Genomic DNA, 121,896 nt, shown 5'->3' with positions numbered 1-121,896 from the left:
CTATTAGATGTTATTTTTTGCTAAATCATTGCTTTAGTATTCAAACAACAATTCCCCACCTCACCTCTTGGGGATGGTAGATGGCTACCATACCATACTATAATCTCTGGTCACCCAGAAAGTAACAGACATAGATAGTGGGTGCAAATAGACTGATGGACACGACTAATAACAAAGTGCATGGTAACAAAAAATGGCATGGTAGATTATTATGCAATTTAAACACCTTCATATTAAGCATCATAGGTACTTACTTATCACATAGGTTTGTATCTGGTGATTGGGCTGAGTTTGTGTAGAATATCTACGATGCCAATATCTCGTAATTTATCTTGTCGTTCTTGTGAACCTGGAAAATAAAACCTTAGTATTACTAAGAACATTGTGTAGTAGAAAGATGGCTGTCCTTGGAGTCAGAAAGAGCTAGATTCAAGTCCTGCTGTGAACACCGAAGATTTTTTTAAAAAGGTGGAAAAATCAATAAGCTTTCATAAACATCTCCCTAAAGATGATAATTAAACTCATAGGAGTTGATGAAGTCACCAAGAGAGAACATAGAAAGTGTGTAATTTAAGATTCTAAATGTAGGATTCTAATGTGTTCCCCCAGTTTGGGGGAAACTGACTAAAAATCACTGATAAAACGAGTTTAGGTTTTTAAGGGTTTATTGGAAAATAGAAAGAAAAAAGATTGAGGACAGAATTCTAACAGCCTGGCATTCCTATCTTTCCTCAAATTTCCTGTGAGAGTCCTCTGCCGCCACCACCCATCAAGTCCGGAAGCCAGAAAAAAGGCAGCGCTCTCTGCGCAGGCTCCCTTCCTCCTTCATGTCTCCTCCCAGACCATAGGAGGCTCCTCCAGTTGATTGGCTGGTAGACTTGATAGACAGCACCCATGAGCAAAACGTCATTTCCTGACGCCAAGGAAAAGCCACAAAGCCTCTGAGGCATTTTCCTCATGGTGGAGCTCTCCACAGCAAGTCTCCAGTAGTGGCGTCATTCCAATCATTACAAAAGCTAAGAAGAGAAAGCCAGAATAGTACTTTGGAGCACACACACACAGGTGAATGATACTGGATGATAATCCAGAGTGCAGAAAGCCCTTGGTCAAAAGGCCAACTCTTCATAATAGTCCTGGAATAAAGGTGGAAGGAATGGGGCAGGGGAGGGGTGTCAAGTGGTTTTGACATGAGCGACATGGAGAAGATGGAGCTCAGGGTAAGTGGCCTTTTTTTCTCAGTAGAGTATGGGGCAAAGTCCTCAGCTAAGAAAGTAGAGAGAGGGTGGTATAGGAGAGGTTGGGAGTAGCTGCAATGGGAGGTGAGTCAAAGAATCAAGTAGGGAAGAATAAAAGGATTGCATTGCTTCAATGAAGGCCCAGCTAAAGCTAATGTAATGTAAATTTATAATTTTGTCATCACAGTCACAGGACTTCCTCTAGTTTCTATGCAAAAGTACCTCTGAGTAAGAGCAGAGAAGGTGGATAGAGTGACACATAGCTGGTTGGGGTTGGGTGGTAACAGGCAAGGAGGCAAGGATTGAGAAGAGAAGACATGTATTGTTCATAGTTAACAATAGGGTGTGAGACTGTGGAAGGGAGAAAAAATGGAGCCAGAGCAGGGATGGATGGCCCAGGAAAATTCTAAAGCAATAAAGGGACTAGAGATTGCAGTGAGGACAAAGAAAAGGTTGAGGATAAGAAAAAGTGTAAGGAAAGACAGAATAAACAAGAAGAAAATATGTGAATTAAGTGAAAGCCGACGCATTTCTCAGTTATCTGGTACCTAGTATCTCTTTCCTTCAGTCTATTATATATATAGATGTTAATTATATAGAGTGGGTAAATTAAGCTTCCTCAAATACCATGCTTTCCTCAAGAATCTATAGTGATTCCCTATTGTTTATATATTCAATCCAGATATTCATCCTCATCTTCAGATCTCTTCACTAACTGAGCTCCTTCATATCACCAACTTCATTTTTCACCACTCTGCAACCCGTTTCCTTTGCTCTGTCAAGGTCATTAATTTTTTAAAAAAGTCTACATAGGATTTGCTTATTTAGCTTTGGCATACATCATTCTCTACAACTAGAATGTTCACTGTCCTGCCCTTTGCCAATCTATAACTTCACCTACTTCAAAAACGTTCTCAAAATGAGAATATGCTCTTTTACTAATCTTTACCTCTAATCATATCCTTATTCAATGTCTGGAGTAGTTTGTATACGCATGTTATATGCTACTGGTTCAAGTTTCCTAAATTGTTTTCAAGGTATCTGTTTTGAGGTCAGGGACCAAATCTCTTATTTCGTTAGGATAGGCCCCAAAGCTGTAGCTTTGCTCTAAACATAACCAGGCGCCTAATAATTATCTAGTTGCATAGGCGCTGACCCGTTTTTATTTCATAGCACAAAAAGATATGAATGGTTTTTCTAGGACGCCTGGAGTAAGGTCCAAAGCTAGAAAAATGAATCAGAAAAGAAAATGACTTCTTGTCCCTATTTCTAGAGCTAGAATCTTGAGATACCTGGTGCTTTCCAAATAAAAAACCTCACAGAAAGCTTTTTGCTTTCAGATTTGCTTTCAAGGACAGATTCTTACAAAGTCTCTCTTACCTTCTTCTTCATTCCATATGAGGTTTGATATACAAAACATGCAGCAAGCTGTAGTTTAACATGGGAATGACCCTAAATGACAAAAGAAAAGGAAACTGTCCAAAAACCAAGGTAATTTACTCTGAAATTGTGTCAAAATAGAGTAATTTTATATAAAATCCCATTTCAAGTCCCCAAGGGAATTCACTAAGTTTTGAGTATTTAGAGTAATCAGCACAGGGATAGTCAATAGTAGGAATTCTATGGGGATACCTTGGCATTAGATAACTTTTGTGTTATCACCAACTAGTAGATATGATATACTTGTTCTGGGTAAACTGTAGGCTATACTGAATCAAGAGTCATATGAGATCTACTTGGGAATCATTATTGTACTATTATGCAGAATTTGTGGGTATCTGGTGAGTTAGTTATTATGCAGTACTCAGTCCTCTGACATAAGTTAGATATCATTAATTCTGTATTTATCTTTTCTAGAAGACTGTCATTCAATTTGCTGTTGTTGTTTTTTTAATTCAGGAGGGGGTAGGATAGAGGGCATTGCATATCTGTACTTCTATTACAGAAAATGTTTTAAAATGATTCATTTTATAAGTGGTTCATTCAACCTGCTTATCTTACTCAAAATCTTAAATCTAGGTAAGAAAAATAAAATTAACTAGAAGAAGAAAACATTCAAAAAAGTTCTCTACTACAAATGACATTAAACCCAGGGCAATCACTGAATTGCATAACTTTGAAGACTTATTTAAATTAGGCTACTGATGACTTGAATTTGGGGTCAAAAGAACTGGTGTTTGAGTCCACTTAACCTTTTGGAGCAATCACTTTCCTCATCTGTAGAAAAGGATGATTAAAAAGTACTTGCCCCACCTACTTTCCCCAAAATTGTTGTGAGGTTTCCAATAAAATAATGAATATAAAAGAATTTTTAAACTGTAAAGTGGTATATAAACACAAGCTGTGTTTATAAGACTATTATTATATGACTTTTATTAGAGCCGTATTTAAATTATTTCTGTTTGAATTGTGTTTTCACTTTAATTCTTTCTGTTATATAAAAAAGTCTACTTTTTTGGTGGAAACCTGCAAATGTCTCTTTGTCTCTATTCTCAAAACATTTAATAAGATGAGTCACATGGGTCGAATTTATACACACACATGTATATGGTGTGTGACACACACGAATGTGTGTATATACAGACAATATGTGTAGTATATAATGTACTATATATGTATGCATGGGTGTATATATTACACTCATATAACATTCAACCCAGTGAATCTCTTATCTAAAGTTTATGTACATACATACATATACATATAATAATTTCAGAGCAGAATTCTCAATATTCACTTAGGCAGAACCAGAAACCATTAAGGTAAGTATGCAAAATGTAACTGTGATATAGCCTAGGAAAGGATTCAGTTAGATGAACAATTTTAGGATTTTATAGTTCTAAAGTATACATTCTTCCCATTACTTAGTTCTTAAAATTTTTTAAATTAAAATTTTATTTGTTTTCAATTAACAAACATTTATTTTCTCCCTTTCCCACCTCTCTCCTCCTCCACCCCCCAAACCAAAAGAAAAATCAAAATCCTTATAATAAATATGGATAATCAGGTAAAACAAATCTCATATTGGCTGTATCCAAAAATTCAATCACTCTTCATTTGGAAAGATGCCCTTTTGAGTTCTATTAAAAGAAAAACACCAAGTTCTTCATTCCTTCACTTAAGCAAATAGTTCTTGAGTGCCTACTTATGTACAAATTCTTAAATGTCATAATAATATTTTATACTACAGTTAAGTTGTAAAAATGAACTGTTTCAACATCTTTGCATAATCTGTTTTGAAATAATGGTACTAGTGTAGTTATCCTGCTTACTAAATCTACAAACAGGAAAAAAAACTTTCCCTTATAAAAAGAAAATGCCCATACCATGTAGTACTTAATTTTCTGTAAAATGTCATCGTTGGTCATAATGAGTTCTTTTGCTGTTGTTCCATCTGCTATATTGGCCAATATACATAATGTCTAGAGGGAGAAAGAATAGTTGTTGGTGTGGATACAGCTTTAATTTATCTGAACACTTAACCTTTTAAATGATTTTGATATTTCATGATTTGAACTTTCATAGATTTTTCTTCCTCTAAAATGTTAAATTTTGTCTTTAACACTGTGAGCCATAATAAACAAAAAATGTTTTAGACTAACAGAAGCTTGAAAAACCTGAGGTCTTCTGACCATGTAGAAACCAAAATAAATGATTTTTAAAAAAATCACCAGTTCTACACATTTCATATAGTCAAGACATAAAAGAAATATATAATTTATCATGTTACTAGTTAACTCAAAATTTGATGTAAAGCCCTATTGTTTCTGTGACTTTGATAAGTGGCTTTTAAAGTAATAATTTTAGTATGAAGATGAGTTTTAAAAGGGGACCCTATGTAATATTTTTATTGATTACCACAAAAACATTGAAAGTATTTTATTGTTGTTAATATGTTCCATTGCTATAGGAACCATTCACATTGGCCCATTGTAGCTTTATTTCAACAAGAAGATGGAGAAGAAAGCAAGTCATTTCCTTATGCGGCAAATAATTTTTCTGAAGGTCTATTAAAGCCTGACAGTTGATAAGATTTTGCATTCAGTATCATTGCCAGGCTTCTCAGAGTCTTTAGAAGGCTTTTCTACTTACTGGCAGGTACTTACTGGTCTTATCCCCCAGCTATATTGTGGATGCCTTCTTGGAGGATCTGGGAATTTTTCTGATCCTTGGACAGAGTACATATGGGAGTCCCTAGTATGGGGTAAATAAGCCTCAGATCTTATGGTCTTTCCTTCCATCAACAATGCATAGGGCAGCTAGGTGGCGCAGTGGATAGAGCGCCGGCCCTGAAGTCAGGAGTACCTGAGTTCAAATCCGGACTCAGACACTTAACACTTACTAGCTGTGTGACCCTGGGCAAGTCACTTAACCCCAATTGCCTCACTAAAAAAAACAACAAAAAACAAACTGCATAAAAGTTCATAGCTCTTATAATCAAATTATATGTTATTCTACATGTTATTACAGATATAGCATCATGGTGTGCTTCCTGGATCAGATCCTTGCCTCCCAAGACTGGAAATTCAAAGAGGGCAGGGACCATGTCTTACTTATCTTTGTATCCTCCTCACCTCAACTCTCAAAGCACAATGTTTGGTATACTGCATGCAGGTCCATAAAAAGTGACTGCTAGTGGCAGCTAGGTGTCGCAGTAGATAGAGCACCAGCCCTGGATTCAGGAGTACCTGAGTTCAAATCCGGGATCAGACACTTAACACTTACTAGCTGTGTGACCCTGGGCAAGTCACTTAACCCTAATTGCCTCACTAAAAAAAAAAAAAAAAGTGACTGCTGAATTGAAGTGAATTAACTAGGAATATCTAACACTCTATGCTAAAAGTCTTTCAATGTTTCTGTTGGTGTAAGGCTAAAGTGATTCTCTCAATAACAGCTGACAATAATTCCAGCTTAGTAGAATAACTGAAATAATACATCTTTTTCTCCCTATTTTATTCCACACATTCCCATCCATTTTACTTTTTCTTGCTCTAGTTATAGAATACAGTAATAGTCTTTCTTTTTTGTCATCAGTAGGCTGGACATCAAGTGGATTTTTTTTTTTCAGTTGGAGAAACTGGTATGAAGAGGATGCAATATGTTTTGGGAGAGGAAATTTTCCCACTGATGAAAGTACTGGTCTTCTGAAATGTCCTACCCAGGAAACTTATAATTCCCAGGATACAAAAAGGAAGGATTTAATTAAGAAGGATCTTAAAGGAATCTAGATCAGATTTTTTTTTTTGGGGGGGGGGGTGGAGAGCAGCACAGGGCTGGAAGTCAGGAAGATAAATTCAAATCTGGCTTCAGACACTGCCTAGCTGTGTGACCCTGGGCTAGTCACTTAATTAGTGTGCCTCAGTTTCTTCAGCTGTAAAATGGAGATAATGACAGCACCTATCTCACAGGGTTGTTATGAGGATTAAGAGATAATATTTCTAAAGCACTTGGTACACTATCTGGCACATAATGGCTCTGTATAAATGCTTATTCCTTTCCCCTTCCCTTTTTAGTGAATGAAAATGATGAGAGGTAAGAAATACAACTGTGGGGCTTTCAACTAGAGATAAGGAAGGCACTTCAACACCCTGTGAGAAGGTGAATGATAATGGAGAAACAAATAATGTCCAAAAGGGCTAAAAGAAGCTAGAGAGTAAACTTTTTGCCACTTCATTTGACTTTACCTACAACTGAAGACCACACCAGGCTGGTCCCTGCTAGGACTCATCACAGGCAAGGGTCCCAAACAATCCTAGGGATGGGCTCCCCTTCCCACAACTAAAGCCGTTTAAAGATATGAACAAGGCAGAAATGGCTGGGAATAGAGATGACTAGCTATTGATTTTATTGACAAATAGTTGACTAACTATTTGTTTGAAAGGGATCGCTCAAAAATTCATGATTACATTGGGCAGAGTTGACAAATGTCTGCTATATGTGGGGCAGTCCTATATCTCAGCAAATTATCCTGTGACTGACAATTTGGAGCACATACTGACAATTTTGGAAGTCTCTTCAGACACTATCATCAACTACCACTAGCATAAAATTCCTCTTCCCTTTTAACCTCTGCCTCCATTCTCCTGAACTAACCTTAGTCAGAACACGTCCTATACTTAAGACTAAAACCTGGCAATACCAGAGTGATGTGTAAGCAAATTAAAAATTACTTACTGAAAAAACTGTTTCTCCCAGTCCTCCTCTTCCCTCATGTTACAAGAGAAAGATTCAGAACAGCAAGGTTTATAAGAACTCCACCTACCAAGAAGCAAGCAGGCAGAAATGACAATCACAGGTGGTAATCTAGTCCAGCTCTATTTTCTTTCAAGTTTTAATGCAGATAAAAGTAAGAAAGAAATTGAAGAAAAGAGATGGTAAGGGAAAGTGAAGCAGGACAGGGTGTTATTATGTAGAAGAGTTTGAGTAACTTTAAATATATATATATATATATACATATACGCTCTTTCTCCTCATCCTATAATAGGAAGACCCAGAACAGCAAGCAGACATGATCAGTACCAGGGGAAATATTTGAAGCATCCTTATCAATGGATGGTCTAAGGCTTTCTTATTTTTAAATTATCTATAGTAAGATGATGGAAAAGATACTGAACACTTACATGCTTGTTGGAGATAGGCATCCCTTTATGAGCTAAAACAAGACAAAGGAGTTTTTTAAACACAACTTTATCAAAATAGGATAAGAAGAGTTTTGTCAATATTGTCTTCAATGCTTTTATTTTCTAAGGGCATTATAACACAAAAATACATGCTTAGACTTTATCATGGCAAATGTGGTTATCATTTTTGTTGTAAGGCTGACACAAGTTCAGATTATGAGCATCCTATGAAGCAAATTTGGGAAGAGGGTAAGCAAATGCTATGTATGGCCAATGTGGCATCAAGCTTGGGACCAACAATAAAACCCACAAGTAAATGTAATTTTATACTTCAATACTGTAAGAAAGGAAGATCAGGAATTATGTCCAGTTGGAAAATTATATACACATATACACCAATGACCTGAATGTGTACACTGGTGAGTCAGAATTAATGTCACTCTAACATGTTTTGGCCAGGTTAATGTACTTCCAGTGAAGTGGAAATGAAATAACAATCTTCTGTGGTAAGAGACTTCCCTCATTGATTCAATTTTTTTAAATTTAATAAACCAAAAGGCCAATGCAACAAATCTAGCCAAGACTGAAGCCTGAATCTTCAGAAAAGACAGAGTCCTCTTTCATTACTTTGGTTTTCTACAGGAAGAAATGAGACCAAGTAGATAATTCTACAGAGGAAAGAAACTCCTAAGTCCAGATTTCAGCTATGCAGGACTTGGGGTGAAGTATCTCACATAAATCATGGAATTATAGATTCTAGAGCTCACCAGAGGCAGAAGTCAGGATGCCTATTTAACAGGGTTCAGTCTGTTCTCATCCCTTCCTTGTCTTTGATTCCAGTTTAAAGACTAATTTATACAGGTTTCCTACAGCCTCTTTCCTTTAAAAAAAATCTCCAAGAGATTTTTCTTCCCTTCCCATGATGAGTTGGCAGGCACTGATACAGAGCGCCAGAAATGAAACATTGACATGGCATGGTCTGTCTAAAGTCAACTTAGTGGATACACTGAGAATTGACCCAGGTGCCTGACTCTTGGTCCCCAGAGTCATATGCCCTTATTAATATATGGAAATAGTTACAGAAAAAGAAATGAAGTAAAGAAATCTGAGAAAAACCTCGAAGGGGGGAATAAGGCACCCAACAAAATCAACTACAATCTCAGATCTAAGGTTATGAAGATTCTACAGATTCTGTGTCACAGAGGAAAGAATATTGCAGACTTCTCTCCTGTCTTGAACCAAGAATGCTTTGATTTGAGTCAAAGTTAGGCACACACAAAAAAAAATGAAAAACCTGACAGTCATTGACAAGTGTGTATTGCCAAGTCAAAGGGGCTGAGACTGAAAACTTGGGGGGGGTTCCTGAGGAAAAGCTGAGAGCTTCTCTAAGGTCCTAGATAAAAAGATTATCTTTTAGACTTATAGAAGGATACAGATTAATAGAGTTCATGATTCCTCTAGGAATTTTTACTGCTTCTATAGAAGCAGAAACAGAAGATGATAGAGAAGGAGTATCTTTTTGAGCAGACAGGCTGTTTAGGAAAGTAAACTGAAATTCTGATTTCATATCATTGGATTTATGGCAACAGATCATGCACATCTTGAATCCTTTGGGTCAGGGGTAATAAGACAAAGTTGCTGGAGGATAAATGATTACAATAATGAAAGCCCCAGAGAACAGAGGATGTAGTAAATACCATGCCACTGAAAAATGCAGCTAAAGACTATTGAATATACAGCTTTTTTTCCAAGGACCAATACTTAAGGTTGAACAAAATTTAGGAAAATGTGACACTATCGGGAAACAGGTGAAAAAAGGGAACACTTGATGCAAAAAAAAAAAAGAGGTGTATCTTGGACTACAGTACAGATGTGAGGTATAACATCATTCAAATTGTTAGCATTGATTCCTTCAAAAGATACTAACCATATGCTTGTGTTCCAAAGTTGATAGGGAATAACTGGATAGGAGTAAGACAAGAGTAAAGACTACATAAAACTATTTTCTATATGATACAACAAAGCCAGTTTTTACAGACTATTAGCTTTTCCACGTGTGAGGTCTTTCTTACTTCCCTGTTTTTGTTGATTTAAACCTTTATTTGTGGAGCTAGGAGTAAAAGAAGGAAATAATTAATACAGAATTAAGAAAGAGAATCTGATTGATTCAAGAGGAGGCAGGAGACCGAGGAGAAAGAGTAAGAGCTGGCTATTTATACCACCTGTTAATTGTCTTTTATTTTTTCCTTCCTTGCTTGTGCCATGTATGCAGTAGGGTAAAACTGCTGTTCTGGACTTTTCCGTGGTAGGATGTGGCAAGAGGCTACCTTCACCAGCATTCAATAGCCCTTTTTTCTTTTCCTAAGGAAAGGCTGCTCCCACTCTGGTACCCGACTACTCAAATACCTGAGCTCTGCTAAAGAGACTGACATGGAGGAGGGAAAAAGCAGTTATATATGCATGAATAGAAAGTGATAGTATATTATATTGTTGGAGCAATAAAAGTAAATAAATCTCTTTATATGACACGATGTGATTGTACCTATTTTATAAGCCAGGTTTTCTGTATCCCACATTATCTTTTTTTGGCCAAAAGTAGTACAGTCTCATGATGAAATATGTAAACAAGACCTTCTCTAGCAAGAGCAAACTACTACAATCCACATAGTTTGGAAAAAAGCAGCGGCTGGGAAATGGCTTCCCTAATCAATTTATAATCTTTGCTGAGCCCCAAAAGAATTGGGGTAATATGTCCCAATATCATGTATCATGAGATCTAGTCAACTCAAAAAACATATAACCTGTTGACCGAAGATCTCTTCAGTGACCAATGAATACTCACATTTGGGGCAATATTTGCTAATTCCAGATTCATCTGCTTTTTCTCTAGCATTAAATTTGAACATAAACTTTTCCCCTCTTCCCTTTCCACTATGTGGGCAATTAACATTTTTATCTGATATTTTTTCAATCTATTATGCTGAAAAGCTTGAGGTAGATCATCCCTGTATAAATGTAGAATGATACTATGACACTGATAATGACAAGAAACAATGAAAAATGCGAAGGGTAAAAAGATTTACTTGTGAGATCTAGTTCATGATGGGCAAACAGGCATGTTTCCTATCCTTGGTGTGTCTAAATGACTTGGATGGTGAAAGATGGTTCCAGCTTCAGTGACTGAACAGATGGCTCCTCCACTCCTCAATTGCAGCATTATCTCTCTAATCCCCCTCTAAAAGCTATAGACTTCCACACTAAGTGAGTTCCTCATGCGTTCATGAACTCAAACTCCTCCCTTTTGGACCTGTGCATTTGCTCACATGATCTCCTCTGTCTTTTAGGTGGATGCCAAAGTAGAGACTTGAAATCATGACATATGAGGATCAGCTGAAGAAAGTTGAGGATTTTTAACCATAAGGAAGAGAGATAAGGACATATGGTAGAACTGGTAACAATGGGTAGAAATCACAGAAAGGTTATAATAACAATTGCAGAAAGAAGCATAAGCTTTATGTAAGGAAAAATATCCAATTAAAACTACACAAAAACTTGAATGGGCTCCTGCATGGATTCCCCCTCAGTAGAGGTCATCAAGCAAAAGCTAGATGATTATTCATTGGGGAATGTTGTAGAGGGATTCTTGTTTGGACATAGAATGGACTGACCATAATGGCCATGGTTTGAACTAGATTGAGGTTCTCAAATGAGTTTGTACTATTTTGTGCTTTTGGGGGGGGAGGTTGGGGTGACCCTCATCTATCTTTTGGTATTTGACTTTTCAAAAATATGAGCCAGAGAAAAGAGTCTCCTGAGAAGATGTGCTTCCTTCTATGGTTGTGTCCTTTACCTCATTCCCGAGAATTTCATGTTTAGAAACAGCCATGCCTCCTGAGACTCCCATGTTTTCCCTTTAAAGATTCTGGTCAAGAGATCATATCTCTGAAATTGTTGACATTTGGTTTACTAAAGTATATAAACAATTTATGTGATTCATGATCCTTTACCTTGCTATTACAAACTCTACAAATGATCACTTCCTTAATTCAATTCAATTCAGTTCAACAAGCAGCGTATTACGTGAGCTACTATGTGTAGTAGAATTGTACTAGGCACTGGAGATACAGGAAACAAAAAGGAAAAAAACAAAAAACGAGTCCCCGTACTCAATAAGCTTAACATGTTATCGGAGGGGTACACATGTAAAAAGATAATTTAATTTAAGGAGGATTGAGAACACATTTCTAAAGTCACCAGTTAGTTCTTCCCTGTTGGTCAAAATAAAGTTTTAGAATAGGAATTGCTTTATTGCTTCTTAGTAAAAAATGTATGAAATGTTCTATTTTTTAGGAGGTCGCAAGATGATTTATTGAAGTTCCCATATGTCTTCAACATGGGACATTCTTCATCTCCCCCTGTTAAGATGTTTCTTTTGGAACAAGGAAATTCTTTAACTGTCATGTTATCCTAAATTTATCTTATAAAGTGTCAGTGATACCTAAGAGATTAAATTTAACTTTCTGTACACAAATTTTGAGTGCAAAACTAAAGTTAATTTTTGTAGTACTTAATGAAATATATAAATTTAATATTCATGGAAAAATTATCGGGAAGAAATGAAGACATTTGAATATAGTATATATTCAGGTATAAGTATAATTTCCTAACTCACCCTAAATGTTGTAACTCAGTAGAGAGGAGAAAGGGGTGGAGGTGTTGGGGATAAAGGAAAAAGGATGTATGAAAAGGGACAACCAGAAGATGACCTACTGTGAAAGAAAGGCCATCTCCTAAATGAAAGACTGTTTTCCTGCAGAACAACATGGATTCTCTGTATGTGGTAGAGGAAAAGACAAGAAATGGAAGAGTTCCAGAAGAAAAGATTTCTTCAAGTGGGGATACGGATGTTCAGGGAAGTTATTTCTAAGGTTATGGCATGACCCAGATATGACTGGATATCTATGTTCCAGATAGGGAGTTAGTGCCTGAATGTGTTCTTGGAGAATATTAGAGTAATAGAGTAATTGATAGGTCAGTACCTAGCTTTTCCAACATATTCTTTCTTTTTCTAAATGTATTGCTCCCACCTTTTATCCTGTTCCTAAATTATTTTCATAATATATTAATACTGTACCTTTGCAGTTTTAGTTCCAAAGAACTTCTCAAAAGAAGGCTTCGTACTTCCTTTATAGATATAAACACAATATACATAGAAAGGTAAAATATAACCTGCTCCTTGACTTCTATATTAGGCTCCCCTTCCAGAATAAGAGTGACAGCTTGCATAATTTGCTTTCCATGAGTACTCATTATCTTGTCTATATGCTGCAAGAATCAATTGGAAATGAACAATTAATCTCTCACCTGAGAGTAGGAAAGAGAGAAACAATACAGAGGTTTTCTGAAAACTAAAGAACAGGGAAGCAGAATCGTTATAGTCCAGAAAACGACAGAATTATTCCTACAATTTTTAAACTTAATTCGCATTTAACAACTTTATTTTTCGCTCAATTACTTGGAAGGAGGAGAGGAATAAGAGAAAGCTGTCCGTATTTTGCAATGTGTGGACATTGGAGTCTTTTGGTCAGATGTTAAAAGTAGTAAGGAAGAAAAATGGTGACAGGGGAATAAAGAATGAAGAAATAACAAAATTGGTGTGGGGTAATGTGAATAGTATCCTTGGAGAAAAATATATGCAGAAAAAAAGTGAGAAAGGTAGGGAAGTATTGATTGATGAAGGCATCTGGGAGCACCGAGAACAAGTCATTTCCTGGAAGTAGACATCATTGACATGGTTTGAGATAATAGCAGAGCCCATCCTATCTCATTCTTGATTAGGGCATATCCACTAATCTTCCCAATTTCCATGAAAAGTGGCCATACTTTTCAATGGGAGCTAGGGTAGGCATACAAAGAGAGAGAATAAGGAATAGGATCACAAAAGGATATTCAGGGACAAGAAGCAGCAGACCAGAAGACATTATTGAAGAAGTGATAAAAATAGTTTGGACTTGGAAACTGGATGGAATACATGAAAACTAAAAGTGGAGTCAACACTTGGACCTCAGGGTAGACAGGGAGAGAGCAATGATGGGAATGGTAGAGATGGGGATTTCATGTTAAGAAATATCCCAGAATGGATGTTGGGTATCGAAAGGTGGTTTACCTCCTTTTTAGGGTTCAATATGTAAACACACAACTCAGCATATAAGTAGAGGCTCTTCTCAAGTATGGTGGACTGATTGATTCCTGTATTCCTGAGACTAAAGAAATATAACTGTTCCAATATGGTAAGATTCCTGCAGCCTGGAAGATCTTACTTACTGGGCGAGTGAAAGGAGATTTCTGAGAAGTCCCAAGTCTTCATTAACACATTCAAGTCTGAATCTGATAACAACTGGAATAACTGCTCGGTACTTAAACTTCGTAAAATATCTGCTTTTATTTTTTGTTCTGCCTGAAATGCCATATTCTGAAAGATAAAAAAAAGTTATAGTCTTCACATCTGGAACTGTCTTTTAATGTTAAATTTTCTTACTTTAGTAAGTTATGATGTTTTTCAAAGTAAGAGTAAGAGGAGACTAGCATCTTTCTCTGGCCGTTTTATTGTTATGACTCCTAATAGTAAAGTACTTAGGCTTTTCTTAATGGAAGTTTTGACTTTTTAAACATTCTAGCTATGGCCCCCAAAGATTAAATCTTTCTGTTATATGGCCATTTGTGTGTTTCAAAAAATTTTTGCTTATGTATACTATATTCAATGTTAACTAAAAGCTCATCGGATTTCTGTACAATTGAATCTTAACAACGTTCACCTTGAAGGGAAAAAAAATGTGATCCTACAGTCTTAACTTTTAAAATAGTACTTAAAATTATTATGCATTTCCCATCAGAAAGTTGCTACCATGTGATATGAATGAAACGATCTACTCAGGAACGACAGGATTCTGATTCTGATTTGTATCAGTGGTAAAAGTAACTACGTTATTGAAATAAAATATTTTTTTAGAATATTAAAGTACTAAGCATTTTTGTAGCAATTATGTGACTTTCAGGTATGTAACAATCTACGTCTTGCCTTCTTCACCATAAACTAGAAATGATGCTATTATGGATCATAGATTCAGAACTGAAAGGCCCTTACAGGACATCTAGTCCCAACACCTTCATTTTATAGTTGAGGAAACTGAGGCTCAGAGACAACTGACTTGTCCAAGCTAGAGAATTTGAACCCAGATCCTCTAACTTTAAATTTACACACTCTTTCCACTGGATCATGCTTTAGATATTATTCATGAGTTTATTGAGGCTTGAAAAATTCACCTGGTAGCCAAGCTTCTGGTGGGCTTCTCTGAATTTAGCTAGACTCATCCTTTAAAGAGAGTCCATTAATTGGCATGTATACACGTCCTGGAAAGGACCTGCTACTCTATTTTCCACTTGCAGAGCCTTTGAGAATCCAAGATTACGTTCATATTATAATGAGGCAAAAGTGTAGGGCATAAGTGGAGTTGTGTATATATTTGTATTATTTTCCACCTTGCAGGATTGTTGTATAGATGTAGATAGTGTGAGAGAAAGGTCTTTGAACAATATGAAGCCTTATTTAAATAAAAGTATAAGTGGTTTTTTAAAGTGCCTTTTATAGTCTTATAAAATAGGCCAGTTTCATTTCTATACTGAGGAACAAAAATATATAAGTTGCTTGAGGAATAAATGAAAGAAATTCTAGAATGCATTCTTTAAAGCACAGTCAATAAACATCTAAAAAGTGATTAGCAATCACAAATGTCAGCATGGTTTCATCAAGGACAGGTCACACCAAACCTAAGTGTATTTTTTCTATTGATTGGGGTACTAACTGTAGATGAATGGAATATTGTAGATATCATCTAGCTAGATTTTAGCAAAGCATTTGATAGTCCTCTCATGCCATTCTTGTGAAAAAGATGGAGAGATGTTGCTTAGATGACAGTATAATTTGGTGGCTTCAGGACATGATGAATGGGCTGAAGACCATAGTAATCATTAATGGTTTCAATGTCAATTTAGAAGGTCTCCAGTGCAATGATCCAGGAATCTATGCTTGTCCTTATGCTGTTTAACATTTTAAAGGCATAGATAAAAATACTCAACAAATATGCATAGGCACAAAACTAAGAGAGAGAACTAAAACACTGGATGACAGAAATGGGATTTAAAAAGATTTGACAAGCTAGAACACTGGGTTCAAATCTAATAAGATGAAATGTAAAAGGAACAAATGTCAAGTCTCACACTTGGGTTCAAAAATCTACTTCAAATGTAAGAGATGGAGGGAAAATATGAATTCAGAGCCATTTGAAAGAGCTAGGGTTTTAGTGGACTTCAAGCTCAATGTAGGCCACTAATGATATGAAAGCCAAGAATGCTAACATGAATTTTTAAGTCATTAAAAGAGTACTAGTGTCAGGAGTAAGGAGGTGATAGTCATGTTGACTGCCCTCAACAGACTACATCTGGAATGTTATGCCTGAGTTATGGACACAATATTTAGGAGAGACAGGGAGTGTCCAGAGGAAAGGAACAAGGATGACGAAAGGCCTTGAGATCACGCTATGTGAGGACTGGCTGAAGGAACTGGAGAAAGGAAAACTTAGGAGGCCAGTATAGCTGTTTCAAGTACTTAAAGGACTGTCATGTTACAGGAAAGGACTGTCATGTTACAGGGTGGTTAGACTTGCTCCACTTGGCCCCTCCACAAAGCAGAAATATGAACAATGGACAGAAGGCCCAAAGTGGAAATTTAGGTTTGAGGTAAAGAGAAAAAAACGTTCCTAACAACTAGACCTATCTAACTGTAGATGACGATTAGGTATGGAATGGGCTGCTTTGGAAGAAAGGAGGTTTGTCTTTCACTTGAGGTCTTTAAAAAAGAGCTGAATGATCATTTCGTGGATATGTTGTAGGTATGGATTGAAATAAATGCCTCTGAGGTCCCTTTCAGCTCTGAATTACTGTGATTCAAGGAAATGGCCGAGCTAGAAGATGCACCTCTGGGGTCTACTTGATTCCAATTCATCATTTGAGTCAAGGTATTACTCATATTCTTCATAAGCAAAATTTCAGAAATCTTAGATAATATATACTTTACTTCTAATTTCTCTTCCCCTCATACTCACAAAGAGAAACAAACATAACAGAGAAAACATACCATTAAAGCCCAAATCCCATTCACTCTTAAAGCAGGATTTTCACTTTGGGTTAAACCACAAAGTAACTCTATGGCTCCTGATTCTAAAATAGGCTGGAATAGAAAAGAAAAAACATACAGCTTAAGATTTATGCTTGTGAACTTGGTGAATGTGCACAGATAACTTGTTATTCCCCACAAGTTTTCCTGGGACCCTTTTACTGAAATCAGTACTGTCTTCCACTGAGAAAGAACTAAATAGAGTTGTTTTTTTTTTTTAAAGCAATCACACAGAAATATCAGTAAATAGTCAGTTGTCTCACATAAAAAATTTTCTGGATTAAATCTTCTTAAATGTCACCCCTGAATCCACATATTTTTTTGATGACCTGTGATACATGTTCTTGTGTTTAGGCAATACAGTGACAAGTGGCATTAGTATAGACTTTAATACAAAGAGTTGTTCTCACCCTTTGGGTTTACATGGTTATCATTCACTAGCTTCACCTATCACTTTCACCACTCTCAGATACAATGTATGCATAGTAATATGTACTTGTGTCTTCTGTGCTATCTATTGGAAGTACAAAATAAAGAGTTTTAAACAACAAATGAGTGAATAGAAATGATGCATCTAGATGAGTGCTCCTATCCCTATGGAAATTCCCTTCTTACTATCTATTGAGTTAAGTGCCTTATTCTGACACTCAAGGGCCCCTATAATCTGCCTTTAGTCTCTCGTTTCAGACTTATCTCATCTTAATCTCCTGCATATTATCTCCACTGGCAGTCACTAGGCTGCCTTCAGTTTCTCATTCTTAAACAAGATAACATTTGTAAAGTGCCCTCTTTGGGCCCATGCTCCCCACCCCATGTTTGGATTGTTTCAAATATAAGCACCTGTTGCATACCGTCTTTCTTTCAAGTCCCAATTAATGAGTTACCACTTCTAGGAAGCCTTTTCTGGAACTCCTTTTCCTTCAGCTGAAATGAATTTCTTCCTCTACAAATTCTTCTTTGAACTCCTTCTCACTTATTTCTTTTTGTTTGGTAGTTATTTGGAACCATGTCTTATCTGTCCTTCAACTAGATTGTAATATCTGGCAGCAGGAATTCTGCCTTACGTCACTTTATATTCACCATGCCTAGTACAGAGCAGATGCTTAAAGGTTTGCTGAACCAAATCCTGTGCCAAAGTCAGTATTTGTTGTTAATAATTGAGTGGTTTTGGTCTCATCTACAAGATGAGAGAATTGTACTCAGTAGTCTCAGAGACTCCTTCCAACCTTGGAACTCTTAACTCCTAAATGGGACCGTCATCTGGGACATGATTACTACAGCCACGGCACAGAAAAGTATGGACACCGGCTCTTAAATACACCCTCTACTTTCTTCTTTTTTGAACAAGTGACTCCCCAAATCTTGTTTTGTTCCTGTGGCTATCGTGGGAAATTTCTCTTTGAACATACTTAGTTCAGTCACCAGTGTCACAATGCCTCCCCAAGTATGAGGCAGATGAGTACAAGTAATGGATAGATGTTTAACATAAATCATGAGTTTAAGGCTTTCTTCTATCAACAATATCAGAGAAGAGGAGGGTCTGAATCCATGCCTCAAAACCTTACCCACTGGACATGTCACTGTTAGTACACCACAGGGTAAAAACTCCAGAGAACTACTTTATTTTTCTTGAATAGGTTCATGTTAATTATTTGGGGAATCAATCAGAAATATGAGTGGTTTTGTTTCATTTCTGAATATACAGTTTTGAACAATTAAAAGTTTAGCATGAGTACAACTTAAAATATGTTTTTGTGGTACCAGGCTCATGAACAGCACTATAAATTACAAGTAGTTTCAGTGGCATGAAAAAAGACAAATAATATCCTCAATCTGAAATACAATTTTGTTTGATACAGAAATCAAAGAGTAAATGAATAAGGACAATTCCAAATACAATGAAAATGCACTCTCAATCAACAATAACCACAATACAACCGGGCTATTTCAAAACTGAGAAAAAAAATATACCAACCTCTTTGCTTGGAGAGAATTCAAGCAATAGATTACACAGCATTGAAGATGCTACCACTAAAATTTCATCTGGTGCATTTTGTAAAAACCTAAGAGAATTATAAGGAGAGACAAAAAAAATAGCTTACAGAACCATGGAAGTAATAAAATGAACAACTGAAATAAAAGCAATTTATTTTTTCATCTGACTCCTTATATGTAAAATAAATAGTTAATAAAGATCCACATAGAATTGACTGATTAATAGGATTGGCTAAAATCCTCATAGCATAAATTTTAAGTCTTGTAGAATCTCAAATTAAACATATCCAAAACGGAACTCATTATGTTTCCAAAATAATCCTCTCTTCTTTCTAAATTTCCTACTTCTGTTGAGAGCACCACCACCCTTCCAGTCACCTATACTCCCAAACTTGGAGTTATTCACAAACCTTCCTTCTCACTAGTCCCTCACACCAAATCAGTTGCCAATTATTGTCCATTCTGTATCCAAAATGTCTTTTGCATCTGCCCTCTTTTCTCCATGTACTCTACTCTAGCTCAGGCCCTCATTTCCCTCATCATATCTTACCTGGACTATTTCAATAGCTACTTAATTGGTCTCCCAACCTGTAGGCTTTTTCCTGTCCAATCCATCCTCCAAAATGACATCCCTAAAGCATAAGTCTGACCCTGTCATTCAAGAAGCTTCAGTGGCTCCCTCTTGCCTCTGAGATAAAATACAGATTCTTCTGTTTACTTTTTTTCCTAGTCATTCACGGTCTGGTTTTCCAGGCATACTGGATATTATTTTCCCTCATCCACTCTTTCTTCAGCCAAACTGGCTTGCTCGCTGTTTCATCCATCTCCCACCTCCATTCTTTGCGTAGGCATTTCCCCATGCCTGGAAGGTATTCTTGCCCCCTCCTGATTTGTGCCTCATGGACTCTCTGGAGGCCTGCTTTTAAAGCTTGGCTTAAATTCCATGGCCTATTCTGAACCCCTAGGTGGTGCTCTTTTCCTGGAAATCATATATATATATATGTTATATATGTATATATGTATGTATGTATGTAGTGTATGTTTGTATGTATGTATGTATGGACACACACACACACACAGAGTATTTAATTTTCTATGCTAAAAATTGTTTCCTAGGAATAGAACATAAGCTCCTTGAGGAATGGGACTATTATATTTTTGTCTAGCAGAACTTATAAATGCTAGTTGAATGAATGAGTTACCTTGCCCCTTTGTGTACAGAAATGTAGACCCTTCTAAGAAATATAATTAAAACCACAGTAGGTACTGTGTCATGGCTACACTCATTGTATTCACTCAACAGCTTGGAAGGGACCTTGGAGTGTGACCTACTGTGACCCCTTGATTTTATGGAGGAGAAAAAGAAGATAGTGATTTCCTTCCTGCCACAAAGGTAGTAAACAGCAGAGCCATGGCATGAATTCAGTCCTTTGCTTCCAAATCCAGTGCACTTCCCAATATATAAACACTAACCATTGATGGATTACTGTAGAAAATTAATGGAAATAATGAGACTAAGCCTTGGTATCAACTGTGACTTTCTGTTCTGTCTCCTGGAGGGACTTGTTAACAGGAGCAAGTAATGCTGCTCCAATAGACTATCACAAGTTAGAATTCTTCCCCTGTGGGTCCCAAGATGGCCTTTAATGCTTTCATAAAAACCAGTTTTTATATACAGTGACTATTCATCTAAGCCATCTCTACTCATAACTCACAAAACACAGGGTCCTAGGACAATAATCAAGAAGATACTGTACTGCAGGAAGTTACAGAGGTTACATAATTCAGTTTGGCAGTTCAAATGACAGGATGTAGAGACAGATAGATGGTATAAGATGGTTTTCATATGAACCTTTGTAAATATTAGGCATTCAATAGAAGTTCTGTTGAATAAATAAATGGTCTTCCCAAAAGTAAAAAGAAACAACAAAACAAAATATTTTCAGCAAGCATAATTCTTGGTTAAAACAAGTAGATTCTTGCATGAATCTGGAACTATCCCCTCCTTCTTAAGTGTATATAGTTGTGGCTTAAAAAAAAATACTTTCACTGTGGCAGAATTTGGGCTGGGTCCTCCTGGGTCCAGTGTGGGTGCTTTGTCCACTGTATCACCTAAGTGCCCCATGATGACATCTTTAGGGTAAAATTGGGAGTGAGAGGACTGCATTGGGGGGAATGGGAAGGGGAGAGGTAGAATGGGTGAAATCCCACATGAAGAAACCAAGAGAGGGCTTATGGAGTGGGGGGAGAAATGGGGGAGGAACAGCGTAGTGAATGAACCTAACACCATCAAAACTGGCTCAAAGACCTTAATCTCATCAGAGTTTGCTCAAGGAGGGAATAACATACACACTCAATTGGGTGTTGTAATCTAACCCTGCAGGAAAGTAGGAGGGGAAAGGGATAAGGAGGGAGGGATGAGAGAAGGAGGGCAGATTGGAAGAGGGGGCAGTCAGATGTAAATTCCTTTGAGAAGGGATAGGGTGAAAGAAGATAGATAATAGAGTAAATATCATGGGGAAGGGGGGTAGGGATGGGGGAACATTAACAATAGTAACGGTGAAAAACAGAAAGGAAAAAAAAATTGTACAAAAATATTTATAATAGGCAAAAAACAAAAAAAATTCTCGTTTGATGGGATCCACTCTACAGTTATTGCCTTTTAAAAATTGTTTATTGTTTTGATCTTTAATGAATTTTCTCTTTAATCAATCTTTGTATGCATGCTAGTTAGATCAAACAGCAAGGATTCTGAGTACCTTCCTCAGTACAGAATAATAGTAAAACTACTTCAATTACTACTTCGATTAGTAAAAATTGAACTAATACTTAATGAAGTTTATTTTCATCAAAATGATAAATAAAACAAAAGTTTCAAAAAATTAACTTTGTATTAAAACAACAACAACAACCTTGAGAGGCACAGACACTTGGTTTAAAAAAAAAAAAATTCCACATTCTGCTCACTTTTTTATCCTCTATAAATACTAACGAAAGCTAAAACCAGTAAGAGTATGTGTGTACTCCTACAAGTGAGATGAGGGGAAAAGTAGGAGGAACAAAAAAGCATGAAAATCAACCTTGAAATAACTAAGAATAATAAATTAATCATAAGTAACAAAGATATTGTCAAATAATCTTTCCCTTAAACATGTGGTCTTTTGATTTATGACAAAGAAAATGCTATTAGAAAAGCAGTCAAAAATTATTTTTCCATATAATTGACTTTTTTCAATTATATTGCTAAATAGATTTGTTTTCATAAGGTTTTGCTGGTCACTAATTATAGTATTAATTTTTTTGTCTCTAGACAGTTCAAGAAAATAATCATTTTAACAAAATAGTATAGTTAGGTTGATCCAGTACTGGTTGAATAGGCTTGGTTCTTCAATGTCAACTTAAAAGGTCTTTTGTGCAGTAACCAAAGGACCTGATCTTGGCATCATTACTTTTATATTTTTCTCAATATTTAGATGGCATGCTTATTTAGTTTGCAGATGACACAAAGCTAAGAGGGAAGTTTATAGTTAGGTTGGACTAAAAGGCCTCTGAGGTTACTTCCAACTCTGAAATTGCCCATTAATTTCTCATTATTTCTCTTATCATTTCCCCAGAAAAACTGCTCTGAATAGTCTCTTTTTTTTTTTTAAGTCTAACACTACCTTGCTACTTTATTATGAAAACTGAAGTCCTCCAAAATGAACTTACTGAGCTCCCCTTTTCTTCTCTTTAGGAACTTTTTAATACTTATCTACCTGTACCCTAGATCTCGTTGCATCTCATATTCTGTGGTCTCTGGTCCATCGAAAATTTTTTCTCTCTGACCCTCTCCTGCCTAAATCTAAATACACAGAATCTACTTTTATTGTTGTTTTTTTAATGCTTCTTTTTTCTAGGCCAGAAAGTATGCAAAAATCCTCCTTGTCCCACCCCCTCTATCCAATTTCTTAGTTTGAATAACATCCAGTTGTGGTGCCCCTTTCCAGTAATATTACCTATTTTTTTTTGCAGGGCAATGGGGATTAAGTGACTTGCCCAGTGTCACACAGCTAGTAAGTGTCAAGTGTCTGAGGCCAGATTTGAACTTAGGTCTTCCTGAATCCAAGGCTGGTGCTTTATCCACTGTACCACTTAGCTGCCCCCTCCAGCTATATTACTTTAGTTAATCCCCTTGTTTACTCCTTTCCCTTTCTAGGATTCTCTAGGGTCTATTCACTAATAAGCACTCTTTTCCTTGAACCACTGAAGCAAATGGCTATCTGCTAAATTAAATATGCTATGAGAGACTGGAAAGTGTTATTTACAAATTCAATTTGTGGTCAATAAGTCACATCACAGAAACAGAATCTCAGGGTTGTATGGAACTTCGGAGCCTAATATATAGAAAAACAAGAATTCACTCTGTGATGTCCCCCAACAAGTAACCTTTGCTCAAATACTCCTAGCGTAAGGAATACCACTATCTCCCATGAAATCTGTTCTCCTTGAGATAGTTCTAATTGTTAGGAAGTTGGTTTTTTGTTTTATTTTGTTTTTTTTTTAGATGAAGCATAAGTAGGCCTCTAAGAAACTTCCACACAGGGCTCTTAGTTTTCCCCAGGCAAGCAGATGTCTAATCCTTGGTCCATTCAATAGACCTTCTAATGTTTGGAGACGGTTTTCATGCATGTCCTTGCTAAATGTGCTCTTTTTAAGGTCAAACATTAAACTCTTTGGACTAATACTTCATATGACATGATCTTGAGTATCAGCCTTGTCATCCTCTTCTAGAGGGTGAATCTCACTCATTAATACCTCCCCTAAAATGTGGTGCCTACAGCTAAACAAATATTCTAGGTGTGGTCAGACTAAGACAAGAGTACAATGGGGCAATCACTTAACCTAGTATCAGACACTAAGTCTCTTAAAACAACCACAGATCACATTAGGTTGGGGCTTTGTTTTGTTTGGGGGGCTGCTTGTAGCATCTTATAGAGTGCTTTTTCAGGTTAACTATTACATAGCCAAGTAGTTTCATATCTCATCCTTGTGAAATTTTTTAATCCCAATTTATGACTTTATATTTGTCCTTATTCAATTTCTATCTTATTTCAGTTTGAGGCAGTGCTCTGGCCTATTGAGATCTTTTTTCTGGATCTTGGTTCTATCATCCTATTAGTTCTCTTTCCTACCTTTGCATCTTTTGCAAATTTGATATGCATTCATCTATGTCTTTATCCAAAACGCTGAAAAAAAAAAAACATCAAAAAGCATGAATATAAGCACAGATGCCTTGGGCACTCATTAGACATCCCCTGCCAGCTTGACATTAAACTATTAATGTCAATGAATGCATTTTGGGACCAGGCACTCAACCAGTTCTGAATCTACCTAACTATACCATTGTCTGGCTGACATTTCGCTATCCTGTTTATAAGTATAGTCAGGATTTTGTCAAGTACAACTGCCAAAAACCTAGATAACTATCTTCCATCTATGTCAAATGAAATAATATATGTAAAACATTTTGCAAACATTTAAAGTCTTTTAAAAAGGGTAGCTATTTTCATTTAAAAAGGAAATAGATTAGTCCAGAAGGACTTGTTCTTAATGAAGCCAACCTAGGACTTTGTGAACACCATGTCTTTTTCTAGGTGTTTACTAACTGGTGGTTTTGTAGAGGTTTGGTGAATTTGACGAAACTAGCTATTTGCCTCAATATTTCAAGGACAAAGCCCTTGTATGGGAAATTAGGTTGGACAATACTCAGAAAGGGAATGGAAGTAGGAAAGCAATAAATTAAATGAACATTTCTTAGAAGGGCACACCTTTAATGACAATACTTTCTATAATTTTGCTGGCTATGATAGTAGTTTGCAAATTCAATCTTTTTTTTTTTTAACTGAGACATTTGCCTTTCTCTGGTTCTGCAGCAATGTGTCAGTTCTTTGAATAACCGTGGACATGCTTAAATGAATTCATCAAGGGTAGCAGGGTATTCTTTTGCTATCTCTCTACTTATCTTGGATTTTAACTCCTTATTAGCTATTTTTATTTTTTGTCAATTCTAGAGTTTGGTCTCCTTGGCAAACAAAACAGAAACAAAAGAAATGTTAAGTCGTCCAGTCTTCCCTCTTCCTTTACTATTGTCTCACCTACCCAACACACAGTAGTTCTATCCATTTTTCTCTTTTCCTCAATATAATTAAAAACTTCTTTGTTGTTCTTAGCATTCCCTGAGAGTTTTTCTTACTATGAACTTTAAGCACTCTTGATAATAATCTGAATCTTGCCACATTTTAAATTTCATTCTCCATTGCTTGACTTTTCTTCTACATTCTGTATGTTGTTTTTTTGTTTGTTTGTTTTGTTTTGCTTTGTTTTTGTGAGGCAATTGGGGTTAAGTGACTTGCCCAGGGTCACACAGCTAGTAAGTGTCAAGTGTCTGAGGCTGGGTTTGAACTCAGATCCTCCTGAATCCAAGGCTGGTGTTCTATCCACTGTGCCACCTAGCTTCCCCTATTCTTTATGTTTTTTAAAAGCTTGTAGGTTAGTTGACAACAGTTCTTTAAATATATTTTAGACTATATATGATACTCCTTCATCAATGGTATTGTTTCTCTTGGTGTCCTCAGAATTTATTTCTTGAGGTTTCTCATCCTTCCTGGATTGACATCCTTCTAGTCATTTATTTTCTCTGAACCCTTTGATATATGATCTACTACCACTGTCTCCAAAACTAGAGTCCGTGTCAGACTATAGTATACCCCATTTTCTTATCTTCTTCCTCAAAAATTCTAAGATAAAAATGACCAGTTTTCCCCATGGTTTCCTTAATTTCTACTTCAGCAATTAGTTCCTCCTTTTGGTCAAAATCAAGTCCAGAATAGCAATTCTCCTTGTTGGTTCTTCATCTTTTGAAAGAAAGAATTCTTATTAAGGCAAGTTAATAAATCGTGAGCATTAAGAGATGTATGGCAAGCCCAGTCTCATTTTTAAAGATGGTAGAACAGGGGCAGCTAGATGGGCACAGTGGATAAAGCACCGGCCCTGGATTCAGGAGGACTGGAGTTCAAATCCAGCCTCAGACACTTGACACTTACTAGCTGTGTGATCCTGGGCAAGTCACTTAACCCCCATTGCCCCCACCACACACACACACACACTCAAAAAAGATGGTAGAACAGTCATGTTTAGATTTGAATTCTGAAATCCTTATTGCACTTGATGGGAAAGTGGAATTTGCTTGTAAGATGATAAAATTAGGAAGAAAACATGGACTTGCCCAAATACATAGAGAAAAAAATTCATGCTTGTAACTACAATTTTGAAAGGAGGAATATTCCAAAAAGTTGTAAAAGTTCACAGCATTAATAACAAAACCAAATTGAGAAAACATGAGTGATTACTGAAACATAAATATCCTTTCGCATCTATATAAAATCTGTGCCGGGGTGGCATACTAAATAGAAAGTCAACCCTGGGGTCAAGAAAACCCAGGTATAAGTCTAAGTTCTAACCCTATTGATTGAGTGACCCTGAATTTTTTTTTTTTGCAGGGCAATGAGGGTTAAGTGACAAGCCAGGGTCCCCCTAGATTTCTCCAATCAATTTTCTAAAGATTAGAAGTTGCTGAATAGTTGCAAATCTATGTTGGTGGATTTTCTTTACTGGGGAGAGGTCCCTAAATGAAATCACAGATCTGCACCAAATGAATAAATAAATAATTTGATGGTGTATGCATTTAATGAAGATATCTTTGACATAAATAGAAAATGGGAAAAAATGCCCTCATAGACAATTCTCTTCAGTACACCATCTCTTCACATTTGTACAAATGGCTGAGATGTGTAAAAAATACAAGATAATCCTGTGTTTATTGTTTGATTACAAAGCAAATGATTTGACAAAACAAAGTGCCATCCTTTAAAGAGTATCGTTTAATAAGGTATTTTGTGTTAAAGGTGTCTCAGATTCCTTGAATGGGGTGACTGGTGAGATGACTTGGTTCAGTGGAATACAGTGTGAACAAATGGAAGGAGTGATGGGTGACTTTGGTTCAGAACTCATAGGATTACAGAGCTAGAGCTAGAAGGCATCTCAGAGGTCACTGGGTCCAGCACTCTCATTTTACTGAAGAGGAAACTAAGACCCAGAGATGTCAAGTGGCTTGCTCAAGATCATTCAGTCATTTTTCAGTCATGTCTAACTCTTCATGACCCCATTTGGGATATTCTTGGTAGAGGTACTGGAGTGGTTTGCCATTTCCTTCTCCAGATCATTTTACAAATGAGGCAAACGTAGGTAAGTGACTTGCCCAGGGTCACACAGCTACTAAGTGTCTGAGGCTAGAACTGAACACAAGTCTTCCTGATCCAGGCCTGGTGCTCTATCCACTGTACCACCTAGCTAACCAAGGTGGCACAGTCACTAACATCTTGGAGCTGGTACTCTAAGGTAGGACCTTCAAATCCAGAACTGCAACTCCAGTTCATTGTAGTTGCTGTTTCCCTAATAATACTCTAGGTTTCTTTTCTTTTCTTTTCTTTTCTTTTCTTTTCTTTTCTTTTCTTTTCTTTTCTTTTCTTTTCTTTTCTTTTCGGTGAGGCAATTTCGGTTAAGTGACTTGCCCAGGGTCACACAGCTAGAACGTGTCAAGTGTCTGAGGCCAGATTTGAACTCAGGTCCTCCTGACTCCAGGGCCGGTGCTCTATCCACTGTGCCACCTAGATGCCCCTCTAGGCTTCTTGAGGGAAAGAATCATGTCTTCTCTTGTATGGCTCATTATTCCTAGTACAATGCTAGATACACATAAGCATTCAGCATGAACTTATTGGTTGATTATGTTCAGTTAGATGGCTCAGTAGATAGATAGTAGATAGATAGTAGATAGACTTCTGGACTTGGAGCCTGGAAGACCTGAGTTCCATTCCTGCCTCAGACATTTACTAGCTGAATGACCCTGGGCAAGCCACTTATCCTTTCTAAGACTGTTTACTGAACTGTAAAACGAGGATAACAATAGCACCTTCCTTGCAGGGTTATTGTGAGGATCAAACGAACAGAATATACGAAAAGGTGCTTTGCAAACCTTCAAGTGCTATATATATATGTTACCTATCATTACCAATGGAATTATAACTTGTGTCCTCTAAGGGATACTGGAAGGCAACTTTGGCTTTGTATGGAAATGAAGATGAGTAGGAAGCATCTCTTTCAAAAATAAGGGAGATTCTTTTCTATGCATTGAAGTAATAATGCCAGCTCCTGAGTAATCAAATCACATGGCTACTGGTTTGGTTTAGACAGCTGGGGGCTCTGTAATGATGGCTTTCTCAGGCCCACCTGTGCAGAAGGCTGCACCCTTAATGCACTGAATAAATCCTCCCTAAATAAAAAAGACAAAACTGACATTTTAAGGGGAAAGTCCAGCAGGTTTCCTGATCAACTGAACTTCATCAGTCATAAACAGAGGAAGTGAAGTTTGGAGGGAACAGCCTTGTTTATATTTGTGTAGTTTAACAGTAAGTAGAAGGTTCTGTGTCCCAACTCTGCCACTTATTATCAGTGTGACCTTGGAACAAGATAACAAATTTCTCTGGGCCTTAGTTTCCTCATGGGGAATGAGAGGGGTTGGACAAGATGGCAACTAAGGTCTTTTCTGATTTCTCATCGTTAGGTTCTTGACACTTTTGGCATTATGCTGATTGTACTGAGCCAGAGGACACTATTGCCCTCTTCAATGAGATCTAGAACCACTCAATGGGTGAGTCTAGTTATTTGCACAGGAAAAAAAAAAAGTGGATTAACAATTTAAAGTGCCCAGATTATTGCCTTGGCACCAAAGTTGATCTTTTGAATTCTAATATTCTGCCAATGGCCCTGTGTGGCTTCCATGTTTGGAACATGATCTCTGAAGAATAAAAAATTGCTATAACCCCAAAGAGCAATGGAAAATGCAAAGTGGTTGTAAATATGCTACAACATTTCATGATAATAACCAACATGCCGGAAGTGGCATAAAAAACAAAGTGAAAAAAGGCTGGTTGTGGGGCAGCTGGGTGGCGAAGTGGATAGAGCCCTGGCCCTGGAGTCAGTAGTACCCGAGTTCAAACCTGGCCTCAGACACTTAACACTTACTAGCTGTGTGACCCTGGGCAAGTCACTTAACCCCAATTGCCTCACTTAAAAAAAAAAAAAGGCTGGTTGTATATTAAGAGCAAGAAATAATAAATCATGACCAGAGTCTTATATAATTATTTATAAAATATTAAAAGACCTAAAAGAAGGCCTCCCAGAGTTTTGGGGTAAAATCTATATGGCAAAATGATGGAAGATCTTGGACAAAAATTGCACAGAATGGGAATGTATGGATGGGCTGTGATCTTAGGCAGCTGGGTGGCTCAGCAGATAGAGCACCAGGTCAAGAGTCAAGAAGACTTAAGTTCAGACCTGGCCTCAGACACTTACTAGCTGTGTGACACTGGGCAAATCACTTAACCTGTTTGCAGTATCCTCAACTGTAAAATGAGGATATAATAGCACCAACTTTCAGGGTTGTTGTGAGGATCAAATAAGATAATAAATATGAAGTACTTAGCTTAGTGACTATACATATTAAGTGCTATATAATGTTAGCTGTCATCATCAATCATCATCATCGCTGGTGGTAGGAGCTACCACAATGATGAGATCATGGAGTCATCAAGTAATGGTTTTCTGAGTAAGGTATTATGACAGAAACTTATATGTATAGCTATAGAAGCTCCTTGCCAAATAAATTAGGGTTTTCAGAATGTTCTACACTTGATAAAAGACTAACGAGCAAAGGTCTAGATTACTCATGTACAAACTGCAAATTAATTTCCTTTTTAACTCATAAATATCACAAGAAACACATCAGCTAATTTTAAGTATGCTATATAAGCTCAATGGATGATTAAAACTTTAAATAGCAAAGGAAGATAAAGCAGAAACACTTGCAAGTACTAATTGCTGACCTCAGAAACACTCTTTGTAAGCTTGTTTTAGATATGTCAACACCAAATATTAGGTTTTCGCACACTGATTATTCAAAAGACCCTACATGAAAAGAAAAAGTCTAAGTGGGCAGAGGAAATGAACTGTTAGAAAGGCAGTCTAACACATGTGCTTTTAGCCGTTTCCCCCTCTCTTACCTTCATTAAAGGTTTCCATACTGCATGATCCTGAAAACTGGTTCGAAGCTGCTGCACAGACCTGGATAAACTGTGCAAACATCTACAAAGAATAATCAAAATTAGCTTTAAACAAGGATTGAGTCTTTACTTTTCAAACATAAATAAGTGGGGGCTTCAAAACTATTATGCACGGGCAGATAACACACATCTAAGTATTTAACCACGTCAGAATACTTCAAGTACTTTTGGAAGTAGATTCTCCATTAATGTTACATACTGCATTTATAAGTTTATGTGAGCTTAACTTCAGTCCATTTGGTTTCTTACTTCATGAAGGACCAGAAAGTTAACTGAATTAAATATACTGCAAATGATTTTTATTCAGACCATTAAAGCTCATACCTGACTGCAGCTAACCGCACCTGATACTAGACTCAGACAAGCCATTCACAATTCGGTCCATCATATTTTCAGTCTCAATGATCTGAGAAAAAGGTTAATTCTGCATAAATAACAACATGAAGTTGACAATTTATTTAATGCTTGTGTTAGTAGTCCCCCCCCCCCGCCCCCACCTCCTTTTAAATGCCTTTACAATTTAACTGCTGCTTTTTGGTAAAAGTTTTCACCTTATATACAGCAACAATAGACCTGCACAACACATCAGAAAGGTATGCCTACCGATTATGATTACTATCATAAATGATAGACACAGGGCAGGCTTTGTTTTCAGAAAAATAGACACAAGACAATAAACAGCATGAGGAGTATGGACATTTCACTTATAACCATCTAAGACAATTTTTAAAAAGTAAATGATGAAAATGATTTCTAGTTTGGTGAATTACTATTAGACCAACAAACATGAAAGGGGACAAACAACACAGACTCTCCAAAGAGATTTACAGATTCCTACCCAAGCCATCCTGTCGAGTGGAAGATTTTCTAACATTGATCAGTAGCTTACTTTCTTCTTGACATTTAAACCAAGCATATGTTTTCTGTTTTTTTTTTTTGTTTTTTGTTTTTTTAAATTAACTACTGTCTTCTTTCACTGAAGCCCTTAGTCCAGTTGAATACCTGGAAAATACTAACTACAACTTCTGCAAAAGTATTTACCACAGTCTTTTATGAGCAGGGTAACTCACACCTTATAAAAAGTAAATTATTGTCCCCAATAATCTTGGTAAAAAGAGTGGGAACATTTAATTCATGGTGTGGTTGATGTCTTGAGGGAAAAGTGGGGAGTAAAAGAACATTCAAAGCATATCAGAAAAGATAGGACTGTCACAGACGTTTTAGAATGTTACATCTGGAAGAATACTTAGTGATCATCTTGTCCTATTCCTTCACTTTGCAGATTTTGAATCGAGGGCCAGACTGGTGAGGTGATTTGCCCAACATCAAACAGGTGGTTAGTGACAGAAAGAGCTTGAATCTTTCAGCTCAATTCACCACTTTTTCGACTACACCCATAGTATGGGCAGAAGTCGAATAGCTACTGGTTGGGGGGAATATGAGGTCTCAAAAACTGAAACCCAAACTTCACCTAAGGGTTGAAAACCAACCCTTATAACCTGGTAAGATAGCACATTAAATATAGGCTATAAGATACACATACCAGGGAAAGAGAAGCAACATTATTTTATAATTCCAGTGGGTAGATAAGGACCCTTTTCTTCTTTTTACCTTAGTGATGGCAAATAGTTTAAACACCAAGAAATACTCTGTATGTTATCACCCTTCCTTTTCTGTAAAGTTAAAGACCAAATGTTGGAAGAGACCAAGTGGTTTCTGGTACTCGGAAACATGTTTCTTGCTTGAAACATCATTTTCACTTTCCAGTGAGTTCCAGGACATTTCTACTTGGTTCTTCCTTGGGAATCTCAAACTAAACATGTGTAAAATTGAACCAACACTTTCCCCTAAGCCAGTTACTCCTGTCAAACAGAATGCTGCCAGTCTCCAAACATTATAGCAACCTTTGTCTTCTCCTTCTCCCTCAATAGCCAGTAATCAAACTATGGATTCTTCCTTTATAGTATCTTTTATATCCATTTCTTATTTTCCCTTTTTACTTGCCACGAACTTAATCCAGGCCCTTGTCACCTGTTGATATTAGATTACTATTTAAATTCTCAGACTATAATTTCTACGCATAAGGGGTAAAAATAATTTTCTGAAAACAATTTGACCATGTCACTCACCTACTAAAAATGTTTAATGGCTCTCTATTGCCTTAGGACAAAGGCAAAGTTTTAGCCTGGAACCAATTACCTTTTTAGAATTATCTCATACTATCTTTTCCCTAAGTATTCTAGTTTCAAATAAGTGCCTGATATATGAGCAAAAAAGGGTACTTACAATATCCTAAAAATTTCCCACACTTTCCAGCCATCCCTGGTCCTTCCTGCCATTACCACTCATAAGAAAAAATAAATTAGCAGCATCTATTACATATTAATTTACTGTTCTAGGTGTTCGGGAAAGCACAATTAAGTGTATATAGAATGGTGCTTGTCTTCAGAGTTCATAGTCTAGTTGAGGAGCTGGGTACTGACTCTAAAAGTCAGAGAAAAAGGAGGCTTCCTTGAAATAAGGGGCCAAGTCTATATAGCTGGAAAATCTGGAAATGGAGAGTGGCAAAGGGCTTGCCAACAGGAGTTATACCAGGACTGTTTTACCTGCACAAAGGTAGGTATTCCCCAAACCCAAAACTTGTAGGATTAAGGACAAAACCAATAAAATTGCTCCCTGGAAATAATAATTGATGTCATAAGGACACTGAAATAAGGAAAACTTGAGAGGTCAACTTCTTTAGCTACAGCTGTGACTCCTGTAAAACCTGGAGTCTTGTCAGTTAGGAGGCAAAGGTGGGGAAAAAAGTTAAAACCCCTCTCTGCTCATTTCATTTGGGGAATTGGAATTATAGCTGTGTAACAGGATCCATTTGGAAAGAAGTAGTTAAAAAGGCAGTATAGTGTGGCAGAAAGGGCCTGGATTTGCAGTCTGAGGACCCGTGTTGGAATCTTGGCTGTGTTACACAGCACTTGTGTACCCATGTACAAGTCACTTCACCTTTCTGGGGAATTTGCAAAATGCTTGGGTTGGACCCAATCTCCAAGATCCTTCTTAACTGAATCCTATGATCCCATATTAATGAGATACATTATTCTAATTAAATGAGGAATAGTTGGTACCCCTTCTTTTTATCTATCTCTAGACCTGATTAGACAAGGGAGAAAGAAAGCAGGGCCAGGTACGGTTTGTGACTAACCATACGACACAGAACTCACTTGCTTAGGTTTTGTACTCTGAGAATTTAACAACAACTGATAAAACAAAGATCTTTCTGATGTTAGCCCACTTTTAGATGTTTTTTTTAGGGGAATTCAGCCAAGACCCCAGCAGCCATGAGACTGATACAAATAACAGTAACAATATTGATACCATCATACAGTTGTATAATTCTTTATAATTTGTAGAGTGTTTTCACATATATTACCTCATTGGGCTCACAACTTTTCTGAGAAATAGGTAGAGTAGGTATTGTTATTCCTATTTAAGAAAAAAAAAACACCTTTATAATAAAAAAACTGCTATTAATAAAAACAAAAACATCTTATTCCCTGCCCAGCCTCCTTGCCCAGTAGTCTTCCCTTGTAAAAAGAAATAGTCAAGGAAAACAAAGGGACACAATGATGGTGCCTGACAGTATCATTCCCATTTAAGATGAGGAAAAAGAAGCTCAGAAGTTACATGGCTAGCTCAAGGTCATCCAAGGAGAAGACAAAGAGTCAGATCTCAGGTTTCCTGACTTACTTCAGTACTTTTCTCAGTAAATCATGCAACTAGTTTGAGGATCCCTCTATTATGCACCAAAAGAAAAGATTAGTGACATGCAAGGACAGAAGATGATCACTCTATCAGTACCTTGGCTTCCTTAATAGTATTAGTATTCAATCTTGGCTAAACTATCCAGTTCTATATGGATTACACAGTGGTAGTAAATATCATTATTGAAATAAATGCATATCCATGACCTCAATAAATTCTTGGAACCAGTAGAGTATGGTAAAGTGAATTCTACTAAATTCTACTAAATTGATCTACAGGTCTCTAGCACTCAAAGAATTAGCAGAATTGAATGCTTAGCTTAAGACAACCTTTATTTGTTGTCTTAAAACCTAATGATTTATTATTGTTACCATTACTGCAAGTACCAACAATAATGAAGATGATGATACTGAGAGGTATGATGTAGTAGAAAGAAAGCTAGCTTTGGAGTCAGGAGAACCTGGATTCAAATTCAGCCTCTGACACAATTATTGTGGGATCTTGGGCAAGTTGCTTACACTCTATGTTGCAGAAAAATTGCAGTACTGACACTCATGAAATAAGTTTCCCTCCGTGGGGAAATCTCTACACTAATGAAATCACAGGTCTAGAAAAATAATGGTAAAAACTTTACATAATATTTGAAAGTTTTAAAGGACTTTAACCCTGTCAGGGTAGGTATTAAAAGTATTAAGATTTCCATTTTAAAAATGAAACTGAGGATCCAAGAGATTAAGTGATTTGACAAGTGGGATCTGAACCAAGGTGTTTCTGAACTGCATTCTTGCCCTACTCACCACTGAAAGACTTCATGAAGGAAACAGCACTTGAGATGGGCCTTGGAAACTATAGCTGTGTTAATTTGATTAATCCAAAGTTATGTTCTCAGGTGTTGGAGAAATGGAAGAATTTTCTTTGGGACAAAACAGAACCATACTATGAGGTGGGAACTTCCTAAGTAAAAAAAGATGCAAGCCTTCTTGAGACTGCAAGGATAGGAAATCATAGGTTTATTGTGATTTTAGAATCTGAGACAACTCTCCTCGCTCCCTTATCCAATGCCAAATCCAATAATGGTATCTTGGACTTTTGAATGACAAAGAGGCCTGAGCTTAAAAGGTAAATCTAGGAAGAGATTATATGTGCCCATTTTCTCTCTCCTTTTTTTCTTCCTTCCTCCCTTTCCCTTCTTTCCTTTTTTCTCCCTCTTTTCTTTCTTCCATGTTTCATTCCATAAATTCCTCTGCCACAGGTTTGGGGTATTATTGTAGTAAGAGTAAAAGGAGGTAACATGATCAAATGTTCATCTGAAGAGAAAGCAAATAATCCAGAGACAGCAATCTATTTTTTTTTATAGCTATAAACTGCTTGAGAGAAAGGATTATTTTATTTATGCCTCTATATTGTCAGAGCTCAGGACAATGCCTAGCACTTAAAAGACATTTAACAAATACTCGTTGAATTGTTGAACTGCATGTCTAGCAATCTTATGAGAATTGGGTAATTTACATCCTTTCATCTTTGAAAGCAGGTCACAAGAGTTTTGAAATAATTTAACAATATGAGTAATTTTAATTCCCAGCTGCTGGAAGCTCTCACAATTCAATAATAAGAACACATAATTGTGTAATTCAAGATGTTACCAATACCACCCTCCTTCCAAAGCTACAATTGACAACCTGAGACCTTTGAGGAGTTAAAAATGAGGGGTGATCTTTTGTAGATTATAACTAGGCAGACAGAGTTTTAAATAATGATCCAAATTCTGTATAATATTTGATGGGAACAGAAACAACACCAAAGTTATAATGTTGCTAAGAAGCAACATGAGTAAAGAGGGCTTCAGACTAGGTATTCAGCTAATTCTGGTAAATATGGCAAGTCTAGCAGTGAACAAGTCCAAGGAGGTCGGTTAGGGCAAAGATACATAGGTCAGAGGATAAGAAAAACACTAGTACATAGGACTAAACTCTGATCCTAGACAAAGAATGCTATGTGGTCAAATGGGAAAAGTTGTATATACTTGACATTTCCTGGGCCTATTTAAGGGCATTAGGAAGTAGTCTTAAGGTTAGCACAAGGTCACTGGAGATTGATGATGGAAAGCTAGCGTTTGCACTAAGAAAGTATTTACTTTGATGGAATACATAGAGGTTTGGTCACAGGTGATAAGAAAATATGATAGGTTATCAATACACAATGGAATTAAAATCCATCATCATTATTGCTTTTGCTGGTATTTAGGCTGAGTGGAAGGTAGAGCAGCAGGATGGGGCGGCACCAGGACCTAGATCATTTTATTCCCAGGTCATGGTAAAAGCACATGTTGGACTTGTTGGATCCAAAATAACCAAACATAAACCAAATCCTCTCAAATATTTTTAATGGCAAGTGCCTACTGGTGCCCACACAAAATAACTTTTTAAACTTTGTTTTATACTGACTGCAAGGCTGGGAGTGACCCTGAACCCATAGAACCTAGTCATTCCTTGGTGTAATAATAGAAATACCTGTGGGAAACAGGAGTCTGCCTGCTTTAAGTTTTTTCCCAGGAGACCCTTCAGTTATGTTGCAACAAAGGATACTTACTGCAACTTATAGGGCTTCTAAGATCCGCAGAAATTGGCAACTGATTATTATGTGGGGGTGAAGGGAAAATATTCAAAATGACTTCAAGGATTTGGGCCTGGGTATCCTATGTGACAATGGTGTTATTACAGAAATAGGATAGTTAGGAGAAGGAATAGGAGGGGAAGAAGATAAATGATGGTCAGGAAATTGCAAGTAAATAATAAAGACTCATGACTAGAAGTAAAGCATGCTGGGGATTACGTCGCAGTACTTCTCTGTACAATGGATACTCTCACCCTTGAGGTTCCAGTTTGCTAATGTGGAAGGCCTGAATAGATCTGCTCATGAGCACCAATCAACCTTCCAAGATATATATTTCTTCCTGATTTTTAAAATAAGACAGTTATCCTCAGACTTCCTTAGACTTGAGCATCTACTAAATATGATACTTTTTTCTGCCTCTACTCAACATAGGACAAAGGAGAGGGGTGAGGTAGGATAATACAGGGAAAGGGCTGGTTATCCTGAAAGGGTTTGGGGACAGAGACAGGGAATAGGTAGTTAATACTGAATAAGGTAAGCTTGTAGGCAAGATATAAAATTCTTCTTGTGAGTATTATGCATGAACAGACAACAGGTACGGCACAGACAAATATAATCACCCACAGTAAGATGAGCTTTGAATTGGTCCACCCATCCTAGAAAACAATGGAATTATGCAAGGAAAGTCACTAAATCATTTATGCTCTCTGATTTAGTGATCCTATAAAGGGCCTCATAGCAAAGCTAAAGGACTTGGAGAGGATATGACCTGGTGAGAACATAGTCATTCTTTGATATAATAGCAACATCCATCAGAGATAGGAGTCGGGTTGCTTTAGGGCTTTTCCTGGGAGATGTTTTAATAGCTAGCTTTTCTATAGTGCCTACGATGTGCTAGGCACTGTGCTAAGTGCTTCACAAATAGTATAGTATTTGATCCTCACAACAACTCTGGCAGGTAGGTATTATTATTAAACCCATTTTATAGATGAGGAAATTGAGGCAAACAATTGTTCACACAACTATTAAGTATCTGAGGCTGGATTTGAACTCGGCAGATTCTTCAGGAAACTGAAACAGGAATTTAAGGATCTGACAGGCACTAGCAACTGATGTTATATGGGAGGAGAAAGTGGTGAAAATGATTTTTGAAGTTTTGTGCCTGGGTGTCCAGGAGGTTAGGATCCTATCAACAGAAATAAAGTCAGAAGAAGGAATAGGAGAGGGAGAAGATGTTTGGATTATGGAATGCTGAGAATCTGCTTATAGCGAAAAGTTACAATTCCTTCCCCCCTCCCCCTTCTCCTTCCTAGACATAAAATAAACCTTGACAAATTCTTGACAGCACAAGGATGAGTCTTTGAACATAGACTCAATGATACAGATACCATCCAATCAACTTTCCAAAAAGACTTTCTTTCCTGTACCCATTTGGAGATTTGTTCATTTTGTAGTTAAACATAATATAACAACTCATGCCTATATAGTGCTAAATAGTTTATAAAGCTCTTTCCTCAAAACCTTTAATAAATGACTATAGAAGGTTCCAGGCATATGAGAGGGCAAGTATTTTAGTTAAGTGCTTTTCAGAGAAAATGTTCAAAGGAAGTAAGTAAAAATAATCATTGTAATTAATAGGGCACTTTAGGATTTACAAAGTGCTTTATGTACATTGTCATTTAAACTTCACAATAACCCAGTGAAGAAAATACCGTTGTCTTCATTATCCACATCTAATAGGTGGGGAAACAAAGATTTGGATGGTTCCGTAACTTGCCCACAGTCACAAAGCTAATTATTGGAAGTGGGATTTGAACTTCGGCTTTTCTGAGTTTAAATCTAGCCCTTTGTTCAAAATGTCATACTATCTCTCAAATCAACTAACTTAATGCTTCTTATTTTGAAAGTTTATTCTAAGATAAGAGTGGGAAACTTGTTTCACTCCTTCCCACTTGGTGGTACAGTGGATAGATTGTTGGGGTTGGCATCAGGAAGACCCAAGTTCAATACTGACCTCAGACACTAGTTGAATGATTCTGGGCAAGTCATTTAACCTGTTTGCTCCAGTTTCTTCATCTGTAAAAGAGGGGTGATAATAACAGCACCTGCCTCCCAGGGTTGTTGTGAGATTCAAATGAGTTAACATTTGTAAAGAGATCAATAGGCACTTATTAAATACTTAATCTCTCCCCCTCATTTTTCTGCTGCCCCCTTTAGCATCCTAAAGTCATACATAGCCTTCTCTTTATGAAGCTGGGATCGATAGGATGAAGGAAGGTGAAGAATACAGATATCTATTGAGTTGCCAGATCTTAATTGATATACATTCACTGGAGTTATATCTCTATGTATTTCATGGAAAAGAAATGCTGGTGAAGAATGAAGCTCATTGGAGGTAGTTTCTGATGAAGAGAAATGTCAGAATACCTTGAGGCCCAAAAATTATCATATAGATTTGTAGCACTTAGAGCTGGAAGGGAACTTAAGAGATCATAAAGTCTAACACCTCCTCCTCCTCCAGCCTCAATTTACAAATAAAGAAATAGAGGCCTAGAGAGATTAAATAACTTGTCCAATGCCTCATGGGAAGTCCATAGTACATTAAGGACTTAACTCAGGCCTGAATCTAATGCTCTTTTCTTTATACCATCCCACATAATAGGGAAAAGTTATATACCTCATTTGGAATAAGAGATGCTGAAATAATATCTGTAACATCAGTCTAGAATAAAAACTGTTCCATAAAATTTGTCCCTTCAAGTTACCTCCTGATTGTAATGGTACAAATTGTTGGACAGTTTATTTAAAAGGTCAACAGAACTATACTTGTGTATAGCTTCAGCCCATCACTTTTGCCAAACCTTCCTTGTTGATATCTCATAGCTTGTTTTATTTCTGCCCAGTCCATACAGGCCAGATCAAATGGAAGATAAGCCCTTTTGGTGACAGATCAGACACACAGGAGTCTCATCTGTTCCTATTTCGCTTCCTTCTTCATGTACCTCAGAAACTGATCATGATTTCTGCTTTTCTTTGCTGTATTCACTTTTCCTATTAAAACTGCTGTCACCCCTGAAAATTCTAAAAATAACAATGTAGATATGTCAGAGTGGGTGGGAGGAGCATGGTGTCAAAGGAATAGCATAGGCCTTGGAGTCAGAGAACCTAGGTTTAACTCAGTTTTATTACATGCTGCTTATGTACCTTGAAAAAGCTATCTCAAAGGTGAGAAAGGTGTCTCTCTAGATAGAGATATCCACTCTCATCTGTAAAAGGATTCAGTTGATTAAACTACATGATGATATCCAAGGCCTCTTCCAGCTCTAAAACCTATAAATTCAATGAATACAGGAGTACATATAGCTTATTTATTTTAGAAATAACTGACCGTTCTTGCAATTTACAATGGTCAAACTTGTTGACAAGGGAACTACAGAGTGCTAATGACACCATGTCACAATGTGATATCGGCCCATTCTAGTTGATCCCAGAGAGTACTATCAGGTTGGCAGACCTTCCCTTAACCTGGTGCTGCTAGCACCCAATTCCTTTTCCCAGCACCAATTGTGCTGGCAAATAGAGAGTGTAGTGTTACAAAAAAAAAACTAGCTAGAAACAAATTCCATGGAATCCCAAAGAACTTCATATTTTAATTGTAGGATGAATTTAACTCAATAAAAATTTGCTAAATACCTGTTGTGTGTAGAACCCTGTGCTAGAGGTAGGGGAGGTACAAAGGTTAAAAAAGAAACAGTTGCCCTGGAAGAGGTAACAACATTACTACTCCTTCCATAACAAACCAGATAATCAAAAAGCCCACAACCACATGCTCCCTTTTTTATCTGTTCAATTCCAAGTAAAACTGTCCTCAAAATTCAAACAAGTCAATCACTATTTTAAGATTTACAGATATAAGGATCTCATTTTCAATAACTTTTTAAAAAGTATAAAACCTATGTGTTTTTTAGCTATTTATTATATACAAACTAGTAAAAATCACCAACCTAAACCATACGGTTTGTGCTTAAAAGCCCCAATCTCTGTTTTTCAGGTTGTTTCTTACTTAATAAATTCTGAAATACTTCTTACTTTTCCTTCAGAAGTACTTGTATCATGAAAATCTTATCTATTATTTTAATTTCTTTTACTCTGTAGGACAAAGGCCCCCCAGACTACAAAACATTTCAAAACCTCATCTCAAAATGAGGAACTCATTTAAAACACTTACCTTTATGGGAACCTCAAGGTTCATTTCATTGATTTCAATTTTAAGTTGGAAATGGCCTTAGAGTTCATCTATACCTTAAAGATGAGGAAACTGAGGCCCAAAGAAGTTAAATGACTTGGCTAAGATCACATAGTTTAGCTAGAAGGGAATGGCAGACACAATCCTAGTCAAGTCTCCTGGTTCCCAGTTCATTATTCTTTTAACTGGTATAACCATTAAGGCAATAACATCACAATCAAAGTATAATGAATATAGACAGATCATAAAGAATCACATAATTTTAGAATTAGAAAGGACCTTAGAGAGAAGACAAATCCTCACATTTTACAATTGAGGAAACAGGTACAAAGAATGTTACTTGCTCATGGTCACACAGCTAATTGGGGGCATAGCTAGAACCAGCATGGGTTCTCTCATAAAATTATTGGGTAATAACCTTCAAAAGATCCAAGTTGTTGGCTTTGAACATATACACTAAGTTGTAAATTTAGTCCATCCATCTGAATAAAACCCTTATGGAAGGGACAAAGCCTTGAAACAGAAGCTTAAAAAACCCAACACCCTAGGTTATACACATAAATACATACACACATACATACATAAATGTATGTATGTATACATATATATGTATATTATCAGCAACCACTTAAGAGAACATGATAAAATAAAAGATGAAAAGTCATCTTCACAATAAAGGGTTGGCCAAGAACTTAATATGTTAGAACCATATGACCATAAAATACTCACTAACAAGCGAGAAGTATCATGGAGGACATCTGGATAAATGTCTTTTACAGATTAGAAAAACGATTTAAAATTAAGAGAATTTGCTCTAAAATTCTAGCGATCCAAAAGTCATATAGTGGTTAAATATAAAATATAAAACTCTCTGATATTATGAGGTATAAGGACATAGCTTTGTTTTTAAAAAGATAAATAAAGTTTCAGATAAATGATAACATTATTTTGGAAAAGTACCAAGCATGTAAATAACATAGGGTTATGTTAAGAATAATCAAAGGTTAGAGAGCATTTTCAGTCCTCTTCTTTGTTAACTCATTTACTTAACCAGTCGTCACTTTGTTATGAAGGAATCTAAATACATAAAACTTTACATTTAATTCTAAAGATAACAAAAATATTAGATATTTTAGGAAATATGTGCTATAAAATAAAATTTGTATATTCTAAATATGCAAACACAATTCAGTATTTTTAAAATTCTTTAAAAAACAAAATAAATAAGTACAATGGAACAAGTTAAAAGTGAAGGAAACAAGAAAAATTTGAAACTAGAAATCTTATGAAAACAAATGTTGAAAACTATTTGTACATGTAACTGGAAAATAATAAAATACTTTTATAATTAAAATGAAGGAAACACTAAGGTCATTGAAATGAAAATCATTCTGTATGTTCTTTTATTGGAAAGTGGTTTGATCTGAAAAACATTTAGATTTTAAAACTGAATTTTTCTGGCTTAAAAATCTCCTTTCACAATTCTCTTCCTAACTTAAATGTATATATTCCACTTTTTTTTCTTTGATAGTAAAAAAAAATTAAGTTAATTAAAAAAAACACATGGAAAAAATTCATATATCCATGCAAAATACAGTTTCTTTTATTTCCACTATGAAAAGGGGGTAGCTGGCAGCTCTACTTTTCCTCTGTCCTTTTTCCATGAAAAAAATCTGGTGAAATTAAAAAAAGAAAAAAAATATTTCTGTAGCTTGTCTTTATGCATCAGTATTGTAAAACTGCAGTGGTTAAAGGCTGGTTTTTATTCATTTGGGTCCAGAAATGAAGGGTTCCTCTTTCCTTCCCATTTCTCTAACTTTAAAGACACTTAAAGGACCACTAGTAAATGATTTAATACTAACCAATTTTAAGTCCTAAATTAAATATGGGGGCATGCCATAGAACAACATTGCTACTTCTTTCTCACTAATTTTGAGGACAGTTCTCTCTCTCTCTCTCTCTCTCTCTCTCTCTCTCTCTCTCTCTCTCTCTCTCTCTCTCTCTCTCTCAAAACCCCATTAATTAAGACTAATTAGGAATTCAGACAAGGTATACCTGAGATGAGAAACATGAGAAAGGAGGGTAGTTTGCTTTGAAAGGAGAGCTGATATTCATAGACAGGGAAGATGGGGATGGGGATGGGTGAAAGAACAAGTGCTTTAATGTATAAATTAAAATTTATTCTAGTTAGCATTCAAAAGGGCATTGAGAGATTAAATGAATTGATCAAGGTCATTTTGCAAGTGTGTTAAGAGTCTGGACTTGGATCCAGATCTATATAACTCAGGTTGGCTCTTTCTTTATTCACTAAGTTGTTATTTATTGCCTCCAATAGGATATAAAAATTTTCATATATATATATATCAATAAATACATATACATAAGTCAAAGATACTTCATCAAATTGGAGGATAAACAATATACAAGTACAGCTTATTTTACAAAACAGAATTGATACGTAGGAAGCCATTTTAAAGGCATCAATTATATTTTCCCATGAACTTTTAATATAAAAGTTCTCAAAACAAATTTGTTCCTGACATAATAAAAAGATTCACATTTAAGAATGTAGCAAATCCCTTAAAGCATACATTTAAGAACAAAAACAATATTTTGATTGTGAGAGTAATATTCAAAATAAGTAAAAAAAAATACAAATACTGTACCAGAAAATTGTGTTCCCTTGAGCCTAGATCCGAGTGAGAAGCAGATGCTCCCTTGTGGGCTGGCCCTTTTGATATATAGATATTTCCTTTAAATGGCATCTTTTAGCTCTCTCATTCTACTTCAGGTACAATGAAACCCCTTATCGACATCACAGTTTATACTTTCCCACAATTTAAACTATCCTATACTCATAAAATTTTCCATTTTGCTGTCTAGGAAACTAGATCTATAAGTTCTTTATACAAGTTGCCAATGGACACATCATTTCTTCTTCTTTAGAGACTGACAGCTCTGTAACAGCAATTCAACAGATAGGGGATGCTCTCTACCTTGAACTAAATGAAAGTGCCTAGTTTCTTTGGAGGCAGCTTTTGAGTTACTGTTCATGTATCAGAAGAAATATTCTTGAAAATTTTCTATGTGCTCTCTAGGACGAGAAAAGCCAATAATTACCACTTTACTCAGCATTTGTGATGCCTTTTATTGTTGTTAAAGACAAACAATATCATAGGTAAATTAATTTCCCACCATTTTCTCTGTCTTAACAGTCCCTAGGAAAAACAAAAGAGGGGCATATTTTTAAATTTTAAAACCCTAGGGTTATGAACAAAAAGCTACGTGATGTGACCCTTAACAGGCATTTTTTTTTGTCTAATGCATTGTTCCTTGTATTTGGTGAACTGTTCCTACTGTTATTAATTATAAAACTAAAGATTTCTGTTCTGGTTAAGGATGTAATAATATCATGGAATTTGTTCATCTGTCTGATATTTTTAAAACTCTTGCTAATGAGGAGAAAAAGACATTCCTTTCATTTTTATTCCTCTAATAAGCAGGAATCCTATGCATTTAACAATATAAGAAGCATTAATATGGTACAAAGGCCACCCTAGTCTGTCCCTGAAAACTGAGGTTTCCTCTGAGTTCTAGTTTAAGCAACTTCCCTATACAGACTATCACAGGCACTACTCTTACTCACGTGATTGCTCTCTCCCAGGATGATGCCCTAAGCTCCTCTTAATCTATGTTTTTCTGAGTTCTACATTATTAAGTAATCTTCATTTAATATGAAGTGCAGGTACCGCAGCTCAAAATTTAAAGTATTCCCCAAAGTAACCAAGCCACCATTATTACTGGCTCAGATACGGTTGTCATGCTTCTCCTTTTTCTTCATATTAAAAATAAAGCATATTCTTTTCTTTTCTTATTTTTGTTTTCTTTTTTTTGGTGAGGCAACTGGGGTTAAGTGACTTGCCCAGGGTCACACAGCTAATAAATGTTAAGTGTCTGAGGTCACATTTGAACTCAGGTCCTCCTGAATCCAGGGCTGGGGCTCTATCCACTGCGCCACCTAGCTGCCCCAAGCATATTCTTTAAAAAAAAAAAACACAAACCAAAAAATGAATACTCCCATCTCTCTTCAATAGCAAAACATCCCCATTTCCACCCTGAAGTGTCATGGCAAATTTAGAAACTTATAAAAGGCTGAAAAAAAAAAGTTACAAAAAAATCAAGATAAAATAATAGCATCCTTCTACACAGTGAGGCATCATGTAAATTAAAGAAATTGGTTTTCCAAACTATTCTTTCTTTAATTTTAGATTACTGTATACTTTGTTCCATTTAAGTGGGGCACACCTTTTTTTCTTTTCTTTTTTTTTTGGGGGGGGCGGGGCAATGGGGGTTAAGTGACTTGCCCAGGGTCACACAGCTAGTAAGTGTTAAGTGTCTGAGGCCGGATTTGAACTCAGGTCCTCCTGACTCCAGAGCTGGTGCTCTATCCACTGCGCCACCTAGCTGCCCCAGGGCACACCTTCAAAGCATCTAGATTCTTATCACTGAGAACAACAAATCCAACCCTCAGTTTGTTTAGTTTTACTTATTCTTCAGGAAAAATACAAAGCATCATTTATATCTATGGAGGTTAAAAATGTAACTTAGCTTTTTAGGAACAATATATTAAAAAAATCACAAAATGGAATAGCATTCCACTAAAACAGAAGGCCTATGTTTCTTCCTTTGCAGTATTGTCTCACTAAAGTGTGTGTGTGTGTGTGTGTGTGTGTGTGTATACACGTCCACTTGCATGTCTCTGTGTTTGAGTTTCTCTACAACTTTTCTTCTCTGTCTCTTTTCCTACTTTTCTCCCATTAAGTTTGAAATGTAGTAGAAAGAGCCCTGGTAGAATTTGGATACACAGATTTGAGGCTGGGTTGTGAAATTTACTAGATAAGGCACTTGACCTCTCCTATGATTTAGTATCCTCATTAGTAAGGTAGAGGTAATAATATATGCTTAATACTACATACTACATAGAGCTGTTATTAAGAAAAGTGCTTTATAAATCCTAAAGTCTTAAATAAACTGTAAGATGATATTATTATTGTGTCCTGTCCATACTAAATTGATCACTATAAAAATATAGCTCTGGAATACACATTTTATTATTTGTTATACTTACTGAAAATAGTTCAGTACCCCTCATTCTTAATTATAAGAAGATGAGAGCATCATTTTATATTTATCTCTTGAAAAGGAAAAAAAAATCCCCAATTATCTTGCTTTCAAATGCTGTTCCCTTTGTTGTTCTATGAACTAAGTTTTTAAAACGGTCTTTTATCTTTGACTAAAGCTAAAAATGAGCTCTAAAAATTATCCAGCATTCAGGAAAATAATATGCAATGTTAAAAAATAATGTTAAATAATGATTTCCAGATGCTACACAAATAATACAACGTAAGTACCTTGCAGATAATATAAATAAAAATCTGTCCAAATATAAACTTGAACAAAATTAAAACAGAAATAAATGCATTTAAAGGTGTTAATCTGTATCATTTATATACTTAAAATGAAGTTTTACCACTCTTTGAGGCTGATCTCCAAGAAGCTCTCATTACCACAATCACACTATATTCTCCATGTTACAGTTTCTCTCTTTGGTAGTTATTATGAGCTATCAATTACTTAGAGATTGAAATACCCAGAAATCACATATTGTATATCATGTAAGAATAGCATAGCATTTGCTTTTCAGCACAGCAAACTACAATGTATAATTAAAGTTATTCTTTATTTTTTTTTCATGTTTCTACAGAAACATTCAGGAATTATCCTTGAAAAGTTGGGGGATATATACACATTATACACACAAAACTTTTTTTAATAAGCTACTATTTAGTCTATGTTGCAAATAACACTAAATACATTATGTCACAAATTAATCCAATAACTTCAAAAGTGTTTTATTAAGAAAATGAAAAATCATACACAAGTACAAAAAAGGACACCCTAGTTTTCTACTGGCCCATCTGTCTATCTCCCTTTTAGCCCATAGCATTTCCCTGAAATACTGCTTTGAAGCTTTGTCAAAGGGCAAAATAATTCTCTGGTTCCTAAGCAGTATACCAATTTATCAGATCTCACAGGTTTAATACAATTATAAATTTCCTCAATATTTCCCACATTAAGATTTAGAAGTTTGAAGGTTTTTTTTTTATTTTTAACCAATAATGACGAAATTACAGATACTCAAAGTATTGAAGAATTTTTAATCTACATCAGAGTGTCACATGAGGCCCTTGCTTTGGAATATGAGATCATTTATCCTACCTGCATGTAAGGTGAAGTGTCAAGATTCATAAATCAAATCAAATTTTTATATAGACAGCATCAGATATTATCCTGAGTTAAACTCGAAGTGACAGTTTTGCCTGTTGGTGCTTGGAGATGAAAAACTAATTTTTTCTGATTTTCTTTTAGAAACATTTTGTTAATGGTGCCAAACAAAGCATGTTAATTGTGTCTAATACTATTATTATTTTATTTTTTTGTTTTTGTTTTTTCCAGATGACTCCTCTATGGCCCCATTCCATTCTTTTGCTTTGATCAAATTCTGGAGAGGGTGTTCCTCACCACAAATATAAGAATTATAGTATATCTTTGAATCAAGTGACTTTTCAGTATGCTTTAAAATTATATCTTATTATAGTAGTGAGTCAAAGTACTCTGGATGAATATAGCCAACAAACTAGCAAATTCAATAAAAATTGCCTGATTCTGGGTCCTTTATATGGATGAGAGTAAGAACATTTGGTTCTTCTCCCTGGTGACTAGAGAGACCCCACAGAGAGGGTACACCAGATTCTCTTTGGGAGTGGTCAGCTCTAGTGTTTTTGCTTGTGGAGCCAAGCCACAGCTTTACATCATATTCTTCTCCCTGCCCCGGATCAATAAAGAAAGTGAAACTTGTGTAGGGCTAGGTGGCAGCAACAACATGAAGGTGCTAAACATACCATTGGATATTGGTCAAGAGCTTAAAATTTCAGATGACCACTCACTAAACCATAAAATCATCATTCCACAAAGCTTTTATTCACACAAAACTTGCACAGTAGCAAAAAAATTAAAACATAACTAGGCCACATATCAAAGAACAATGTACAATAGGAGATTTGAATTTCTCAATGGTATCAGAAAGAAGGTATTTCCATAAATAACATTTACAATTCTAGTGTTATGTTTTTCAAGGTGTCTGAAGCTTCACAGTGCTAGAATAAATTTCACCAGAACACATGCAAAAAATGTGCAACATGAGAATCCATATTAATGTCACATAAAAGCACACCAGTTATTGGTCATTCCAGCACGTTCATGCCACACTACGTTTCTAGAAACAAAACAAACAAAAAACCCCACATCCGGGTCCCATTCATTCTTCAATTATGCCTTTAGTCCCTCTGTTTTATTATAGTCAAACAGTCACTGTTAGTGCTCTTCACCACGCCTTTCAGGATGATGTCACTCCCTGCCTGCTGGCTGTCAGGACTGGGGGACGCCCCTCTCCCAGACTCACCTTCTTCCGGATGTCTTCATCATTAGCTCCAAGAGAGGCATAAAGCTTGAAAGCAGCCTGGCGAAGTTCATGAGCATGCTTTAAATCATGGTCAAGCTACAGAAAAAAAAATTGTGATCTGTCTTAGATGTTTAATGAGCTGAACTTCAAGGAAAGTTTATATATTTGACATGAAAAGAATAAAACTCCCAATTTATTAACATTTTAGTAAAATTTAATTAATCTCAAACAGGCGAAATGGAAATGCTTTCAATATTTGAGAAGCTTTATACATAGGTGTTTATTTGTGAAAAATATTAATAAAGAAATAATTTCAGTTATCACACCTCCCTAAACTGTATATTTAGATATCCACTTTGATAATGTGATTTCTATTCAAAGAATTTGTTAGGTTGCTATTTCTCTATATTCATAATGCAATGTCTCACCATGTTAGGAGTAGAATAAAGGGAAAAGTAGAAAAACGAATAAAGGAAAAGAAAGGAAAAGGGAAAAAAAAACAAAAGAAAGGTGAATATTATATAGAACACAAGAATATCATAAGAAATTGTTTCAGGTGCCTTGAGGTGCTATCTGTGACACTAGACCCCAGATCTAGAGGAAGAACATGTAGTAACAAAGTGTTTTGTGATGCTGAAGAAAATTAGCAAAGTTGTTATTCTTGTCACCTCAAAGGTGTACCTTGATTTCTGTGTTTTCTATCTTTTCCTTGGGGGTAGTGTGAGGACTGAGGGACATGTGTGGGAGAGATCAGTTAATCCTTCCTTGTTCTTCATTTATTTACATATATAATTGAAAAAATTCTAAGACTTCATAAACTATACAGCTAAAAAATTTGGTAAAACAGTATTACAAATTTTAAAAAAAATTATATATCTAAAAGTATTTTGAACTATAATTGTAAAATGTTTAAAAGTTTAAAATTTTCTATGATTTCTAAAAGAGAACCTTTTTGTGTTAAACATGGAGAGAAAAATAAAACATACCCTTTTGATATCAGTGATTGCACTGACCGAACTGGGATACTTGAAGTAATCAGCAAGCATTGCAATAAGGTGATCTGTTATGCTAGCAATTCTTTGTAGTTCAACATCTGGTTCAATCAGATAGGCAAGTGTTTCAGCTCCTTCAACTCGCTCCTCTAGCAATCTCTCCTTACTGCACATTCGAACCAAACAAGGCAAAGTCTAAAAAATATAAAAATTACTTGGATATTTTTTTAAAGATAACAGATTTCTGGCTTTATACATAACATTCATATATTACATTCAGAATACTCAATGGTTAAAATTTCCAAACGGTTGTCAGAAAATGATTTTTTTCTTCAAAGTGATAACAAGTAAAAACACAGCAGTGGTAAAATGAAGAGAATGAAAGAATTAAGTCAGAAAAATCTGGGTTCAACTACTACCTTTGACATTGGTTACCAGTATGACTCTGAGCAATAAGAGTGCACATTTATATAATTTTAAGGTTTGCAAAATGCTTCACATATCTCATTTTGATTCTCAGAGTAACTAACTATTATTAACCACATTTTGCTGATGAAAAAACTGAAGCTAAGAGGTTAAATAACTTGCCAAGCAAGATACACATATCTAGTGTCTGAGTAGGAATTTAATTTGAGTATTCCTGACTTGAAGTCCAGCACTTTATCCACTCTACTGCCTTAGCTGCCTCTCTGGGGCTCAGTTTCTTCATCTGTACAATGACGGGATTGGACAAGATGGTCTCAAATAGAACACCACATCTACAATCCCACAATAGAAATTAAATGATATATGTCATTTCTGGATCTTATACACACACACACACACACACACACACACACACACACACACACACACACACACTTTTTTTTTTTTTTGGCCAGGCAATGAGGATTAAATGACTTGCCCAGGTAGTAAGTGTCAAGTGTCTGAAGGCTGCACCTGAACTCAGGTCCTCCGGAACCCAGGGCCGGTGCTTTAGCCACTAAGCCACCTAGCTGCCCCCATGGATTATATTTTTCAATGCTATTTTTAGTTTAAGTAAAATAGAACTTCACTAATTTAGAAACTTTCATTAGGAATTTATCATTTTGATGATGGTCTGAAGTTAACTTCTATACTGTCTATAAAATATCTGCCCAAATAAAGCTCTGAGAATAAAATATTGTCTGCTGGAATATTTAGCCATGGGTATGAAACTACGTCAAAGATTTTTGAAAGTTTGAAAAAACTGACATAGAGGTAGAGTGAAGATTGTAGATTACAAGCTGGGAACCTCCTGAACTCTCCCAATATTCTCCTCTAAAACAACTTTAAAATAACTCTTCAAATCAAATTTTGGATTTTCAGAGACAACAAAAGGTCAGAGTGAAACCTTAATGTAATCTACTACACCTGGGTGGATACAAGTCTAGAGCATAGCAGGATCACCACCATTGGGCAGCAGTGATAACAGCAGCAGCTTCAGGAGATCTTAGCCCAGAGATGGCAAGGAGGTTGGGCAACTATGATTACAGGGGACCCTCTACTGTTACTGGGTGCAGTGGTGCTGACTGGCACCTCTATTATCTATGTGTCATAGTTCCAGGGAAGAGAAGAGCATTTGTGGTCAGTCACAAGAGAGCAGGGGCCCTGGGTAAAAACCAGGGAAGAGACCAGGAGAGCAATAACCGCACTTCTCTCCAGATCACACTACCTTGGAAGAATCAAAAATTGTAGCTCCCCAGAATTAGATCTGAAAATAGGAGGATGAACAAGCCTGAAGCTTGGTATGGTGTCTCCCCACCCCTAGGAAATCAGAGTCCAATTTTAACATAAAGTTAAAAGTCAAGAAATCTGCTAGGAAAAAAAAAAAGAATTTGACCATAAAAGGGTATATGAACTTAGAAAAAAACAACAACAGGAAAACAGCTATAAGCAAAGCCTTAAAAATGTGCTAATTAGACTCAAGGCAACTAAAAGTGAGTGGAAGAGTTAAAGAAAGAGATAAGAGGAATAGAGGAGAAATTGGGGAAAGAAATGAAAGTGATGCAAGTAACTTATGAAAAATTAATAACCTGGTAAAAAAGGCACAAAAAAAAATAGTTCTGAAAAAATAGAATTGGCCTAATGTAAAAATGCACTGAAGTACTCCTTAAGAAATAGAATTGGTCAAATGGAAAAAAAAAGTAAAAAAGCTGACTGAAGAAAATAATTCCTTAAAAATTAGAATTGGGAAAGTGGAAGCTAATGACTCCAATGAGATTTCAAGAAACAAAAGTAAAAAAAATTTAAAAATTGAAGAAAATGTGCAATCTCTCATTGGAAAAACAACTGCCCTACAAAATAGGTCCTAGAGAGAAGTTTGAGAATTATTAGACTACCTAAAAGCCATGATCAAAAAGAGTCTAGACATTATCTTTCAAGAAATTATCAAGGAAAACTACCCTAATCTTAGAACCAGTGGGTAAAATGGAATTTGAAAAAATCCACAGATCACCTTCTGAAAGAGATCCCAAAATGAAAACTTGCTGGAATATTATAGTCAAATTCCAAAGCTCCCAGGCCAAGGAGAAAATATTGCAAGCAGACAGAAAGAAACAATACCATGGAGCCACAGTCAGGATCACACAAGATTTAGCAGCTTCCATGTTAAAGAAGCAGAGCACTTGGAATGATACTCCAAAAGGCAAAGGAACTAAGATTACAACCAAGAATAACCTAACAAACAAAACTGTGTATAATCCTTCAGGGGAAAAAATGGATATTTAGTGAAACAGAAGACTTCCAAGAATTCCAGATGAAAAGACCAGAAATGAATAGAAAATCTGAAATTCAAAAATAAGACTCAAGCGAAACATAAAAAAGTAAACATGAAAGAGTAATTACAAGGAACTCAATAAAGTTAAGCTGTTTATGTTCCTATATGGGAAGATTGTATATGTAATTCCTGAGAACTTTATGATTATTAGGGCAATTAGGAGTACACACAGAGAACATGGGTATGGGTCAATTATGTTGGGATGATTTTTTTAAAAATGGAGAAGTGGGGCAGCTAGGTGGCACAGTGGATAAAGCACTGGCTCTAGATTCAGGAGGACATGAGTTCAAATCTGGCCTCAAACTTGATACTTCCTAGCCGTGTGGCACTGGGCAAGCCACTTAACCCTCATTGCCCCACAAAAAGAAAAACAAAAACAAAAATGGAGAAGTGAGAGAAAGATGCATTGGGAGTAGGGGGAAGGGAGAGGTAGAATAAGGAAAACTTTCTCAGATAAAAAAGAGGCATACAAGGAAAAGCTTTTAAAGTGAAGGGGAAAATGGGGGGGGGTGGCAGGCAACGCTTGAAACTTACTCTGATCAGAATTGGTTCAAAGAGGGAAGAATATGTATATGTATATGTATATGTATATGTATATGTATATGTATATGTATATGTATATGTATATGTATATGTATGTATACTTAACTGGGTAAAGAAATCTATCTTACCCCATAGGGAAGGAGGGGAAGGGGATAAGAGTTATGGGGGTGAGGGGAGAGAAGGGAAGGAGAGATATGAGGGAGAGGAGAGTAAATGAGTGAGTGGTCAGAAGCAAAACAGAATTTTGAGTAGGGACAAGATAAAAAGAGAATGATAAATAGAAGAAAATAGGATGTAGAGTAATACACAGTAATCATAATTGTGAATGTGAATGGGACCAGCTAATCCATAAAATGGAAGCAGATAGCAGAATGTATTAGAAACCAGAATCCAACAATATGTTGTATACAAGAGACCATACTTGAAACAGAAAGACACAATACACAGAGTTAAGATAAAGGACTGGAGCAGAATCTATTATGCTTTAGCTGAAGTAAAAAAAGGCAGAGGTAGTGATCAAGATCTCAGACAAAACAAAATAAAAAATAGACCTAATCATATATCAGAAGATTTGAAGGGATGAATCAAAAGAAAGTTTACAGCAATTTTGTCTGATAAAGGCCTCACTTCTCAAATATAAAAGGAACTGAGTGAAATTTATAAAATGTGAGCCATTCCCCAATTGATAAATTGTCAAGAGACACAAACAGGCAGTTTCCAGAAGAAGAAATCAAAGCTATTATAGTCTTATGAAAAAAATTCTCTAAATCACTATTGATTGGAGAAAGACAAATGAAACAACTATGAGGTAGTAAGTACCTCATGCCTATGAGAAATGACATGCTGGAGGGGATAAGGTAAAATAGATATATTAATGAACTGTTGGTAGAGTATTGAACTGGTCCAACCATTCTGGAGGACAATCTGGAACTATGCCCAATGGGCTATAAAACTATTCACACCTATTGATCCAGTAAAACTACTACTAGGTCTATATCCCAAAGAGATTGAAGAAAAAAGAAAAGGATCTATAAGTACAAAAATACATATAGCAGCTCTTTTGGGGATTGGCTGAATAAGTTGTGGCATATGATTGTGATGGAATAATATTATAGGTTTCCCCTTTCCCCATCCCCAAATTACCTACAATCAAAGTGTTAACTCTATGTAGTTCTTATGTCCCCTATGGTATATATTTTCAGAGGCACGATGGGAAACTACCAGTGGGCAATTCTAATAATAGATGAAGCTATAATTTTAGCTAACAGTCTTATCATTTCACCTTTGAAAAGTTTCAGTACTTACCATTCAACCATAGATTTACTTATCAATATTTGGTATGCCAAATAGTATGTTCTATGTATTTAACATTATTTTATCTAGTACTTCTGGGTTGTATTTCAAAAGGCAATTTAGTAAAGGGAATCTTAACAACTAACATCTTCTATGAAACTTTACTAATGTAGTCCCTCTACTGATCACTGTTATCTCAGAAATTTTATTACAAGAACATATTTTAGCATTTAATTTCTGTTTCAGGTATAAATATAAATATTTTTGTTATCAAATTGTTTCAGTCACGTTTGACTCTCCATGACCCCATTTAGGGTTTTCTTGGCAAAGATTCTGGAGTGGTTTGCCATCTTTTTCTAGTTCATTTTATAGATGAGGAAACTGCGGCAAACAGATTTAAGTTACTTGCCCAGGGTCACATAAGTGTCTGAGGTAGGATTTGAACTCAGGTCCTTCTGACCTGGAGATCAGGGCCTGTTGCTCTATACACTGTACCAACTAGCTGTCCCTATGTAAATATACATCTATCTATTTATATAAGTATATGACGCATACCTATAGACAGATGCACAGAGACATAAAATATACATATGTAAAATATCTTTGCTATATTTAACGATCCTTTATCATAGGCTTTAAAGTCTGTGGGAAGTATCCCTCAAGTTCTTTTTGTGTCCCCTATAACATCCAGTTTGTCTCTCAGTTTTCAACAAAGCCTTCTCTGTTTGTACTTAATTCCCTAATCTTTCCTTTTAAACAAAAACTGTCTTCGCTTTCTTTAATCAATGCTTCTGTTTTGCTAGACAGCTGGGCAGAGTTGCCTATTCTTGAGGACTGGCATTTATTTTATTTTATTTTTAAAATCTGGGGTATCACTGAAAGAACTGGAAAGCATTTTTAGCAGAAATTAGGTTTAGAACAACATTTTATGCCATATACCCTGATAAACTCAAAACAAATATCCAACTTGAATGTAAAACATTGTACCAATAAAAAGAAGAGCATGAAATTGGGTACTTCTTAAAACTACAGTTGAAAAGTGAATCCTTAACCAAACAAGGAAAAGGAGAAATCATGAAAAATAAAATAATTTCAATTACATGAGAATAAAAAGCTTTTGTTCAAGCAAAATCAACATGCCTGGGATAATAAAGGAAACTACTGGTTGGGGGAAAAAATGTTTCTGTCAAAGGTCTGATAGCCGAGATATATCTATCTGTATTAATTCCTTAACCTAGAATAATTTCCCAATGGACAATAGTCAAGAGATATAAACAAACAATTCTCAAAAGAAGAACTGTAAACTATGATCAACCATATGAAAGACTGCTCCAGTTTATTACTAAGAAGAAAACTGCAAACCAAAACAAATCTGAGGTTTCACTTCACCTCCAGCAAAGTGACAAAGATGACAAAACATAAAAATAGTCAACATTGGAGGGGCTATGGACTCATTAATACACAATTGATTTAGATGTGAATTGGTCCAATCATTCTAAAAAAACATGGAATTATAATAAAATGGCTACTAAATGACTATATACTTCAACTCAAAGATTCTACCATTAAAGATGCACCTGAAGAAGTCAATGACAAAAAGGTGTCACATATATCAAAATATTCACATTGGCATGTTTTGTGGCACCAAAGAATTGGAAACAAAGTACATGTCCATCAAAGGAGAAACAACAAAGCAAACTAGTAGATAAATGTAATGGAATATTATTATACCTAAAAAATAATGACTATGATGAAGCCAGAGAATTATGGGGAGACTTCTAAAAATAGATAAAACTGAAACAATCAGAACCAGTTAAACAATGTAAAAATGATTACAACAGTATAAAACAAAAAGAACAAAACAACAAAAAAGAAACCAAAAGCTATGCAAAAATTAACTAGAATTTATATAAGCACACTTTAAGGGCTAAAAAGAGCTTTACATTTGTTATCTTATTTGATCCTCATGATAATCCTACAGGTACTATTATTATCACTTACAATTTATGAGGCTAGTCAATTTTTTAAGTTAAAAGGTAACTATATATGTCGTAAAACTTCCTTTTATTTTTCTGCTAATGACAAATTATTATGAAACAAGGATCCATTGTTGAATTACATTTTGCTTTAACTTATTTTATTTTAGCTGTCCATTGTATTTGAAAGTCATAGAACTGTTTAAAATATTCCTTTATTCACTCTTTTCATAAAGTCAGACATAGTCATTACTGCAAAGTAGGAAGATTTTGTAATATTAAATTGTATTTGCTTTTAGTTTCCACATTAGCTCATTAACTATTACTATTCTTGTTTTGGAAAAAAAAGTTAGGATTTAAACTCATGCTTTAAGAATCCATAATTTTGTTCATGTCAGTATATCAACAAAGACTGAGATCTTCCTACAATATATCTTGGCAGATGTTCTTTGTGATTTGCTGTAGCCTGGAAAATATATTACTTTATAATGATGAGCCTTTCTGAACTTAGCAAGGTTGGTTCTTGATTGAAAGATATCCAGTCTTGTAACTAGGCCTACCTCTGAAGTCTTTTCAAGTTACCAGAACTCCCCTGGCATAGGTTTTGAGAACCTAGGGCTAACTTCCAGGTTGTATGACAAATAAAATAGAGAACTAGACATTTTCTTTCTTTCTTTCTTTCTTTCTTTCTTTCTCTCTCTCTCTCTCTCTCTCTCTTTCTTTTTTTTAAATTTGTTTTTGGTGAGACAATGAGGATTGAGCGACTTGCCCAGGGTCACACAGCTAACTTTTGAGGGACTAATCAGAGCTGGTGAGAAGTTGGAAAGCCAAGCTTAACCAATATGGTGGAAAATCTTGATATTAGAAAACAATTCAGAGGAACAGAGGTAAGAGAGGCTTCATCTGAGATGGCGAAGACACATTCCAATAATTGGTTTCCTATGTTATAAGCCTGTTACTTAGTAACAGGGCTATTTTAAGTAGAGTATATAGAATGGCAAGTGACTATGCTGATATCTGACTGATGGTTTCTTTCTTCCTATCTCATACTTATTGTATATGTACCACTTGGACTGTGTTAAATTGTGGAAGGAGCCATCACATATAAATATCCATGAATCCTGAGGCTCAGGGTCTTTGGGTCCAAGACCTGAGACCAGCTTTATTGGGTCTTTGGGTCCAAGACCTGAGACCAGGATCCCTCTCTCAATAACCCTTTTTTTTTTTTTTTTTGGCTTGTAGACTTTGGTTTTTGTTTCATCTAACACTGCAACTTAGAAATTTTTGCAACAGTGGCCCTCAGATAGCATGGAACCATGGAAGGATGTTACTGACTGGTTTAAAAGAGAAATAATAATAAAATATTCATCTGGAAAAAATAAAAGAGAAATAATAATTGTGAAAGAAGAACATAGGGCATGCATAGCAGAAATGACTGATAGACTAAAAAAACTTGAATCAACAGTGGCAAGTTCCACTAAAGAAACAAAAGAGAATAACTGACTGGGAATGCAAACACATACGTATAGGACAAGCTAGAGGGCCATCTCGATGCCATGATGAGGCATCACAGTAGAACTTTTAGGATATTTAATAATGTCCTGATATGAAAATGTGATTGCCTATGCTTGTCAAACTGAGATAACATTAAATACCTATACTAGCAAGTTATAAATATAGAAAGTATAAGATAAATAGGAAAATATTTTCTGGCTTTACTGTGTTCACATACATGCATATATTCTACAGCTTTCCCATTACCAGAACATCCCTGAAATGATTGTAAATTAGCTTTATTCCAGTTCTTAGATTTTTCAAAACATACCTAACACTAATTTAAAAAATCTAAATGGTTAACCCATTTATATGAAGTGAAATAATGTGTACAAAATGTATTTTCTATAATATTTTGTCATATGTACACATATCTAAATCATGCAATGATCAATTAATGGGGAGAAAAAAACAGCAAAATAATAAATATATGAAATGTTTTGATTTTTGAAAAATTGCTATCCCATATAAAAACAATTTGAAATGAAATTACCTTTAATACAATACAATTGTCATCTGTCCGAATTGCTCCAGCTCTGCACATATATGTTAAGCTAGAAATAAAATAAATGGAATAATATAAACCTGCTACTTGGTATATAAATCTTTTCAAAAATATTTTTAATGTTTCATTTAAAAATAAGGTGAATTATAATTTATTAAAAGTATACTTCTTTTTCTATATTTAGTCATCAAATGTTCAAACAAAACCAGCTATTAGCACAGACAGGGCTAACAAAAAGAATGAATTAGATAAAGTATAATTTAGAAACATGTATACCATAAAAGATAACCCTAATAGAGAGCCTGAATTTAAATGCAGTTTAGTTGTCACAATATGGCACACCTCTAATCCAAAGCTACTCATATTATACCACATATGAATATTAATTTTTTTAGAATTATAATTTCATACAGTTGGCAACTAACTACAAACACTGGGATGTTAACATTGTATTTAGGGTTTTGTTTTTTCCACTGAGGATAATAAACATATTAAATGTCAGTTACTATAATACATTCTAGGACTTAGTGAGTGTTCTTCTAGATGCTAATTTCCAACTCTACTTAAGAATAAATTACTCAAGAGAGGACCAAAAACTTCTCCAACTCCTCAAATGAGAGAGGTAGCAGTTGAGAGATATCTTGCTAATCCAGAAATATTTATAAATGTACTTCCTTTCACTTCATGTTATCTTAAGTTTTACCATTTTGCTGATGTGAGTTGCATTTCAATAGGCTTATCCCTCTGTAACATCTTCACAAAAATCTGGGGTAATAATTCTCCATCAACCAAAACTAGAAATAAAAAAAGTAAACAAATGAGAATTTGGAAAATTCTTTAAATATATGAAGTTATTCATTTTAAAACTTAAAACACAGAATAAGCCAGTAAAGTTTTAAACTTACCATTTACAAGGGTCATGGATACCTGGGGGTTTTCAAAGGCTAGAACGGAGAAGCATTTCAGTGCTTGCATTCGAACCTGTTAAAAAAAAAGAAAAACCAACCAATCTCAAACCAGAAAATGTGCATTACTTTAGAGTTTGCAAAAACTGATCTGCAACCAATTAGAATATTGGTTTACAAAGAAATATTACATACACATAAAATGATAAAAGGTAGAAAAAGTAGAAATCTAAATTTTAAGTACCTGAAAAAGTACAACAAAGTACAATAAAGGCACAAGCATGACTTAAAATAGGACAATTTATATAAAAGTAATAGAAGACATGAAGTAATATGAGAAGAAATAATATAGGGTCTCCAAATAGTTTTCATTCTACATCACACCTGGCAATTTCAATACTATCTGGCGCATAATAAATGCTTGTGACTGACTGGCAGGATAGATGGAGAAGACAAGGGGACAGGGTGGGTGAGAAAACGGAGTGACTATTAAATAAGACAGGATGATGAGAGAAGAGATTTGCAGATGCAAAAATAGAAAAATATATTTTAAAAGGATGATGGAGAAAAAAGAATAAGGGTCCAATGAAGAAATAAACTTCCCTTGTCTTCCCACTATCATTATCATGTCTGCTTGTATAAGTCTGTGATTTTGGATAGATCTAGCATCATGCAATTTGATTAACTTGGACTGAAAATTCCACATTCAACGGGAATGATGAAACGGAAATGGCTGTAGTGACCAAAGTTCAAAGTTCAAGAAATTCCATGGTTGTTTGGGAAGAAGCTGTGAGGAACTGGATTGAAATACTGACTATCATAGATGGTCAACAGATGGTCATTCTTCCTGCTGCTGTTAAAATAAGTGTTTAGTATGTGAATAAATCTGGGTTTTATTCAGGGTAGCATTGTTGTTTAGTAAAGATTTATACTTTAAGTTAAAGTATTAGGATTAAGTCCCAGTATTTACATTGGGTTAAATAAAGTTTGTACCTGTATGTGCAAAAATATTTATAACAGAACTTTTTGTTATAGAAAGCAACTAGAAATGAAGTGGCTACCTATCAACTGGAAAGTGGCTGAACAAACTGTGATGAATAAATGTAATGGAATATTATTGTGTCATAAATGACAAAAGGAATGGGTTCAGAGAAACACAGAAAAACTTGTATGAAGTGATGTAGAGTGAGGGGGGTGAGAAGAACTAAAACAGCTTATTTAATGACTACAACATTTTAAAGAAAAACAATTTCAAAGACTTTAGAACTCTGATAATACAAATGACCTACCATGACTCCAGAGGACTTTATGAAGCATGCAGAGAGGTGGACTCAAGGTACAAGATAATATATTCATTTTTAGATACGGCCAATATGGATTTGTTTTGCTTGAATATGTTTATTTGTTTAAGAGGTTTTTTAAAATAAAATTTTGCTTTTGTTTTAAATAAAGATAGAATAGAGGGGATAGTGGGACTAGCCACAGTGATACCAAAAAAAAAAAAAAAAGAATAAAGAAAAGAATGTCACTGAAGCATTTTTTAATGTACAGAAAAAGAATAGAAGGAAGTTTAAGAAACACAGACAAGCAGGACAACTTTGAAATTAACTTGTGGAATTTATTATATGCTTTTCAAAAGGCAAATTTTATGTAATACAGATGTGCGAGGTTTATCTTTTTAAATCAAATTTTCTCAATTTATCAAATTTGTATTTCATCTCATATATGAATATATACATATATCCTTGTTGTTTGTATGTATGTGTATGATAGGCATGAGGTATCTTCTGGGAAGGTATGAGGTTCTAGCTCTTCAAAGATACCAATGATAGGGGGCAGCTAGGTGGCGCAGTGGATAAGAGCACTGGCCCTGGAGTCAGGAGTACCTGAGTTCAAATCCGACCTCAGACACTTAACACTTAACTAGCTGTGTGACCCTGGGCAAGTCACTTAACCCCAATTGCCTCACTAAAAAAAAAAAAAAGATACCAATGATACAAAAGTACCCTACAATCTAGCAATACTAGATAACCTCACTCAGCCTTCCGAGGAAACTCTAGAGAAGAATGACCAGGAATGACCTGCCTCCCCAGTCCCCAATTGAAGGACAGGGAACAAAGAGATAGCTCTCCTATTTATCAGTCCTAACCTAATGCCAAAGTGGCACAATCACCCTGGGTTTGATGTTCCCAGCAGTTGACAGAAGTAGAACTATGGACACCTGAAAACAGATAGCATAACACATAGGAACAAGCAGATTCTGGTTGGAAATGATACAGGTGGCCTATTAGGATGCCAGCTGACCTCCTCTGAAAGCAGGATCTACTATGATATAAGCACATATTCTTGGTTTACCAGTATAATATGTTGGTTGGGAAACAAGCTGATAACAAGATCTGATTTAAAAATGTGTTTAAAGGGCTAATTATTGCTTACCTACTTTTTTTTTTTAAAGAAAGACTGACTAAACAGTCTAAACAATGATGACTATTTGACCTACAGTATAATGTCTCAGAAATAACATAACACATCTTAAATGTTCATATCAAAATGCAACATGTTAAACTGTAGGGTTATGTGGATAAATAAAAACCGTTTTCAGAAATTTCCAATCCAAACTACTTCCAGAAATGACACATCATTTTTTCAGAAGCAGCATATACTTCATGACATTTCTCCAAAGGACAGTTAGTATTTTTCATTGGCATTAGGCCAGGAAAGACTTGAAATACTGTTGACAAAAACAGATAAAAACCAAAACCAACTTCCTGCCTCCCGAAAAATGAAAGCACTTTGCAGTTGTTAAAAATGTCAGAACCAAAGCTTTTTATAGATAATAAAATATCCATGAATATTTTCTTCACAAGGTCACTTTTTCCTGATTGCAAACATTACAAATACAATATATTCCTGAAGAATGCCTAAAGAAATAAAAACCAACCAAATAAAAAAATCCCCCAAAACCAAAGGACTACTGTAAGTTTAATATCTTACTTTGTATGACACTGAAGTTAGCAGATGAGCAATATTCTGTACTGCTCCATGGTTAAATAAAATTGTTTGATGATCTGGTGCCTGTAAGAAAAGAGAATACATTTGCATTTGTGTAGGCCTGAGGAAGTAATCTGCTAAAATGGAACTTTGTTCAATAAGGCTTCTCACAATATAGAGAATTTTCACCTGTGCTGATTCTTTCAGCACACAACAAGGGCAGTTTACCTGCATATATGCAAGCCCAGGAGCCTTCATAGAAGTCATGCCTAACCTTTACCCAAGATAGTGGACCTTCTTGCAATGGAAAACACAAGGAAGCATGAAACCAGCTTTGTCAAAGACAGTCTAGCTCTTCTTGTAACTTCAATTAGTCAAATGACTAGCACTGCTGCATTTCCTGTGTATATCCTTCACTATGTGCCCAAAAAGTATTGATAGGAGCAGGAAAAGTGGCAGCTTGGGATTCTTTAAAAGATGTTCAACTAATCATGTGGTACAGTGTAGAGAACGTGGGGCCCTGAGTCAGGAAGACCTGAGTTCAAATCTGCATGTCACAGCCTCAGTTTGCCTGTTTCCTCAAATGTAAAATGGGACCTCACAGGGTTGTTGTGGGTCTCAAATGAGTTAATATTTGAAAAGTGCTTAGCATAGTGCTTGGAACATAATAGGGGCTATTTAAATGCTTATTCCCATCCCTTCCCCTTAATTAAGTTTGGAAGTATCATTCATCTCAAAATGAGGAATAAATAGATTCTGGGAGCTCTAAAATACACCTAGAACGCAGTTGGTTTTAATTCATTATGGTTATCTGTGCAATTTGCTGGTAGAAAATATTACTATAGACTGTAACCATACTGTTCATTTTAAATTATTCAGAGGTAAGAAGCAAAATATATGTTACATGTGTGTTTGGCTTCTCTCTGACTTTCAGTTGTTGTTTTTTCCCTTATGACTGCTCTTGGGGAGAAACATTAATGGAGAAGAATGAAATAAATTACTTTCTTTTAAATCGTTCAATTCTGTTTATTTTTTCAATTCTGTTTATTTTTAAGTGATTCATCAAAGATCTGGCTAAGGAGAGACAGAAGCTGACAGCTAAATAAACTTTTAAAATATGTCATGGCTGGGTTCCTCCTCCATTAGATTAATTTGTAGTGTTCTATTTTTCATATGAGTGGTATGCAACATACAAGGTTAAGCCACTTTCTGGATTCCTTGAGTAAATCATTGGCAAAACCCTAATAAAGGATCTCAAGTCTGATTTAAATCTAATTTTTCAATCTGGTACTTGGCAAAATGATGGTATCCAGATTTCCTCCTATCATATATCAGAAGATTTGAAGGGATGAAGTATGGTTTAGTATCAATAATAGTAAGAGCTAGCATTTATATGTTTTGGGAACTGATAATGGCAAAAAAAAAAAAAAAAACCATTGTTCTTGAAGTCAGGGGACCTAAAGTCAAATCCTGGCTCTACTGCTACCTCTAAGATATCTTTGAGACTCAGTTACCCCCGTTAGTAAAATAAGGTAATTAGATCTATAAGGTCTCTCCCTTCTAATCTTTTGTGTGTGTGTGTGGGGGGGGGGGGGTGAGGCAATTGGGGTTAAGTGACTTACCCAGGGTCACACAGCTAGTAAGTGTCAAGTCCTCCTGACTCCAGGGCTGGTGCTCTATCCACTGAGCCACCTAGCTGCCCCTCCCTTCTAGTCTTAACACTATAATCTGCAACATTAGGATGATTATTTTTTGAGGGTGACTACTTTAAGAACCAAATTTTACTTTATTAGCAAAAAATTTCATATACTTTTAAATGGTTTCTCTAAAATTCAACATATGTTCTCTTACATCATATTTTTTAGCTTCAAAGAACACTGATGATGAACCTACAAGGTATTTGAGAAAAGCATTACCTCACTCTCCTGACATTTTTCTTTTCTTTTTTGAGGGGTGGGGGGTGGGGTATGGAGTGGGGCAGAGACTGGGTCTCTCTATCTCCCCTAGCCTGGAAGTACAACCTCCATTCATGGATCTGACCCTGTAGCTGATCCACATGGAAGTTATGACCCCCTCCATTTCCAACCTAGGCTGAGTCACCTCTCCTTAGGTAGTCTGGGAGTCCCTCACCCCAGGGGCTTGCCCTATTGGTGACATACAGTGTAGTCTTTAGCTCTATTGAGCTTAGAACTTTTGAACTCTGCTTCATTCTCCTTTGATAGCAGGGATTACAGTATGTGTGCCATCAAGCCTGATCTCCTTTCACATCTTAAAGACATAAATATCAAATCAGGAAGTTTGGTAAAACTAGGGAGAGGAAAGTGAGAGTAAGAGGAAATGGGTAGTTATTGTACTTCAAAATCAGAAGACCAGAGTAACTTACCTAGTGTAAAGGCAAAATAATAAAACCTATGCTACTCTAAAAAACAGGAAAAAAAATGTAACTTGAATTTCTTAAAAATACATCCTTTTTTTAAAAAAAAGATAATTCTGTTTTCTTTTTCATAAATTCGTTATTTTTTCACTTTCAAATTCTCTCCATCTTCCCTCTCTCTACCTTATTCACCCCATTGAGAAGGCAAGAAAAACAAAACCCTTTACAAATGATAATTCTGTTTTAAATTAATATCTTATTTTCTTTTCCCTGAATCACACAACTCCATTCTCTCACAGCAATAAGTTCTGTGTAGGTCATTTGGAATCTAAGATTTTCATGATTTCACTGTGATCAGAGCATGGATATTTGAAAAGATCCTATTCAAGAGCTGTTTTCTTAACATACTTTTCCAACGTCCTTGGCCATTACTTCCCTTCCCTCACTTTGCAACCAGCCAAACTGGTCTTCCCTCTGTCTTTCACCCTCCATCTTCCATCTCTTTGCACCAACCAGCCCCATATGCCTGAAATGGGCCCCCTCTTTACCTACCCCTCAAAGAGTCCCTTCTCTTCCTTTAACATGAAGTCCAAGCAGCATGTCCTGCAACATGCCCTTCCAATAGAGAGCCCATCTTCCCAAACTCCCCTTTATTCAGCCACTCTATTTATATACATGTGCATTTGTGTGAGAGAGACAGAGACAGAGACCGAGAGAATGAATATAGTGTTGAAACCACCTCCATTTAGTTCCAGTGAAGCAAACAATAACAAAGTGTTCTTGTTTAGTCAAATGCACCAAAGCAAAATGTAGTGGTTTCAACCCCACTCTTACACATCTTTATTAACTTTATATTTATGCTGTATATGTTTCTCTGCATATTTGTGTCTCCCCCATTAGTATATGTTAGTAAATATCACATTCTCAGTACTCATATCCCCAACACCTCACATAGTTCTCTCACACAATAGTTACTGAATAATCGCTAATGGTTTGGTTGAATGTAGAGAATGATTCAAACTGATATGTAAAACAGTCCTTAACTTGCTTAGTTAGATGTTTTAGATAGATGTTTTAAGGGGTGAGGAAAAGTTCTGAGAAGTATTATGATGTAATTTACAAAAATGCACTCAAATCAGGGCAGCTAGGTGGCACAGTGGATAGAGCACCAGAGTTCAAATCCGACCTCAGACACTTAACACTTACTAGCTGTGTGACCCTGGGGGAGTCACTTAACCCCAAGTGCCTCACTTAAAAAAAAAATGCACTCAAATCAACAAAGCATACAATTCCCTTATAGTAGAACTATGTTCTAAACTAACATCATAAGATGTGCTAAGAGACTGCTGTACTCCTATCACTCCTAAAAGCCCTCTCAAGACATACTCCAGAAACTTTAAGATAGCAAGATATCCACTTAATTCACAACTTCTCTGGCTACCATTCTGACTTTCAAGGTCTGTATGACAAAGATTATGGAGTCAGAAAAGGGGCACCGAAAATTAGCAGGCACTGTTAACACCTTATATTATCAATTTTAAGAGATAATTATATCTATTTTTAATTATGAAAAATTTGAATAATCTCTTAAATATATTCCCATTTTGGCAAAACCACCTAAAAGCATTTAAGATTTATCATCTAAAATCTCTAAACTGATTTGGTGCTAGCACAGTCATACAATTAGAAATACAATTGGGCGCAGCTAGGTGCACCGTGGATAAAGCACCAGCCCTGGATTCAGGAGGACCTGAGTTCAAATCCGGGGCCTCAGACACTTGACACTTACTAGCTGTGTGACCCTAGGCAAGTCACTTAACCCTCATTGCCCCACCAAAAAGAAAAGAAAAGAAGTATAATTAAATCAACAAATTATTTTGCAGGAAAGGAACAACAACATTATTGGCATGTGTGAGTTGCTATGGTAATGATTTTAAAGTTATAGTTTTGCCAGTGACAAGGTTGGAAAACACATATTGAAAGGTTTATTATAAAACCATAATAAAAGCAAAATCATGTTGGCTCATTTTGGCATTTCTTTCACCTGAAAATTAGCTCTTCATAATTATCATTGTAACTAACTGCTCACATTTAATAACTCTAAAGTTATACCTAGACCAAAATAATATTGGTTTTGTTTAAAACAGTGTTCCAGGAAAAAAAATACTGCTATGGTATAATGGGTAACATCATTTTAGTTACTATCTTATTATTAATTTTTGCAAAAGTACCACTGCAAATATTGACACCAATAATAAGCTCTCATATTGCCCCAGTAGTTAAAAGGGTCATTTCGGTAGTGTTCATTTTAAACTGTAGGCAAAATAAAGTAAGCTATATTTTACACCTAAATTGGGGAGGATTTTTAAATAGACTTTTTTTTTTTAACATAAGAAGAGTTCCAAAACTAAGCAGAATGATATATATTCTGACCAATATATTTTCAAGGGATTCCATCCCCTTCTCTCTTCTCACAAAGCCATCAACTGTAGTTTAGGCCCGTACCTCCTCTGAGACAAACTACTATAATAGACTCCTAATTGGACTTGCTGTTTCGAGGATGTTTCATCTTCCACAAAACTGTGAACTATTATTTCTAAAGCACAGGCCTGACTTTTACAACACCTCTGCTCAATAAACTAGAGTGCCTCTTTATTACCTTTAGTATCAAATACAGTCTGTTTGCAATTAAAAACCTTTCACAACCTGGCTCCAGCTTATCTTTCCAGCCTTATTATATAGTCTTCACTTCAGGCATTCTTCAATGCAGTTACACGGACCTCTAGCTATCTCTCACACTCAAAATTTCATATTCCATTATCTATGTCTTAGTGCAGGTTGGACCCCATGCCTGGAAGGCCCTCCATCCTCATTTTTATCCCTTATAATATCCAGTTTCCTTTAAAATTCATCTCAAGTGCCACCTCCTATATAAGGCCTACTCTTAACCACCCCTTCCCCCCACAGGTGAGAATTCCTCTCCATGGAAATTTACCTTAAACTTTTTATAAATTTAATTGTATATATTTTGTTTCCCACCAACTGAATGTAAGTTCCATGAGAGAAGGGTTGTTTCATTTTTGTTTTTGTATGCCTAGAACCTTGAATAGGTTCACATTAGTAGGGTGCTTAAAGCCTGTTAGTTGACTGACCAAATGGCGGAAAAAGCTTCATTATGAGCTTATCCTAAGTAAAGAATCACAGTAAACATTAGGGATATAAATACAGAAGTCAAGCCCTGCTTTCAAGGAGCTTACATTCTAAAGGGAGAAACAACATATATTGGAATGGTAGCCAGGTAGGGGCACTTTACTGGGTAGTTAAGAGGGCCATTGGGAAGTATATTAACATACTCCATTTCACAAAGAATGGTAGAGTTGGTTATCATGCTGAATGGTTCCAGAACAGGTAAAGGGATGGGCAGGAAGGAAAGGATGCATAAGCAAGGAGCTTATGGAAGAGGTGACTATAAAGAGAGTGAAGTAAAGGACAGCTGTTGGGGGAAAGGGGGAACAGTGCAGAAAAAGAGTGAGGCCCCAGGGCAGAAGTCTTTCATGGCATGATCTCCTCTGTGACTGATTTATATACTTCTAAATGGGAGCTAAGTAAAATCAAACTTGTGTAAACTTGGCATGAAAGGCCTGGTGTAATGAGGAAAGGGTGGTCTCAAAAGGAGCTGGGTTCAAGTCTACTTCTTTTGCATCTTGCTGAAGAAGACAGGACGAAATGGGTTCATTTCTGGATGTAAGGGGTTTTGTACTTGGCAAGAGGATGGCCACCTCATTATGTGAGAAAAGGAAGGGTAAAGGAGGAGATAGTGGCAGGAGACCTATGACTGATGGGATAAGGGACAGGTGAGAAGAGGGAGCTCTCAGCAAATGATCTCTTTTTTTTTTCACTAAAATATGAAGAAAGGATCTCAGCTGAGAGAGTGGAGGGAAGAAGGAGCCATAGGAAATCTGAGGAGAGTTGAAAAGGTTGGGAAAAGTTACTGAATATTCAATGAATTAGAACACAAGTATTCAATAGAAGTAATAGTTTGCTATCATATATGTAGATATATAGACATGTATAATATAAATAAAAATTTACATAAATACGTATGCATATGTATGTGTGTGGCTGTGTGTGTATGTGTATGGCTCCAGAATAGAAAAAGGAATGGACAGGGAGGCAAGAAGAAAAGAATACTTAAGAGCTTGTTAGAAGTGTTCCTTGTGTGCATGCGTGTGTGTGTGTGTGTGTGTGTGTGTGTGTGTGTGTGTGTGTGCGTGTGTGTGTCTGCATGTGTATAAGATTTTATCTTTGTTTTTTTCTTGTATCTCAGCACTTAGCATAATGCCTGCTTAATAAATGCTTATGATTAATGTAAAGGATTTTTGGAAAGGGATATTTCCTCTATAAATGTGACTTGCTAAATTCAAATTTAGACTATAACTTTAAAGGCCACCTGGAACCAACTTAACATAAGTTATAGTTCCAAATTCTAAATCACTCATCTTTCCTTTGACAAAAGGCGAACTGTATTTATATCTGAACAATCTCCTTAAATTCCTGCCATAATTATCTCTACACTATTGACATTCAGGTCACTAGACTATTTCCTTACATCCATCAGTTTTGCCCATTAATAAGGTAGAAGGAGTCCCCAAGCATAAATCTGATATTTATATCAATGTACTAAAACCTTATGCTTGGCAAAAAAGGAACCTAAAAGTCTTACTGCTTTTGACAGAGTAATTTTCATTAGCGGAGAAACTTCTTCCCATAATAAGTAAAAGGTATAACTTTCAAACTTCTTTGTAAATGAAATTGTTTCTGCTAAATAAAGAGGCAGCAGAGCATAGCTGAGTGATATCTGGCCCCAAAGCCAATATGACCTGGATTCAAGTCCTCCCTCTGAGAAATACTGTGTGACCGTGGGAAAGTCCCTTAATCTCTCAAAACAAATCTCAGAAGACAACAAATTGCAGAAAAGTTGTTGCATTAGTAGAAGTGGCCTCTCCAGAGATTCCCTAAACTAATGAAATCATAGATCTAGTCCCTATTTCTATAGTAAATAAATCATAATTTGTCTCATAGAGTCACTGTCACATATTGACTAGAGAGATGGCTTGGGATGGAGAAGACCTGAATGAAACCCCACCTCAGACACCCATGTAGCTATGTGGCCCTGGCCAGGTCATTTCATCTCTCAGGGTTACTCTAAGGTTCAGATCAGGTGCAAATCTGCTTTGAGAGTTCCCTATAACTAAGGAATCGCAGGTATGGTCCAAAAAATGTTATTTCATATTAAACTGACAATAAAAACCTCAAAACTTCCCATGTCTATTAGGTCTATTTATAAATCTCAAAAATATTGAAGAAAAAATTTCCTTTAGGAATACAAAATTTTGCAGTAGAGAAAACATTTATTCTACATCCTTACTTTGCAGCAATGAGAGAAGATCTGACAAATGTATTCTTGTGTATAACGAGATCTACCGAGCAGTGCCATGAGGTGGGGTATAACTGTAGCATCCTGGAAATAAGTTGAAAAGGAAAAAAATGAACAACAGAAAGTTTCAGCTCTATTAATCAGTGATAATGCACTTTAAATTAGATTACTGTTAGCTATTTCATATCCAAAATTTCTGTTTATATCATGGTAAAGTTGACCTCCTCCAGGGCATACACCAGAAAAATCAAAGGTAAAATGGGACAATCAAGTCCAGTGGTTCCCTCTAAGCTCCAGGATCAAATCCTAAATCCTCCATTAGAAATTCAAAGCCCTCCATATCCCAGCCCCCTCCTGACCTTTCAGGTCTTCTCACACCTCACTCCCTGACACACAGTCTTCAATCCACTGGCCTCCTTGTTGTTCCACAGATAAGACACTCCAGCTTTGGGCTCTGGGCATTTTTCTTCACTGTCCCCTATGCCTGGAATGCTCCCCCTCCTCAACTACTGGCCTCCCTGGTTTCCTTTGTCCCATCTTCTACAGAAAGCCTTTTTCAATCCCTCTTCATTCTAATACCTTCCTTCTTTTCATTATTTCCTATTTATTGGGGGCAGGTAGGTGGCACAGTGGATAAAGCACCAGCCCTGGATTAAGGAAGACCTGAGTTCAAATCTGGCCTCAGACACTTGACACTAGCTGTGTGACCCTGGGCAAGTCACTTAACCCTCATGCCCTGCAAAACAAAACAAAACAAAACAAAAACAAACTGTTTCCTATTTATCCTCTACACAGATTCACATTTGTTTGATTGTTGTCTTCCCAAGGACAGGGATTATTTTTGCCTTTTTTTTTTCTTTCCTCAGGGCTTAGCACAGTGCCTGACACTTGATAAAGATTTAGTGACTAACACTGAAACACTCATGGCAAAAAGCAAGAATAGATTCTTCAAAGTTTATCCTTGAAAACAATAATTAAAGGATTACTGGTAAAAAAAAAATCTGATATGAAAATATAACAATATCTTAATGTAACAAAAGACTTCTTATACTACATAAGATTCAAAGAAACTATAGTTAAAAATAAAATATTTACCTGAAATTCTTATTTTCTATGATAAATAATAATAATAATAATAATAATAGAGTAAATACTGTCAATTTTATAATGGCAGGTCTTCCCTTTCTCTAAAGGATCATAAACTAATCCTTTAATAAGATATTCTAGAATTTTACCAGGAGGAATGAAGCTCTCTGACATAGTTTGCAGACTCAACTTTCCTTCTGTTTTGAAAATCAGGTCACTTGTACTTCTGTCCTTTTGTAGGCCTCTCCCATTCTGAATGGTTTTTCAAAGATCTGAACAGTAGCTCAGTAATAACACCTGCCAATTCTTTTTAAAAAACCTAGGATATTGTTATCTGAATGTAGGGACCTAAACTAATTGATGACAGTAGATATTCTTTTAATATTTATATTTCTTCATTTAGCTTCAGTTTAAGGTCCTCATTTGTTGTTTTTTGTTCTACTCTGACCAATCCAAATATCATTCTCCTTCCCACCCAATCTAACCCAAGCAGCATCACCTTTTTTTTAGTCTCCTCTTGATAAACATTAAAAAAAAACAACAACAACTGTAATTTCATCACCTTCAACTCTTCCTGAAGAGAAAATTCCTCTTCCAAAGCAGATCAGTACCTTCTCTATGATTTAGTTTCTTAAAGAGTTGCCCAAGGCACTTAGAGGTTAGGGTCACTCAGCTAGTATAGTCAGAGACTTCAGGAATTAAGCCTCATCTTCCTGATTCTGGGTCAAGTTCTCTCTCCACTAAGCTTCTCTGTCTCCAGTACAGCTTTTTAAAAAATTGTGGTTTTGTGGTCTTCAGCATTCATTGTCAGGCTCAGATCCTTCTGGACTTTACTTCTCCTGACATTGCTTTACAAGACTATGCTACTCTCTTATACTCATCCTTGATTACTTACCATAGTTTCCACCTTTTATACACGTTTTTAGAATAATTTTAATATAAATTTGTAGCTGGTGATTATTTTTATTTTAATTTTTTTTTTTGCGGGGCAATGGGGGTTAAGTTGCCTCACTTAAAAAAAAAGGCTTAAATATTAGAAGCTACAGTTCCACTCAATATATTCCTACAGACCTACCAACAATTAATTTTATGTTTTCCCCCACTATGTTTGACAATACAGTGAATAAGGTAGTTAGCATCTGTTAACATAGTTAACAGTTTATTACTTAAAATCTAATTTAGTTGAAGTTCTCTGTATATCCATGCTAATCTCCTTAGAATTATTTCTACTTCTGTCTTCAGAATTTCATTCTTGAGATCTTTCTACCTCTTGGGCCACTGTCCCTATGTTGTTTGTTAAGCTATGGTACAGAACTCCAAATCCCATGGCCAGACACAACCTGTTGCTAATTTCCTAAATCAGCCTTTTTCTTTTGACTCCTCTATCCTCCATCAGCATCAATAATGAAAATACCACTTATATTCAAAAAGTATTCAGGTGTTTTTTTTTCAGAACTTCATAATTCTTAACAACACTTTCTAGATTCTTTTTTATGGATGTATCCTTTTCCCCTTTGGGAATCACTGGTAACAGGTAACAACCATGAGATAGTAGACCATTTCACCATTTACCACAGTTTGACAAATATCCCTCATTAGAGAGTCATCAACCACCGCTACCTGTGGTTTTTTGTTTTTTGTTTTTTCCCCTCTGACTCTTCCAGGACTGTCTCTTACTTCATAATACTTATGGCCTGACGTGTCTGATGTCCCCCACTACAGAAACAGCCTCAAAACTATTACTTAGTTCCAAATACTGAATGGCCATTCTTCCTTCCCTTCTCTCTTTATCATAATCTCCTAGCCCCCCTCCCAACTTTCTGATATTGTCAAAAAGTTCTTTCTTCCTCTTCATAGACCTTATCTTATTTCCCCTTTGAAACATTTGTTCCATTCACCTTTGCAACATTTCATTATTCTTAATAGCCTAGAAGACAGAGTTGCATTCCTTTAGCCTTTTCACTTTTTAAAAATATAGGACATTTTGTGCATAAATAAATGTTACTTGGTACCAGAAGAAATTAAAACACAGCATACTTTGCAGGTCAATGAAAAATTCTCTTTGCCTATAATATTTGCTTAAATAGAGATCCTCAGTCCTGTCTTCATACTGGTAGCATTTTTAGTTAGCCTTTCTGGTCACTGCTGTGACAAACTGCCTGCTTATCACATTTGCTGCACTCAGACTCCAGGAGCTCCAAATAAGACTTTAAGGCAGACTTTCCCCCTTTTGTAGTGATCCAAAGTCCAAATTCCTTAGCCAAGCATTTAAGACCCTCTATAACCTGGATAATTTTTCCTTTCCAGTCTTATTCATTGGTTTCCTACATAAACCCTTCATTCCAACCAAACTAATTTACTCACTGTCCTGAGCAAAGATATTGCACATTTCTTTCTGAGCCACTGTTCATAGTGGTTTAATTGCCTAAACTATCCTTCCTTTTTTTATTCGAAGTCCAGCTTATTTCCACATTCTCTGTAAAGTGTTCCTCAGCCCACAGCAATCTGGACTCTTTTAGTACTTCCATATCTCATTCAAATCTAATCATAAACTGAACTGTGTTAGCTTTTGGTGCCTATACATTTTAGCTCCCCTGGTTATAGTATAAGCTCTTTGAAAACAGACATTATATCCTCAATATCCCCTACAACATCCAGAGGTATTAAGTATATAGCAGATGCTTAACAAATATTTGGGACCAATAAATTCTGTATAGCTATGAGGAAAAATTTCTTTTTCTTAAATACTAAGTTAATTATATAAACTCCTAAAATATAATTTAATTTATGCTGCTAGAACTTACTGTATAAAGTAGCTCCTCTGGGGTGACTGGACTGGTAAAAATGGTGCGAAGGCATCTAAGGCAAGCTTCAATGAACTTCAAATCTTGTGATAGTAAGCCTATTAATAAAAACCAGGATCACTGTTCAGTTTTAAGATGAATTTATTGCATTAAAAACTGAAAGATATACTAAGATGTGCTACATTAAAATTAAAGTTCCAGTTTTACATACCTTGCAATAAGGCAGGAATAATATGGCAGTCCAGGAGAGACTTGACATTGTTTTCTGTACCCATAGCAAGACTTCCCAAGACTACTGCACATTCAGTTTTTAGCTCTGTACTTGAAGTTTCTTGCTGAAGCAGATATAAGAGTCTAAAAAAATAATTTTTATTTTAAATCTAAAAGACAAAACTTGAAGAATATTGAACATATTACTAATTATATTTATGGTTAGGCAAACAATTTATAAAGAGAGAGTATTGGGAGGTGTAAAATGGATAATTCTGGCTACATTAAAAGTTTTTATACAAATAAAATCAATGAAGCCAAGATCAGAAGGGAAGCAGAAAAGTAGGAAATTTTTTTTACAGTTTCTTAGAGGTCTCATAACTCATATATATATATATATATATATATATATATATATATATATATATATATATATATATATATATATAAGAACTTTGCCAAATCTATAAGAAAACAAGTCATTCTGAGGGCAGCTAGGTGGCACAGTGGATAAAGCACCGATCCTGGATTTTGGTGGGGCAATGAGGGTTAAGTGACTTTCCCAGGGTCACAGAGCTAGTAAGTGTCAAGTATGAATCCAGGGCCAGGGCTTTATCCACTGTGCCACCTAGCTGCCCCCCAAAATCCTAATTTTAATTAATGATTATGACATACAGTAACTTTCAACTTTTTAGTCTTCCCATTCAAAGAAATCATAAATTTTATGAAAAAATACTAAAAAGAAAAATTCACAGTATGATCATTAATAAAAATATAATTTTTATAAATTCCAAAACGCGTATGAGTTCCATATAGTTATTGCTCCCAATTTACAAAGAAATTGCTAGGATTCTGGGGATTAGGAGGAAAATAATAGTGTTAGTGTAACATGAAGTCAAGTTACTTCAATTTTTGCTTATCTAGGATATCTTTTTGCTGCTAAAGCAATCATTTTGTTAAATTTCTAATATGATAGGAATTAAGCAAAACACTCCCTGGATACCCCAGTTCTGTGGTACTTTAGTTGTTAAAGGCATTTTCTTTATATGCCTCTGAATATCATTAAGAAAAATGAAGTCTCAGGAATTTTTTAAAAAAGGAAAAAAAATATTCTTAAGATTGGAAAGGTATACAATCAGAATGTATTACAAATGACGAAAAAAGGCATTCATAAAGACATACCTTGGAACTGCTCCTAAAACAATGAGGTTGGCTTTCTGTTTGTTGTTTCCAATTACAGCATTTTTCATGTCTCTAAATTTAAAAAGGAAAAGAGTAAGTCATGTTGAAATAGAGAAAATTTTCAAGCAGTTCTACTAGTTGACTATACCAGCATCATGCACTAGACAAAGCATAATTTTTTTTGGGGGGGGGGGGGTTGGGGTGGGATGCTACCCCATATCTAGAAAAAGCATTCTCTTTGACTAGCTGACTTAAAAGAAGGGATGGGGAGGTAATGTGGACAATTCAACATAAATTTACAACTAAGAGAAGAAAAAAACTAAAAGCACAAGAGCTAGTAATATAAGTTTAGGTCTATCTATCCATCTATCTATCTATCTACATATATAAACCATAACGCACTTTAAAGAGATAACTTTAGTCAATGGACCTCTCATTATTAATATCAAGTGAGACGTAAAACCAGGGAGATATACACAGACCAATATAGTGTCTTCCTCCTGCTGCTATGTAAGATTTCCAGTGTAGATTCCAAATGAAAAAAGGTTTCCTTGCACATAGGGTGGTCCTCCAGATACTATTTGTGCCATTACATTGTTTTGACAGCAACAAACTCCAGAATACTACAAAACTTCCTAAAGGAACTCTATAAACATCCAAAAGAGTTCAATATAGCCATCAATACAGAGGGGAAAAATAATGAAAAAAAAATTTGTCAACACTATGATACAGATACATGAACAACTCAATATATCTATCTTGTATAGACACTGCAGATGGATAATGACATGGGCCTCTGGGCTCTTTTTTTTGTTTGTTTTTTTTGTTTTTTGTTTTTTGTTGGTGAGGCAATTGGGGTTAAGTGACTTGCCCAGGGTCACACAGCTAGTAAGTGTTAAGTGTCTGAGGCCGGATTTGAACTCAGGTCCTCCTGAATCCAGGGCCAGTGCTCTAACCACTGCGCCACCTAGCTGCCCCTGGGCTCTTTTTTAATAGGAAAACAGGCTTCTACTTTTGAGAAATTGTTCAGTGCTTTTAATGGCTCTAAGAATATCCCTTAACCATCTTGGTAACATCATTATATGCCTGAGTGTGAACCATAAAATGCCAGTCTCCTTGCAGGTCACTAAAAGCGCCCTAGAGAGGAGCAAGTTGGACTTGACTAATTGGTAACATAACAGATAAATGAAGAATGGCTCAGAAGAAGCAGTAAAAACAAATGAGAGAGCTGCATTACCAGAAAAAAAAAAAGAGGTGTGCTGGTCATATGTTGCATTGGAAAGAAAAGATGGACATCCTACAAGTTCTATAGTAATAATGAAGGACTAGACATTTTCTCTATGCCTCACGATCTCTCAAACCTCTCCAAAACAGAAATTATAAACCAAAAAATCAAGCAATTTCAGCCATTTCCATGGTCTAAGACACCCAGAATCCAAAAGGTTTTTAACACACACACACACACACACACACACACACACACACACACACACACACACACACACACACACAATTTACTCTGAGCTCACTCAGCATTCTCTCCCACACCCAGTTACTAGCTGAGGCTACATTATCTGACTTAAGGGCCCAACCCTATAACCCATCCTCTTTCCAGTGCTGTATAGATGCAGAGAAGCCAGGTTAAGGAAGTTTGTTAAGGTTGCTGTAAGGGACAGGCAACATTAGTTCATATAAGTCTTTCCAAGTTTTTCTGAGAACATCCTGCTCATCATTTTCTATGGTGCAATAACATTCCATCATAATCATATACTATACCTTTTTCAGCCGTTCCCCAATTTATGGGCATCACTTCAATTTCCAATCTTTTCCACCACAAAAAGAGCTGCTATAAATATTTGTGTACTTATGGATCCTTTTCCTTTGAACATAGTTCCAAATTGCTCTCTAGAATGGTTGGATCACTTCACAACTCCACCAACAGTGCATTAGTGTCTCAATTTTTCCCACATCCCTTCCAACATTTGTCATTTTCCTTTTCTGTCATATCAGCCAGATGACTCCAGAGGAGAGAGTGAGGCTGCTCACTTTGTACAGCCCTGCCTCACTTAAATCTAGTTCACTTGCAAGTCATGACATCACCTTCCTGATGTCATTGGCCCGCTGCAAGAACGAAGGACAAACAACAATAAGCCTGGTCATATCCTTTGACCATTTATCAATTGGGGAATGGCACTTATCTTTATAGATTTGATTCAGTACTCTATGAATCTGAGAAATGAGAGCTTTATCAGAGAAACTCTAGGGGGCAGCTAGGTGGCGCAGTGGATAAAGCACTGGCCCTGGATTCAGGAGAACCTGAGTTCAAATTCAGCCTCAGATACTTGACACTTACTAGCTGTGTGACCCTGGGAAAGTCACTTAACCCTCACTGCCCCACCCAAAAAAAAAAAAAAAAGAAAAGAAACTTGCTCTAAACCTTTTTTTTTCAATTAAATTGACTGTGTATTAATTGCAGAAGGAAAGAACTGTAGTTTATGAGAGCAACAGAATTCTATTGCACAAAATGCAATAAGTAATATAAATTTAAAAAAATAAAAGGAAGAATTTGTGACCATGAAGAAAAGTTTTTAAAAAGGATAATACACATAACTGAAGTAAATTAAAGGAAAGCAACAATAAAGGCAGATGGATGAAGATTAATGCAATACTCAATTATACTCCCTGGGTTTAGGTGAGGATATATAGGCAACCTTCTGCATCAAAAAATGGGCAGGATGCTGCAAAAACTGCCAGATTTGGTAATTTTGCCAGAAGATTTTACTTAATAGTTTTTTACTTTGTTTACCATGGAGGGTATAACAGGAGACTAACAATGGAAGATATAGGAAATCACTAGGGTATAAAAAAATAAAGGCATCAACTTTAAAAATAAAATCAAAAGTTTTCCAATATATTTTAAGATACATAGCTCTTTATAGGAAGGAAGAGTAAAAGAGGCATAGATTTTCAAAGTTCAGAAACATGGAAGTAAGGTAGGTCCACAAGGTAGTGAGGTATAAGGCATTCCATCATAATCACATACCACAGTTTGTTCAGCCATTCCCCAATTGATGGGCATCCACTCAATTTCTAATTCTTTGACACCAGAAAAGAGCTGCTACAAATATTTTTATACATACAGGTCCCTTTCCTATTTTTTAAAAAATCTCTTTTTGGATATAGATCTAGTTGTGGTATTGATAAGTCAAAGGGAATGCAGGGGTTTTTTTAGCCCTTTTAGCCCTTTAGGCGTAGTTCCAAATTGCTCTAAAGAATGGGTGGATCAGTTTAAAACTCCACCAACAGTGCATTAATGTCTCATTTTCCCCACATCCCCCACAATATTTGTCATTTTCCTCTTCTGTCCTATTAGCCAACCTAATAAGTATGAGGTAGTACCCCAGAATTGTTTTGATTTGCAGGGTTCCAAACAATAATAAGTTGTAGCATTTTTCATATGGCTATGGATGGTTTTGATTACTTCATCTGAAAATTGTTCATATCTTTTGATCATTTATCAATTGGAGAATGGCTTTTTAATAAAGCTGATTCAGTTCTTTATATGTTTGAGAAATGAGGCCTTTATCAGAGAAACTTCCTTCAAAATTATTTTCACAGTTACTATTTATTGCTAATTATATTTCCCTCCATCCTATTCCGCACTCCTATTTATTTTATTCTCTCTCTCTCCTTTCACCCTGTCTGACCACTCCCTGCCCCAAATCTGCCCTCCCTTCTATCACTCCCCCCTTCCCTTCTCTTCCTACAGGGTAAGATAGATTTCTATACCCAGTTGAGTGCGTTATTCCCTCTTTGAGCCAATTCTGATGAGAGTAATGTTCACTCATTTCCTGGCACCTCTCTCGCTGTAAAAGCTTTTTCTTACCTCTTATGTGAGATAATTTATCCCATTCTACCTCTCCCTTTTTCCGGCTGCACTCCTCTCTCACTCCTTAATTTTTTTTAAGATATCATCCTTTCATATTCAACTCACACCTGTGCCCTCTGTCTATATGTACTCTTTCCAACTGCCCTAACAATAAGAAAGTACTTAGGAGTTACAAGTATCATCTTCCCATGTAGGAATGTAAACAGTTTCACTTTATTAAATCCCTTGTGATTTCCTTTTCTTGTTTACCTTTTTATGATTCTCTTCAGTCTTGTATTTGATAATCAAATTTTCTATTTAGCTCTGGTCTTTTTATCAAAAATGTCTGAAAGTCCTCTTTCATTGAATGCTCATTTTTTTTCCCCTAAAGAATTATACTGTTTTGCTGGGTAGGGGATTTGGGGTTTTAATCTTAGTTCCTTTGCCCACTGAAACAACATATTCCAAGCCCTCTAATCCTTGAATTTAGAGAATCTGCTAAATCTTGTGTTATCCTGACTGTGGCTCCACAATACTTGAAATCTTTCTTTCTAGCTGCTTGCAATATTTTCCCCTTGATGTGGGAGCTCTGGAATTCAGTTATAATATTCCTGGGAGTTTTCATTTTAGGATCTCTTTCAGGAGGTAACGGGTGGATTCTTTCAATTTCTATTTTATCCTCTGGTTCTAGAATATCAGGGCAGTTTTCCTTGACAATTTGTTTGAATATGATCTCTAGGCTCTTTTTTGTCATGGCTTTCAGGTACTCCAGTAATTTTAAAATTCTCTCTCCTGGATCTATTTTCCAGGGCAGTTATTTATCCAATGAGATACCACAGATGGTAAAGTACAAAGAGAACCCCATATTCTTTCAACCCCTTTACCATCTGCGGGCTCAGAGTTCCAGAAGCAGTCACTGCTGCTGATGATTCAGTGGCTCCTAAGGACTGCTCCTGGTTTTCTAGGGTCAAGTCTGTGCTGGTGCAGCTTGTGCTGGACTGCTCTACTTTCACTCTGGTACAATAGACCTTTCCTGCTGACCTTCTAAGTTGTCTTTGGCTAGAAAATTATTTCACCCATACCTTTTGGGGGTTCTGCTGCTCCAGGAATTATCTTATGGCATTATTTAAATGTGTTTGGGGAGGGCTCAGGCAAGTCACTGCCTTTCTTACACAATCTTTGCTCCACCCTCTCAGCAAACTTCAATACAATGATTTGTGAAACAGTAAGACCAGCTTAGCTGGAGTAAAAGGTTCACTTCATAAAGTAATAGGGAATAAGACAGAATAGGTGGGAAAAGAAGAGGCAGATTATGGAAAATCAGGAAAAGAATCAAAATAATGTACAACAATTGAAGGTTTTTGAACAGAGAAGGAGATGACAAAAGATATATTTAATTTCCAATTTTGTTTAGAAGCAATATGTAAGATATTTTGGGATAGAGAAAGACTAAAGTCAAGAAGGCCAGAAAGTTCTAAGTAATCTAGGAATTAGGTGATGAGCAAATTAGGATGATATCTATTCTATTTACATTTATTAATTAAATATTATTTATTAATCTATTATATTGTTACAAATATATTCTGAAGAGTCATTAGATTATATAACATGTTTAAATAATGGGATGTTGGGGAAAAGTAGCTTTAGGATAATATAAGCACCCATACTATGAAAACAGAATACAATGAACACAATTTAAGCTCAGGCCATTATTATGAATATCAGTTACTTGCTATAGTAATTATCTAACTACAGATACAAATACAAGTTCATACGGTATATGGCACAGGACTAAAAGGGCATTTTGAAGAAGAAAACCTGAGGCCTAATCTCCTTGAACAAGTTTCTGCTGTCATTTTGCTTTTGAGTCATTTGACTTTCTCATAGAAGTACCATGAAGAACATCAGACCTCCAGGGAAGCATAAGAAAACCTACCTCTACAGAGTTAATTATTGAATCAAGGAATAAAGCAGCTTTCTTATAGGCCTTATTTTTCTTCAGAAAATGTTCCTGATTGTTATGACCAGTGCCACTGACTTGTCAGTAACATTCACAAATTCATCTATTATTTCTAACATAATGTACATGTCAGTCTTCTAGTCCACTTCAATCTTCATTTTCACTGAGAGACTTAAGTTTTCTGATGGAATATGAAGGATGGGTATTCATCGTTATTCCAGGAATCCGTACAAGTATGTTGTAGGGAGGTCTTACTACACATGTCTCCAAACAAGATACAAGGCCATAATTTCCTCCACGCTCTCCTGGATGATAGGCACTTAAAGACATTTGAGGTATAAGAAATATAAAAATAGCATAACTAATGTTATAGGGAGATTGAAAGTTCTGCATGATTTCTGTGAGATGGGTAACTTTATTATAAAGCCTCTTCTGAAATAAAATTTTATACTCTGAATTATTGCTTTATTTTTAGGCTATATCCACAAGCTGACATTAGGAGATGGAAATAAGGTTTTAAAAATTACTAAATAGTATGAGTATGATAATTAACAAAACAATTGCTTTGTTATTCTCACATAACCCACTAATTCTGAAATGTTCCTTTGCTGCAGATACAAAAATATAATGGAACTTTCAAAATTTTACTTATCCATTCATGTTTTTATTTGTGTCTCATAAGTCACAGCCCTATGCATGACAATGTTGAATATTTGGAGAAATTACATTTTTAAAGGTTTATATTATGGAAGACTCCTATGCTCAACAACAGTCAATCATCCCAATTTTCTACTTAAACCTTAACACAATGAATACACAGACACCTAAAGAATTTAGTAACCACGGTTAAAGTAAATTATTTTTAATAACAATTTAAAACACTTCTGCAGATGGACTTTTCCATAACTAACTATCTGAAAAGGTTATTCTATTACCATGGTTTACTAATTGATCTTCATCAACTACTTCTATCCTTTTAATTCTATATCTTATTTTGAAGTACCAGAACCACCTGTTAGCTCAGTTATCAGCATTACCTGTACTGTAAGAGGCTCTCTATCTTCTCAACTAACAATGGACCAGGGATAAAGGCATTTTGATCTCTTCAGAGAATCACTTGCATAAAACATGATATATCATTTACTTTAAACCTACTGGTAGGATAGTACTCAGTAACTTTACAATATTCTCAGAACCTGGGAAAAAAGTTGTCCTAGTAGTCTATAAGTCTGTGTCAAATAATGCAAAAGAATCCATCCAAAAATCCTAGTCTGTCTGTTTCAGTCTCTGTCTATATGTATGTATGTATATAGACATTTTTTTTTTCATCTTTAAAGCCAGGGAAATTTTTAATGATTTTTATCCTCTTCCTAATAACCCTTTAATGATACATTTCACTAAGGGGGTATTAGGAAGAGGATAAAAATCATAGAAGATTTCCATCCATATGGAATAGGATGCCCTTTACACCTAGCTCTGCTCTGCTACTTGTACACAGACAACTATACAGGTTGCAATACACTACTGTATCATGGCTGGGCTTGTTAATTGATTATATTAATAGATGGCTACATCCTTGTTCAAAATTATTCTGCCAACAACAAACCACCATTTAGCTATGTGCTTCAAAACAAAGCACTTTCAGAAAGAAGTAAAGGGTTAACAATATAAAACTGCAAAGGCAATGAGTCTTTCAGATTGGCTATCTGCAAAGACTCTACAAACAAATGGGTTACTACAAGAGAAACAAATTCACAAAAACTGAAACTAAGTATCCCTGATGCACACTAGGATCCTTCTAAGACTTATGAAATAATCACTTCTGCTGCACAGAGGCTTTTATATCATTTAGGAACCTCTTAAGATTAGGTAAATGATGTCAATATAAGGTCTAATATTAACTATTAAAAATTATAAGTGTGTTTGGACTTAAATAATAAACTTGGACAGTTCATCCCCATAATAGTTTTTAATTAACATGAAATTTTAAAGATATCTTTATATATACTTTCCTCTTAAACAAAAGTTGATTTAAATTGTAAATTACAACTATAATTTAATTTTTTTAATTAAGTATATAGGAAATTTATCACAAAGGTAATAAAACTACCTTGCCTGTCTGTATCTAATTATGAACCTCTTTTTGCTCTATTTTTTAAATGTTTCATTGATGCTTTTTATTCTCATTACTTACTACTCACCCATTCCCTAACCACAACCCTACCCCAACCCATTAAAAAAAACAAAACACTTCCCTTTTATGTATAGTCAAGTAAAATACATTCACATATTGGCCTTGTCTTAAAACATACTTGTCACTTACACCTACAAATCAGTCATTTCTCTGCCAAGAGCATGCTTCATTAGTCTTTCTAGAGTCAGCATCAGTCATTAATTCTTTCAAATTTATTTTCCTGTATACTGCTGTAGTTATTATAATTCTAGTTCTACTCTGTTCACTCTGCATCAATCATTTCACAACAGTGTTCCCAGGTTTCTCTGAATGTTTTCAACGCTTCTTAAGGCACAATAATATTCCATTACACTCATATTACATAATTTCCCCAGACATTCTCCAATTAATGGTCACCCACTTTACTTTCATTTCTTTGCTATAACCAAAAAAAAGTGTTACTCTTTATATATGGGTAATTTCCCTCTGTTGTTGATATCACTATACCATGCCTGTATTGCTAGAGCAAAGGGTACAGCCAGTTTAGTGACTTTGGGGGCAAACTTCCAAACTGCTTTCCAAAATGACTAAACCAATTCATAATTCTACCAATTTCACCAATCTGGTGAGTGTGCATTGGAACTACAGCATGGTTTTAATTTGCATTTCTCCAATAGTGATTTAAAGAACTTTTTCATGTAGATAACTTGGATTTCTTCCCTTGGGACTTGGTTGTTCATATCCTTTGGACATTTATCAATTTGGGGAATAGCACTTATTCTTAATTTAAGTGCTTACTGTGAGGAAAACACTATGCTAAGTGCTAGGAATACAACAGAAAAGTAAAACAGTAAGTATAATATGAAATCAATTCCTTATATATCTAGGAAATAACTTTTATCAGAAAAACTTGCTGTAAGATTTGTTTTCCCAGTTAACTACTTCCCTTCTAATCATAGCTACATTTTTTGGGTGCAAAAGCTTTTTAATTTTATGTAATCGAAACTGTTTTACCTTCTGTGATATTCCTTATCGCTTATCTGTTCATAGACTCTTCCCCTATCCACAGATCCAAAATGACATTTCTTCCTTGCTCCTGTTTTGTTTATGATGTGACCATTTGTATCTGAGACAGCTAAGGTGACAGACTGGATAGGGTGCTGGACCTCAAGTCAGGAAGATCTGAGTTCAAAGCCAGCCTTAGACACTAGCTGTGCAACCCTGGGCAAATCACTTAACTTCTGGCCACCTCAGTTTCCTCATCTTTAAAATGGGGATAATAATAGCACCTATCTTCCAGAGTTGTTGTGAGGATTAAATGCAATAATTATTTATAAAGTACTTTGCAAACTTGAAGGCACTATCTATATAAAATTCTAACTATCATCATGGTTGTCATGAACTCGTGTAGAGCTAACCTTGGTATATGGTATGAGAGGTTGTTTTAAAGCTAATTTCTAACAGACTATCTTCAAGGTTTTGGTATTTGATGAATATTGGGCTAAAAGTTCATTCATTCTGCATATTATGGAACTAATCTGTTTCACTGATTGAATTCTCTATTTGTAAAAAAAAAAAAAAACAAAGAGGTTTTTGGTTTTTTTTTTTTTTAGTGAGGCAATTGGGGTTAAGTGACTTGCCCAGGGTCACACAGCTAGTAAGTGTTAAGTGTCTGAGGCCAGATTTGAACTCAGGTACTCCTGACTCCAGGGCCGGTGCTCTATCCACTTCGCCACCTAGCTGCCCCCAAAGAGTTTTGATGATTGTTTTATAGTACAGTTTGAGATCTGGCATTGCTAGGCCCCCTTCCTTCCTATTTCTAAATTATTTTTCATAATTTCCCTTGAGATTCTTTTTGTTGTTATTTTGTCTAGTTCTAAAATGTAACCATTTGGTAGTTTGACTGGTATAATACTACATCCAGAAATCAACTTTTGTAGTTATCATCATTTTTATTTTCTTAGCATACCCCAAATATGAGCAATTAGTTTTTCTAATTATTTATGTCTTATTTCTAAAGAATATTTTGTGATTGGAAAGCAGTCCAGAATAAATGAGGTTTAGACCAATATCTTATACTACTTAATTTAATTTAGGGTAATATTGTTGTTTTTATTATACTGGCTCAACCTACTGGCTACAAATTGAAGTAATTAGAACCAGGAAAATAACAAATACAGTGACTAAAAAAGGTAAATTGATTAAAAAACCAAAACAATAGAAATTGAATGCCCCAAGGAACAGATATGTGAAAATACCTCTCCTCTCCCTGTGTCTTTCCCCACAGGACTGAAATATTGCAAATAACATCTGACTTTTTTGATATATTCATTAGTTTTACAGAGCTTTTTAAAAAATGTCTTCCTCTTTTTTTATTCTTTATCATAGCAATAGTTCTCAGAGAACATATGGAGAGAAGCACAGAGTAGAAAATGGAAGTAATAAAAAAAAGATATCAATTAAAATTTATATATTTTTTAAAGTGCTTTGTAGTTGTATTCCTATAATTATTCTGTATACCTTGGTGAGTAAACTGCCAGATATTTTATACATTCAGGAGTTATTTTGAATGGATTTCTTTTTATATCTCTTACTGCTGAGTTTTTGTTAGTAATATACAAAAAAGCTCATAATTTCTTTGGACTTGTTTTATAGCCTGCTATTTAAATGAAGTTACTATTTCAACTGATTTTTTTGGCTGAATCTCTCATATTCTCCAAGCAAATGATTTCATCATCTATAAAAAGCAATAATGTTGTTTCTTCTTTGCCAATGCTCATTCCTTCAATTTCTTTATCTTGCTTACTAGTGTTTCTAGCTAGTGTTTCTAGAATTATATCAAATAAAAGTGCTGACAATAGAAATCCTTGTTTTACCCCTTATTTTTAAATAAAATTACTGATTTTCATATTATTTGCATTAATAAAAATATTGAATTTATAATCATCTATATTTAACTTAAGAATATGTTTGGAAATTTACATTTGAATATGCCAATTAATGGTTAAGCACTTACATCAAATAAGAAAATAAGGGCAAACTGTAAATATGTAATTGAGGAAGAATTGGGAAACTGAAGTTTCCCTATCTTGCTCTACTCCTTCCTTCCTATAGACCAAATTATTCTGAGAAATAACAGTTATTCTGTCTCACAATAACAATAATTTAAGGTTTAAAAAACCATTTTGCATACTACCCTGAGGCAAGTAGTGCCATTTTACAGATAAGTAAACCAAGGCTCTAAGAAGTTCAGAGACATGGTCAAACACAGCTAATAAGTACCAGACCCAGTATTTAAACATCAGTTTCCAGGCAAAGTCTTTTTATACTAAGTCTTACTTCCTCCACATAAATCAGTCAATAAGTATTTATTAAGCATCTGTTATGTGCCAGGCACTATACTAAGCTCTGGGGGTACAAAGAAAGAAGAGAGTCCTTGCCCTGGAGGAGCCCACAGTCTAATGGGAGAAACGACAAGCAAACAAATATGTACAAACAAGATATATACCAAATAATTGACAGAAGGCCCTAAAATTAAAAGGGATTGGGAAAGGTTTCCTGTAGAAGGTGGCATTTTAACTGGGACTTGAAAGAAGCCAGGAAAATCTGGAGAAGGAGATGAGGATAGAAAGCATTCCAGGCATGAGGGCAGTCCCCCCTCCCCCCCAAAAAAAAAAACAACCAAAAACCACCCAGAGTCTAGATGTAGAATGTCTGAGTGTCTTGCTTGTGGAATAGTCAGGAGGTCAGTGTAGCTAGTGGGTGGGGCTCGTGGAGAGAGAGGGAATGTAAGAAGACTGGAAAGGTAGTAGAGGAGTCTGCATTTGAAAGCCAAACAGAGGAATTTATACTGATCCCAGGGGTGATAGGGAATCACTGAAGTTTATGGAGCATGGAGGTGACAAGGTGAGACCAGAGCTTTAGGAAAATCAATTTGGCAAAATGGAAGATGGACTGAAGTAAAACTGCCATTTCTTAAAACTTTCTTGAGCAGGTAAAGTAAGTTTCAAAGGGCATCCAGCCTGAACCCTAGAATGCAGACAAAAGCCCCCCAAATAGAAGGGATATTAATTTTAATATCTAACAAGAAAATTGTTTTATGTTTAAACTTGTGGCTGATTATTTCTATTACTATATATGACATAATGAAGACACTCAGTCTTTCTATGATAATTAAGATTTTCATAGTTCCCCAATGAGTCATTATTATAAACATCAATGATAATGACAGTTCAGTAATAACAGTAATTCATATTTATATGTCACTTTCATTTTGCAATTCACATTCCTCACAACTCAGTGAAGTAGACAGTCAAAGCATTACTACTCTTACTTCATAGATAATAAACTAAGGCTTAGAAAGGTTAGAGGATTCTCTGAGATCTTTAAACTAGCGAGTAGTAGAGCTAAGACTCCAAAAGAAGACTCTCAAGTTCAAAGCTCTTTCCACTATATTATGTTGCCTCTCCCAAAGATATATACCCTGAAATAGCATTTATTTAAATCAACAAAAACCTGAAAAAAAGTTTTCATTAACTGAGGATTCTGATGATATGAGTTTTGATTAAGTAAAGTCTATCTGTAGCTCAATACAGTAATAGATGCTACCAAAAGTAGAAAGCTTTTTTTAATGGAGAGTTGCCAGGGTCTAGGTTCCTTTCCATCCTGCCAAAGACCAAGACTACATTCTTCTACAATCCATTTGACAAGTTTCCATGACACAGAGATGATGAGAACTGTGTCTCCAATTCAGTTGGGAGGATAATAGATAAGACTTTTCTGACTTCTGAATGCTAACTACTTTAATGTTCAGCAAAACTAAGTTTTATATCCCATCCTAAATGATCTTTAATAAGTAATTATTTAATAATCAGATATTAATATTTTAAATATTGATATATATTAGTAACACATGTATCTATTAAATTTGTTGACATTCATAAAGCTGTTAGTTTTTCCCTTTGTGGTTATTTTTTTGTTACAAATACTCCCTTTTTTTTGTTTAAAAAAATTTGTAACTTTTTAACATCATCATAGTTCTCCCCCCATCCACTATCACTACCATCACATTCCCATTCCATATAAAAAATATTTATTTTTTAAATAAAAATGAAAAAGAGAAAAAAATCAGTACAAGCAAACAATGCATTGAAAAAATTTCAAAACATGTACAATGGACAATAACTGTGGATCTTCTACCTCTGTGAAAGAGTGGGTTTGGAGTATCCTCTCATATGTCTTCTTTTAAGTTATGTCTGATCTTCAAACTTTCATTACATTCATTTTTGATTTATGTGTGTTTGTTCTTTCCATTTAACATTATTGTAGTCATTATGTATATTATTTTCTTGGCTTTGCTCACTCCACTCTGCATCAATGTGTGCACAAACATACACACACATACATCTTGGTGCATCCACATAGACAAATATCCATGCAGATATATGTACATGTGTGTTCGTGCACATACAATGTTGCAGAACGGAGCAAGCAGAGACAAGAAAATACACATGTACATGCATGTATGCATGTATGTACACACATACATTCTTAAAATATCACTCTGCTTTTAGTTCCTTCACCTTTAAATGTCTTTTGCTTTAGTTTTCAACCCAGTATATAAATGATTCTATATCATGCATCATAAAATAAAAAGGTTTCCTCTATTAATACTATATTTATATAATTATATATCATATTTATAGAAAACAAAAATTGTTAATACAAGTTGTCTTAAATTTCCCGAACTATTTATATACTCCCATTCAAGACAAGGCTTTTGTTAAATCAACAAAGTCAATATTTAGGTGAATGGGCACCAGATTTTGAGCATCCCCCCTTTTCTTCTGATGTATCTACTAAGAGTAGATTCAGGCAGAAATGACTCAGGGATCTATGTAGAGAAGGGGCATCGGACATTTGTTTGGGTCAATCTACCCATTAAAAGTAGAGAAGACAATTATTAAAGGAAAGCCAAAAGCTTCACCTAAAGTCAGGGCAACTGTCTGAACTTATGTTTTTTGTTTTTTGTTTTTTGGTGAGGCAACTGGGGCTAAGTGACTTGCCCAGGGTCACACAGCCAGTAAGTGTTAAGCGTCTGAGGCCGGATTTGAACTCAGGTACTCCTGATTCCAGGGCCGGTGCTTTATCCACTGTGCCACCTAGCGGCCCCCTGAACTTACTTTTAAAGTTAAAAAATATGTAAATAGTGTGGCTATCACCTAGATATAAAACAAGACTAATCCTTAGCAAATTTACAGAATAGGCATTTAAAATTTAGTCTTCTCCCACGTTTTCCTCCTTTCCTTATCCTAGTATGTTTCTTGACCCAAAACTCTGACAGTAACCAGTGACCTCCAAGCATTCAAAGATGTCCAGAAATTGAAAAAAAGCATATTACTGAGTCCTAGGCTTTACTGGCAGTGCACCACAAACTACAAAATGACCTTTCCCTTAAAATTACCCTTCCTAAACTCAACAAATAAATATTTATTGAATATATGATACCATTTACTAACTAGAATAATACCCTGAAAGTTACTGGAAACAGAAAAATAACAATGAAATAGTCTCAGTCTTGAAAAGACATTTTATTTAAAGGTATGATACATGTGAACCTATCTAAGTAAAAGTAAAAGGTAATTTTAAGAGGAGAAATAGCAACTGTCATGGTCAAGGAAGACTTACTTTATAGAAAATAGAACAGTAAGCTAAGTCTTGAAAGAAAATTAAGGACTCTAAAAGGCAGGGATGAGGGGAGTCCATTCTAGGTATGAGAAACAAAGTTAGTGGGAGAAAACAACATAGTGGGAGATGGTAGGTTAGGGAACAGTAGTAGTATGCTCTGGGTGGAACAAATTGTGTATAAGGGAATCACATGACAAAGCTGGAAAGGAAGGGAGGAACCAGATTACAGATGGCCTTAAATCCCAGCCTAGAGAGTTTGGTTTTTTTAGCTTTAGAAGCAAAAGGGAGTGATAGAAAGTTAGGAGTTTAACATGCTAAGATCTATGTCTTTTGACTATTTTGTGGAGGATGGATTGGAAAAAGAGAAAGTGGGACAGGAAGATCAGTTAAGAGGCTATTAAGAAAGTGGTGATAAAGACCTGAACTAGAAAGATCTAAATGGATGTGAGATATTGTGGAAATACAATTTTTTTAAAAGCACTTGGCAATTGATTTTGGGGAGGCTGTGGGAGATGGAAGAATCTAGGGTAGAAGACAGAAACATGTTATTGGTGGGAGAGAGAATTGGTCCAACAATTCTGAAAAAATTTTTGAATTGCTGAAGAAAAAACTGCTACTGTTCATGTGTGAACTCACTACTAGGAATGTAAAGCAGAAAGAGTCAAAGACAAAAAAGGAAAGGTTACATACATACCAAAATATTTATTATAGTACTTGTGGTAGCAACTCCAGAGGAGTGAGGCTGATGACTTTGTACAGCCCTCCCTCACTTAAATTCAATTCACTAGGGCAGGTAGGTGGCACAGTGGATAGAGCACCGGCCCTGGATTCAGGAGGACCTGAGTTCAAATCCGGCCTCAGACACTTGAAATTTACTAGCTGTGTGACCCTGGGCAAGTCACTTAACCCCAATTGCCTCGCCAAAAAACAAAAACAAAAAAATTCAATTCACTAAAAGCCATGACATCACTTCCAGATGTTATGGACCTCTCCAAGAATGAAGAACAAGCAATAATAACGACAATGATCATGATGATGAAGGTTCGCTTATGAATCAATTTGAAAACTCAAGCTATGTTTCTTCATGTATTTTCCTTCAATTTCTCCTACTAGGTATTCTTAAACAATTTCCTATATTCATATTTGCTGCTTAGCTCTAGCCAAGGATTCAAGATTCATAAGAGTCAGTTTTTTCTAGTAATATTTCAATTTTGTCACTGGAAAAAAGATCTCAAATTTAGTACCAAGAGCTAGGTTAATAGGTGATTCTTAATACACTCCTTTTCTGCCACCCTCAGTGTAAAGGACGACTAATGCACAGGACTGAGAGCCATTTTGAATTTTTCTGTTTCATGAATTGTTGGAGTCAAAATGTTCCTCATCCATAGGCCAACTCCTCTACATTTAGCTAAAATACTCTTTAGAAAGTAGACATGATCTGTTATCAGAAGGAAACTCTAGCCAAGTAGATTACAGTCATACAGATTACTCTCTTCATGGGCTGCTTGTGACCAAATGAATTCATCCCCTACTGGACAACCTCAAGGTGATGAGCCTCTAAGTTAATCTATATGAGTCCTTGAATGACATCTCCTTGCCAAGCATATCCTTTAAGTCTTTCCAACATGGTAGAATCTGCGAGAGTGTGTGTTCCTCCTCTGGCCCCATCCAAGAGCTTGAATGAAAAATGAAGAACTTGATTTTTATAACAAACTCTTTTTGCCAAAGGACAGCAGAGTTGCCACATTTGGATTTTTATATCACAGTCCAGGATGTACCTACATGTGAAAGTGAAAAATGGTACTGAAGAAAATAAAGATGAGAGAGACAAGTAAACTGTATATACAAATATACAGAGGCAATTCATGCTGGAACCAAAACAATTTTGAGGGCACATTGAAGAATCAGTTGTTAAGGTATCTCAAAGAGAAGAAAATATGAGAGCATAAAAAGTACCCCCAAAAAAGTGATCACAAGAATACCAATAACTCTCATTCATATGTTTATTTTCAAATTTACAAAATTTTTGAGAATCATCTATATATGTATCAAGAGCATCTTTAAAAAGGTATGAGAAGGGAATAGCAAATGATAACTCTAGAAAATACTTTATAATTAACAACTGAAAAGTGTAAATAATTTAAGCTACCACTGTTTATTGTATGAAAACTACAGCAGAAAACTATTGACTCAGCAGAGACATATACTACCTTACAGGATCTTCTCCATCAAGGAGTCTCCCATTCACATGTATGTCAAAATCATACAAGATTCTGTGAAAAAGGGTGACTGTTTATTGACCTGACCATCAAGAATAACTTCAAACAGGGAAATGAATGCTTGCCAACAGTGTTTGCTACAGTCATGAAAAACATCCAGTCCACAGTCCAAAAGCAAAAAGGATTCTCTATAGATGGTGCAGTCCTTCAGGCACTCGTGCTTATAGATGATAGATACTGTACTGAGCGCACCATTTTTGTATTTGTATTATTGGGATCTAGCACAGTGCCTGGCACACCATAGGCACTTAATAAATTATTGTTAAATTGAATCAAGCCTTGGAAGATTTAGTCTCCTAAATTAGATTCATAGTAATTCAAGAGTTTAATCTAACTATCCACAAAGGAAAAACCAAGCATAAACATTAAAAATAATAATAATGATAATAATAGCTAGCATTTATATAGCATTTTAAGGTTTGCAAGGTGCTTTACATATCTTATCTCATTTGATCCTCACAAATAACCCTGGAAGATGTTATTATCCTCATTTTGCAGATGAAGAAATTGAGGCAGACAGAGATTAAGTGACCTGCACAGTCATACCACTATTAAGTGTCTGAAGCAAGAGTTCAAGGAAGATCTTCCTAACTCCAGGTCCAAGACTATCCACTACGCCAACTAACTGCCACCTACAGTGTTTATTATCCAAACTATCATAGGCAGTTAAATTGACAATCGACTGAGTTTTTCCATTAGTAAACAAATCTAGGAAAAACACTGCAAATGGACAATGAGCTGGGCCTAGAACTGAACAGAAGAAAGTTAAATTCCCTTAGAGAAATTGCATAATTCTTTTAATGCTCCAATGCTTCTCACTGAAACAAAGGCCCATCTTTTTTCAATGATATTCTTCTTGTAAGGTTGAATGAATGCAAGTAATGGAATAGTATATGGCAATCTCTAAATAACTAAAGTTGAAGGCCTTGCAAAGGGCAATAGTGAAGCTCATAATAGACATGAACAGGCGACAACATAATACAAATGAGAAATTATACAGTAGTAGTCATATTAAAACTGTCATCAGAAAAATGACTGGAAAAAAAAGGGGCTAGTCATCTAGGACAGGAGAGTAATAAATAACTAATGGTCAGCCTACATACTCCATTAGTATCCACATGATGTCAAAGGACAAAAGGATGGCCCTCAACATGTTGAGTGGAGCTCATGTGAAATTTATCATTAATAATAATAATAATAGCTAGCATGTTTATAGGACATAGACTAGAGCAACACAGGATGGACAAACAAGAATGAGCTGCAACCTGTAGCAGGTTGAGAGAAGAGTTGAAATACTAGAAATACTGGAATAAGCTCCAGCCACTCAAAGAAGCAATTAGAATGTGCTTGCTATGTGCGGTATAGTTATTGAGGATACAAATATAAAAATAACATAGTCCCTTTGGTCTAGGAGCTTATAGACTACTAAGTGAATACCAAATGTTCACAGATAAACAAAGGAGAGAGACAAAATAAATACATGGTGATTTCAGTAGGGACTGGGCAGGTACTAGCAATTGAGGAATCAGGAAAAGCATCAAAGATAGCATTTGAACAGAGCCCTGAAGGGAACTATTGGTTCACAGAGGTGAAGAGGGACAACATTTCACATTGGGAGAAAACCTGTGCAAGAGCACAGTGGCAGAAGCAGAAATGTCACATTTGCAAAACAACAAGATGTCGGTTTTTTGGGCTGTGGAGCTCAAAAAAGGAAGTTATATATAATTATAGGCTTTGGCTTAGACTGGAACCAGACCTTGAAGTCCTAAAGGTAAAAGAGAGCCCCTAAAGCTTCAAGACAGAGAGTTGGTCAGACCTGGGCTTCAGGAATATTTGATTGAACAGCCATGTGACAGACTGTAATGATTGGAATGACGCCACCTGTTGGAGAGCTACTGTAGGAAAGCTCAGACATGAGGAGAAAGTGTCTGAGGGCAAGCCATGCGGCTTTTCTTTGGCGTCAAGTTTGCTTGTGGGAGGAAGAAGGGGTGAGGCTGGCTCTCTGGCTCTCTTTCGCTAGGACTCTCGTGGAGAGTGGAGCAGGAGAACTATAGCTCCCCGAGATAGATAGATGAATCTAGGCCTTTCTCTCTTCACCAAATTCTTATTCTCCTTAATAAATGCTTAAAAGTCTAAACTCTTGCTAAAGCTTCTAATTTATTGGCGACCACTCATTAGATATTTTAGACAGAATAGCTAGAATTTTAGCCCCTTACAAGATAGATAGGAGAAAAGAAAGAGTGGACTCAGGGTGACTGATTAGGAGGCTATGACAATAGTCCAAGAAAGAAGCCATGAAGCCACAGCTACATTGGAGTACTTATCCCCTTCTTTGAAAACATCCTTCTTGTTCGCCTCCATGCAATAGCTTATCTTATTGCCTGTATCAGGTATTAACCTGTATTATATAGAATAATATACAGTAAACAGTAAAGCCCAACTCAAATACAACTTCTTTCATGAAGCCTTCCTCTACCTCTCCAGTTAATAACAACTTTTTCTCCTTGTGACTTAACAAAGCACTTTGTTTTGTATTTCTCTAATATAATTACCAAGCATTTTATATCAGTTATTTGTGTAGGTGTTCAGTTTCATGAAGGCAGAGACAGTCTTATCTAACCTTTGAATTTCCCTAATGTTTACTTTGATGCTCTGTACACAAGAATTATGTTAATATTTTTTGAATTGAATTGAAACTGTCCTTTCCAAAGCAAGTAAAGAGTTAAAATGTCTTAAAAATTTAAAATTCACTCTGGAAGTGGAAAAAAGAATATTAGTCCATATGCTGCTATATCCCTAACCAAATACTTCTCAACTTCTCTCCTTCTCCAGCTATCCTTAAATTGGAAGTGCAGGATTGTTGGGTCCATGAGGTGCCAAAACCCAGTGAAAAGCTTAAAACAATAAACTAGAACTGAAACAAATGATGGTGTCCTCAGGACCCATAATTCTTAAGCCCCAAATCAAAAAATCTGAAAGGAAAAGGAATTACATTATTTTCTTTCTCTATGTCTCTCCCATGAACACAACTATATTCTTTCAAAACTGTTTTCTTTACACATCAAGTAATTGCTGAAAGAAAAAACATTTTTTAAGTTTTTAAATCTAATTAACCTTGCCACTGATAGCTATGTAGACAGCTGGTCTTTTATAAAAAGTCTGCACAGTGATAGACATTGAGGCTTCAGAAGATAAGGGCTTATCAATATAAAATTCAGAGTAAAATATCAGAGAGAAAAAGATATGGTGTCTTTTGTAATTTGATCAAAAGAATGTCAATTTCATTCTAGAGCACCAAACCAATTTTCTATTATAGTAGCAAAAAATATTTTCACATAGGAAATACTTGTAACTGTGAGTGACACTACACTTCCTTTTTAGTTACTAAAAAATCAATTCCTTAAATTTAAAACAGAAATTAAAGAATCACTGACATGTGCTGCTTTCCAAAGATAATCCAAGTAAAATTATAAATATAAAACAAAAGATTCAAATGCTGCAAACAAACAAAACTTAAAATAAGCTCTTAAATGAATACTACTTACATAACACCTTGTAGAACTTTCTGGGGATCAGGGTCAAATAGCCTGTCAACATAGTGGCGACTGCTAGCTGTCACTTCCTAGAAAGTAGAGGAAAAAAACGATAGCTGAAGCCATGCAAATGACAAGTTCACAAAATTATCCATAACACTAAACATCTGACAGGATAGTGGCTTTAATACTTCCAAAATACTGTTGCTACTACCTCCCAAATAAGCATGCAAAACTTCCAACTAACATCTATTCCAATGTGAGAGTTACCCCCCAAAAAAATTTTTTTTAAAGGCTAGGTAATAATCAAAGCACAATAAGCCCTATACAAAACTAGGAAAGCTTTAAATATTTTGGGAGGCTTATGACCAGATTGTTGGTCACCAACTGACAGTTTTAGGAGGTTCCAGCACTTCAGCTTCCTGTCTAGGGTTTGCATCTCCTATGAGTAGAGAGTATATTCAGCATTAAATGATGGCTCATTTGAAGATTTTAAGCATATAATACTTAGCTGATGATTTTCACTTAATTATATGAAAATAATCAAACAAAATAATATAGATAATTCTAAAGAAAAGAACGATGTTTTCTAAAACACCTATTTTATTATTTCTATTATAATCAATATAATTATTATAACTTTATTTTCTAAAAAGAGCTTAATTTTTTAATTTCAAAAATAAGATGAAATTACATTTGATATCTTAGATCTGGTAGAATATTTGGGGAAATGAAAATTCCAAATTATGAATTACATGATAACATTATAAAATGAGAAGTTCTAATTATAGAGATAAGGAAATTTTACAAATACTTCAGTGTGCCCCAAGTATGATAATCAGCCAGTATTTTTGTAAATAAATTACTTTCTTACTAATCAGAGTAGGAGTAGCCTTGAAAGTAAACTCTGCTGCCTTTCACCTGTTGAAAATATATAACCTGTTACATTATTTCATTTAAATATATATATGAATTCCTAGATAACATTGAAAAGAAACAGTCTCTCTGAGGCAGTTTCTTGTGGAAAATGGGGATAATGATACATGTAACCTATATCCATAGGGTTGTTGTGAGACTCAAATGTGATCTCTAAGTAAAATACATTTTGAACTCTGGAGTATTGCATAAGCATCAGGTTTTTGTTTTAGTTTTAATTATAGTTAGAAGGTACTGCTTGGGTTCTAGTCTAACATTGGACATGTGAGACTTAAATAAAGAAGAGAACCATAAAATTTTAATGGTAGAATCAACTGAAAGAGATACCTTGCTCTTTGCTAGGAAAAGTAAACTGCATAAAAATGACACTACACCTAAAACACTAGCAGCTAAAATTCCAATAGAACATTTTATGTAAACAAATAAAATGATAGCAAAATGTATATGGAAAAATTATTGGGCAAAAATAAAAGAATATTTTAGAAATTTTTTTAAAGAGAAAATTAACAGGGAAAAAACTTCCATATTCTGAAATATTTTAATATTATTTTGTTTTAGAAAACTAAATAATTTAACTCTAATTTAATTCAGAAAATTAAACAATTATTTACATTTAATTTAGAAAATTAAGTATTACTTTTTAAAAAACAAAAAGCAGAGACCACTGAAACATATTGGACATTTTAGAAATTTTTTATGGTTTTGGATCTGTACTATAAAACTAATAAAATTACATGACAGGGAAAGGCATTTTAATAAATGCTACTGGACAAAATAGATAATAAGAAAAATAAACTTTGATTCATATACCACACAATAACCTCCTGATGAACTAATAAATTTAGTTTCTTTTTTTGCACTTATAAAACTAGAAAGAAACTTGGCCTAAATTTTGATCAGGGAAATATTATGCTAGACTGCATTTGGGAAATTACACAATGCTTTTGATGATCCCATACTTACATATAGGGTTTGTTTCCTATCACAAAAGCCCATCTTGTTAATACCATTACAAGTCATGGCATTAAAATTACAAATAAATTACTCAGAGGACAAAGCTAAAGTTTAAGAGATTAGAGAGATCTCAGTTCGGCCACTTACGATCTGCATAACTATGGATCAATCACTTCACCTCTCCTGGACTCAGTTTCCTCATTTCAAACATAATCTTTCTCAAACTGATCCCCTTCCTAATTTTCCTATTCTTGTCACCAACATCATGATCCTTTCATTGAAAATCTGGTGTCCTTGGATCCTCCCTCTCAATCACTCCTTGCATTCAGTTTCTAAATCTTGTCCTTTTTCTTTCTCTACAATATTTCTCCTCCACAGGTCCCCTCTTTCTTTCCACTCAGATCCACTTCTTGCCTGGATTATGCAATAGTCTCCTAATTTATCTCTCTGCCTCAAGTCTCTACTCTCTCTAATCAATCCTCCAAATACCTGCCAGACTGATTTTTAAATCTGACCATGTCACAACCGTGGCACAATGGATAGAATTCAAGGCCTGAGACCAATTCATATTTTTCTTTGAAGCTTTAGATATCTGGGCAGTAAATGAGGCTAACACTCATCAGAATTGGCTCAAAGACCTCAATCTCATTAGAATTGGCTCAGGGAGGGAATAATGTACACAGTCAATTGGGTGGAGTAATCTCTCTAACCCTGCAGGAAAATAGGAGGGGAAGGGGATAAAGAGAGAGGGGCAAAAGAAGGAAGGACAGAGTGGGGGAGGGGACAGACAGAAGTAAATCCCTTTTGAAGAGTGATAGGATGAAAGAAAATGGAAAATAGAATAAATATCATGGGGAAGGGAATAGGATGGAAGGGTAACAGTTAACAATAGTAATCATGAAAAAGAGAAAAGGGGGAAAAATTGTACAAAAAATATTTATAGCAACTCTTGGTGGAGGCTAAGAATTGAAAATCAAGGGAATGTCCATCAATTGAGAAATGATAGAAAAAGCTGTGCTATATGATTATAGTGGAATGGTCTTGTGCTACAGGAAATGACAAACAGGATGATCCCCGAAAAACCTGGAAAGACTAATGAACATCGATGTATAGTGAACTGAGCAGAGCTGGGAGGACATAGTGACAGCAGTATTGTTCAATGAGCAATTGTGAATGACTTAACTACTGTCAGCAGTGCAATGATCCAAGACAATCCCAAGGAACTAATGAGGGAGCTTACTATCTACCCCCATAGAAAGAACTGATAAAAAGAACACTTGTGGATTGTACATATATAACCTGGTTGCAATCTTGTGGAGGGGGGAGGAAAGGGAGGGAGGGAGTTAGGAAGAAAAATTTGGAACTCTAAATCTTATGAAAATGAATGTTGAAAACTACCCTTACATGTAACTGGAAAAAATAAAATAAATGTTTGTTGCTACAAAGAAGAAAAAGAAAAAAAAAGAATTCAAGGCCGGAAGTCAGGAAGACTCTTCCTGAATTCAAATCCAACATCAAACAGTTAACTAGCTGTGTGACCCAGGGCAAGTCACTTAACTCTGTTTGCCTCAGTTTCCTCATCTGCAAAATGAGCTGGAGAAGGAAATGGCAAACCACTCCAGTATCTTTGCCAAGAAAACCCCAAAATGGGGTCATGAAGAGTCTAACAAAATTGAACAACAGCAAAACGTCACAACCCAATTCAAAAGACTCTGATGAGTCTAGGGTCAGATACAAATTCCTCCATCACTTAAGGCCCTTCCTCATCTTGATTCAACTTACAGCCTTATTATACACTATTTATCTTCACACATTCTAAACACCCAAATTGGTCTTCTTGCCCTTCCTCACACACAAGGTGCCATCTATTGTCTATTCACCTTGGCATTGACTGCTCCCTCTCCCCCATGCAAAACATTCAATCCCTACTTACTTATGCCTCTTAGCACCCATGGTTTTCTTTAAGAGACAGATGAAATAAGTAAAACCTTTCCTGAATATCACAGTTGCTAGTGCCACCCCTCCAAAAATTAACTTGTACCTTTTTGGTTCATACTGATCCTGGTGTGTGTGTGTGTGTGTGTGTGTGTGTGTGTGTGTGTGTGTGTGTGTAAGTAAAGAATAGGGGGACTGGACAGGTTAGAAAGGCTCAAGTTGTAAATGGAGATGTTATCTCCAGCAGGAAGTGTTTCCATTTTTTGTCTTTGTATTCCCCACAGTGCTTAGTAAATGCTGGATGACAGATTTTATATAGGAACTTGACCCTTTTCACTTCGTTGGAATATATGCCCAGTAGTGGTATTGTTAGGTCACGGTGTGTATAGTTTGACTTTTTTTAGTATAATGCTTTTCAAAATGGTTAGAGCAAGTTCTAGCTTCACCAACAGCTCATTAATGTGCCCATCGTTGGAAAAAGCTTTAAAAGTCATCTAGTCCGGGGCAGCTAGGTGGCGCAGTGGATAGAGCACCGGCCCTGGAGTCAGGAGTACCTGAGTTCGAATCCAGTCTCAGACACTTAACACTTACTAGCTGTGTGACCCTCAGCAAGTCACTTAACCCCAATTGCCTCACCCCCCCCCAAAAAAAAAAAAGTCATCTATAGTCCAACCTCTCATCCAATTCAGGAATTTCTTCTATCCCTGATAAACAGCCACATAGCAATCATAAAAATAAATGGAGGGCCCTGTAGTATAGCTATAGGTTTATTTTTGCCCCAACAGGCAGAAGTTCTGTCATAAAGGTTTCTCACTGTAATTAAAATAACCCACATAATGTTGCAATTAAGCATGTAGAGTTCTATATTTTATTTATATCCTAACTACAATTCTCTAGGATCCTCAGATTAACAGTATACACCCTCCCCCAAATAAACCCCCTCTTTTTCAATGTCACTTTGACATTTCTCTAAGTTAATAATTAACTCCATTATCAGCTTGTAACTTTCACTCCTTAAATTCCAATGTATGTCTTGATTGTCTTATGTTTGTTCTTAGTAAGATTAGGGCTGTTTTGATCCCATAGTACCAGGAAGTTACACTCTGAAATCAATATTTATTTCTGGTTTTGGCCTTTAAAAGAAAAAAATTAGGGTGTGGGAAGAGGGTCTAATTGATTTTTTTTTTGGTGAGGCAATTGGGGTTAAGTGATTTGCCCAAGGTCACACAGCTAGTAAGTGTCAAGTGTCTGAGGCTGAATTTGAATTCAGGTCCTCCTGACTCCAGGGCTGGTGTTCTACCCACTGCACCACCTAGCTGCCCCTAATTAATTTCTAATGTGGATAAAATATAACAAGAATCAAGAACTCTCACCCAGAAATCCTCTTGAATGTAGGTTTCCAAACTTATTTATAAATTATATGTGTGTACTACTGTACTAATAATTATGTACACTATAAAACATGTAAAAATATGAATTTTAAGAAGACAAGATAAAGATTAAATATCATTTGATTCTAGTCAAGAGGGAAATGCTGGAGTTTACAGAGTAAGAGAGTAACATGATCAGACCTACACCTTAGGAAGATCCCTGGCAGCTCTAGGGACGATGAATTGGAGAAAGCAGTTAACTTAAACAGAGATACCAATTAGGAAGCCATACCAGTCATCTTGTGGTAAGGGCCTGAACTAGGAGGATGGTGGTGGCTGTGTGAGTAGAGAGATAAAGACCAATATGAGAGATGCATTTGTAAAACCAACAACCCTAGTAACTGACTAGATATGCAGGATGGGAGGGGAGAAACTGAAGTTGACTGAGTTTAGGCAAACCGAGATGACTGGAAGGAAGGTGGTGCCTCCAAGAATAATAGGTTACTTTGGAAGATGGATGCATTCTGTGTGTTTTGGGAGGAAGTGGGGAAGTAGAGGAAGATAATGTAAAGATAGATCTGATCCAGATCATAATCCATCCATTCCTGTTCATGCTGGCTGATTCTCTGTCCCAGCCCAAATGGAAAGAGGTGGGACACTCACTGCCCTCAATTGAGAGCTAGCCTTCCAACAGGTTTCTGCCATTGTCCCTAGGTGATATAGGGAGAGAGTTGTTTTTGTTTTTGTTTTTTTTTGGGGGGGGGGTATTTGCCCAATAGCACCTGCACAAGTGCTGTGGGTAGCTGAGTAGTGGTTAATTTAGGTTACAACTACCCTAAGGATCTAGCACATGGTTCAGAAAGGAAAAGATTGACATTAGAAGGAAGGAATAGAATGGTTAGGTGTTGGAAAATAAGAGTAGGGTTATGTAGAAGACAAGCCCTAAAATTGACTATTAAAGTGGGTATAATCTGTATTCCCTTGAATTGGTAGTGATTAACTCTTAGAATTAGGTCAGAAGCCCCCAGGGGTAACCCCATGATCCCACTTTGGAGACCACTCCAATGGAACACCCCTGGCAAGATCTTCATTCAGCCTGAATTCTTTCAGTAACCAGGAAGAACTCAGTACTTTGCTTAAACCCATTTCATTTTTGGACAGCTCTGACAAGTGGAAAGGTTTTTCATATTTAGAGGCAGCTTGGTGGCACATGATGCACAATGCTGAGCCTGGAGTTAGGAAGATCCAAATTCAAATCCAGGCTCAGACACTTAATTAGTTGTTCAGTCCTGGGCAAATATTTAGTTTCTGTCTGCCTCCCTTTCTTCAACTGTAAAATAGAATAATAGCAACTACTTCACAGGGTTGTTGTAAGGATCAAATGAGATAATAATTGTAGAGCACTTAGCACAGTGCCTGGCATGTAGTAGGCACTACATACATGCTTATTCCTTCCCTCTCTCCTCCAAATTATAAAGCCGAAATTTCCACCCACTGATCTTGTTTCTGCATTGTAGAGAAACAAAGAATAAATATATCTTCCAGACAACTGCGCTTATAACATTTGAAGATGGCCAAAGGGTTATACTGTTACTCCTAGGTTTCCTCTTTCTCCCCCACCAGGAAAATACCATATTTAAGCTTTCTTGTCTTCCCTTCCCCCCGACCAAGTATACTTCATCCAACTACTTTTAGCATCACTAGTTAAAACCTATATATATTAAAACTCAACTTGTTATTTATTACATTACACTACAAAACTATAACTATGACCTAAATATGCTAACAGCATTTTCAGAGACTGTGACAACTTCCATTGGATGTCACTTTGTGTATGTATGAAATACGCATAGTCAAGAAAAACAAATCCACACACTAGTCATATCTGAAAGCATATGTCTCCATCTGCATCTGGAGTTCACCTCTCTATCAGGAAATGGGTAGCATGTTTCATTAATAGTACTCAAGAATCATGGTTGGTCATTTCAGTGATCAGAGTGATTAAGTCTCCTACTTGTTTTTCTGTACAATGTTATTTTATAAATTGTTCACCTAATTCTACTCACTTCAATCTTCATCACTTCATAAAAGTCTTCCCATAACTTGTCTGAAACCATCTTTTTTGTCATTTCTTATGATGCAATAACATTCCATTACTTTCACATACCATCACTTGTTCAGTCATTCTCCAATTGATCGTGCACCTCCTTAGTTTCCAGTTCTTTGCCACTAGAAAAAGAGGGCAGCCATAATCTTTCAAAGAACAAATGTAAGACAGCTTTTGCAAGCCAGACTTTCAGGCATTTCAAGATCTTAAGTCACTTTCTCACACACAAAAACTTTAGAATTCCATGGAAAAATAAATCTCTATTTCAAAAATAACCAAGTTTGAAAATAAGTACCAACTTATAGACACCTCATCAGTCTTTCAAGAACCAATAATAACTTTCTGATCCCAAAGAATAAGAACAGAGAATAATTTAAGCACACTCACACATAGGAACTCTTTGACCTGCTTCATTTCCTGCCTGGGCCAGTTTGCCTCAACAGGTGCTCCTTCCTACCTCCCACATCAGTTTGAACACCTGATTGGCATAACCCACTCCAGCTCAGAACTTCTCCATTGAAGAGATCCTTAGTCTTCCCAGTAGTTAGGATTATAATCACTGTGTGTCGACATGCCAGAAGCATTGGCTGTATGTTACTTAAATTTTTTATTTCCCCCAGTTCCTTAGTACAGTACTTTGCAATTAAATTCAATGAGCATTTTAAGTACCTATTAGATGTAAGGTATTGCACATATCAGATGCTTAATATTTGATAAATAAGTTTATGCACTCTTAAGAAGAAGACCCATGATAGAGTCTATAGGAATGATGGTTCATGGCTGGGTAACTGGCTGTATAATCCCTACTGTCTGCTGGCATGGACAAAAAATATCACATGAGCTATGAAAAATCAGGTCTGTCTACACCTGATGCCACCTCAACCCATCAAGTGAGATGAGAATATGAAGACTTTTATTTCATTTTTATTTATCTTTAATAGCTTGCAATTATATTAAATGATTTTCAAAATAACTTCATGAAGTAGATAATTTTACAAAAACAAAAACTGAGCTTTCATTGTAATGAAGTGATTTTCTTATAGTCATAATTTGGTACATCTTAACCATGAAACTACGTATTTCTGATCCCCAAGTCCAGTGCTTTCTCCACTACAAGATGCTACAACTCCTGTAAATAGCTCCAAATTTCTAGAAGGCAAGGTATCATGACAGAAACATAGGATGTGAGCTCAGGTACTACCTTTAGGACAAAAAGGTAAAATGTGCAGGCATCCACTCAACTGATCTGAGGTCAATGAAGTATTTGACAAAATGGTTTTTACCCATATCTTATTTAGCTTTGGATCACTGTGATCTGTTTAGCACAGAACTCATCAGCAATGCCAGCCATTTGAAACAACAGTAATGGACTTTTCTGTAACACATTCAGAGGCTGGGTTTCCATTGATGCTCTCTCATCTAGGAACTGGGCAAATCATTCCTACAGTGGTCAGGCTCTGGGGCAATATAAAAGCCATGGCCACAGGTCAGAACCAGGTGTGATGAGCCAAGGGGAAGCATGACCCCAACAAATGGTCCTACTGGGAGCTGAGATGCCCCTTAATTTCAGGAACCAGTTGATTAATCCAAGAAAGTTCTTCAGTATATCAACTTATACTAACTCATTTTGAATGGGGTCTGGTATGGGGTACTGAGGTCCAGTTGAGGACTCAGTATTTAAGTTAGCAAAGTCTAGAATGAGACTTTACTGGGGTCTGAGTTGACTGATGTTTATGGCAATGAAGTTCTTTTAATCATTCAATATCATGGGTTGAGTTTAAGTATGAGGACCATTACCTTTGCTGATAAAAACTAATATTTAAATAGCAATTTAATGTTTACAAAGTGCTTTACATATATTATTTCATTTATTCAACATTCTGAAATCTTTCAAAGTTGTGAGGTAGGTACTCCAAATATTATTCAATCAATTAACTAGTATTCATTAAGAGCCTATTACGTGCCAGTGTTATGCACAAAGAATGAAAAAAATCTCTAATAAGAGAAACAACTACATATTTTTTAAAAATATATACAGCATGGATATGTAGCTAATAAATACAAATACATACAAAATAGTTACATATTATATAATTTGGGAACAAGGAGGAAGAAAATAGGCATTCATTAAATACATACTATATGCCAGATACTGTGGTAAGTGTTTTACAAATACTATTTCGATTGAGAGGGCACTAGCAATTAGGGGGAATCAGGAAAAAACTACATGTAGAAGAAGATGGTGCTTGATAATGATGTTCCCCCATTCCAGGCATAAGGGACAGCCAGTAAAAAAGGCAGGGGGGAAAAGGAGATAGGGTATTATGTGTAAGGAACAGAATAGAGACAGACTGGCTGGATCAGGAGTACAGGATAGGAGAGAAAGGTGATGTCTTATAAGGCTGAAAAAAATAGCTTAGGGCTAAGTTCTACTGGGTTTTACAAAAAAAAAAAGGGGGGGGGAGCTTTTTTTTATCCCAGAGGCAAAAGAAGCCACTGGATTTGGTGGAGTTGGGTAGTCACATTGTCAAATAGGTGCTTAAGGAAAATTACTCTAGCGGCAGTATGTAGGATAGAATGGGGGTGTGGAAAGACAAGGCAAGGAGACCAATTAGTAGGCTGTTGCAGTAATCTAGATGAGATGTGATGAGGAAATGAATTAAGATGGTAGGTCTGGGGCAGCTAGATGGCGCAGTGGTTAAAGCACCGGCCCTGGATTCAGGAGTACCTGAGTTCAAGTCCGGCCTCAGACACTTGACACTTACTAGCTGTGTGACCGTGGGCAAGTCACTTAACCCCCATTGCCTAAAAAAAAAAAAGATGGTAGGTCTGCAATTAGAGAAGGGGTTGGTTGCAAGAAATTTTGTAAAGGTAGAAACAACAAGATTTGGTGACTGAACAGTAGGCTGTTGCAGTAATCTAGATGAGATGTGATGAGGAAATGAATTAAGATGGTAGGTCTGCAATTAGAGAAGGTGTTGGTTGCAAGAAATTTTGTAAAGGTAGAAACAACAAGATTTGGTGACCGAACAGTAGGCTGTTGCAGTAATCTAGATGAGATGTGATGAGGAAATGAATTAAGATGGTAGGTCTGCAATTAGAGAAGGGGTTGGTTGCAAGAAATTTTGTAAAGGTAGAAACAACAAGATTTGGTGACCGAACAGTAGGCTGTTGCAGTAATCTAGATGAGATGTGATGAGGAAATGAATTAAGATGGTAGGTCTGCAATTAGAGAAGGGGTTGGTTGCAAGAAATTTTGTAAAGGTAGAAACAAGATTTGGTGACTGAACATTTGAGATGAGGGAGAGTAAGGAATGAAAGGATAATGCCAAGGTTATAAACCTGAAAGACTAGAAGACCTTCGATAGAAATAGGAAGGTATGGAAAAAGGAAGGGGATTACTCGAAAAGTTAATAAGTAATTATATTGAAGATATCTCTAGGACTTTCAGTTTTAAATATCGAATAGGTAAAATTATGGACAGTCAAAACTGTAGGAGAATATACCACGTATAAAAGTAAATATTAACTATATACAAAGTGATAATAGGCAACTCAAGAGGGCAAGTGCTAATAAATCCCTTGTTTTTTTAAAAAAAAAAAACCATGAGTTTCATTCTCAAATTTTAACATTCATTTTTTCACTCTGAGACACTGAATCCTTAGGTCCTCCAAGTGCCACCAATCCTCACCTATTTTTCTTAACCTTCCAAGTCTTACAATGAATATTTGGAATTCAGTTCCTAATTCCAACTTACTTTGGAAAACTTTTCAATCTTGTTACTTGTGTGTAACAAGTAACTTACAACTAACTTACTCCAGTGAGCTAAAGTTAGAAAAGCTACTTTCCCCCACCAGTTCTAGAGAGAAAAAAAGATTCTACATTTCTAATTTGATGGAACAAGGACAAATTTCTCAGCCTAGTATTTAAGTTCCTCCATGATCCAATTTCACCTTACTTGTCTAGTCTAGTGACTTCCACAACATAATTTTTTTTCCCTCTAATCAGGTCAGTCCTCTTATCTTTTTTCTAGCCATATCATATTCACTTTTAAAATTTTACTTTTATTATGAGCTGAAATATCAACAAACATGAAAGTTTCAATAAACAAAGAACAGTTTTTAAATTGTATATTAAACTTAAAAGTATATTAGCAGAACTGTTCAGCCTCAGTCCCTTTCTGAATTTTTGCTCTTATGTGTATCTTTTTCTAAATTTTATTTTTAAAAAAATTTTCCAATTACAATATAAAGATTTTTTTTGACTTCCAAATTTTTCTCCCATCCTCCCTTCCCTCCTCTCTCCTGAAGCCATCTGATATAGGTTATAAATATACATATGTTAAACATAATTTCACATTGGTCATGTTGTAAGAGAAGAATCAGAACAAAAGGAAAAAATGCAAGAATAAACAACAAAAAAGCAACAACAACAGTGAAAATAGTATGCTTCAATCTGCATTCAGACTCCACTTTTTCTGAATGTTGGCATTGTCTTGGATCATTGTATTGCTGAGAACAGTTAAGTCTATTACCATTGATCAAGGTTGCTGATACTGTGTATAGTGTTCTCTTGGTTCTGTTCATTGCACAAAGCATAAATTCATGCAAGTCTTTCCAGGTTTTTGTTTTTTGTTTTTTTTAATTTTTGCAGGGCAATGGGGGTTAAGTGACTTGCCCAGGGTCACACAGCTAGTTAAGTGTCAAGTGTCTGAGGCTGGATTTGAACTCAGGTACTCCTGAATCCAAGGCCAGTGCTTTATCCACTGCGCCACCTAGCTGCCCCCTTTCCAGGTTTTTCTGAAATCCATCTGCTTATCATTTCTTATAGCACAATAGTATTCCACCACATTCATATACCACAACTTGTTTAGCCATTCCCCAATTGATGGGCATCCCCATAATTTCCAATTCTTTGCCACCACAAAAAGAACAGCTATAAATATTTTTGTACATGTGGGTCCTTTTCCCTTTTTTATGATCTCTTTGGGATATAGACCTAAATAGTGGTATTGCTGGGTCAAAGGGTAAACACAGTTTTATAGACCTTGGGGCATAGTTCCAAATTGCTCTCCAGAATGTTTAGATCAATTCACAATTTCTTCATCTGAACTGCCTGTTCATATCCTTTGACCATTTCTCAATTGGGGAATGACTTGAATTATTTTATATCTGATTCAGTTCTCTATCTAAGATAAAAGGCCTTTATCAGAAACACTGTCAGTAAAAACTATTCCCCAGATCTCTGCTTTCTTTCTAATCTTGTTTTCATTGGTTTTGTTTGTACAAAACCTTTTTTTTATTTAATGTAGTCAAAATGATCCACTGTGCATTTCATAATGTCCTCTCATCTTTGGTCACAAATTCTTCCCCTCTCCATAGATTTAACAAGTAAACTATTCCTTCCTTTTCTAATTTGCCTATGGTATCACCTTTTATGTCTAAATCATGTACCCATTTTGACTTTACTTTGGTGTATGATGTAAAATGTTGGTCTATGCCTAGTTTCTCCCAAACTATTTTCCAGTTTTCCCAGAATTTTTTGTCAAATAATGAGTTCTTATCTTGAAGGCTGAGTCTTTGGTTTTATCAAAAAGGAGATTACTATATGCATTTACTGCTATGTTTTGTGTGCCTAACCTATTCCACTGATCCTCTTCTTTATTTCTTAGACAGTACCAAATAGTTTTGATAGCTGCTGCTTTATAGTTTTGGATCTGGTACAGCTAAGTCACCTTCCTTTCTATTTTATTTTCCATTAATCCCTTGATATTCTTTTTTTTTTTTTAGTGAGACAATTGGGGTTAAGTGACTTGCCCAGGGTCACACAGCTAGTAAGTATTAAGTGTCTAAGGCCAGATTTGAACCCAGGTACTGACTCCAAGGCCGGTGCTCTATCCACTGTGCCACCTAGCTGCCCCCAATCCCTTGATATTCTTGACCTTTTATTCTTCCATATGAATTTTGTTATTATTTTTCCTAGCTCTATGAAATAATTTTTTGGTAGTTTGGTATGGCACTGAATAAGTAAATTAAAAGGCAGAACTGTCATTTTATTATATTAGCATGGTCTACCCAAGAGCAATTTATATTTTTCCATTTGTTTAGATCTGATTTTATTTGTGTGAAAAGCGTTTTGTAATTTTGTTCATATAGTTCCTGGGTTTGCCTTGGCAGGTAATATTTTATATTGTCTACAGTTATTTTAAATGGAATTTCTCTTTCTATTTCTTGCTGCTGGACTTTGTTGGTCATATATAGAAATGTGGATGATATATGTGTGTTTATTATCTTGCAACTTTGCTAAAGCTGTCAGTTGTTTCAAGTAATTTTTTAGGGGCAGCTGCGTGGAGAAGTGGATAAAGCACCAGCTCCAGATTCAGGAGTACCTGAGTTGAAATCCGGCCTCAGACACTTAACACTTACTAGCTGTGTGACCCTGGGCAAGTCACTTAACCCCAACTGCCTCACTAAAAAAAAAAAAAAAGAAAGAGTCTTTGTTAGACCAAATGGCACAGAGTAAAAACAATAGTTATTCAAAGCCCTCTATAAAATGGCTCCAAACTACCTTTCCACTCTATATTCTAACTAGATTGATTCATCACTGTCCCCAAATACATCCCCTACTTTTCCACTGCTGCACCTTTGTTCAAGCTATTCCATATGCCTGAAATAACCTCTTCTTACCATCTCCACCACCTATTTTTAAGGCCCAAAACAAATGCTACCTCTTCCATCAAATCTTCCCCAATTATCCCAGCCTGGAAAAGATTTCTTTTTAACATGACCTGAAAGTATTATGTAATCTTTTTATATACTTATATTTTAATGTGTACTATATTTATCTGTCTACATGTCTTATCCTCTTCCCCATCTGATCTCTACCTATATTGTAAGTTCCTTGAAAGCAGAGACCTGTCTAATTGATCTTAGTTGCCGGAGCACCACACACGGGTGAATAATCTACATTTGTTGGATGGATGAACTAAGAATCCAATTCAAAATAAGTGTTCAAACCTTTCTCCTCTCAGTATATTATATACACTGTTAACAAAAAGTTGTTGGATTAGCTGGTTTTGCTTAATTTTTCTCGGCTGTAAGGCAGCATTCACTGGTAAATGGAGTATATAGCAGAAAATGATCATGGTATAAAAACAAAAGGTATTAATTAGTATAGGAGTATGGTGTAGTAGATTGCTGGACTCCAGTCAGGAATACCTGGGTCGAAATAACCACTTCAGTGTCTTACTAGCTATATGACTCTGAACAAGTCACTTAACCTCTATAAGCCTCAGTTTCCTCATTTGTCAAATGAGAGGGTTGAACCTGACAACCTCTAAGGAACATTTTAGTTCTAAATCTATGATCCTATGAAGTTTTTATTTTTAATTAGTGTTCAGAGTTTATAAATTAATTTAAAGCTTACACTATATTGGTCCAAATAGAGAACATTCCCACATGTAAACCACACCTCTTATTTACAATCTCTATGAATATAAACAAATAGGTATACCCTAAATTACATAGATACACACAATCACTATAGTAAATGGACTGATATAACATTTACTGTGAAAAAACTTTGCATTGTATTCATTCTGGTAAAGATGTTCTGTTCATTTTTATCATCAAGTGTAATTATAGTTCCCCCACCCCAGTTTTAGAAAAACTATACTCAGGGTTGAAGTAACAGCCTATGTTTAGACCACTATGATTCATTTGCACTTAGAGGTCCTACTCTAATATAGGTCCTACTTCGATGCAGAGGTAACCTTGATTTTTTAATACACTGTGTAAGCAAAACACCAATTCCAGCTGGTTTTATGAACTCTGTAAAGTCTTTCAGCATCAGTCATTGGACTGTACACTTGTTGTCATAACTATGTTTTGGGAGGCTCAAAATCAGTTTGGCAACAAGGTGATGAATTGTCAGCAACAGTAATTCTCTAAGAAAATCTATACTGGGGAAAAGAGTTTCCAATGGAGGAAATATCCACACTAATGAAATTATAGATACTTGAAATATTGATGCATGGTATTTTTATAAATATGATAGGAACTAAATTCAGCAAGTATCAAATAGCAGGTGTGTGGAAATAAATTCAGTATCTATCAAATAGCAAAGGTATTCATATGTAACAACTCTATATCATACAGCAAATACTAAACAGTTATATATTAAAAGTAATTTATTGCTAAACATTTGTTGTTGGTTTTGTGTTTAAAAAATGAAATACCACAGAGATAAAAGAAAATTTGCACTATATTTCCATTTTCCAAATGAGAAAAACATGCTAATTATGTGTGTCTTATTAGCTCACAGATGCTTTTTGTTGGATCACAAATGGAGTGTGGAGGAAGATAAAGGGGAGTAGACCACTAACTGACATTACACCAGAAAAACTAATATTCTGAATATGCCAATAGGAATACAGGGGTCAATTTTTTTTTCAATAAATTTTCAGACTACACATGTGTACATATTATCTGAAATATATGTCATAACTAGATAGAACATAAGAGCACATTGAATAACCAGTGTTCAATAAAGGCAAGTGTTCTATGGTTTCCAGAACAAAAGGAACTATTTTAACAAATAACTGTTGTTATGCCTTTAACCTGCAGTCACGGTGACATGAGCTGGCAACATTATAGAAGTTATCAGGGCAGGTCATGTCTACTGGCAAATCAGAAGAAAGTTAGATTAAGTCCAGTATCACTGGAATCCCTTAATATCATCATTAACTTGAGTCCTTTAAACTTTAATATGAGGGGCTTAGCCAACAGGGTCTCCAGGTAAGTCAGGGAGACTTCTTAATCCTTTCCCCCACACTTTGAGGCTGTCACTTAGAATTAACGCATTGAACTCAGGTAGTGTTGTAGGCCTAGCAAAAAAGCCCATTTAAGACCAATAATATGGACCAATAATAATGTCATAAGTCCAGTAGTATTGATTTATTTTGGTACAACCTTTGATATACTTTGGATAGTTGGCTCTCAATAGTAAGTTAATGACAAACTACTTTAAATGTTATCATTGAATCTTTAGAACACACTATCCATTGGTTTTACTATTATTTTGCTAGTAAGAAACAAAGATGAGTAAGTTCTTATGTTTACATAAAAAGTTCTAAGTGTCAAGTTGCAACCCACATCAGTTAAATGTGAAGATGCAGGCAAATAGGATGACAAAATGCCTAGCATTATGAACAGCAGGAGGACCAGAATTTAAAAGTACTTACAAGGCCCATACTGCATCTACTGACATGATTTTTTTATCCACAAGGCAAAGAAAAATAGGATGAAAATGTTTATTTTCAAGTAAAATCAACTGACACACTTGATCCTTCTAGCATTAGGGGAAAGTATTGAAAATTACACAGAAAGCATCTCCTCAACCTTGTTTAAAAAAAAAACAGCAGGCACTGGGAAGAAAAAAGGAAATAGTTGTCATGCTATCTAGGAAAAAAAAATCACCTAGATAGTAAGAATTAGTCAGTATACTTCCAACACTGTCTTGGGGGAAAAAAAAGTATTCTAGGTCAAAAGAAAAGCTTATTCAATAGGTAAATAGATTAGTTCAACCTATCAGTGCTGTACTAGATACCAAATAGTAAATGACAGGATTTCTCCTCCAGAGTTTTAATCAAGGTGGGAAGATAAGACATGTATCCAAAAAACAATAAGCTAAGTTCAATGTGGAAGAACAATGGACCAAAAAAAATTTCAAATGGGTCAGGAAAGAATTCACAGAGAAGGCTGAAATTAAAGAAACAGGGTTTGCACAAATAGAAAAAAAGATAAGACACTATCTTTTAAAAAGAGATGGGGGGGGCAGCAGATAAAGCACCAGCCCTAGATTCAGGAGAACCTGAGTTCAAATCCTGCCTCAGGCAATTGACACTTATTAGCTGTGTGACCCTGGGCAAGTCACTTAACCCTCATTGCCCTGCAGAGAGAGAGAGAGAGAGATGGGGCATTCTGTGTGAGCAAAAACATGGAAGTAGAAATTGCAATATGGGGGCATCTAGGTGGCGCAATGAATAAAGCACCTACCCTGGATTCAGGAGAACCTGAGTTCAAATTTGACACTTACTAGCTGTGTGACCCTGGGCAAGTCACTCAGTCCCAATTGCCTTACCCCCGCCCCCCAAAAAAAGAAATTGTAATATGTACTCAGGAAATAGAATAGGCCAGCTTAGTTGAAGCAGAGGTTCTCTGTATGAAAGGTTGAAAGGCATAGAAGGGTAGATTGATGCTAGATTCTGAAACATCTTGACCATCAGATCATGAAACTAAAATTGAAAGGGTCTGCAGAGGTAATCTAGTTCAAGGTTCTCATTTTAATGATGAAGATACTGAGGCACAGAGAAATTAAGGTATTTGCCTAAGGTCAAGCAGATAAATTCTAGAGTCAGGATTTGAATTCAGGTCCCACGTTTCCAGGTTAGGTGCTCTTTCAACTGTATCACGCAGACAGGCTAAGTAGTTTAGATTTTATCATGAGGGCAATCAGGAGCCAATACAGGTTTTTGAGTAGAGTAGAGATACAATCAAAGTTGTTTGGAGATAAGATTAATCTGGAGGGACAGGATAATCACAAGACCAGAGAGGTAATAGCCTCAGTTAGGAGGCTATTAGTATTATTATGCTAAGTGGGAAGTAATAAATGCTGTACTAGTTCATAGCCTTGGGGAAGAACAGAAAAAATAGCAGCTTACATTTTTATGAGAAGCATCAGAGGCATAGTGGATACAGCTGGCCCAGGAAGACCTGGGTTCAAGTTCTGTGTCTACATCTACTGGCTATGTAACCCTAGGAAAGTCACTCAAACTTCTGGCACTTTAGATAAAACTCTCTAAGACTCTAAATTGCAGAGAAAGTGTTGACCTACCTTGAGGATACAAATGTAAAGAATGAAGCAATCTGGGGCGGCTAGGATGCACAGTGGATAAAGCACCGGCCCTGAAATCAGGAGTACCTGAGTTCAAATCCGGCCTCAGACACTTGACATTTACTAGCTCTGTGACCCTGGGCAAGTCACTTAACCCCAATTGCCCCGGAAAAAAAAAAAGAGTGAAGCAATCACTACTTGCAAGACATTTAAATTCTAACAATTTCATTTCCTATATAAATAAAATCACAAGGCCAGTCTCTATCCATAGATTTATAGAGTACTTCATAGATATGTTTAATTTGAAGCTATGGCAGGCCTCTCAAGTATATGTGTCCAACAAGAAGTTGGAAATGTGAGACTGTAGCTCAGGAAAACCCTCAGGTGCTAAGGATATAGAATTGTCATCTGTAGAGGAAGTGATAATTCAAGCCAGTGGGACAGATAAATTCTCTGAAAGAGAAAGTATAAAAGTCTTTAAGCTAAATGAAATATTTAACTTCAAGCTAGACAGCAGAATGGATAGAACACTAGACTTGTAGCAAGAATTAAGTTCAAATGTGACCTTAGACATGTATTAGTGTGACCCTAGGCAAGTCATTTAACCTGTTTGACTCAGTGTCCACATTTCTAAAATGGAGATAATAGCACCTCACAAGATCAAATCAGATAATACTTCTGAAGCATTTTGCAAACCCTAAGGCACTAAATAAATGCTAGCTAGGATGATCGTGATCATGATCATGAAAATTTAACTCACTAATAGGATCATAAGTTTTAGGATTGGAAAAGGCCTCAAAGTTTATCTACTCAAATCTCCTTATTTTTCAGATGAGGAAACTGAAGTCCAGAGAATTAGGTAACTTGTCCAAAATCAAACAGGCAGCAAGTATCAGAACCAGGACTTTTAGTCCAAATGCAACTTTCTCTCTGATTCAGTGCTCATCAATCCATCCTCTGATTCCCAATTCAGTTTACCAGCTACCTCAGTACTAGAAAAGAGGTCACCAGAGTAGTGTACATGAAGTTTTTAGTCACTTAAAGAATGCATCAGCAAATGTAATAAACTGGTATTCGGGATCAAATTATCCCTCTGGTTTGAACAGGATAAGCCAGTTATCTCAGACACCAATTAACTCTGAATGAGATGATGTTCTGGATCAACAAGACTGGGAAACCACCAACAGGCTGCACCTCATGAGATAAGAGCTAAACTTCCAGTTTGCCCCATCCAACAATGAGTATCACAGTATGAATTAGGAGGCAGCCCCTGAAGACTGAAGAAAGTGATTTCAAGACAAAATGAAAAATAACTTCTTTTCACTGCAGTTAAATATTTTGAACTTAGAAAGATGCATGGTTGATAGCATTAGAGAAGTTAATTTAAAAGTTAGGAATATTCATGGTACCCCACAGGACTGTAAGCTTCATTGGAGAAGCCATGTGGAATCTAGACTCTAAATCCCTAACCTCTAGCACCATACTATGCATATAGTAGTTGCTTTATAAATATTTATTGAACTGTTGAATCTTTAAAGATGTGGTTGCTAAAAGAAAACTAACATTATACTCCAAAAAACATTCTTTGGTGTCACTGACAGAACAATGGCCTGATCTGATTAGGTTAAGACCACTTATGTTCTTAGACCTCTGTGTTGAGTTTGATAAATAAGACACACTGAGGTATACAAAATATATTAAGATGCTCTTAGGACAGTGTCAGGATAAATGCTTACTTAAAACTGTAATACTTGAATTGTCAATGTACCATGCTATATCTAGAGTAGATAAGAAAAGGTCTCATTTCTCTAGTCCTGAGGTGTTCTGTTCAAAATAAAAATCCTCCCAAAATATGGTATGTTGAGGGAAGGGGATGTAATAAAAAAACAACAAAACAAAACACAGAGTCAAAGGGGGCCTTAGAAGTAAATCATCTGCGCGGGTAAAAATCTCAAAACCCAAAGCATTAGAAAGGGCTCGGAGAAGCAGAAAGATTTGAAATAAAGAAATATGAGGGGGTTCAAAAATAAGTCATCTGCTCCAACTCCCCCACGCCATGTAGAAATCCCTTCTAAAACACCTATCACGATCATCCACCCAGTCTCTGCCTGAACATTTCCAGCTACCTTATTAGAAGTCCGCCGCTTCTTCAGTCTTATAACTAACTTCTTTTGGACAGCTCCAATTGTCAAGGCTGTAAAATTTCCCAACCCTGGTCCTAGTTCCGACCCCTCTCCAGCAAGAACGATTAGTATCCTTCCCCTTCTAAGTGACAGCCTTCCAAGCTCTGGAAGACCAAACTTACAAGTGTGCCCTTTCCCCACGCTTCTGGTCACCCTCTTTTTATTCCTTTGACTCCCTCCAAGGAGTTAATCTCGTGTTACCCGCCACCCAGCAAGCACACAAACTGGCAGAAGCCAGAGAAATAACTCCATGGACAGCTCCAGATAAAAGAGGTCAGAGAGCAAACACAACCACTCAAACACACTTTTACAGGAGTTACAGCATAAGTCCCCCCCCACCTCAGCAGCAAGCGACTGCTGCATGTGCCCTGCTTCTAGGTTTGATCCCCTTGAAAATCGGAGGTCCCTAGCCCGGAGCCCCGACCCCGGCAGGCTGCCTTCGCTCCGCCCCTCCCTTCCAGCCTCCCCAAGGCTCCGCGGGGAGCCTGGGGACGGGGAGGGGCGGGTGCCCCGCGCTCCCAGAGCCACCAAACCCGGGTCTCGAGGCGGAGCGACCTCAAGACAGCCAGGGAAAGGCAGCCCCAGCGGCGCCGGGGGGTCCGGGTCCCCGTAGGGCCCCGCCGCCCAAAGCTGATCTCCGACTCTCTAGTCCCCAGAGCGAGCGCTCCCCAGACACCTCCCCGAGCCCCGGCTGAGGAAGGAGTTCCCCCCACCCCCGGGGGGACCGGACGGGAACCACGGGAGTCTCTGCAGAACGTGGCCGCGCGCGGAAGGCGGCGGAGCTGCCCCCCCGCCGCCCCCATCCTGGGCGGCCGCCGCGGGTCACTCACCGAAAGGACGCTCATGCGGATTGGGGTCTCCAGCAGACACGCCATCTTGATCCTTCCCACCGGGTTGGGGTTAAGGCCAGGGATGGCGACGGCACTTTCGACGGCGGCCTCTTTCCACCGCTGCCGATCTCTGTCACTAAGGGAGAGGCTGGCGAGCGAAAGGTGCACACTGCTACAGGCGCGGCTTTAGCTCCGGGAAGGCTCTTTTATAAGGAAAAGAAAAAGAAAGAGGACCGCGCTAACGAATCGGCTGATGGAAAACAAACATTAATCTTAGTTGAGGGGAGGGGGATCGCGACGGAGAGGAGGGGCAGTAGTCAGCAGTTGACGCATGCGCCTTCGGGGAATTGCCCTCGTGCAAACCCTCTGCCTGGGCGGGGCAAGGTCTTTGCACGCTGAGTGGGGGCCCTCTAGAGGATGAGAATTAATGGAGTGTTTTGCATGTTCTTTTAAGAGAAAACTTTTCAGCGTTTTGGAACTGTCAGGAGCCTTGTCCAACCCCTTCATTTTACAAATGACCAGATCGAGGTTCGCAGAGATTGGGACTTGTTCAAGGTCACACAGATAGTAGATAGGAATCCCATCGGTTCTTTGAAGCCCCTTCGGGACCCTTTCTTGCCCTGATGTCTCACATGTGTGTAACGTTGTAAGGTTTATTGTGCACTTTCATAAGGAAACAGAGAGATAAGTGAAGTGACTAAGTCACTTCGTTATTTTGGTATCTAACCCCTAAGGCTAATGCTGCATATCCAAAGTGAAGTTGAACATAGAGATAATTATATAATTCAGAACAAGCCATCTAATCCAGAACAAAAAAAGCCAAAGCAAGTAAGGATTTAATTTTAGAATGCTATATGAATGTGTTAAGATGTGGCCACGTTGCTTGAAACTGCAATAAGACCCAAAGACTCCATTTTCTGGCTTAAGAACTCACTATTTGACAAAAACTATTGGGAAAACTGGAAACCAGTATAGCAGAAATTAGGCATAGACCAACATCTCATACTGTATACCAAAATAAGATCAAAATGGGTACATGATTTAGATATAAAAGGTGATTAGGAGAGCAAGGAATAGTTTGCCTATGAGATTTATGGAGAAGGGAAGAATTTATAAAGAAGAGAAAGAAAACATTATGAGGGGGCAGCTAGGTGGTGCAGTGGATAAAGCACCGGCCCTGAATTCAGGAGGACCTAAGTTCAAATCCAGCCTCAAACACTTGACACTTATTAGCTGTGTGACCCTGGGCAAGTCACTTAACCCCCATTGCCAAGGAAGGAAGGAAACATTATGAAATGCAAAATGGATAATTTTGATTACATTAAATTAAAAACGGTTTACATAAATACAACTAATGCAACCAAGTTTAGAAGGAAAGCAGAAAGCTGGGAAACAATTTTTATAGCAAGTGTTTCTGATAAATACCTCACTTCTAGAATATATCGGGAACTGAATCAAATTGATTCAAGTCATTCCCCAATTGATATTAGACAAAGGAAATTGGGATGAAGAAAATAAAACTATGTATAGTAATATTTTTTAAAAGCTTTAATTCACTATTGATTAGAGAAATGCAAATTAAAACAACTCTGAGGTACTACTTCATACCTATCAGATTGGCTAATATAACAAAAGGAAAATGATAAATGTTGGGAAAGATGTAGGAAATTTGGAACACTAATGCACTGTTGGTGGAGTTGTAAACTGATCCAACCATTCTGGAGAGCAATTTGGAACTATGACCTAAGGTATAAAATTACACATACCCTTTGACCCAGCAATACCACTATTAGGTCTATATCCCAAGGAGATCATAAAAAAGGGAAAAGGACCCACATGTACAAAAATGGCTGAACAAGTTATGGTATATAAATGTAATGGAATGTTATTGTGCTATAGGAAAAGATGAGCAGGCCAATTTCAGAAAACCTGGAAAGACTTACATGAACTTATGCTGAGTGAAGTGAATAGAACCAGGAAAACATTGTACACAGTATCAGCAACATTGTGTGATGATCAACAGAGATAGACAACTCTTCTCAGCAATACAATCATCCAAGACAATGTCAAAAGACTCATGGTGGCAAATTCAGAAAAAGTGGAGTCTGAATGCAGATTGAAACATACTATTTTCACTTTTGTTGTTGCTTTTTTGTTGTTGTTTATTCTTGCATGTTTTTCCCACTTGAGGCTTCACTTATAGGAATTTTGACAGTATTGTCCTCATCTGAGTTTGTGTTTTGGTCTTCCCTGTCAGCATCCCTTTCTGTTTCTTACTCATACTGTAACCTATTTTTAAACTTATAAATTTGAGATCTGCTTCTGGGGCACAAAGGCCACTGTTGCAAGTTTCATGTGCTGAGGGATAGTGGCCTGGTCACTGGCTTTCTGCTTTGAGGTTTCTGTGGCTTTTGGATTCCTTACTGCCCTGGGCTTGCTCCCTGTGCTGAGATGGCTTGGCCAAGTTGCACCTGTCCTGTGGGTGGTTCTCTCACTGGTAATTTGCCCTCTCAGCCAGAACTGGCATTTCTTACAAATGGCCAGTTGTGCCACCAGCCTTCTGAGCCAGGGCTAAGGGGCCTCAGCAGCTGATTTATGCTGTGGCCTCCTGCTGACTTGCTCAGACCCCCTCAAGTGTGCTGCACTGAACTGAACTGTGCTGCCCTCCCCTTTCACCCAAGTGAGACAGACGGTTCCTGAAGTCTTCTAAATTATCTCAAATTAGAAGAATTTGTCTCCGTGTGTTTTCGTAGGTTCTGTAGTTCCAGAATCCATTTAGAGGCTTGATTTAATGTTGTTTTTGAGGGAAACTTGGGAGAGCTCAGGCAACATCCTGGCTTCTCTCCACCACCTTGGCTCAGCCTCCCAAACTCAGAACTTTAAAAAAAATGTATAAAACTTATTTTAACATGTAACTGGGGGAAATTATATATATATATATATATATATGTGTGTGTGTGCGTGTGTGTGTGTATACATCTGTATATATGTGTGTGTGTATGTGTGTGTGTGTGTATATATATTATATATATATGCAATGTTTCTTTTTACTTACAATTCTTTCCCTCCATCCACTCTCATACTCATTAAGAAGGCAAGAAATATGATGCCCATTATACATATTAGGAGTGGTGCATTTTCTAGATCTATTTAGAGGACGGGAGCTTGGCTGTTCTGCTTCTTCCTATTCCATATTCTGAAATTACCTTTCATTTACACTATGTAAGTTCCTCTCAGGGTTCACTTGCCTCTTACTGGCACCTGCCAGTTGGGTTCCAGACAATAGTTGCTCTTACTTTTAAGGTTCTGGGATGTGACAAGAGTAATATTTGCCAGCATTTTCCTGATGCAACTTCTTCCCCCAAGCCAAATGAAGTAGACCAAGGCCCATTTCCCTCTTCCTCTCTAACTAAAGTTAGAGAAGATTGAGGTGTTCAGCACCACCTTCATGGTCAACCAAAACTGCATGTGGAAGCTTTTTATGGGCCTGGAGGAGAGGTGGTCCTTACACACTGCTTCAAGCTAATTGGCTAGCATCAACCAAATCCACTGGTTCACTGGACTTGAGGTCCCAAAACCCTATTACTTTCTCACAAAGGATTAGCTATCATTTAAAGGAGACAGAGCTGTCCCCAAGACCTTGCTGGTCCAGCTTCTCCACAATTTCCTTTCACTTAATGGCACAATCTACAGTGGGTTAGAACTTGGAGAATTTCTGAAAACTATACAAGTCATCATTCTTTTAACCATAGCCTGCCCTGATAACCAGATGCATTTACATGTGGAGGTGAGAAGATGAGTCCAGAGAAGCTATCATTTTTGAATAATCTTGTTGTTTTATAACAAAGTAAATCTCCTTTTATTAACTATTCAATGGAAGTGCCTTATTTTGTCCCAGCATTGAACCTGAACTAAGAGAACGCTGGCATTAGAGCCACTTTAACCACAGGGATAACCCAGGTGATTATCCTCCTAACACTAAAATATAAGTCCTCATCTGACATATTGCCCTGCAATATCATCTGGCTAGTTAACACCTCTCCAACATCATATAACCAGTGATTAGAACCCCCAATATCAAGTGACACTTTGATATCTCCTCCCTGATTATCTCAAATTTATCTTATGTATACCTTGTTTGTACATAACTGGTTTTGTGTTCTCTCCTCCATTAGTCAGTTAGCTCCTTGAGAACTGGGACTATTTTTTGCCTTTCTTTTTAACCTTAGTTCTTAGTGCCTGGCACATAGAAGTCACTTAAACATGTATTGATGCACTGACTGGCATCCAATGAACATTGATAAGCTCTTTCAAAAGGGATATTTTTTAATAATAAACATTTTTATTTATAGTTTGTGTTCCAATTTTATTCCTCTTCCACTTCCTTCCATCCTTCCTCCCAGAGGTAGCAAACAATCATATATGGGTTATACATGTATAATTATGTAAAACATGACCATGTTTGTCATTTTGTACAAGAAAATAATTAAAAGAAAAAATTAGAGAAAGTGAAAAATAATGTGCTTCATTCTGTTCAATCAATATCATTTCTTTCTTTGGAGGTGGATAGTATGTTTCATCAATAGTCCTTTGGGATTGTTTTGGATCATTGTATTGCTGAGAACAGTCAAGTCATTCACAGTTCTTCATCAAATAATATTGCTGTCTCTGTGCACAATGTTCTCTTGGTTCTGCTCACTTCACAATACGTCATTTTATACATGTCTTTCCAGGCTTTTCTGTAGTCAGCCTCCTTGTCATTTCCTTTTTTTTTTTTAAGTGCAATTGGGGTTAAGTGACTTGCCCAGGGTCACACAGCTAGTAAGTGTTAAGTGTCTGCAGCCAGATTTGAACTCAGGTACTCCTAACTCCAGGGCCGGTGCTCTATCCACTGCACCACCTAGCTGCCCCTCCTTGTCATTTCTTAAGGCACAATAATATTCCATCACCATTATATACCACAATTTGTTTAGCCATTCCCCAATTGATGGGTATTCCTTTGACTTCCAATTCTTAGCCACCAAAAAAGAGCTGCTAGAAATATTTTTGTACAAATAGGTCTTTGGGATATAAACCTAGCAGTGATATTGCTGGATCAAAG

At 36.2% G+C, this 121,896-nt stretch overlaps 1 protein-coding gene and 1 pseudogene across 2 annotated transcripts; both read right to left on the bottom strand.

Annotated features, from left to right (window-relative positions):
- Positions 1-250: 250 nt before the first annotated feature.
- On the bottom strand, positions 251-30,552 carry LOC122747581 (annotated as a pseudogene).
- ARMC8 (armadillo repeat containing 8) lies at positions 19,091-117,066 on the bottom strand. 2 transcript variants are annotated; one of them, XR_006355636.1, is made up of 15 exons: positions 116,796-117,066; positions 95,600-95,676; positions 75,088-75,159; positions 73,907-74,049; positions 73,696-73,793; positions 69,797-69,889; positions 61,998-62,078; positions 59,004-59,079; positions 58,802-58,892; positions 58,087-58,147; positions 49,425-49,625; positions 48,439-48,534; positions 30,623-30,704; positions 30,238-30,320; positions 19,091-19,148 (listed from the first exon to the last, which is right to left on the bottom strand). XR_006355636.1 is itself a non-coding variant. In XM_043994533.1 (12 exons), exons 1-12 carry the CDS (start codon positions 116,838-116,840, stop codon positions 48,373-48,375), a joined length of 1,200 nt encoding a protein of 399 aa, XP_043850468.1. In that variant the 5' UTR covers positions 116,841-117,064; the 3' UTR covers positions 47,936-48,372. The 2 variants fall into 2 exon arrangements, 1 of the variants encoding a protein (XP_043850468.1); XM_043994533.1 differs by lacking the exons at positions 19,091-19,148; positions 30,238-30,320; positions 30,623-30,704 and having other exon boundaries at positions 47,936-48,534; positions 116,796-117,064.
- Between the last annotated feature and the right edge of the window lie 4,830 nt (positions 117,067-121,896).

The sequence above is a fragment of the Dromiciops gliroides genome, chromosome 3 (genome assembly GCF_019393635.1).
Source record: "Dromiciops gliroides isolate mDroGli1 chromosome 3, mDroGli1.pri, whole genome shotgun sequence".
NCBI classification, from domain to species: domain Eukaryota; kingdom Metazoa; phylum Chordata; class Mammalia; order Microbiotheria; family Microbiotheriidae; genus Dromiciops; species Dromiciops gliroides.
Note: the sequence above shows the minus strand (reverse complement) of the source record. Positions and strands in the feature narration are given on the sequence as shown.

Coding starts and splice junctions, on each gene's coding strand:
- ARMC8 (XM_043994533.1), bottom strand. CDS start 116,840: ATGGCGTGTCTGCTGGAGACCCCAATCCGCATGAGCGTCCTTTCG. Junction 75,160..95,599: donor AAAGTTCTACAAGGTGTTAT/GTAAGTAGTATT, acceptor TTTTAAATTTAG/AGACATGAAAAATGCTGTAA. Junction 48,535..49,424: donor CAATCACTGATATCAAAAGG/GTATGTTTTATT, acceptor TTTTTTCTGTAG/CTTGACCATGATTTAAAGCA.